The following is a 144,179-nucleotide window of genomic DNA, read 5'->3' as shown; positions in this document are numbered from 1 at the left end:
GTTGCCTCTGGATGAACAGTACCCCGATATATCGAGCCGGTTGGGGCTGGATGAACAGGACCCCGTGGAGGGCCAGATGAACAGTAGACAGTGGAGGGCTGGATGAAAAGTAGTCCGCGGAGGGGTGGTTGAATAGGAGCCTGATACGTCTCCGTCGTATCTATAATTTTTGATTGTTCCATGCCAATATTCTACAACTTTCATATACTTTTGGCAACTTTTTATACTATTTTTGGGACTAACATATTGATCTAGTGCCCAGTGCCAGTTCCTGTTTGTTCCATGTTTTTTGTTCCGCAGAATATCCATATCAAACGGAGTCCAAACGGGATAAAAAACTGACGCGGATTTTTTTGGAATATATATGATTTTTGGGAAGAAAAATCCACGCGAGACGGTGCCTGAGGGAGGCACGAGGCAGGGGGCGCGCCCCCGACCCTCGTGGACACCATGTAAGGCAGTTGGTGCCCTTCTTTAGCCGAAAGAAAGCTCATATCCGGATAGAGATCTTGTTAAAATTTCAGCCCAATCGGAGTTACGGATCTCCGGGAATATAAGAAACGGTGAAAGGGAAGAATCTGAGAACGCAGAAACAGAGAGAGATAGAGAGACAGATCCAATCTCGGAGGGGCTCTCGCCCCTCCCACGCCATGGAGGCCAAGGACCAGAGGGGAAACACTTCTCCCATCTAGGGAGGAGGTCAAGGAAGAAGAATACGAATGGGCCCCCTCTCCCCTTCTCTTCCGGTGGCGCCGAAACGCTGCCGTGGCCATCATCATCACCGCAATCTTCACCAGCAACTTCACCGCCATCATCACCAACTCTTCCCCCCTCTATGCAGCGGTGTAACCTCTCTCTTACCCGCTGTAATCGCTACTTAAACATGGTGCTCAATGCTATATATTATTTCCCAATGATGTATGGCTATCCTATGATGTTTGAGTAGATCCGTTTTGTCCTATGGGTTATTTGATGATCGTGATTGGTTTGAGTTGCATGTTTTATTATTGTGTTGTCCTATGGTGCTCTCTGTCTCGCGCAAGCGTGAGGGATCCCCGCTGTAGGGTGTTGCAATACGTTCATGATTCGCTTATAGTGGGTTGCGTGAGTGACTGAAACACAAACCCGAGTAAGGGGGTTGTTGCGTATGGGATAAAGAGGACTTGATGCTTTAATGCTATGGTTGGGTTTTACCTTAATGATCTTTAGTAGTTGCGGATGCTTGCTAGAGTTCCAATCATAAGTGCATATGATCCAAGTAGAGAAAGTATGTTAGCTTATGCCTCTCCCTCAAATAAAATTGCAATAATGATTACCGGTCTAGTTATCGATTGCCTAGGGACAAATAACTTTCTCGTAACAAAAAGCTCTTTACTAAAACTAACTTAGTTGTGTCTTTATCTAAACAGCCCCTACTTTTTATTTACTTGCTCTTTATTATCTTACAAACCTATCCAACAACACCTACAAAGTACTTCTAGTTTCATACTTGTTCTAGGTAAAGCGAACGTCAAGCGTGTGTAGAGTTGTATCGGTGGTCGATAGAACTTGAGGGAATATTTGTTTTGCCTTTAGCTCATCGTTGGGTTTGACACTCTTACTTATCGAAAACTATTGCGATCCCCTATACTTGTGGGTTATCAAGAGAGCCCATGGAGAGGGCTGGTTGAATAGTAGCCAGTGGAGTAGCGCGCGGTGGAGGCTGGATGAACAGGAGCCCGTGGATGAACAGTCGCAGGTGGAGGCTGGAGGAGGTCGACGGTGGATGAACAGTAGCCCGTGGAGGCTGGAGGGGGTCGACGGTGGAGATGAACAGGACCGCCGTTTCAACCGTAGCGCTCCAACACAAGTCCGTTTCCTCCGTTTTGCGGTACGCCACACCCCTCCCGATCAACAGGACCCCCGTTTCGACCGTAGGAGGTCTGTTTCCTCTGTTTTGCGGTACGCCAGACCCCTCCCGATGAACAGGACCCCGTTTCGAACATGGCCGGTCGAACACAAGGCCGTTTCCTACATTCTGCGGTACGCCAGGCCTCGTTTCCATTGGCTGTTCCGTCCAATCCCTCCCGATGAACACGACGATGCATTCCGTTCCGACCCAGCCGGTTGGCTCCCCATGAACACGATGATGACGCTGTTTCTCTGTTCCGACCCAGCCATGTACACGAGCCCTGGCCGTACATATGCGCGAGTAGGCATTCGAGACCCTGCCCATATGTACGTACGTGGTCGTATCTTCTTTCTTGCACACTGGCCGATGTACGTACGTGTACATGCTACGTGCGCGCCTCTACTACGACACGTGCGCACCTCTACATCGACCAGTATGTACATACACGTTCGCGACCAGAATGACAACGCTACGTACGCTTCGACCAGGTGGATCCCGACCGTCAGGCACTTCCTTGCATGCGAAGATGTAGCCAGTGGGTCCCAGCAGTCAGGGGGGCGAATCGTTTTTTTGCCTGAACGCACTTCCTTGCATGCGAAGATGTAGGTGGTGGGTCCCAGTAGTCAGGGGGAAACATTTTTTTTGCAAAATACAGTGGCCTGTCCAGTGGGTCCCTACTGTCAGGTGGAGGAATAATTATTTTGCGCGTAATAAGGAGGCACTTCCTTGCTACGGCCATGGACCCAGCTATCAGCCTCTCCATGTATAGCCCACGTCCGATGGAAGCCGTTCCTTGACCACGTTGACCACGCCACACCGAGAGCACCAGGGCGGTGGACGACGGTGAGGCCTAGGAAGGGGATGACGCGGAGCCGGGGAAGACGCTGCAGTGGAAGCCCGCACGGAGAGGAGTACGAGGGTTCACTGGTTCGGCTGCGGTGTGAGGCTGCCGTCGCCGCAGGGCCTGGCCAGCGGTGGGAATAGTAGGGGGAGGTGAGGCCTCCACGGCAGCACAGCCGGCCATGGGAGGCAGGAGCATGCGGCACGACCGGCGCTGCTTTGGGCGGCTGGAGCAAGAAGACCAGAGGTTGAAGAAGCACTACGGCTGTTGGATGGACATCGTACGGTCACTGGAGCAAGAATCGTTCATATTGACTAATTTGACAAAGCACTCCATCCCCGTCAACTTAGTAGGCCCACAAATCAGCCTCCCACCAAGGTGGGTCCCAACTAGCAGGGGGAGTATTCATTTTTTTGTGCGTAATAAGGAGGCACCTCCGGTGGGTCCGAGCTGACAGCGGGGGAACGTTTTTTTCATGAAATACGTTGGCCCGTCCGGTGGGTCCCATCAGTCAGGGGGGAAACATTTTTTTGCCAAATACGGTGGCCCGTCTGGCGGGTCCCCGCTGTCAGGTGGAGGAATAATTATTTCCCGCGTAATAAGGAGGCACTTCCTTGCGGCTACCGTGGACCCAGATGTCAGCCTCTCCACATACAGTACTCTTCCGATGGAAGTCGTTCCTTGACCACGTCGACCACGCCGCACTGAGAGCACCAGGGCAGTGGACGACGGCGAGGCCTAGGAAGGGGACAACGCGGATGTCAGGACCCCGATTCCAAGTCACATCGATCTAGCCGATAACACCTCATATCACATTGTGGCCTCACGCACGGTATTCCCACGGGTGCTGCCTTACCATGGCCCAGGACCGTTTGCGCCTTTTGGCTCACGTATATGATAGTGCCGCTAGCACCCATATGACAGAGAACCCGGGATGACATGGCTAGTCGTGAACCCAAAGCGGCACCAACCTATGGGGGCAGGCATACATGAATCACATCGAGCATGTCGGTCAGCAGCGTGTGACTCCGGGATGTAGCACTGGGCTAACAGGACTCCGGAAAACCGAGCTGTAGCAGGCTAGGCAGGACTCCGGATGTCACCGCGTGACATTTCCCCGAAGGGACAGACACAGGAACGAAGTGAAACACATGCCGGCCAGTCAAGTGTCTTGAGCAGTAGTGCTGGGCTAGCAGGACTCCGGTGAACCGGGTTGTAGCGGACTACTATGGCTCATGGAAGCACTAGACTACATTTCCCCATAAGAGAGGCTGCCAATGATAAACAACTAGATTGTCGGATCCCACACATACCAAGCATTTCAATCATACACACAATATGCTCGATATGGGTAAATACAACATGGCATCACAACATAACTCTACGACTCAAGTATTTATTCATTAGGCTCCGAGGAGCGAGATATTACAAACATGGTTCTCATGACCCATCATTCAGAGCATACAAATTAAGGCACATGCGGAAGCTTAACATGTCTGGTTACAGGCATCTACAAATGGAAAAGGCTGAGAAGCCTGACTATCTACCAGATCCTGCCGAGGGCACAAGATCGTAGCTGAGGTATCAAGCTAAACGTCGAAGTCCACACGGAACTACTAGCGAGACTGGCGTCTCTCTGCAAAACATAGAATAGGCAAACGTGAGTACAAATGTACTCAGCAAGACTTACATCAGAACTAACTACATATGCATCGGTATCAACAAAGGGATGGTGGGGTTTAACTGCAGCAAGCCAACTATGACTCAGTGGCTAACCTGAACTACGACTGCAAGCAACTCTTTTGAGGTGGCGCACACGAGTCCACATATTCACCAATCAATACACCACTATGGATCCGCTCCTGTCCACCTACGAGAACGCCATCCATAGCACTCACGCTTATCTTGCGCATTTTAGAGTATCCACCTCCACTTGTCTATGAACTGTTATAGGCAACCCAGAAGTCCTTTACCGCGGACACGGCTATTCGAATAGATCATTTATAACCCTGCAGGGGTGTACTTCGTCACACATGTTTCCACCACTTAGCGTCTGCACACGACATGTGCTCGACAGACTTCAAGCGAAAGCCGACGTGGGTGTAGACCACGACCTGACTAACCGCACAAGTCTCTAGTCTAGGTTTATCGCCTATCCGGGTTCCATCCGTGAGGAGATCCGGCCTGAGTTTCGCTCACAGCCCCAAACGATGTGTGCAGGGTTCCCGAAACACCAAACGGGCACCCGGTACACCGTGCCACCCTGTATCTACCACATCATAGCCCACCCCTAGGGTCAGCGCTATGCATGGCCGCCAACACATATCCTATAAACACTAGAAACTAGTTGCAACTCCTGGACAGAGGACGAGAGTGGTCAGTAAGTCGAGCGGGGTCATATTTCAGGGCCCAATGTGTGGTAGTAGTTGTTTCATGGATCACAAACACAAAACTCAGTTCCTAAGGACGGCTTCAATGAAACAACCCACCATGTACTCCTACATGGCCTCTCATCGATACCTTTACCAAATCATGTTCACACACTTAGCTCTCAACAGTAGGACATGTTCACACACCTCCGATTCATCCCCGATGAATCGGACCTGACACAACTCTATGCAATAGCAGGCATGACAAATAAGCATGAATGAGTAGGCACATCGGGACTCAAACAACTTCTACTCATGCTAGTGGGTTTCATCTAATTACTGTGGCAATGACAGGTCATGCAGAGGAAAGGGGTTCAGCTACCGCAGCATGTAACATTTGAATCAATGTTGTCCTAATGCAGTAAAAGAGAGCAGGAGCGAGAGAGTGGGATTGTATCGGAATGAACAACGGGGTTTTGCTTGCCTGGCACTTCTGAAGATAATATAGCCCTTCATCAGTGTCATCGAACTCATCATCGGAACCACGTCTATCGAGAGGGGACAACCTCCGGCAATAAAGAAGGAAACACAATCAATGCAATGCAATAATATGATACATGCTCATGACATGGCAATATGCGGTTGATTGAACTAATGCAACTACCAACCATATTAAATGAAGTTGGTTTGAACCCTAGGTTCAAATTCAAACCCCATATGTGCTTTCTTAAATGCCATTTAATTGAGTTGTCCTAAACAGCAACTTTAAGTTGTTCCAACATGCATGAAAATGCCAGATTCAGATTCTTTGGATTTTCTGATCATTTTTCATATATAAATCTTTTCAATCTGAGTTATAGATTATTTTCTATGATTTTTAGAAGTTTTGAACATTTTCTGGAATTTCCTGATTATTAATAAATCCAGAAAATGTATTACTGCATCAGCATCAGGTCATGCTGATGTCAGCAGGTCAACAGGGGCTGGTCTGGGTCAAACCTGACCAGTGGGGTCCACTGGTCAGTGACCAAGTGCTGCCTAGGTCACAGGCAGGTGGGGCCAGTCAATGGCCACGTCAGCAAGGTCAACGCCGACACGTGGGGCCACTGTGATTAAATAAAACTAAACAGAAATTAAAATGGTGTTAGTTAAGGGTGTGGGCCCAGTAGTCAGTGAGAGAGGGGGTTAGTTAGCCCCGTCATTAGAAGTTAACGACGTTGCCACGTCGGCCCACCGGCGTTCAGCCGCCGGCGAACATTTTCCGCGGCGGACGTGCGTCGGGAAAGCGCTAGGGACCGCAGTTTGTTGTGCAGAAAGCATCAGGGAGAAGCCCTTGCTCGGGCGCATCCAATGGGCCAGACAGGGGGTCACGGGGCGGCCGAAATCTCGTCGGCAACGAGCTTTGGCGGCGGCGCAGCTACGGGTTTGCACGGGCGCGGCGTGGCGGAGCACGGGGAGCTCAATCAAGGGCATAGACGGTGTCGTGGGGTCACCAGGAGCACGTCTGTGCCACTAGGGCGAGCAAGCGAAGCTCAGGAGCGCGTGGCTCAATGTCCATGGCGGACGGCGGCTCCGGTTACTCGCGGGGCAGTGACTACGGGACGAAAACAACGACGTGGTTAAGGGGGAAAGGACCGGGAGCTCACGGTGTGGCTGACAGCGGGCTCAGCTGGCTCAGGGACGACCGGAAGGCGACGAATCCGTCGATGGAGTCCGGTGGCCGTGCTCGGGGAAGACGACTCGTGGCGGCGATGTGGGGCTCCCGTGGTGGCGTGGCTCAGGGTGGAAGAAAGAGGGGGTCGAGGCGGAGCCTCTGGGCCGGTCAGAGAAGCGAGGGGGAGGCGGTGGCCGCGGTGGTGCTTGTCGGCGGCGACGGTGGCGCTCGGACCATGCGAAAGGGAGAGAGAATGAGGGGAGGACGAGCACGGGGATGGTGAGAGAAGACCAGAGGCGTTGCGTGGCGACGCAGGAGGTGTCCAGTGCGGCTAGGGAGCAGCCAGGCAGGAAGGAGGTGGCCGCCGCGCGCGCGTGTTGGGCACACGCCCTCCTGCCTACTGGCAGGAGGTTGAAGACGGTGGCGGCTGTGGTGGGCTGGGCTGCTGCTGGGCTGCACAGTCTTGGGCCTCTGGGCTGAAGGTAGGCGCCAGGTATTTCCTCTCTCTCTCTTTCCCATTTCTTTTTCAGTTTTTCTATTACTCTTATTCTGTTTTGAATTAGTAGAAATACTAATTCATTTTGAAAAATCTTGAAAATGATTGTGGCATATGTTTGGATTATTTCCAACAACCTTAAAATACTTTCAAGATTATTTGGGCATTTAAAATTATTTATAGGATTTAAATGTCCAAATGTAAGTACTTATGATTTAATTCAAAAATCCAAAAATGACCTAGAAACGTGTGCACCATTTTTTGTCAGAGGTTCTAGACCAATTGAAAAATGATGAACTTTTCTGAAGAGCATTCTGGGTTCTTGAAAATGTTTTTAAGTTGAACCTATTTGATTTAATTTTGGTGCTAGGGGTTTTCATCCCCATTTCAACTTTAATTGAAAAATTAACATGATGCATGGATGCTTTAAGGCAACTAATGGCAAGCAAATTCTAGGGCTATGACAACTCACCCCTACTAAACAAGAATCTCGTCCCGAGATTCAAGACATGAGGTAAGAAGACAGAGGGGACACAAAGCTAACACAATCTTCATGATCCAGGTTGCACTTCGTAAGAACGTTGATTTGTCACCATCTTTGTCCCGACGTCTTGCTTCGGAAACTTCAACCAACACGACAACGAGAGAAAAAAAAGGAAAACTCTAGAAGAATCGATCTTCTCGAGGATCGAACAATTCAGGATCAACTCGGAATGAGATGTAGAAACATCTCTTGAGCTGAGAGACAAAACACACATCAGGGGTGATGGAAAGAAGCGGATGACAAGGGTTCAAATTGGTAGACAATAATTCCACACCTAAGAGGGTGGTGAACGGTTGTCAACGTAGTGAGGATTTGAATTTCCATGATTCTATAACGGGGCATCTTTGGGAAGGTGACTCGTAGAGATATTCCCTTAAGTGGCAAAAAGAATTACTTTTGATACAAAGATCATTGAAACTCTTTATACCAGCCTAAGGCAATCACAATCGATCTTTTGAAGGAGTTCGAGAGAATGACATACTCAGACTAGAATGGATGATGTGGACTACCTTGTTGAAGACAACACAATGGATGATTTTTGCTTATCATATGGAATGGATGGGACCCATGGTAGGACCACTTATGAAGATGATCCTGAACAACAATTGCTGAGAAGGGCAGTCCATGGGAGATTGACAGAAGGCAGTGCAAGCTGGGAACAAAATGCAATGTCGGGAATGTTCCAACCATCATATCTGCCTGAGATTCAGATCTGGTTAGAAACAGGATACTTCAGACTCACATGTCTGAAAAGAAGAGTTTCAACACAAGTCGACGAGATAACGTTGCGAGACTCTCGGGAGATGAACTACGATAGCAACCTCCAAAACATGAGCAGGTTTTGCTACATACCTGTGAACACACTGTCCTAGACAAGCGTGACCACGTGGCAGTCTTATAATAAAACACTACCGAGTTCAGGTGGGGAACCATAATTGAGGATATTGAGGTCCTTGCATAAGGCATGCTCTTAAGAAGGAACTTCCTTTCCTTGAACCAATCAATCAGTGGCTTGGTGTGCTAGGGGATACATATGGAATGAAGATGATCAGTCTATCAGACCATAGAATACTTCGCACATTCATGACTGACTTGGGATGATTCCAGAGGAAGCAAAACAAACTTTCTCGGATTCACGGCGGCAGCTTACATCAAATGCACGTGAATCAAAGGAGGTCACTTCTTTCATCCAAACATATACTTCATGAACAGGGCATGAAGAAAATGCTTACACAAGTTTCCAACACTAGCTGGATGTTCAACACAAATCATGGAGGAGACAAAATGCTACTGATGGGCTCAACAGCGACTCATCGGAATTTCCATATCACTGGACTTCCACCATTATGTGAACACGGCGATAGCATTGGTCAGACCAAAATATGTAATGGTGTATGCTCAAGGGATCAACCACGAGTAAGACAACATTACGAACATCATTGGTTCTGGCTTGATTTGACGATAGCCCATACTCAAGTCAAAGTTTTGACAAGGCAATAGATCCAACAACTGATCACGAGGACCAATCGATGGAGATATTATCTTTCTTCAACGCACACACAAAAAAAGATATCCCTTAACATGGACTAAGTTAGACAAGCTTTTATCTTCCAACTCTCCAAGTTGTTGTCTAGCTCAACCAAATAGCTTAGGGATATCCAACACAGATTCTTGGAGAAGGAGTGATTTATTGGAAAACCAACTTGATCACGAACTCAACATAACAGTCAGGGGACAACCTGGTAATGCTTCCGAGAAGATATTCGGAAAATCACGAACCACCGATATGTTACTAAGCTCGAGAACAATCTTGCTTTTCAGAGCAAGACGATATGGACAAATAAGCAAGGGATTGAATAATCCTAACTCATTGATCGAAGAGTGCACCGGAAATAAGGACAAGGTAGCACAATCAATCCTAGAATAGTGTTTCGATAACGAACACACTAAGAATGGTATTAGTGTCCGTTAGCTACCAAGCAACACGGTTGCTAGGAGTATTGATTTTACACATCATGGTTCACTTGCCGGCATTCCGGTTGCGACAACACGGAACCGAGGAATGAAAAATGACGGCTCAAAGTATCACTGCGTCAAGAATTCATGAGAGATGGTGCAATTCTCATGACAATCCTGACATAAAGGGGGTAATACTCCAGGGTAGAACAGAGCAAAAGCTGGATGGGCATTTGATCTGCAGACCACAACTACTTTGACCCAATCCTGGATATGGATGAGGTACTGGAGTTTGTTTCTCCTAGTCATTCCAAGATAGAATGGCTTGACGGACCACAAGAATAATAAGCATCGATAACACGGATGCACAATTACTCCTGACTATCAATTGATAGGCGATGGTCGGAATACAAATGAAGGGGGACAACTCAAAGGAACATATAACTTTCTGAGTTGTGGATGCATAGATTAGTATGTCGAACGAGTTCATCATATTTCTTCCGGATAACCCATGCAGAAAGGTAGAACTGGCAGAATCACAATTATGAATGGAGAACTCCTCAGGAGTACTCTAATGGTGATCTTTTGGTTCAAAGAACTTTTGCCTTAATGGTTCATGGTATTTGGAAGAAGGAAATACCACGGACCTCGAGGACTATCACAAGGTTACTAATATCTTAAGGGAACTAGCAAATACTAACACCATGAAGTAAGGTGAATCTCGGGTTCAAAACCTAGGAGTAGAATACCTACTACTAAATGGCATCACGGGATGCTTTCAAGAATGATGGCCAGAATCATCACACTGGGGATACAGAAGCATTGCTAAATTCTTGAGGACACCTAGGGTCATAATACTAACTCCAACATACACGTCAAGGCAGCGGAGTACCTCAACACACCGATTAGTGTGCTTAATCTGGCCCAAAAATACAACGGGAACATGGAGGAAAGATTTGCAAGTGCATCATACTATTTAGAAACCTAGGATGACTCAGACAGCATAACGGCTGTAAATGCTCAAAATGATTTGAGACATCCTGCAAAATGGCGGCATAACCACTCAACATCACAATATCAAAGATCTGAGGCGACCTATGACATATGGAAGTAGTAGGAACTGAACTGAGGCTTGAACTCAACAATCCTAGGCAACTATGGTTTAGTAACACGTCATCCTGAGAGATAGAAGAGAAGCCTAGTTCTTAACCCCTGCAGAAAAGAAGAGGCTGACTCAGATCAGAAGGGCATAGGGTATAAGAAGTAAAAAGAGCCTTACGTTCCCTTCCACAATCAATTCCCCTACATAACTAAAGCATTTCTAGACACAACTTCGACCAGTTTGGCTTGGTAATCCTACAGGCAATCAGGCTCTGATACCAAAGCTGTCAGGACCCCGATTCCAAGTCACATCGATCTAGTCGATAACACCTCATATCACTTTGCGGCCTCACGCATGGTATTCCCACGGGTGTTGCCTTACCATGGCTCGGGACTATTTGCGCCTTTTGGCTCACGTATATGATAGTGTCGCTAGCACCCATATGACAGAGAACCCGGGCCGACATGGCTAGTCGTGAACCCAAAGCGGCACCAACCTATGGGGACAGGCATACATGAATCACATCGAGCATGTCGATGAGCAGCGTGTGACTCTGGGCTGTAGCACTGGGCTTATAGGACTCCGGAAAACCGGGCTGTAGCAGGCTAGGCAGGACTTCGGATGTCACCGTGTGACATTTCCCCGAAGGGACAGACACAGGAACAAAGTGAAACACATGCCGACCAGTCAAGTGTCCTGAGCAGTAGTGCTGGGCTAGCAGGACTCCGGTGAACCGGGCTGTAGCGGACTACTATGGCTCATGGAAGCACGAGACTACATTTCCCCATAAGAGAGGCTGCCAAGGATAAACAACTAGATTTTCGGATCGCACACATACCAAGCATTTCAATCATACACACAATATGCTCGATATGGGTAAATACAACATGGCATCACAACATAACTCTACGACTCAAGTATTTATTCATTAGGCTCCGAGGAGCGAGATATTACAAACATGGTTCTCATGACCCATCATTCAGAGCATACAAATCAAGGCACATGCGGAAGCTTAACATGTCTGGGTACAGACATTTACAAATGGAAAAGGCTGAGAAGCCTGACTATCTACCAGATCCAGTCGAGGGCACAAGATCGTAGCCGAGGTATCAAGCTAAACGTCGAAGTCCACACGGAACTACTAGCGAGACTGACGTCTCTCTGCAAAACATAGAATAGGCAAACATGAGTACAAATGTACTCAGCAAGACTTACATCAGAACTAACTACATATGCATCGGTATCAACAAAGGGATGGTGGGGTTTAACTGCAGCAAGCCAGCTATGACTCAGTGGCTAACCTGGACTACGACCGCAAGCAACTCTTTTGAGGTGGCGCACATGAGTCCACATATTCACCAATCAATACACCACTATGGATCCGCTCCCGTCCACCTACAAGAACGCCATCCATAGCACTCACGCTTATCTTGCGCATTTTAGAGTATCCACTTCCACTTGTCTATGAACTGTTATAGCAACCCAGAAGTCCTTTACCGCGGACACGGCTATTCGAATAGATCATTTATAACCCTACAGGGGTGTACTTCGTCACACATGTTTCCACCACTTAGCGTCTGCACACAACATGTGCTCGGCAGACTTCAAGCGAAAGCCGACGTGGGTGTAGACCACGACCTAACTAACCACACAAGTCTCTAGTCCAGGTTTATCGCCTATTCGAGTTCCATCCGCGAGGAGATCCGGCCGGAGTTTCGCTCACAGCCCCAAACGATGTGTGCAGGGTTCCCAAGACACCAAACGGGTGCCCGGTACACCGTGTCACGGTGTATCTACCGCATCATAGCCCACCCTTAGGGTCAGCGCTATGCACGGCCGCCAGCACATATCCTATAAACACCAGAAACTAGTTGCAACTCCTGGACAGAGGACGAGAGTGGTCAGTAAGTCGAGTGGTGTCATATTTCAAGGCCCAATGTGTGGTAGTAGCTGTTTCATGGATCACAAACACATAACTCAGTTCCTAAGGACGACTTCAATGAAACAACCCACCATGTACTCCTACATGGCCTCTCATCGATACCTTTACCAAATCATGTTCACACACTTAGCTCTCAACAGTAGGACATGTTCACACACCTCCGATTCATCCCCGATGAATCGGACCTGACACAACTCTATGCAATAGCAGGCATCACAAACAAGTATGAATGAGTAGGCACATCAGGGCTCAAACAACTCCTACTGATGCTAGTGGGTTTCATCTAATTACTGTGGCAATGACAAGTCATGCAGAGGAAAGGGGTTCAGCTACCGCAGCATGTAACAGTTGAATCGATGTTGTCCTAATGCAGTAAAAGAGAGCAGGAGCGAGATAGTGGGATTGTATCGGAATGAACAAGGGGGTTTTTGCTTGCATGGAACTTCTGAAGATAATATAGCTCTTCATCGGTGTCATCAAACTCATCGTCGGAACCACGTCTATCGAGAGGGGACAACCTCCGGCAATAAAGAAGGAAACACAATCAATGCAATGCAACAATATGATGCATGCTCATGACATGGCAATATGCTGTTGATTGAACTAATGCAACTAACAACCATATTAAATGAAGTTGGTTTGAACCCTAGGTTCAAATTCAAACCCCATATGTGCTTTCTTAAATGCCATTTAATTGAGTTGTCCTAAACAGCAACTTTAAGTTGTTCCAACATGCATGAAAATGCCAGATTCAGATTCTTTGGATTTTTTTGATCATTTTTCGTATATAAATCTTTTCAATCTGAGTTATAGATTATTTTCTATGATTTTTAGAAGTTTTGAACATTTTCTGGAATTTCCTGATTATTAATAAATCCAGAAAATGTATTACTGCGTCAGCATCAGGTCATGCTAACGTCAGCAGGTCAACTTGGGCTGGTCTGGGTCAAACCTGACCAGTGGGGTCCACTGGTCACTAACCAAGTGCTGCCTAGGTCACAGATAGGTGGGGCCAGTCAATGGCCACGTCAGCGAGGTCAACGCCGACGCGTGGGGCCACTGTGATTAAATAAAACTAAACAAAAATTAAATTGGTGTTAGTTAAGGGCGTGGGGCCCAGTAGTCAGTGAGAGAGGGGGTTAGTTAGCCCTGTCATTGGTAGTTAACGACGTTGCCACGTCGGCCCGTCGGCGTTCAGCCGCCGGCAACCATTTGCCGCGGTGGACGTGCGTTGAGAAAGCGCTAGGGGCCGCAGTTTGTCGTGCAGAAAGCATCGGGGAGAAGCCCTTGCTCGGGCGCATCCAATGGGCCAGACAGGGGGTCGCGGTGCGGCCGGAATCTCGCCGGCGATGAGCTTTGGCTGCGGCGCAACTACGGGTTTGCACGGGCGCGGCGTGGCGGAGCACGGGGAGCTCAACCAAGGGCATAGACGGCGTCGTGGGGTCACCAGGAGCACGTCTGTGCCACTAGGGCGAGCAAGCGAAGCTCGGGAGTGTGTGGCTCAACGTCCATGGCGGACGGCGGCTTCGGTTACTCGCGGGGCAGTCGCTACGGGACGAAAACGACGACGTGGTTAAGGGGGAAAGGACCGGGAACTCACGGTGAGGCTGACGACAGGCTCAGCTGGCTCGGGGACGACCGGAAGGTGACGAATCCGTCGATGGAGTCCGGCGGCCGTGCTCGGGGAAGATGACTCATGGCGGCGATGTGGGGCTCCCGCGGTGGCGTGGCTCGGGGTGGAAGAAAGAGGGGTTCGAGGCAGAGCCTCTGGGCCGGTCAGAGAAGTGAGGGGGAGGCGGTGGCCGCGGTGGTGCTTGTCGGCGGCGACGGTGGCGCTCGGACCGTGCGAAAGGGAGAGAGACTGAGGGGAGGAGGAGCATGGGGAGGGTGAGAGAAGACCAGAGGCATTGTGTGGCGACGCAAGAGGCGTCCAGGGCCGCGAGGGTGCAGCCAGGCAGGGAGGAGGTGGCCGGCGCGTGCGCGCGCGTTGGGCACACGCCCTCCTGCCTACTGGCAGGAGGTTGAAGACGGTGTCGGCTGTGGTGGGCTGGGCTGCTGCTGGGCTACACACTGTTGGGCCTCTGGGCTGAAGGTAGGCGCCAGGTATTTCCTCTCTGTCTTTCCCATTTCTGTTTCAGTTTTTCTATTACTTTTATTCTGTTTTGAATTAGTAGAAATAATAATTCATTTTGAAAAATCTTGAAAATGATTGTGGCATATATTTGGATTATTTCCAACAACCTTAAAATACTTTCAAGATTATTTGGACATTTAAAATTATTTATAGGATTTAAATGTCCAAATGCAAGTACTTATGATTTAATTCAAAAAAATCCAAAAATGACCTAGAAAGGTGTGCACCATTTTTGTCAGAGGTTCTAGACCAATTCAAAAATGATGAACTTTTCTAAAGAGCATTCTGGGTTCTTGAAAATGTTTTTAAGTTGAACCTATTTGATTTAGTTTTGGTGCTAGGGTTTTTCATCCCCATTTCAACTTTAGTTGAAAAATTAACATGATGCATGGATGCTTTAAGGCAACTAATGGCATGCAAATTCTAGGGCTGTGACAGCGGAGCCGGGGAAGACGCGGCAGTGGATGCCCACGCAGAGAGGAGTACGAGGGTTCACTGGTTCGGCTGCGGTGTGAGGCTGCCGTCGCCGCAGAATAACAGGGGGTGTGGGTGAGTGGAGGGATGCCCTGGCCAGCGGTGGGAGTGGTAGGGGCGGTGAGGCCCGCGCGGCAGCACACCCGGCCATGGGAGGCAGGAGCAGGCGGCAAGACCGACACTGCTTTGGGCGGCTGGAGCAAGAAGACCAGAGGTTGAAGAAGCACGACGGCCGTTGGATGGACATCGTACGGTCACTGCAGCTAGAATCGTTTATATTGACTAAGTTGACAAAGCCCTTGGTACGCGTCAACTTAGTAGGCCCACAGGTCAGCTTCCAAAACGATGCGCCCCAGATGTCAGGGGGAGGAATCATTTTTTGGGCGGGTGAAGCTAGAATATCCGAGATTGAAGAAGCACGACATCCGTGGGATGGACATCCAACGGCCACTGCTTCTAGAAGCGTGTGTTGACTATAAGTTGACAAAGCCTTGCATACGCGTCAACTCTCTTTTTTTGAGGGGACGCGTCAACTTAGTAAGGGCACAAGTGTGTGGCAGAGAATTTATAGCCCATTTGAGATTTGTAAGAATGTGCAGCCAATTTTTGAATTCTAATGGAATTTACTACAACCCATTTATAGTTTGTCAAAAGTACAGCCCATTTCAACCAACCGTTCAAAACAGAATTCAATAAAATTTCCCACATTTTGATGGGATCTGAAATATTTTTATCCGAAATTTCTAGTCATATTAAATACAATTTCAATATAAATTTATATTAAGTAAAAATCCAACGAAACATTACGCTTGCAACAATTAATGAAATTAAAATTTTCAATATCCAAAAATAATATTTTATAAAGTAATTACATGTTTGGTGCATTTTTTATAGTTGCTGCCGAGTTTTTATAATTACATCCCATTTATTATTTCTTAGAGCCCATTTTCTTGTTAAGCCTAATGCATCCCTCCTAGGAAATATTTGCAGCACAGCGGGGCGGAGAATAACAACTTGACCTTGCCTGGGTATTCCTAAAAAAGCATAGCTGGGCTAGCCATTTTCAGCTTGAAAAAAATTAATATCTGGGCTGGATATCTGTCCTGGGCTAGACGGGCCACCGCCCGCCCAGTTAATAGCTGCAGCGATGTTTTCGTTGTTGTTCAGAGGAGAAAAATTAATATTTGGGCTAAACATCGCTCAAGAAAAACTCTGCAGTGCTCACACCTCAAAAACACAAATACTGCTCGAGTTGCTTGGTCCCAGCTGTCGGCCGCTTCTTGTGCAATTCTCTTATTTATTGACTACATAGGCTGACAATGGTGTGGGATCCTGGTGTCAGGAAACTAGGAGGAAGCAAAAAAATTATTGTTTTATATACTAATAAGGAGGCACTTGCGTACGTGCGGCTATGGCCCTGGTGGGTCCCCACTGTCATCCTCTCCAAGTAAAGTCATCTCCTCATCCCCATGTCCGTTGACCATGTTGACAACGCGAGACGGCGGCACCACAACGAGCGCAACAACTCGAAGGACGTCGGAGGGGGCCTCACGGGCCCTACGGATGGTCTGATACAGCGCTCGCTGCTCATTCGGGAAGCCAGGATCATAGGGCCACATGTCCGTGACGACATTGTCGTTCGCTTGTTCACCGGTGCTCGTTGAGGAGACGGAGGTTGCAGCACAGGTCCTCCTGCGCTGGTAGCTCTTCCGCCATTAGGGCGTCGAAGTGCGGCCGCACCTGCTCTATGGTGAACATGGCATGAACCAGCTTGGACAATGGCGCGGGCTCCTGGTCGGAAGCTACATCCATCGTCTGACTGTCGCCGCTCAGCTCGGTGAGGTAGCTGGCGAGGCAGCATGTCCGGCTACTGGACCGAGTCTGACTGCCCTGGCCCACCTAGACCGCCTCCCTCGCCCGCGCGCGCTTTCCGCCTGAAACGGTCAGCGCCGCCCGCCCCGCTTCCCAGTGCATGCGATTGCTCCGCCTTCAAACGACACAAGTGCCGTCCGTCCTCCTGCCGTCCACATTAATGATACGTGGTTTCCGAGGCGGCTACTCCGGCGCCACACGTCCGTCCCTCCGCGCCCACCATTGCTATATAAACTGCTGCGCCGGCCATAGCCGCAGTCATCCGCATCCATTCCTATTCTCCTGTCCACACCACTCCTGTCCACCATGGCTTCCTCGCGCTCCAGTGCTCTTCGGGACGGGCGGACGACGGAACACAAGGAGATGGCAGCCATTGCTGCCGACTGGCTGGCCGGCAGGCGGCCGGAGGACGACGACATCCCAATGGAGAATGCTAGTCGATGATCCGGCGCCAACCCCCTCCTCCGCGCCATCCTCGCCGATGCATTGCACCATGACCATCAGCGAGGCCCGTGCCCAATATATGGACACGGTGAGGCAGAAGTGTGAGGAGCAGTTCCGGGAGGCGCAGACCGACGCTGCCTACAACCACCATCTCCTCCAGGAGCACCTGCAGGCGGAGGAGCAGATCGCCGCGGAGCCGGTGGAGCAGGAGGCGCTGCTCGACTCGTACCGCTCCGCCTGCCAGGGCCACCTCGAGCGTTAGCGGTACCGCATGCGGGTGGCAGAGGCTGCGGCCGCCTACAAAGAGGGCGATGAAGCGGGCGAGGCGTTGTTTGGCGAGACCGAGGACGAGGCAGAGGACAATGCCGGCTCCGACGAGTCCCCTCTCAGCTGGCGTCGACGAGGCCCCGCGGCGCCAACAACGAGACAGAGGACATCGCCGGCTTCGCCGAGGCCGCGCCACACAGAAAATGAGGAAGAGTAGAACACGATAGGTCGCAACTAAAGAATAAAGAAAAAAATGGATCAAGGTTGCTGACAGCAAAGGGTGTCCCATTCGAAAATATCAAACACATGTCTTCTTGCTAAAATCAATGAGCAAAATTTGACAAGGTTTTCCCATTCCAAAATATCAAATGCCTATGATTGTGGAATGGGTAGGGTTTGTCATCAGTCTAGACATTGACATGGCACCTTTTGCTAAATTAACCCGTTGTTCTTTTTGTGCAGTTCCACCAAAATCAACCAAATTTGCGCGTAGCTTGTATGATTTCGCCCTTATATGTTGCAACACCTTGAACTTATCGGCACCTTCTTTCTTGTGGTGGAAATGAATGATTCGATGTATTCATGAACATTTTGTGCAGTTCCCATTGAAATCAAGCTGAGCACCCTATTTGCACAAATACAAAAAAGTGATTAGTATAAAGCAAACTGTACTATGAATTGACAGTTTAAATAGGCACCGACATGGTCCATGTAGAGCACACTTTTCGAAAAATGGAACTCACCTGAAAGAATCCTAGAACCACATTGTACTCGCGCATCACAGCAAGAAAATGGAGATTTGTCAGTCCTACTGAGCTGAAGTTAGTTTGGTCTTGTGGGGGGTAATGTAACCATCCTTCAACTGCTCCTTCTGATGAGAAGATAGACAGGGCTTCTTCATCATGGCATAATCGGAACTAGTCACTTCACGTACTCCATATTCTTCTTCAGAGGAGGATGATCCTGTTGTGCAAAGACAAGAGGGTAACTAAATGCTAGCATCCCTCTTTGCTCAAAAAAAGGAAAGGAAATATTTAAAATAGCACAGATGAAGCACTTCTCAAGGACAATACCACTTTTTGATGACAGTATCTAAACAGTAGCACAACACCAATAGAGATAACAAAGCTCAATCATATGGATGAAATCAGTGGGCGAGTACCAACCTTTGTCAGGAGGCTTATTGTGTAGAGCATACAGATGAAGCACTTCTCTGGAACCATCTGTTGATATCTACTGTGGTGGCCATGCTTACTATATACTCCTCGATTAGATTAATGTTTCCAACATCTTCTTATGCAGTTCCACTAAAAAATATGGTATCTTTAAAGAAGATCCCTGTTTGCACAAGTAGAGATAATTACGTATTACATTAAGAGTGGCATCAAATCAGTGGCAAAACAATTGATCGTTCCAGCTATAGCAATAAATTAAGATGCAAAACTATATCATTACTTGTGTCATCACAGTTCTAGTGCTTCATTACAGCACCAGGAGTTGATTTTTGTTTTTCTTCCACTTGTTCTTCCCCTTCATCACTTGGTTCAATAACAGACAAGCTTCGCCTTTAATGTAAGATTTGGCATGTCAATTAGGTTGCACAAGTATAGCACTAAACAATGACATTAATTTTCTGATGAAAGTGGCAAAATACAGACCAACAGTTGTGAAATATCCTTATCTTACCTCAATGGGATATTGCGGTGCACATACAGATTGGAAGTCTTGTCTCCATTTGTGCAGTTCACTAAAATCAAGCAACATTACCATACAAGTAGCACAACATATGAAAGCACACTTCAGAATCATGTGAAAGAAGGCTAGTACTGACCTCTGATGACGCGGAATTCAAACAACTCACAAGAAGAAGATCTGAACCAAATTTGCCAACACGGATAGGAAGTAAGATCTCCTCTTGTGCACTTCCACTAAGATCAAGCAATAAACCAACATTGTCGGTGTGGCATTTTGGTTGAACTGCACAAAACACTCTTAAAACAATAGTGTTTTGTGCAGTGCAACAAAAGGTCACAATGGCAATGAGGTGAAGTAGATAACCCTGTTTACACAGAGGTGCAAAGGAAACAACAAGTGGTCAATAACGGTGGATGACACAGAAGCCAACAAAAAGCAAAAAGAAGCATCTACCTTACCTAAATGGGAAAGAAAGCAAGACAGTAGCATTTCTCAAACGGTGGCATTGATTAATATTAACAGAGAGATTATATTAACAATAAAATTCGTTAAACATGTAATTTGCTTTTAACTGTTGCATTGCATCAATTTTCCAGTGGCATTATTAGAGGGTGCTTGTCTACAGGGACATTTTGGTGGAGGGACTAAAAAAACTCCGTGTCAGTCCCATCTAAACCAAACAGGAGGGACTTTTAGGGACTAAAAGTGGGCATTTGGGACAAAAGAAAGAAGACCCCGAGGGAGAGTCTTTTTGGGACCTTTTCCAATAGTTGCCCCTGCCACGCATCACACCTTGTCTCTATTAGTTCATTACTAGGGGTAACATGGTCTTTTAGCATGTCATTTAATAACCTATAGTCCATGTTTAGTCCCTGGAACCAAGCAGGTAGGGACTAGGGAGTTTTTAACCAAACAGGGCCTTAGATTAACAACAACTAAAGAGTTGCACGGGACAGTGGACGCACCAGCACCATGTGCATCTACCGATGTACTGGGGTGATGCACAGTTTGTTGCAACAAAGAACAAACAACCAAGGAGCATATTTGTGTTGGTCCCAGTTTTGTTATCTTTAGACACCTTTCCCTATGTGAGTGTAACAAATCTAGTCCTGCTCAAACTCTACAGCCTTGTCCCCCAAAACAAAAGATCAGTTCGTTACAGATGTGCGTACTGCGTTTTTCATTGTTTTCCCTTTTTGACCAACGTAGGTGTTGGATAGCCAGTCTGTACTAGTACTTTCCCCACTTCCTTTCCTCTATGAACCACGTCCTAGATTTATGCTATACAAATTTCCCCACTACTTTCCCCCATTCCTATCCTCTTTGAATCATGTCTTAGATTCATGCGATACAACTTTCCCCACAACTTTCCCTCTCCCTCTCCTTTTTGAACCACGTCCCAGATTCATGCTATACAAATTTTCCCACTACTTTCCCCCATTCCTTTCCTCTTTGAACCATGTCCTAGATTCATGGTATACAACTTTCCCCACTACTTTCCTGTTTGATCCAACACCTAGATTTGAGTGCGGAAGCGGAAAAAGCCCACATGTAGCTAGAGCAATGCATGTGGAATAAGTAAATTATACCTTAAGGTTCTTGGGGTGTGGTTCGATGCGCGACCGGAGGCCGTTCGACCCACACTATGTACGGCGGCGAAGAAGAAGGGGTCGGAGGTCCTCGCGTGCTGTCGTTGGGTGAAAGTGAATAGCTGATGTCGGATTTCGGGTTCTGGCAGACCCTTGAGGTTCGAACACTGGGGTGCGCGCGGAGATTTAGCCTTCTACCTACCTGCACCCCTCCGCCTCGCTAAGATCTAAGCTATGGAAAGAACAACACAAGAGACACAGGGTTTATACTGGTTCGGGCCATCGTTGTGGTGTAATACCCTACTCCAGTGCGTGGTGTGGTGGATTGCCTCTTGGGCTGATGATGATGAGCAATACAAGGAAGAACAGCCTCGCGAGGGTCTGTTCTTGGCTGGGGGGATGAACTGCTAGGAGGAGTTCAGTCACCCTTCTCTCTCTCTCTGTGATGCTACTCGATCCGATCCCAACTTGTTTCTGGGTTGGCCGATTCTCGATCTCTTGATTATGATCCCCCCTACCCTGTGGGTGGCTAGTCCTATTTATAGGCAAAGGCCCTGGGCCTCTTCCCCAAATATTGAGCGGGAAGGGCGCCAACAATTGGCCATTTTGAAGGGGAACATCTGGTACACTTATCCTGACTAAAGTTGGTCCTCGCCTGCCAAAGGCTCTGGTGGTGACGCTGGCTTGGGCTCCACAATGGCATCCTCCCTGCCGTTGGACTGGTCTTGGTCTCATTGCACCGAAACGGGTGCCTTTGCTTGATGCTCTTGCCTGTGCTTGCACCCTTTGCACCAAAGAGGAAAGGAGGACACTGCGCGGTTGGCGCCTGCCTGGCGCCTTTGGTCATCATGGCTTGCGTCACGGGCACCCCGTGAGGTACCCCGCCTTGATATCTCCGCCTCCTCGCGAGCCAGCCTAATGAGGCCGTGCCTGAGGAAGCTCCGTGTCATCCGCCCTGCGAGGCTTGGCCCCTCGCGAGGGTCTTGGGTCTGTGTTGATGAAGACGTGCCGTGTTGGGCCCCCTTTGAGCCAGGCCGCAGGCAGGCAAGTCTGGGGACCCCTATTCCCAAAATGCCGACAGTAGCCCCCGGGCCCAAGGTGCGCCCGGACTTGGCCGTGCAGGGAGGTGAAAGGGCAAGAGCGAAGCGCCGCGGGCCCTAACAGCCTGCGGCCTTGGGCGCCGCTTGGCGGTTGACTGGACGTGGGCGCCTCAGTAACCGCGCGAGTTGATAAGGGAGCGGCATCTGCCTAGGCTTTGCTTTTTTTGCTTTCTCCGGTTGCTGCTCAGATCCCCTTTCTTGCGCCTCTCCTTCCTTCCTCCAAAATTTCCAGATCTACTCTGACCGCGTGACCTAGGAAGCCATGGCGCCTTGTCAGTCCCCGGCCGGAGCTTGGTACTCGTCTGCCCTGGACTCGCCGAACGTGTCGGAGGCGAGCCTCGCCCGGTTCCGCCGGATGGCGGCGGCACAGGGCATCGACGGGGGGAAGGTGTTCAAGGCCGGCTCCGCCACCCCTGAGGGCCAAGGGAGCACCTTCTATCCGTTCTTTGTAAGCGCCATTGCTGCTGGCCTGGTGCCTCCCTTCTCCGAGTTCTTCTTCTCTGTCCTCCGCCATTATAAGCTACAGGCTCTGCATCTCCACCCCAACTCCGTCCTTCTCCTAGCAATCTTCGCCTATTACTGCGAGGCTCACGTAGGGGTGCAGCCTTCAGTGGCCTTGCTGTGCCACTACTTCTACCTCCGGACCTCTCATGGTCCTGCTTCCGCGTGCGCGAGCTTCATCGCGTACGGTGGCGCCATTGCCATTTCGAACCCTGGGAAAAGGATTGAGGGCTTTAGGAGCAAGTGGGTCTTGGCAGATGCTGGGCACATCCACCCTCGGCTGATCTTGCCCATGGAGCAACCCACGAGCTCCAGCGATTGGGGTCGAGCGGAGCTCACGGACCCCCGCGCGAAGCTGGTGTTGGAGAAGATGGACGCGGATCTGAGGCCGGCCAACATGGCGGCGGCGAAGCTGACCGGCGCGTCGCTGCTGAGGGAATTCCTGGAGCACCAGCTGGCTCCGCTTCGGCAGTACTCACTTCCGATGTGGAGGCCCCATCCGAGCCCCGCGGCCTTGGCCGCCGGAGATCTGGCTGCGGTCCTCCAATCTCTGGTCGGGGGCGATGTGGCAAGGTTGGAGGGCGCTCCTACGCCCTTGTTCCTCCGCGACGACTGGGAGCAGGTAGTGGAGTCCATGCCCGTCTTCAACGGGGACGGGCCCGTGCCCATGGAAACTCCCGGGGAATCAGTGGACGTGTCCTCCGATGACTCCAGCGAAGAGGAGGAAGGAGGGGAGCGGGAAAAAGGGCCTGACTCCGAGGCGACTGACGGAGAGTCAAGGGCTCCCCTCCCCCGGCGCAGGTCCCGCGTTCTCCGCCTCTCTCCGAGCGATGACGATGAGGATGATGATGAGCAGGACGGCGGGAGCTTGCCCCGATCCTGAAGAAAGATAGGACCGGGCTGATCTCCCGCGGATCTGCCCCGGCCCCGAGGCGGACCGCAGACGCACCTTCCGCTTCCAAGCTTCCCGAGGTTGACCCTTCCAGCCGGCTTTCAGGCTTCAAATTTGGCCGAAGGCCGCTTGAGCTCACTGGCGACGGCCCGTAAGCACTTGATTCTTGTCTTTATTTCTTGTTCTGCTTTTGAGGCTTGACGTCTGCATCTCTTGGATAGGCTGGCGCCCGTAGCAAAGAAGCCGAAGGGAGCTCCTGGGGTTCCATCCGTGGCAGCGCCTCTGCCCGCGAAGGAAGGTGACCGCGACGAACGGGCTTCTCCTGCCCGGTCGTCCTCGCGAGGCCTGGCTGAGCCGGCTGGGGCGAGCTCAGCCCCCATGGCCCAAGTGACTCCCGAGGTGCCTTTGCCTGCTGCTGCCACTACAGCCGTTGGGGCGCAGTAGGCTCCGCCTCAGGATGATGTGGTCGCGCTGCCGCCTTCTCCTCCTACTCCACCGACTGTTGTCTCTCCGACTCCTCCTGTCGTTCTGGATCGTGCTGCTGCTGAGCTGGACTGGCTGCGGCAGGATCTTCTTGGCGCCGACCCTTGCTTGGTGGCCGGGCGCTTGGAGCTGGCTTCAGGATGGATTCGCTCCGATGCTTCGATTCGGGCGACGCTGGTCCAGGCCTCGACGGCTTGCGATGAGGAGAGGCAGGCCGTCCTTGAGGCGAAGGCTGCTCGTGACGCAGCCCTGGGGGAGGTGGTCGACGTCTGTGGTCGCTGCAAGGCGCTGGAGGATGAGCTGCAAGGCCTGCGGGACCAGCTCGTGAAAGAGGTCCGCCTTCGCCAAGAGCAGGAAGAAGGCGTGAAGGCTCGCGAGGCGGCCGTCGAGGGCCGGGAGGCCAAGCTCAGGAAGCGCCGCGACCGCCTAGGCGCGCTGGAGCAGGAGTTGGGGGCGAGGAAGGTCGAGCTGGATGACAAGGCCCAGGTTCTTGCCGAGGACCACATGGCCTTCGCGGAGATGGAGGCGAAGGCTCGCTCCTCGCTGAGGACGCTTTACGACAGCGGCCTGGAGAGCCCGCTGGCTGGCGCCGAGGACGGCCCCGCCAAGCTGCTTCCCTTCCTAGTTCGCGCTCTTGAAGATGTCGCCCTTGGCCTTGGCCCCACGGCCGAGGCCGAGGCGCGTGTCCTGTCTTCTGCAGCGCTGACGCGGGTCCTCACCCACATCTACCTTCGCGATCCCGGCGTCGTCCTCGACAGCCTGCTGGAGCCAGTAAGCGGCGAGCGTGCCGCTGCCGCTGCCGAGGCCGTGAAGGGTCACGCGGAGGCTCTGCTGGGGAAGTTCCGGGCCTTCAGCACCAAGCCGAAGCAAGGCGCTGCCGACCCCGCTGCTCCATGAGGCGAACCCACTCCGCGCTGCTCCACCACCGACAAGTGACTCCGTTGTGGCTCCTGTCCTGCCTTTAATTCCTGCACATGTATCATGCCTCGGGGAGGCGTTTAAACTTGCGTTTTGGCATTGAGATAATAGTGTGGACTGTAATATTTGCTTTTGAATTCCTTGAAATTTACGCTCTTCCTTCCTACTTGCTTATGTTCTACGCCGGCAGAGCCCGGCCCCGCGCATACCTCAGCCGCCGTTAGCCCCGACCGGAAACCAGGACGAGACCAAGGAGTGAGGGGCTACGTGACAAGTTAGGCTCCTGAGTCGCGATGCTCAGGAGTCCCCCTTGGCGCACGAACAACAAGTAGGGAGGTGTGATGTGGGTGGATCTACCGTTCTACGTCTGCAGAGCCCGGCCGCGCGCATACCTCAACCGCTATTAGCCTTTCGGAACTAAGGAGTGAGGGGCTACGTGACCAGTTAGGCTCCTGAGTTGCGATGCTCAGGAGTCCCCCTTGATGCTCAGACGGCCTTCGTACCTTGGCTCCGCTCGGGGAGAGACGCGCGACGAACCAGGCCCGGGGGGCCTGGCTGGGTGGCGTGCATCTGGGCGTGACCCAGGCGCAGCCCCCTCGCGCGGCACTCCCGAGGGGAGGCGTTATGATGAGGCTAGACACTGAGCTCTGGGCTCCCTGAGGTTGATGCGGCCCGGGGGCCGCCCTCAGTTTTTCGGTGTACTAGAGTAGGGGTACCCTAGTATCCCGAACTTGTGCACGGGCAGTCGCAGCATCCCGCGGCAAGGCTTGCCGGGTGACCACCAAGGTCCTCCGTGGTTCCTTTGGAGCCATTCAAGGACAAAGTATCGAAGCCAAGGAGACAAGACCCCAGCAAGAGGAGCTTGCCGGGAAGGCCAACCAAGGCATCTCAAGGAACTTGCCGCGACGCGCCACGCGTCCCGGCAAGGCCCGGTGAGCGACAAGCTCCCGAACGCGACAAGACAACGACCGGGGCAAGGCGCTTGCCGCGGCAAGCCACCACTCTGTGTCCGCGCTCCAGCACATCCACCAACGTGTCGCTCTGGGACCCTTCCAGGCGTACGTGGCGGGAGGCTGTGCAGCCAGCGGTGCGCGGTGGCAAGCGGCGCTGACAAGATTGCCATCATGGTGAGCGGCGGCGTCCCTGACGGTCCCTTTTGCACTATTTAGGCGACGCAGACGGGCATTTAATGCCCTGGTCCCCTGCCGTCAGGGTTAGGTATGATACACTGTAGCAGGTAGCTGTACCAACCGCAACACCTTTCCATTTTTACCCTTGTCTACGTTGTCACCTGTCGGTGACCCCTTGAGCATACAAAAGGAGGCCCATGCGCAACGTAGAGGGGGGGAGGAGGAAGAGAACACTCACGCTCGGTCTTGTTAGCTGCTGGGGTGTACTGTAGCACTCCGCGCTCCCGAGCAAGAACTCAATACAAACCACAAAGCAGGAGTAGGGTTTTATGCATCCGTGCGGCCCGAACCTGGGTAAACTGCTCGTGTGCTTCGCCTCAATCCGCTCTTCGTGCGACCCTCGCCCCCGCCGAACCGAAAGGGACTCGGTCCGCCGGTCCCATAGGTGCTCGTGGATTAGTCCCCCGACATCTTTGGCGCGCCAGGTAGGGGAATCGAGGTTGTGTGAACCAGATCCGGCGTTCACACGAGCTAGATCTTCATCATCTTCATCGACATGCCGCCGAAGAAGAAGGCTTCGGAGGCGGCTGCTCCGTCCGCGCCGAACCCACCACCACCGGAGCAAACGGCTGATGGGGCAGACGCCGGTAGAAGAACGGGCATCGACGAGGGAGCTCACGGTGCTGCCAGGTCCAAGGACAAGGCTGCGCTGCCCATCAGCGGCGTAGCCGGCTCCCACAACGACCGGGCGCACTCCAAGACCTCGGCGTCCGTACATGCACCGCGCCCATCTCAGGAGGCGCGGGACCGGCAGCGTCATGGTACTCACGGTACCATGCGTTTGCTGGACCAAGATCGAGCTGGTGGATCTCGGAGTGCACAAGACCAGCATGCACGCCAACATGCTAGCACGAGCGAGGCACGGTCGCCTGGACGGGATACTTCTCCTTCTAACATAGTTAGAAGTCCGAGCATATCCCGCTCCTCGCACCGTTCGCCACCGCCACCCGCCACTACAGCAGAAGCTTTGGCGCGAGCTCAACTGCTCCTGGACTACCCCCCAACGGTAGACAAGATCGACGAGCGGAGGGCCACCATTCAGAGTCTCATCGGCTTCGCCAACGGCGACACTCAACGGCAGCCGAGCACGTCGCAGCCGCGGCAAGTCAGCCAGGCACGAGCCGGTGGCGACAAGACCAGTGGGGGTGCAACCACTGTGCACTCTCCGCCCCGAAGGCCAAGATCGCCGACTCGCCGGATCCACCTCGACAGCGACTCCACCGCGTCATCAGATCCACGAGCTCGTCGCGATCAACGCCAAGTTCTTCACGAACGACAGCAAGAAGACGCTCGTACTTGCATCAAGCGTCAAAGAGAAGCGCGACATCAATCGGACCAGCGCGCTGGGCCCTCTGTCGACAAGCATGCGCCAGGGGAACCAGGCGACTTGTCGTACGCGGTAGGTTGCCCTGCGTTTACTCGTGAGCTGCGGCAAGTCCAGTGGCCCAGCACGAAGAATTTCAAGCCAGACGTACCAGAGAAGTACGACGACAAGTCGCATCCGTCGGAGTTCCTCATCATCTACACCATCGCGGTGCAGGCTGCTGGGGGGCGGGACGACAAGATCCTTGCCAACTACTTCCCGCTGGTGCTCAAGCCCAACGTCAGGTCCTGGCTCATGCACTTGCCGGACAACTCCATATCCTCCTGGGTAGACCTATGCCATCAGTTTATCGGCGCCTTTACAGGCGGCCACAAACCTTACGGCCAAGAGAGTGACCTTCATCTGCTCGCCCAGAAGGAAGGAGAGCCCCTGTGCAAGTACATTCAGAGATTCAGCCGTGTACAGCACAACATCCCAGATGTCCACCCTGCCGCGGTCATCAGCGCGTTCCATCAGAACATGCGTAACCGCAGGATGCGGGAGGAGATGGCGATGTGCAAGATCAGAGATGTCAGTGAGCTGTATGCCCTGGCCGACAAGTGTGCACGTGCTGAGGAAGGGAGGAAACTCCCCGGAGAGAATACAGGAGCAGGAGGATCTGACAGCGAGGATGCTGCCCCGTTAAAGAAAAACAGGCGGCGGAACAACAGGAAGAAGAAAGGCAAAGATGTGCTAGTCATGGAGCAGTCCGGCAACGAAGGTGGCGCCAAGAAAGCCAAAGCTGGTAGCTCCGGCAAGGAGATTGCCGCATGCACCAATTGCCAGACTATGGCGGTCGCCGACAAGCAAGACGGCACCGACAAGCAGTACTGCAAGATCCACCACACCAAGGGCCATGACCTCCAGAGCTGCAAGAAGGTCGAGCAGCTTGTCCAGCAGCAAAAGGCTGAATACGAGCAACGCGACAAGGAGAGGGCCCAAGGAGGCGCTGGAGAATCCGGCAAGAAGCGCGCCGGCCGGGGAGGACGCCGCGGCAAGGCCAAGCAGCGGCAAGGAGACAGACCTCCCCACGGCCGCGACAAGGATGAAGATGACGACAACGACGAAGACATGGATGGTGTCGAGACCAATGATCAGGAGTTTCAGAAAGCCACAGAGGTCTTGTGCGTTGACGGCGGTGCTTCTCTGCATACTTCGCATCGCCAACTCAAGCAGTGGGTGCGGGAAGTCAATGCGTCGGAACCACCTGTCGAGTCACGCAAGCTTCTGAAATGGTCCAGCACGCCTATCATCTTTGATATTGAGGACCACCCTGATCGCACAACTGCGGTCGGGTGCTTGCCAATGTTGGTTTCACCAACTATCCGCAACCTCAAGGTCACTAAGATGCTAGTTGACGGCGGGGCCGGCTTGAACCTGATCTCCTCCGCTGTACTCCAGAAACTCCAGATCCCTGACAGCGAGCTTGAAGAGACCGGCACATTCCAAGGAATCAACCCGGGAAGGAGCAAGCCGAAGGGGAAGGTCACGTTGCTAGTAACATTTGGCAACGAGGTGAACTTCAGGACCGAGAGGGTCACTTTTGACGTTGCCGATTTTCCATTGCCTTACAATGGGATACTCGGCCGTCCAGCACTCGCCAAGTTCATGGCAGCCTCTGACTACGCATACAACATGCTGAAGATGCCAGGCCCGATAAGCGTCATCTCTATCCCTGGCGACAAGAAGGATGCTCTTATCTGCGCCGACAAGATCTACCAGGAAGCGGCAGCCGCAACAGATCGCAAGTCACCTGCCGTTGAAGCTCCCGGGGGGAAGAAGAAGACCAAGTCCGGCAAGAATTGTGATGCCCACTCCGGCAAGCGCACCTCTTCGGAGTGCTGCGCTGCCGTCGAGGATGCACCATCGAGATCCACCGGCAAGTGTAAGAAGACAATGGCAGCTCCACCAGAGACCAAGAAGGTGTCCGCCAAGGAGGACGGCACTGGTGGTACCTTCACCATCAGTGCCACTCTCGACCCTAAATAGGAAAGCGCGCTCATTGCTTTCCTGCGGGCGAACGTCGACGTGTTTGCGTGGCAACCGTCTGACATCCCCGGTGTACCCAGGAAAGTAATTGAGCACCATCTTGCCGTTTGTCCTCATGCGCGGCCCGTCAAGCAGAAAGTCAGGAAGCAAGCAGTGGAGCGCCAAGAATTCATCGCAGAAGAGATCAAGAAGTTGGAAGCAGCAGGCCTTGTCAGAGGAGTGCTCCATCCTACGTGGTTGGCTAATCCTGTAGTCGTGCGCAAGGTGAACGGGAAATGGAGACTTTGTATCGACTTTACCGATGTTAACAAAGCTTGTCCCAAAGACCCATTTCCTTTGCCGCGCATTGACCAGATTGTTGACTCCACGGCCGGATGTGACTTGCTTTCATTTCTTGACGCATACTCAGGATACCATCAGATCTTCATGGCAGAAGAGGATGAGGAGAAGACCGCATTCATCACTCCATGTGGCACGTACTGTTTCATACGGATGCCTTTCGGTTTAAAAAATGCTGGTTCAACATTTGCAAGGGTAGTCCATGTCGCTCTTGAGCCATAAATACACAGAAATGTGGAAGCCTACATGGATGACATAGTGGTCAAGAGCAAGGACAAGGCAACTCTAATTCAAGATTTAGACGAGACCTTTGCAAACCTGCGCAAGATCAGCCTCAAGCTCAACCCCGAGAAGTGTGTGTTTGGAGTCCCCTCCGGCAAGCTTCTCGGGTTCTTCGTGTCTCAGCGGGGAATCGAAGCCAATCCGGACAAGATCAAGGCCATTGAGCAGATTGAAGCACCAAAGCGCGTCAAGGATGTACAAAGACTTGCCGGTTGCGTGGCTGCTCTCAGCAGGTTTATCTCTAGGTCTGCTGAGCGCGCCCTGCCGTTTTTAAAATATTGAAAAAGGTAGGTCCAATGAAATGGACTCCGGAAGCGGAGGCTGCGCTACAAGACTTGAAGAGATACCTGTCCTCCACTCCAACACTTGTCGCACCTAAGCCACAAGAAAAGTTGCTACTGTATATAGCGGCAACCAATCAAGTGGTTAGTGCTGCGTTAGTAGCAGAGAGGGAGGCAGATGACGAGCCAGCAACCATGGCAGGCGCATCCAGCGACAAGCAGGGGGCTTCCCCGGTAAGCTCTGGTCCCGACAAGGATGGATCTGCGCAGACGCGCGAGGAGATACAGAAGAGAATGGTACAGCGCCCAGTTTACTTTGTCAGTTCCCTTCTGCAGGGGGCTAGGTCAAGGTACTCTGGCGTGCAGAAATTGCTTTTCGGCCTTCTCATGGCCTCGAGAAAGCTGTGCCATTACTTCCAAGCACATGAGATCATAGTTGTCACTCGTTTTCCGCTGAAGAGGATACTACAGAATCCAGAAGCGACAGGCAGGATTGTTGAGTGGGCACTGGAACTGTCAAGCTTTGGCCTCAAGTTTGAGAGTACTTCAACTATCCAAAGCAGAGCATTGGCAGAATTCATAGCAGAATGGACGCCAACACCAGTTGAAGAAATTCCAGAAACGAGCATCTCCGTCGAGGAAGCAAGCAAAGAGTGGCTGATGTACTTTGATGGTGCCTTTTCGCTGCAAGGCGCCGGTGCTGGCGTGCTGCTTGTCGCACCCACCGGAGAGCACCTCAAGTACGTAGTCCAGATGCACTTTCCCAAGGAGCAAGCAACAAACAATACTGCAGAGTATGAAGGCTTGCTTCCCGGTCTCAGGATCGCGGCAGACCTTGGGATCAAGAAGCTCATTGTCAGGGGTGACTCGCAGCTTGTCGTCCGCCAAGTGAACAAGAGCTATCAAAGTCCGTTGATGGAAGCCTACGTCGACGAAGTGAGAAAGCTAGAAGAGCACTTTGACGGCCTACAGATGGAGCATGTTCCAAGAGCTCAGAAGGCCATTGCCGATGGCCTATCAAAGTGCGCCGCACTTAAGTTACCTGTGGAACCAGGGATCTTTGTGCTCAAGCTGACTCAACCATCTGTAACGCCATCAACTGGACAGAGCAAGAAGAGGAAGTTGATTTCTGGTGACTATTTTCCGGCAGAGCTTCCCGAAGCCGCCGCCAAGAAGGTCCCCAAGATCAATGCCAAGAGCGCTGAGGAGCAGTCTGCTCCGGCAAGCCCTAGGGTTTGTTCCGTTGAAGCAGAAGCTCCCGACAAGTTTTGCTCCGGCAAGCTTGCCGGGGAACGTCAAGCTCCGGCAGAGCCGCAGGTTCTCGCCGTAGAAGTGGATGTTCCCGCAGCAGCAGATTTGCCTTTAGTCCTTGTTGTCAAGCCACAAGCTCCAGCATGGACACAGCAGATTGTCCGTTTCCTTCAGACAGGAGAACTTCCCGAAGAGCAAGAAGAAGCGGAAAGAGTAGCCCGGCAGTCAAGTATGTACCAGTTTGTCGACAACACACTGTACAGAAGAAGACTCAACGGTGTGAAATTGAAGTGTATTCACCGGGAAGACGGACAAAAGCTGTTGGCAGAGATACATGGAGGCATATGTGGTCACCACATTGGCGCAAGAGCACTTGCCGGCAAAGCATTCCGGCAAGGTTTCTTTTGGCCGACAGCCCTCCAGGATGCAACTGCACAAGTAACCAAGTGTGAAGCGTGCCAGTTCCATTCCAAGCAGATACACCAACCAGCTCAAGCTCTCCAGACGATCCCTTTATCCTGGCCATTTTCGGTCTGGGGGCTCGACATCCTCGGCCCCTTTCCCCGAGCAGTCGGGGGCTTTGAGTACTTGTACGTTGCAATCGACAAGTTCACAAAGTGGCCGGAAGTGGAAGCAGTGAGGAAGGTGATAGCACAGTCAGCAGTCAAGTTCTTCAGGTCGATTGTTTGCCACTTCGGGATCCCTAACAGGATAATCACCGACAATGGTACGCAATTCACGAGCCGCACCTTCATGCAGTACGTCCAAGATCTTGGCGCCAAGGTCTGTTTCGCTTGTGTTGCTCACCCGAGAAGCAACAGTCAAGCGGAGAGGGCAAATGCTGAAATGCTGCGTGGGCTCAAGACCAGGACTTTCGACAGGCTGCACAGGTGAGCAATTCCTGGAACATTGAGCATCTTCGTAAGTTTTACCCGTAAGGCGCGGTTGCCGGAACCTGTTCCGGCAACCACCTTTTGTACAAGTCTTGCCGCTGTTGCATGTAATCCTTTGTAGAAAGCCGGGCGCAGACCCCGTGCATAAGTAAAGCTCATATGCTCCGCACATCTTGTCAATTTCATGCTTTCTATTTTTTGCATATGTGATCTGACACTTTGTGCAGCACCTACTCCCCGGTAAGCAATAACGATCCGTAAGGCTCCATATCTTTATTTTCTCCTCTTTCTTTTTTCTCAAGGAAAGGGAGGTTCCCTCGCCCACAAGTTTGCCGGGGGGGGGGGGAGGAGAAGATAATGGTATGGACCAGGCGTCGTTCAAGAAAGTTTCGCCTTACCGGGAAGCAAACAATAGAAAAGCTAAGTTGCCAAAGTTTGAGCAATCAGATTTTTTAAATTTTTAAGTTATCTCCCTTGAACGATCGCACTTTGTGTGGAAAACCTGTGCGCGGAGGAACCAACTCGTAGCTAGTTGCGCCCTTACTTTGTTTCGAGTCCGCTCAACAACTTAAGTGAGCTGCGACTAGTTGCGATAAGGTTTCTTGTCGGTAGCGGCACCGCCAGCAGGCTGCTGACGTCCCGCACTCAGCGCTCGCGGCTAAGGTGCCTGCACCGGCAAGTTCCCTAAAAGCGTAGGGCAAAAACATACAAAGGGAGGAATCAAGTAAAGGGAATAACATTGACAATCATTACCCGGAATAGAGTTATATTACAAGGTAGCTTGTCGCGGCTCTAACAGATTGTTCTCATAACATGACCAGCAGCGACAAGAAAAGAAGAAAACGGGCGGCCTAGTCTACGCGATCGCCCTCAATCCTCTTGATCCCGCTCACCTTGTCCACAATGGGTGCGACAAGGGTCTTGAGCGCCTCCAGATCAGCATCCAGCGGCAAGGTCTTGAGGACGTTGGTGAGGTTGAGGCCCGGGTTGCGTTGCGGAAGGCCACCTTCACCAACACCTTTTGAAGAGCTCCCGCGCAGATCTTGCGCGACTCGTCGGCCAGCTGCTTTGGGATCTTCTCCCGGAGCCGCTGGAGGGTCGTCGCCACGCCTTTGAAGGACAAGGTGAGCTTGGCGCTGGGTTGGAGGTTCTCATCAGAGGGATGCCCGAGATCCTCCACCGCCAGCTGCGCCAGCTCCCTGTCGATATCTGCGGCAGCATTCACGAGACCCTCCGTCCAGTGCTCCACATTCTCCCTAAAAGCATTCTGGGCGGCGGCAGCACTCGCCAGCAGCGCCTTGTCGCCCTTGATCTCCTCCTTCAAGGCCACCTCCTGCTCCCTGGCACCGTCCAGCGTCTTGGTCAAAGTGGTCAACTTCAACTCAAGATCTGCGTTGGAGTCCTTGGCGGCGCTAAGCTCTTTGCCCTTCTCGGCGAGACGAACCTGCAGCTCTGAGTTGCTGTGGGCGTCCTTCTCCCGCTCACGCTTGAGCACAGCAAGCTCTTCACCACTCGCCTTGAGATCGGCCTCCAGCTGTGCCACCTTCGTCTCCAGCTCCTTCTTGGCGGCCTCGGCAACTGCGGCAGCATCCTCTGCTTGCTTAAGGGCTCCGCCGAATTTTTGCTCACGCGCGGCAAGTTCCTCCTCGTGGCTGTCGGGGTTAACTTTCCGCTGCACCAGCTCGCCCTCCTGCGCAGACAGCTTCTCAGCGGCAAGCCACTGTTGCTCTTCAACTTCGGCCTTCTCGAGGAAGAAGGCCTTCTGCTCTTCGGCAAGTTGCTCCCGCTCCTCTGCCAGGGACCGGAGAGCTTCCTGGTTGAGACCCCGGAGCTCCTCCGCGCGCTTCTCGATGTCCGCTCCCGCCTTCGCGACAAGCGCCTCGCGGGATTCCAGCTTGGCTTGCCGCGCGCGGTAGAGCGACAACAGCTTCCGCAGCAGCCGCTCCTCCTCAGGCTCGCCGCTGCTGCTGCTCGGCGCATCAACTAGCGTCAGCCCAGCGGAGGCGAGCACCTCTCCATCAAAGCTCTCTCCCTCGACCGGCGCCCTGGAACTTGACGCCCAGGGGAGGTTGATGAAGACGCCATCGCCGGCCTTCAAGTAGACGCCTGGCTGGGGCTCTTCGGAGCCTGGCGCTGCGGCAGCGGCGGACGGGTCGGCGGTCGACGTAGCACCTGGTGCTCCTGCGGCCTCAGGGCCGTCAGTGCAATCGCCAGACCCCTCGCCAGCTGCTACGGCGGCAGCTTTGGCGGCCTCGTCACCGGCGGGATCATCAGCGCCGGCTGCTTCTTTAGTGGCAGCGGCATCGTCGGTAGCAACCTCGGTCTCCATCGGCTCCACAGCAGATGGGTCTGATGGCCGGAAAAGTGAGAAAAGTCAAGCAAATACCCAAAAAGAAGAAGAACCCAAGGGAAGCTTTGAAGAGAAGATTACCTGTACTGGGTTCAGCAGTAGTAGTCTCCGCCGCCGGGGGGACGCTGGTGCTGTCCCTTGCCGGGGAACTCTCCCTTGCCGGAGGACTCTCCCTTGGCATTTCGGGGGCGGCCTCCGGGCGCTCCTGGTGGGGCTGCTCTGCTCCTACACAAACCAACAGTCAGATGTCAGCAAAGAAAGAGTATCCATGCGCGCCTAATAGCGGAAAGCGAACCATATACTTACGCTGGGGGCTGCTCTGGAGAACAATTGCCGGGTCCGGCAAGGTTGTCTCGGACGCACCCCCTGCTGTCGCGGTGGGTTTGTCCTCGATGACAATCACCGGGACCTTGTCTCTCTTCGCTGCTCTCTGGGCCAGAGTCCTAAAAAGGAATAAGTTCAGAGTAAAGCAAATGAGATACAAGACAAAATAACAAGAATTGAAGAACTACAAGTCCGGCAAGAGAATCTTACTCTTCTTCTTCCTCGTCGGAGCTGAACACGGAGAAGTCAAAGTCCGACTCACGTTCGGCGCGAGGAGGCGGAGGAGTAGTTTCCCTTGGCCGCTTGGCGGGAACAGTGGCGGTGGTCTGAGACGACCCCGCTCCGGCTGCCGCCGCGGCGTGAGAAGCGGCAGGAGCAGAAGCGATGGTCCGGGTGGACCCCGCTCCAGTTGCCGCAGCAGCGTGAGGTGCTCCCGCAGCAACAGTACTTGCCGCGGTGGAGCGTGTCGCGCGGCGCGGCGACTGTTCACTCGCCCACCGCCCCGCTACGTCCCCGGCCTTGCGGAGACGCCTTCTTGGTGGGGATGGAGGCTCTGCCTGCGGCGAGCTACCTGAAGATGAGGAGGAAGAGGAGTTGATCTCCAGCGAGCCGCTCGTATCCTTGGCGGGCTCGCTCAACTCGACGTCATGCCCGACAAGCTCTTTCTCGCCGACGAGCTCCTCTCGCTCGACACGGCTTGCCGCCTCTGCTGCCTCTGCCTCCTCCACGGTGAATCAAAATTCGCCCGCGGCTGCGGCTGCCGCCGCCTCTTCCAGCCTAGTGGCGATGCGTGTCATCTCCGCATCGATGGTGTCGCGGGTGAGGCTATTCTTTTCGTCGGAGCGGACCGGCACTTCTACCACGCCGTCAAAGAACTCCTGCACGACGTCGTCTGCAGGCTCTTGCCAAGTTGGGACAATTCCATGCGAATCGCACAGCGGCATCATTGCACGGATGCGGTCGAGCGCGGAGTTGTTGCACAGCGGAACGACACCCTTCGGCAACCTGAACACTTCGGGATGTTGAGGGTCATAGTTGAACAGCTCCTGGAGCATCGCGTTAAGCTCCAGAACAGTGAAGTTGAAGTTGAGGCCCGGACGCAGCCTCATGATATCCGCCGCATTCTTGAATTCCCAGGCGGGTCTCCTCCGTTCCTGCAGGGGGGCGATGTGGCGGCGAAGAAAATCTGCGCCAACAGCGCCTACAGTGAGCCCGGCAAGCCTGAGGCGTTGGATCCGGGTGACGGCAATCTTAAGCCTATCGTCTTCCGAGGCCACGTCACTCCAATCGCTGCCGCGTGCTACTGGGGCTTGGCGCCGGGCGGTAAACGGCTGTGGGTTCTCCTCGACAATCCAGCACCAGTCTGCTCTCCATTCCTCCCACTTGCCGCGGAACTCTCCCTCCAGATAAGTGTCCTTCTTGCCGGCCCTCGAGATCCAGGCGATTCTGCCGGATAAAGGCTCTCCTCTCTCTACTCAGGGCATAAAGAAGTGGCAAAAAAGGGCTACATTGGGATAGACTCCGACAAAGTTTTCGCAGAGATGTGCGAAAACTGCCATGGTCAGAACAACATTGGGGGTGAAGTCAAGGAGGCGGAACCCGTAGGTGTTCATAATATCATAGAAAAACTCAGAGAAGGGCGGGCAGAGCCCGCAGTAGAAGAACAAGGCGAAGAAAGGATATCCATTTGGAGCCATTTTCCAAGCGGCGGCTAGAAGTACCTTCGTGCGCGGATGCGCTCGCGTCTCCGTCGACCAGAAGAGGTAGTAATTCTCCCTCAGCTCCCTCGCGGCGAGCTTGGGGGGGAAGATTGTCCGCTCCTTTCGCAGCGCCACAAGCCGCTGCGCCTCGGTCGACTTCATAACCTTCCCTTTGTCGGCTCTCGGAGCCATGGCGGAAGTGGTGGAGGAGGTCGACGGCGTTGGTGGTGCTGGTGGTGATGGGGGGCGGGGCGCTGCTCTCTTTCAGCTTTGGGAAGACGAGGGAGCGGCGAACGTTTCCGAGATTGGAGTAGCAACCGGCGAATGGGCGAACTACCCCTGTTCCCCATGCTTATAAAGAGGGAGGGGGTGGACGTTCCGCCTTTTCGAATAAAGAAACCACCCACGATCTATCCCACGACGCCGCTTTCAACGCGTGCCGTTCGGGGAGGGCGCGGTGGATACGGGGAGAGATACGGCGTAACCCAGGCCGCGCGTGCCCGTGCCCTGTTTTGGGCCTGGCCTAACAGCGCTCGGCACCGTGTATGGCCCAGGCCCGGGGGCTCCTGTCGGTGTACTAGAGTAGGGGTACCCTAGTATCCCGAACTTGTGCACGGGCAGTCGCAGCATCCCGCGGCAAGGCTTGCCGGGTGACCGCCAAGGTCCTCCGTGGTTCCTTTGGAGCCATTCAAGGACAAAGTATCCAAGCCAAGGAGACAAGACCCCGGCAAGAGGAGCTTGCTGGGAAGGCCAACCAAGGCATCTCAAGGAACTTGCCGCGATGCGCCACGCGTCCCGGCAAGGCCCGGTGAGCGACAAGCTCCCGGACGCGATAAGACAACGACCGCGGCAAGGCGCTTGCTGCAGCAAGCCACCACTCTGTGTCCGTGCTCCAGCACATCCACCAACGTGTCACTCTAGGACCCTTCCAGGCGTACGTGGCGGGAGGCTGTGCAGCCAGCGGTGCGCGGTGGCAAGCGGCGCTGACAAGATTGCCATCGTGGCGAGCGGTGGCGTCCCTGACGGTCCCTTTTGCACTATTTAGGCGACGCAGATGGGCATTTAATGCCCTGGTCCCCTGCCGTCAGGGTTAGGTATGATACACTATAGCAGGTAGCTGTACCAACCGCAACACCTTTCCATTTTTACCCTTGTCTACGTTGCCACCTGTCGGTGACCCCTTGAGCATATAAAAGGAGGCCCATGCGCAACGTAGAGGGGGGGAGGAGGAAGAGAACACTCACGCTCGGTCTTGTTAGCTGCTGGGGTGTACTGTAGCACTCCGCGCTCCCGAGCAAGAACTCAATACAAACCACAAAGCAGGAGTAGGGTTTTACACATCCGTGCGGCCCGAACCTGGGTAAACTGCTCGTGTGCTTCGCCTCGATCCGCTCTTCGTGCGACCCTCGCCCCCGCTGAACCGAAAGGGACTCGGTCCGCCGGTCCCATAGGTGCTCGTGGATTAGTCCCCCGACACAGTTGTTTATCACCAGCGCGGAGCATAGCGCTTCCGTATGTGTACGGGCATAGCCGCTCCTCGGCAGTGTCGTCAGCCAGCACGGAGCATGGTGCTTCCACTGGTACGTGGGAGGGGGCTCCCCTCCGGGAGGAGCCCCCGGGGCGTGTACAGCCCCGCCCTGACACGTGGCTGGCACGGTAGGGCCTGGCGAGGTGTATCTGGGCACCCGTGAGCCAACGCGGGACTCATGGGGCCCTACCTCTAGGCGGGTTGCGCCTGGCACTGGGCCTTATCTTGTGATGTGTCCCTGCAAATTTGGTTAGATGCCGGCACTCTACGTCCTCGGGTCCCGGCCCTCGAGCTGGTCTCAGCCGTCGCTGGTATGCCAGGTCGCGATGCCGTGGACAAGGCCAGAGGGTGAGGGCTAGAGAGCCAGTAAGAGCCCTGAGTCGCGATGCTCAGGTACCCCCCCCCTTTAACGTGCAAGTGGTCGGCATGGAGAAGAAGAGGTGCCATGGACAGGCATCAAATAATCAAGCATGGTGGGTTGAACGCATAGCCGGAAATAAACGCAAAAGGGATACATGCCGCTGGGTCTGGCCCGAGCGACTTGGGGGATGATGCAGCCCGAGGGGCGCCCCCAACAAGGTAAGCTAGCAACATGAAATAAAAGGGATACATGCCGCAGGGACGGACCCACGCGGCCTGGGAATAATGCAGCCCTGGGGGGCGCTCCCAGCTGGAAATGAAACTTGAAAGATGTCACCTGATGATGTTGAGGACGAAGGAGTGTTGGTGTAGCAGACTCGGTGGGCTGCGGAAGCCGATCCTCACGAGCCCCCAGGCCCAGGGGCCTCGGGAGGCTCCGGAGGCGCTAGTGGCTCCTCACGGACCATCTCCATCTCCGCCAGGGCTGCGGAACGCCTGGCCTCTTGAGCCTCCATGATGCCCCTCATGAGGCGCTGGTACGTGGCAGCCACGTTCGGCAAGCCGTAAGGCATGCGAACATAGCAGTGAGGTGGACCTTCGCAGCGCCCCACTCGCGAGGGCCAGAGGCGCTCCAGAGAGGCGACTCGATTGAGCCCTGGTATGTCGATGCAGACGCGCAGCCCACCGTCCTCGCCTGGATGGGGAGCCATAGCTGGTAGGCGGCGGCCACCTTTCATGACTCTTGACTCCTGTAGCTCCTGAATGGCCTTGCTGACGAACTCCTGAGGGTCTGGCTCTCCTTGCCTTACTCCTTCTTGAGGGAAACATGCTTTGAAACACGCCTCCATGTGGTGCCCAAGCGCCTCCCTCGTGACCTTAGCCAGGTCGGTGGCCCTCCAGGGGAGAGCCCCCGAGCCCTGCCTGAGGAGGGCGCCGGGCGCGCTTTCCTATGCGATGGAAGGAGGTTCCCCCTGGGCAGGCGCGGGCCCTGAGGGGCCTTCCTCCTGAGGGGCCGGGCCGGACGATGTCTTCTTCTTCTTGGGGGCGGTCTCGGGAAGCCTCCTGCTTCCGTGATCCGGGTCTTCCAGTGATGCGGCCTGGAAGGCTCGTTCCAGGGAACACACCGCGTCCTTCTCTTCATAGGGCACCGTGATGACTCCGCCACTTCCTGGCATCTTGAGGATGTTGTAGCCATGGTGAGTTACGGCCATGAACTTGGCCAGCGCTGGGTACCCAAGGATGGCGTTGTACGGCAGGCGAATGTGAGCGACGTTGAAGTCGATGAGCTCGGTGCGGTAGTTGTCGCATGCCCCGAAGGTGACAGGGAGGCGGACCTGCCCAATCGGGACCGTGGAGCAGTCGGTGACTCCGGAGAAAGGCTTGGTTGGCTGAAGCTAGTTGTAGGGCACTTGGAGATTGTTGAATGTTTCCACGGACAGGACGTTGAGCCCTGCCCCGCCATCGATGAGGGTCCTGGTGACCACCACGTTGCTGATGATTGGGGAACAAAGCATCGGGAGGACTCCGGCTGTGGCCGCACACTTGAGCTGATCTGCTGAGCTGAACGTGATGGCGCACGCCGACCACCTGAGAGGGCGTGTGGCTTCCAGCTTGGGAAGGATTGCATTCACTTCGCGGGCGAACTGCTTGAAGATGCGTTGAGAGGCTGGGGCTTGAGCCCCGCCCAGGATGCAGGCGACCGCGCGCGGCTCCTGGAAGCCCCCAGCCCCCTCGTCCTGATGGCGGTCCTCGTTTCTCCTTGGCTGCGGCGGCAGCGGAGGGAGGCCTGCGTTGCCTTGCGGGCAATCCTCGCGAGGCTGATCCCTCCAGTCTCCCTCGCGAGGCGGGTCTTGCCAGCGATCCTCGCGAGGTTGATCGCGCCACCCTTGGCGCGGGCAGCGGTCTCCCCAGCGTCCTGCGTTCCTTCCTCCTCCTCGACCGTAGCCCCGGTCACCGGCAGTCGGGGCGACGGCCGATCCTTCCTTCTCGCATGGCTCGGAGCTCTTGACATTCGTTGGTGTTGTGGGTGTGGAGGTCGTGGTACACACAGTACCGACTGCCCTTGGAAGGTTCGGGCTGATCTCTGCCCCGCTTGGTGTTTGGTTCTGCCGCGAGCACGGCAGCCCCCTTGCGTTTCACATCCTTGGCCTTGGGCTTCTTTTCTTCTGGGTCTGCGGCAGGCAGCTCGAGGAGGGAGAGACGCCCTTCCTCAGCCCTGGCGCACTTGGTTGCCAAGTTGAACAACTCCAAGGAAGTGCAGAGGTCTTCATGCATCGCCAGCTCCTCCTTCATCTTGACATCGCGCACGCCGTCGGAGAAGGCTGAGATGATGGCCTCCTCGGTCACCTTGGGAATCTTGAGGCGTGCCTTGTTGAAGCGCTGGATGTACTTCTGCAGGGTCTCTCCGGGTTGTTGCTTGATGCGGCGCATGTCGCTCACGGCGGGTGGCCGGTCGCGAGTACCTTGGAAGTTGGCAATGAAGCGGGTGCGCATCTCGTCCCAGGAGGAGATCGTGCCTGGAGCCAGGTTCAGGAGCCAGGTGCGGGCCCCGTCCTTGAGCGCCATGGGAAACCAGTTCGCCATGACATTCTCGTCTCCGTTGGCAGCTTCGATGCCCAACTCATAGAGCTGGAGGAACTCCGCAGGGTCGGCCGTGCCGTCGTAACGAGGAGGCAGGTCTGGCTTGAACTTGCCGGGCCACGCGACGCTGCGTAGCTCGGTGGTGAAGGCACGGCAGCTTGCTGTGGCCACGGGAGGCCTTGGGTGACGGAGAGCTTGGTCTTGCATGTCCCCACGCGCTGCAGCTGGGAGCAGCGCGGGGTCTTGACGTGCGGGAGCAGGAGCATGGTCGCGACGTGCTGGAGGAGGGAGCGCCCGGGCAGCTTCTTGCGGGCGAGGGACTTCTTGGCAGCTCTGCTCTTGCCGCGCTGGCACCTGACGGAGCGGGTTCCGCCCGGGGGCCACGCGCCTTGGAGCCATGGCGCCTTCTTGAGGAGGAGGCGGCTGGGGCGCCGCCGGAGCTTCGTCGCCCGCGCGGGGCGGGGTGCGCTGCAGTGGAACGGACGGCGCAGGAGAGCCCCCTGCCGCGCGGACGAGCTCGGCGACGTGGTCGAGCCATTCTTCGTAGACGTCATCGACGGGACGGTAGCGCAGGAGCTCGTTTGCCGCGATGAGCGCAGCTCGAGCCTCCATGGGTGCGCGGAGCGCGTGGGACGAAGAACCAGCTGGGGTGAGCGAGGGAATAGCGGTGCGGCCGGCTTGCCGCACGGACGGATGCTGAGACGACGCTTGCTGCTCGTCCCCCGCCGGGCCGGTGGCGGCGTTGACGGCAAGTGACGGGGAACGGTGAGGACGCCCGCCAACAGGAGCCGTCTGGGTGACGCGGGAAGCGAGAGCGGCCCGGCGCTCGGCATGGGCCCGACGAGCGTCAGACATGGACGCGATGGTCGGAGGAGAACGGGGTGGTGGAAGACGAATTCCGGCGCACCCCTACCTGGCGCGCCAAATGTCGGATTTCGGGTTCCGGCAGACCCTTGAGGTTCGAACACTGGGGTGCGTGTGAAGATTTCGCCTTCTACCTACCTGCACCCCTCCGCCTCGCTAAGATCTAAGCTATGGAAAGAACAGCACAAGAGACACGGGGTTTATACTGGTTCGGGCCACCGTTGTGGTGTAATACCCTACTCCAGTGTGTGGTGTGGTGGATTGCCTCTTGGGATGATGATGATGAGCAATACAAGGAAGAACAGCCTCGCGAGGGTCTGTTCTTGGCTGGGGGGATGAACTGCTAGGAGGAGTTCAGTCACCCTTCTCTCTCTGTGTGTGTGATGCTACTCGATCCGATCCCAGCTTGTTTCTGGGTTGGCCGATTCTCGATCTCTTGATTACGATCCCCCCTACCCTGTGGGTGGCTAGTCCTATTTATAGGAAAAGGCCCTGGGCCTCTTCCCCAAATATTGAGCGGGAAGGGCGCCAACAATTGGCCATTTTGAAGGGGAACATCTGGTACACTTATCCTGACTAAAGTTGGTCCTCGCCTGCCAAAGGCTCTGGTGGTGACGCTGGCTTGGGCTCCACAATGACTTCCTCCCTGCCGTTGGACTGGCCTTGGTCTCATTGCACCGAAACGAGTGCCTTTGCTTGATGCTCTCGCCTGCGCTTGCTCCCTTTGCACCAAAGAGGAAAGGAGGACACTGCGCGGCTGGCGCCCGCCTGGCGCCTTTGGTCGTCATGGCTTGCGTCACGGGCACCCCGTGAGGTACCCCGCCTTGATCTCTCCGCCTCCTCGCGAGCCAGCCTGATGAGGCCGTGCTTGAGGAAGCTCCGTGTCGTCTGCCCCGCGAGGCTTGGCCCCTCGCGAGGGTCTTGGGTCAGTGTTGATGAAGACGGGCCGTGCTGGGCCCCCTTTGAGCCACGCCGCAGGCCGCAGGCAGGCAAGTTTGGGAACCCCCGTTCCCAGAACGCCGACAGCTGCGCCGGTAGTGGATTCCCTCCTCCCTCACCGATGGCGACAGCGTTAAGCCTCCTTCCCTTCCCGGCCGACGGATCCGGCCGGCTCTTTGACCAGCAGTGAGGGGAGAGAGAGAGAGGCCAACGAAGTCTTGTTTAGATCTGGAGAGGGCGAGAGAGTGTGAAGAGAGCAACTACAAGCAGACCAGCAGTGAGGGGAGAGAGAGAGAGGCCAACGAAGTCTTGTTTAGATATGGAGAGTGTGAGAGAGTGTGAAGAGAGCAACTACAAGCGCTGAGGCTCCAGCGTGTATATATATACTGGAGAGAGTGTGAAGAGTGCAACCCCTAGAAAACAAGCGCCGAGGCTGCAGCTTATACGTGATGAGGTGATTATACGGTCACTACGAGATCGTATAGCTCCGTATCCATCCATTTTGACCTGTAGTACATTACCTATCTCCACGTAGTACGTTGGGTCCCACTAGTCAGAGGGTGAAACAAACAAATTAATAAGAAAAATTAAAAGAGCCAGCGGTGTATCTTACCTCACACATCTCGCTACTGCTCGGGACACTGTCCAATTGATGCCTCTGTTCGCTCACGTACTATTTTAAGTGAATCCTTATTATAACATGCACACAATTTTGGCCACTTGTATTCGACCTAAGTCAGTGTGCAACTGTATCTCGTACAACTCCCTCCGTCTAGGTGTAATAAGTCATGTTAGAAGGTGCAACGGGACCAAGGTGCAAGCAGATTGGAGGAGAAGGAGAAACTTGACTGGTCATTCCTCCAATCAAAGCCCTGATTTCTGTCTCTAAACGCAACAATTAATCCAAACAACTAAGAGATGCCATTTTAGCTACCATGCAGGGCCATGTATTAACTCGCATGCAAACCGACTTTGATTTCTTGACTGATCAACACGTAGTTTCACTCCATGCACTGGGTTTCCGGGGGAGATAAGAAGGCAGAGTAAGGAGCGTTTTGTTACATTGCTTAGGCTGGTCATAGTGGTGAGTAACTTGGACTAGTACAACATGCATATGTTACTAGTCTATGTTTTTTTGGAAGCCTACTAGTCTATATTACTACTACGCGAAGTTTGTCATCGGAAGCGAGCCTATCTGGCTCTCCTGAGCTAGCAAGGTTTTTCTAGCCCACCCAAGCTAGCTGGCCCACAAAAGCTAACAGATTTTAACAGTTACAAACTCCTAACCTTGCCCGGCTATGCTATAAGTTGTTCTTGCTAAGGATCCAAACGCTCCCTAAGTAACAACGCTCGCTAGCAACGACGCCAGGAGGGGATTGAGGTGCGAAGTTAATGGACAACACCTACACATTTTGGGAATATCTGATCTCCGTAGGATGACTTAACACCTAGACGGAGGGAGTACTACTCCTCAGTCCAGGTTTGATGGAATATTCGTCACCTCTTCTCTTCTTGTACATACTCCATTTGTATCTCACTTCTTGTGGCTTCGCACTTGCACGATTTTGCTATTCTATGAACCTGTGTGTGCGTGTGTGTGTGTGTGTTAGAGAGAGTGATAGATCGACCTACTCCTACAGAGAGATGGTGTGTAGTGTACGATTTTAGCCGCCAGAGTCGGTGCATCCTCTTGTTTCCAGGCGTCCGGAAGGGACAGGCGGACAGCTGCCACGCCTGCTCCTGACCAGCCTGGCCCACCCAAAGCCCCTCCATCGCCCGCGCATGCTTCCCGCTCGAAACGGTCAGTGCCGCATTCATGCCCGGGCAGAGCGGACGCGACCTCTCACTGGCACCTGCGTTGAAGGGAGAAGCGGATTCAAGAGTGATGGTTGCTTCGTCCGTCCAACTTACTGCTGGGTCTATGTGATTTGACGGCTCATTGGTCATTATTACTGAGGTGGTAGGACTGCTGGATGTCCCACACTTTCGGCGAAAGGAGGTACTACTAGATTACAATTTTCTCCATTCTTACGGCGGAGGAGTGCAAGAGCAGTGAAAACACGCAGGCTCGGTGATTACATGGCCCACCTCACACTATCACCATATTTTCTGATCACCGTGCGACACCTAACTCTTTACATAGTACTCCCTCCGTTCCTAAATATAAGTCTTTGTAGAGATTCCACTAGGTGGACTACATACGGAACAAAATGAATGAATCTACACTTAAAATGCATCTATATACATCCGTATGTGGTTCATGGTGAAATCTCTACAAAGACTTATATTTAGGCACAGAGGAAGTACTTGTATAGTACGTACTGTAATTTATCAGCGAGATAGTACAATGCGGTATGTGCGATTCAAGATTATTGGGACTAGTTGATGAGACATAAACTCATCACAAATACAGTACGTAGAAGCCAGTAGAGGTATGTGCGGGGCAAAGAAGTAGAGAAATATCCACATGGAGTGATGTGGGAAGCTGGAGCAGTGGTGCAAGCCGGCTGTAAAGGGCATTGTGCCTGAGGGATGTCGGGACGTAGCTCAACCTAGAGGAGGGCGGCGGGAGGAGGCAACTACCCACGTCGTGGCAGTGAGCAATGGACGAAGGCAACCTCACCGGCTTTGTGAGAGAGAATGGCGGGGACCCCTGATCGGGACGTCCCGACAGTGGGTTTTCGCCTCGGCGATGGCGACCGCATCTACACTAAGCATCCACCCCTTCCCCCGGCGGACGTGATCCACCGGGATGTTAGAGATGTGGCCACAGTGGTTTTGTGCGAGAGAGTGTGAAAACTGAAGAGAGCAACCCCAGCAAGCAACCATTTAGGCTCGTCCTGCCTATGTATATACTGGAGCGGTTTCCTTTTCTCTCCATATGAACCTATTTATATTACGTACGTGCCACTAAAGAAGAAAAACTTTATTTATAAATGACGCGGCACCTACTACTCGTTCTCCTATAAAACTTGCGCTTGGCTTCTCCAAACTATTAACCTTGCGATTGGCTCTTCGCCTCTTCGAGAAGTCGAGCAATAATGGTACTGCAGTATATATCGTTCTGGCTATATGAGACCGAATGAATTGCTGCACGTCCACCATGTGGCGAGGGTCGAGGGGCAAGGGCGAGTGCGTACTATTACGTCCATTTCAATATGGACTACATACGGAGCAAAATGAGTGAATCTACACTCTAAAATACGTCTATATACATCAGTGTTTGGAGTATGTACTAGTAGTTCATATTAAAATCTACTAAAGGACATATATTCCAAACAGTATGATAATCTCTCTAACCAAGGTAGGAATAAGGAGTAAACGGAGGGAGTACTAGTAAAATTTTATCCTAGTCTTGCGAGCCACCGCGTGCGTGGGCGAGGGAGCGGGCGTACTAAGAAAACTTCTCCTCATTCTGCGAGTTGATGGGACACATCAAAAGTACTCCAGTGTATAGATCCTTGCCTCTAAGGTAGGCCCCACATGGTTTGCCTCTTTTTTAACATAACGCGTCAAGTCGCAATTTGTTTGTTCACCCGTGGTAGATGATCCTCCCTCCATCTAGTGGAAAACCAGTACACGTGTCAAGTTACCACGTGGGCTACCTTTTCGTAAAGAAATGAACTCCACCGTGTACCCGCGCGGGTGTGGTTGGGAAAGAGACGGGAGTACGTGCGCCATGCGTGCACCTCTTCTCTTCGTGCACGCCCCCACCTACGTGGGTGTGTGTGAGAAGGACTATAGAGATACAAACCTAGACATAATGCGCCGTCCATCCCCATGCCTCCGCCCAGTCCGACCACTAGTCACCACCACGCCCCACTCCTCCTCACCTTATCTCTCATCTTTCTCCCTCCATTTTTATATACAAGGCCACTATCAAAATTACAATTTGCAGATATACAAGGCCACTAACACTAATCAATGCAATATTAATGGTGTTTGCCTCGTAGTACTACTAGCAAAGGAGGACATTAATTATCCCTTGCATGCATGTGGGAGTGTGAGCATTGGCTTGATGTGCATGAAAGAGAAGAATACACATTAATTTACATGGGAAACAAGGAAACAAGGTGGCTTGCAACATTGATTTAGAAGACATTAATTTTTTCCTTGGTACCTGTAATATGGGTTTGTGGCCTTGTATACAAAAATGGAGTCCGATAAAATTCTCGAGATTCCATTTATCCGATAAAATTGTCGAGCAGTCATTAGTTTTTACAAAATGGGATTACTCCTGCATGGGTCAATCACAACAGGTGTTTTGTAAAAAAATGCATCTTGATGTTCCGTGCAATGCACAGACATCTTGCTAGTCCATGAAAACAACACATGGCAAAATTCCACGGCGAACGAGGGATTTGAATCTGTTGGGAGGGGCTGTTTGGAACTTGCCTGGGGTAGCCAAAATATTGGCGACCCTTTTGTCCACCGGTGCCTTTGCCACCGATGAACGCGGAATGGCTCAGGTTCTCATGCATCCTCCAGCGCGCACGTTGGAGATGAGCTCACATGAGCTTTTTGTCCCACCATGCCGCCTGAGCCGCCCGCGGACCGACCGGCGACCTGCAAATTACGCCATCCAACCATAGCCGCACACATTATGACAGCAAGTCAACCAACCGGACGAAATTCACGCAAACACGGCGGTATTTCATATAAAAAATGACGGAAATCATATAAGATACCGGATTTTCATACAAACATGACGGAGGGACCACACCTAGACGTAGGGAGTAGTAAAATTTTCGTAAGGTGACTTACACACCTAGACGGAGGGAATAGTAAAATTTTCTCCTCGTCCTGCGAGCCACCGCGCGCGTGGGCGAGGGAGCGGGCGTAAGGTGTAGTAAGCAGGCTTCACCTCATCCTGCGAGCCACTGCGCCCGTGGGCGGGGGAGACGGCGTACTAAGCAAGCTTCTCCTTGTTCTGCGAGTTGACAGGACACATCAAAAGTACTCCAGTGTATAGAGCCTTGCCTCTATGGTAGGCCCCACATGGTTTGCCTCTTTTTTAACATAACGCGTCAAGTCGCAATTTGTTTGTTCACCCGTGGTAGACGATCGTCCCTCCATCTAGTGGACAACCAGTACATGTGTCAAGTTACCACCTGGGTTGCCTTTTCGTACAGAAATGAGCTCCACTGTGTACCCGTGCGGGTGTGGTTGGGAAAGAGACGGGAGTACGTGCGCCGTGCGTCCACCTCTTCTCTTCGTGCACATCCCCCACCTACGTGGGTGTGTGTGAGATACAAACCTAGAAAAATGGCTTGTGCGTTCGTGAATGTATTTGTGGGAATATGTGTCAATGACATCTCAAACAAAATTTTGCATGCAATGTGTGTGAAATGGAGGCCTATCCATATCATATATAGAGGGTCGGGCGATCCACGAGAAGAGAGGGAGGGGTCATAGATATCGATAGAGTTGAAGAGAGGATCAAGTGGGTGGGTGAGAGATTGATGAAGAGAGCCATCGAAATTGTGTGTGTGTGCAAGTCAAAGATATAGGGCGACTGACCTAGCTACCGGAACGTTAGAGGGCACAGGTCAAGTTTGTCTGTGGTAGGGAGACATGACTAGAGTGCTCGATGTATCGGTGTGTGTGTGTGCGCGCGCGAGGGGGTGGGGGAGGGGTAGGCAGAGGCCTAACTATAGAGGTATAACGACTCGTATATGTGTTGAGAAGGAGAGACCCAGCTATGTCTTGAGGGAGATCGGTCGACGTCCATGCATAACTGAAGGACGGGAAATAGGATGGGACAGAGAGAGAGAGAGGAGAGAGAGAGGGAGGGAGAGGGGTAGAGTGCTGGATGGGTGATGGAGTTACTTCTTGAAGATGGTGGGAGAGGCCTACTAGACAAACTGAGGGTGGAACTGCAATATTATCAATAAGAGTGGGGATGTGTTTTTGTGTGTGCCTATGCGTGATAGATCTGTCGGTACACATCCATGGATGATGAAGGGGAACCATGTGTTTGGTAAGCAAACCTAACTAGATCGGTAGATCAATTGTTGTTTGTCGGAGGAAGGGAGAGACACAACTAATGAGGTAGATCGATCGACGCGTGGGGAAAAACGAGTTATAAGGACCTAGCTAGCTATATGTATAGCGGGAGATCGGTCGGTGTACGTCCATTTGCTAGAGGCAAATAAGGCCCGGCGAGATGGATAGACAGAGAGAATGGAGCTAGGAGGTGGTGCGAGAGGCCCAGCTACTAGCTAGATAGGGGGGAGTGTGCGGTTGTGAGGTTGATGAAAAGAGGGGCGAGAGTTTACATGTGTGTGGGACCGTATGAGAGACACGAGGCAAGGACACATAAAGGAGGAGATTGAAGGTGCGTGTGTATGTTGTAGGTAGACATCGCTGGAGAGGTTTATCGATCGGTGTGTGTCGGAAAGGAGTTGTGGAGACTGTGGGAGAACGACCTAAAGAAAAGAAAATGAATGTGCGCGATGGATAGAATGCCGAGGGAGGGGGAGGGCGAGGATGGCGTGTGCATGCACGAGAGAAAGTTAGTGGTAGCTACAAAGGTTAGAGGATTGTGTGGTTTCAAGAGACTAACAAAGATCATAATTTGATATGAAAGTGGATTCATATATTTGAACAAGAGATCATAGTGTTTTAAACATATGCATGCATGAATATAGCGGTGATACGCGTGTTGTGGTTTTGCACATGTTATACCATAATGTGATAATGCATGGCGTTTGCAACTCACAGCTAAATGTCGAACAATCTAAACCATACTATACATAGAACAATCTCACATTTTATTTGAATTTGTGGTAATGTGTGGCGTTTGCAGCTTACAACTAAATATCGAACAATTTAAACAATACTATATATCGAACATTCTCACATTTTATTTGAATTCGTGGTAATGTGTGGTGTTTGCAACTCACATCTAAATACTTGTAGGCGTAGGGGGCGGGGCACCATACATAATGTGATAAACACATTATACATATGAGACATGGTTTAGTTTGTGAAGATCTAGCTAGAGCTTGAAATGTACTATGATTTGAAATCAACATAAAGTGGATTCAAAAAATCGAGTTCGAGTTCATATAGTACACATAGTTCATATGTAACTCGAGACTAATCATGCGGTGTGCTGTGAAGATAATACACAAACGATGGTTTAACTTGACAATAATGACGATTGTAGATCTTATTAAAACAGAGAAACGAATTCAAATGCTTTGACTTCACAACAATCATTATTGTAGATCTTATTCAAATAGAGAAACGAATTCAAATTTAGTTCATATTGAAGCGGTAGTATATACGTTTGGAATGCACTAAAACGTTCATTTGAGTACTAGGTTGCATGCAGTATACACGTAGCGAAATATTTTAATTGAACATAACATGAATTCAAAGTTTTGAATGACATTTGTAGTGCGAATTGATTTGGTACAGTACACGTTAGGCTTGTCCGGAAATTTCAACCCGCGCCTTGTTAGCCCAAAATATTTAAGATATATCTTTGTCTCGTTGTGCTCCGACAACTCCCTCCATCTCAACCCGCGCCTTGCTATTCCAAAATTACAACGCGCGCGAAAACTCCCACCTCCTGTGAAATCCCGACACGCAAAATGCCTGTGATACCCCTAAATCGAAAGAACCGCCTCAAATCGGTGAGGGTAGTTTCGTAACTTACCCCACATTTCGGACAAGCGCGTCCCTAAGCCATGGTTCCCCACTCCCATCCCATCCGCCCACCCATTCGTACACTGAGGTCGGGAAAACCCGCGAAGCCCCACACCCTCCTCTGTCCGCCACCCAACCAGAGCCTCTTCCCCGACGACGTCGTCCACAGCAACACCTCGACGTCCCTTATCCACCATATCGGATGAGGATCCATCGTCGATCTCGTCGTCCCTCCGGTTCAGCCACCCCGTCCTCCACGTCCAAGGAGCTGCCCCGATGTTCCCCTCGTCTTTCGCGCCACCTCCATTCCCACACCGCCATCTTCACCTGCACCACCGAAAGAGCATCATCATCACTGTTTCCTCGGATGAAGCTGCGGCCTAATCGGCGCCACCAAAGAGCTTGTACACTAATCGCCGCATTTTCTTCTTGATTCGATCTCATGGTGCTGACGGCGCTCGGTCCCGAGCCGACACAGCGTGGCTCCATTCACGGCAGCGTCGCCGGCCACTTCCTCCACGGCGTCGCTCCCTCGGCAGCGGTGGCCACATCAGTAGGAGATGCTGCTGCTTTAGCTCTCGCTCGCGCTGCTGCTCTGCTCTTGCTCTCGGTCCCCTGCCTAGTCTGCTTTTGCTCTTGCTCTTGCTCGCGTTGCTGCTCTCGCTCTTGCTCTTGCTTGCGATGCTGCTCCGATTTAGCTACACTTCAGTCGACCGAATCGACTTTTGGGTCAGTCGATTTTCAGGGGGTGGGGGGCTCGCCAGAGTTAAGGAAGAACCAGCAGTAGCGGGGAGGGGGGCTCGCCGGAGAGGTACCCCACTATCTATCTTAGGGTTCAGGGTGGGGGCGGTGGTCGCCGGCGGTGGTGGGGCGATGGCGTGGGGATCGCCGGAGAAAAAGCTCGGCATAGGGGGGGCTATTGGGATGGTCGGGGCGGCGGCGGACCGGCGGTGGGGAGTGCTTTCGGGGCGGGCAGGGCAGCGCACCGCCGGCCGCGGGCAGCGGGCGCAGCTGTTTGGCCGGTGGTGGCTGGCGGCTCAGGGGGTGGAGGTTGAAGATGAACTGCAGGCCCTTGCACTACAAAAAAATACACTTCCGTGATGATACGTGTTTGTCACAGTAGGTCGCTTTTTTGTCATGCATGTACATCCATGACAAATTTATGACAAAATCAAGATAGTCATACCTGTGTTGTCGTAGAAGTGTTCCATGACATTACCAAAATTATCATCACAGAAGTGTCCACTTCCATGACGATAAATCGCGCGTCACAGAAGTGCTTTTGTCAAGGGTGACCGACACGTGGCATCCACCGTAACGGAATGCCGTTAAGCTATCAGGTCGGGTTTTGTATCCGATAACCCGTTAACAGCCCCGACCAATGGGGATTTTCCACATGTAAAATCATCATTGGCTAGAGGAAACACGTGTCGGCTCATCGTCGGGACAGATGTCATCCACTCACTGGACAGAAGGCGCCTATGATACGTCGACACGTGGCACGACCCAACAAGTTTAAATGGGCCATCCCAACTAAAGGCCCACAAGATTTTGCGGACCATAATGGGCCGGCCCAGCTAAAGGCCCACGAGATTTTGCGGACCATAATGGGCTGGCCCAGCTAAAGGCCCACAAGATTTCACGGGCCATAATGGGCCGGCCCAGGTACAAGCCCACAAGATTTTTGTGTGCCATAATAGGCCGGTCCAGGTAAAGGCCCACAAAATTCTTGCGGATCATAATGGGCTGGCCTAGCTAAAGGCCCACGAGATTTCGCCGACATTAATGGGCCGGCCCAGCTGTAGGCCTAGAAGATTTTGAGGACCCTAGTAGGCCGACCCGTTAACTGGTTGCCATGTTTTGGGCCAAATGCCGGCTCATATTTGATACGGTCTATTAATGGCCTGCCACGCTCCGGGCCTAACAGTGGCCCATATGAGATCCGGCACGTCAAAAGCCTACCACGTTCTGGGCCAAATTACGGCCCAGATCAGATCCGACCCTTTAAGAGGTTTTGGGCCTAATTATGGCCCATATCAGATTCGGCCCGTCAACTGGACACTATGCTTTTGCGCCCACTTGCTAAAGGCCCACTTAGTAATTCGGCCTGATATTAGTTTTGGCCTGTTAAGGGCCCGTTTAACATTTCGGCCCTATATTAATTTCAGCCTGTTAAAAGCCCGTCATATAGTTGGGCCTAACTACAGCTCGGTTTGCATCCGGCCTGCTCGCAGCCGATATCTGATTGGGCCAAACAAGGACCGAGACAATTTTTCGGACTGTTAAAAGCCCGTGATTTGATTCTCACAATCATGGGCCGGGGTTCATTTCGGGCTGCTGCCGGCCCGTGAGCTGATCGGCACGTTTCAGGCCCAACCTACATCGTGATTGCATGACGGCCCGATAATGTACCGTAATTTTACGGTTTGGCCGGTTTACTGCGAAAACAGGATATATATACACTAAAATAACTGCAGCATCATGAATAAGAAAAATCCTATACTATACAATAAAGAAATTACGGCATATTACATCCACTGGGCATCAAGGTTCGCCACTATGATAATAAAGCACAAGCAGACAGCAGATTACATACAGTGGGCATCAAAGATTGCCACCAGTGCAAATAAACACGCCGACAAAATAACATACAAAACCGACAGCACTTCAATAGAGTTCAAGAAAGGTTAGCCCTGCCGGGGAGCTGCAGCGCAAGCAGCTGAGCAAGATGATGAGACTGCGCTTGTTCAACACTTATATCTTCCTCACTCTGAAAGATAAACAAGTAGACAGATGACATGTTTTGCACATAAAAGTATCAGTGCTGACAATTCATCACATTTCTTACTGATGAATAAAGTGACACAGTTTAAATTTGCATTAACACAATATGGTATTGTTCAGGTCAAGACATGGCAGGAAATGACATTGTGAAGGAGTTGGCAGCTTCATGACACCACTGGATTACAGATGAAGAACTCATAAGTATCAATGGTTAGTGTGCTGTCAATTTATACCATTTCAGATTGGCAAATAAAGAGATGGTTTAAATAATAGTAGAATGATATGACATTTTTCATAGTTAAGACATTGCAGAATATGACATTGTGTTGTAGTGGGTAGGTTCACCACACCAGTGGATTACAGATGAAGAACAGAAGCATACATGCAGTGCAAAAGAAGATCACTTGCTCTGTATAGTTTAATTTACATGGTATGAAGAGGGAACTTGGTTGTACAACTGAAAACTTAAATTGAGAAAGGACGAACTTTTGTTTATGAACTACATATAATAAACTTTAAATAAGCAATTTGACGCAAACACCAAAAATAAACAGCTGTTGCAGTCATGCCTAACCAAATATATACAACAAAGTTTGAAGGCTTGAGATGGACAAACTTACATTATTGGTGAAGACATGCTCTATAAAGGCCTTGTCCATGCTGATGGGGGGCAATTCAAGAAGTTTACCACAGAATCTTGTTCAAAAGCATTGCCTTTATTCTACATTTTGTTAAGAGTAAATATAGATGTGATAATATACGAAAAAATGGAGAATATTTAAGATAAGATGAAGAGTGATGCTACATAACCAAGTAGCTATAAATGTAAGTGCAGCGATACAGGCAAAAGGTACAGCCAAGAGCAATGCACAGCTAAACTTCTTTAGTACCAACCTTATGGTAAGAGTAAATATAGATCTGATGGGTAGAAAATGGAGGGCAAAGGAAAATAAGCTGCAGAGTGATGGTACATGAACAACTATCTGTCATTATAAGTACACTGATAAAGGACAGCATGTACTTACAAGAACAATTGAGAGCTAAAAAAACATTGGCATTGGATATATTCTACACTAATGTAACCATTCATACAGATCAGATAATTTGGAGCGAACAATTGATAAGCAAGCTATCATGCATACTGCTGTGACATAATGAACCGGGTATGTATGCAAGTACAGTGATGCAGGACAACAGGTACTAATAAGAGCAAAGCAGCGGGCAGCATATTTGAGATATCATGTCGTTCTTGTCAAACCAGAATTCTTCTTCGAGCAGATTTCCTGCAAAAAAGATCCGTAAGGCACATGCGGAAAAGTAGAAGTTCAAATTGTCATGTGATTTCATAGACAGTACCTCATCCTGGGAATGAGACCAGTGCATAACAAGGTTTTTCCATTCAATGTCTCCTAAATTTAGCACAGGAGACTTCACCAGGAATTCGTTTATAGACTTGCCATCAAAGTGTGATTTCCTCAGGTAACACCGATACTGCTGCAATGCTTCCTTGAAAAGCACAAGCAAGCTTTGCTTGTCATGACTATCCAGATTGACCCTCGCCTAGTTACAACAATGTAATGTAAATCATTGATGTGTTCAATCAGCAGAAAACAGGAAAATAATAGCCATGAATAATAGCACTTACACGTAAGTTGGACAGGAAGATGTGAAAATGATGTTTGTCTTCACAATAATCTTCCCATGATGGGAATATATGCACGTAGTCCCTAACAACATTGAAAGCATTGTCTTTTAAACTGGGAATAAATTGAATGGGGTTCCAATCTGCAGGAATTGGCCGTCTCTGCAGTTGGGATAGGTCTTCGGCCGGTGGACTTGCTGTACTTTTTGCTGGAGTGGGATTTTTCTGTGGTACAGCTGGTGCTATGGCAAATGAAATCGGTATACCTTTTGCTGGAGTGCAGGTCCTGTGTGGTTGGGCTAGTGGTGTGGCCAGTGAAGTATGGGTACCGTCTGCTGGAGTCGGTCATATGTTTTGTGTCACTGGTTGTACATCCAATATAAGTGGGGTGCTGTCTGATTTCTCTCGCACCACCACGTTTTTCAAGGACTTTGCTGGTGCTCCTTCAGGTTCGGCAATCACCCTCTTCCTTTTTGATGTCTGATGCACAAGAACAACATTTGAGTGGAAAAACATGGTATGATGACAGATGGAATATGTATTGATAATGGACGGGCATGGCATCTCGACATATATGATGAGTAAACTAAGCAGATGGCGGTGCAACAAAGTAGAAGAAATGCAAGACAACATATGCAAGATACCCGCAATCAATAAAACATTGCCAAATTAGAACAGGCACCTTGATGGGTGAACAGGACAGGCTATCTGCCTTTGACTCCTCGAGGTTAGAATAGTCATTAGGATGATATTTTGAACAAGAATCAACAGGTGGGGAGCGTATGAGTTTCATTGCATCCAGAATGGCACTCAATGCCTTGGTGCCAATTTTGTAAGTCATTGCAGTGTTTAGCTTCAAGAGTGGGCTGCTGCTAGTGCGACACAAAGCAGCTACACAGATCATAGTGTAGATATAACAGGAAAACCTTAAGCATCAGAGTAAAATCACCAAAGTGGAACTTGCTGGAATATATGTGCTAGTATTACCGGTATGGCTAGAAAGGCTTCGGATACCAGCTCTCTTCAAGTGAAGGTGCGGTACTGTTAATATCAATGTAACTCTGGAAGGCGACACAACTCCCCACATTTCCTTGCTATTCTTATAGGATTCAAGTGGGCAGGCCACTACAAATCCTATTCCTATGTTTACAAGATCCTACGAATCAAAGAGGCTCAAAGTGTCCATCACAACCGACCGTATAGACCTCTACACTGCAAATGTCCCTGCTCATCTTCAGTACAAGGAACATACTGTACTACTATCATACTCCCTCCATTCCAAAATATAAGTCTTGGTAGAGATTTCCACTATGGATCACATACAGATGTATCCAGGTACATTTTAGAGTGTAGATTCACTCATTTTGCTCCATATGTAGTCCATGGTGGAATCTATAGAAAGACTTGTATTTAGGAACGGAGAGAGTACATATTAAAGAAGAACGAAAGAGGAACATGGTAAATAAGAGCAAGCAGATTTTGGATAATAAAATTTTGGTTGCGCAGTGCCCACACATGATGAACCAGAGCGCATTAAGAATGCAACTCCTAGCTGTCTCTCGACCATTTCAGGCGGTTGGATGAAGATCCTACGTCTCCTAACCCTTCTTCTTCCTCGTCTCTGATTCTTCCCATACAGAACACCACACGGGTCACCGGCCGGACCACCGGCCCCCACCGCCTGTGTTCCTCCGCCACCCCCACCCCAACCCCCACCCGCGTCGAGTTTTCTTCGTTCGGCGAGGCCCCACAACCACCCGAGCCCCTTCGATTACACCGGCGAACTCCGGCGAGCTCTGAAAAATTGACTGACCCAATTTTGAAATTTAGTCTATTGTGATTTAACTAGTGTGGAATATAAAAGGGGAAAACCATAAGTAAAGCAGTGGCGATCTATTTTCTTGCTGTGATAAATAAGTTGAGCAAATACGAAAGAGTACCGCCTCTGGTGCGGCGCCGTGTAGGCATCTGCTGAGAATTTGACGGTGCTGCGGTAGCGATGGCTGTCGGCGGCATGGAAGCAGATCTAGGAGGGTAGACGGTGGCGGCGGGGCACGGTGGACGAGACGGTCGTAGGAGCGGCGCCGGCAAGGTGGATGACGGCGGGGATGAAGCGAGAGGACGGGATGCAAGGATCCCGGTCTGAAGCTGTGGATGAGAGAGGTTGATCTCTTGTAATGGATGGCGGCGTCGCGATATCAGCTCCGGCATGGTGTAGGAGGACGGCGGTGGATGGGGTGGCGGACGGCGGCGGACGGAGGAGGGTGGGGTGGAGAGGGTGTTTTGGCGCCCACGGAGTACGAATGGGGAAAAGGGAGGTAGATAGGAAGGGGGGAACCATGTATTTAGGGCGCGCTTGTCTCAAATGCGAGGAAATTTACAAACTTAGCCCCCGTTTCAAATTTCTACTACATCACAGCAACACTAGTCGGTCGGGGATAGGACGGTAATCTCGCATACACCGAATATTTGCCGACGAGAGTTTGTTTTTGGCGCCCACCGTGTATGAATATGAATCGGGGAGGGAGTCGATTTCGGCAAAGGACGCACTATGTTTTGGCGCCCACCGTGTATGAACCCGGGTGAGAGGCGGTTACGTCATGTTTGGGTGAAATTACAAACCTACCCCTATCGAAACCTATACAAATCTAGCATATAGGCTTTGCGTGGCAGGGATAGGCAGTAGTGATTTCCATCTCGCAGATTTTGGTTTCGGGCGGTTACTGCGAATTTCCCCGCTTCGTTCAAATTTTGCAGAGTGCACGTTTACCATGCCAACTCAATTCGAATCCCGTTTGTATTCTATTTTTTTTGGGCGGGATCCATTTTCAAATGGAATTATATTCTATATACATCATTTTTTTATATATATACTTTCAAAAGCACAACAAAGAATTATGCTCCTTTATATGTATAATATGATCTACAAATACAACGATCTCGAAATCTTAAGGTTGTCGAAAAAATTTAACCAAATTATGTTCTACTAAAATGTATGGATCAGTAATATCTACATATTAAATAACATAGATGTGCGTGAATTCATATGAGTATGCATGTTTGATAGATCAATTTTGGTTCGAGTATGGATTACATGTATCATCATCTCGAATTCAAATATTTGAATCCCTTTTTTGTTCACTCCTTTCACGCCCATCTCTCTCGCATGCATGCTCCTTCAGGTAGCTATCACTCTCTTTTCTCCAGCCCACCCACACGCTCACTTCATGTTGCTCGTATCCTCGCAAACATGGTCTCTCGACGTCTCCCTTGAGAAGTGTCACACTCTCCCTATCATTATAAATTACACGGTTTTCATTATCTCTCACGTCTCTACTGTTCTCTGGTATCACTCGGTACCTAAGCTTTCTTTTTCACCGCCAAACACATAGTCTCCACTCGTATTTCACTTTGTCTTTCTCTCTATGGGATTCTCTCACACACCCTATATGTCTCTACATATGACTCATACCACTAAAATTACTCTCTCTATCTCTCCTGTAGACACAACATTTGTTGCGGTCTCTTTTTCGTCTCCATCCCAGACTGACATTATTCATTTGTTTACCGATCAGACAACCCCGACTACCGTCTCCTCTCTCTCTCTCTCTCACAGACACACACGCACAACTCCTACCACTAAAATGTGAATGGAAAATGAGATTTTGTTATACCCAAACAAAAAAGCACTAGAGGGAGTGATTGCTCTGACACGGACGCGACCTCTCATAGCACAGGCATTGAACCGGCGCGCCGGCCAAGAGGGCCGCACTCGGTGCAGGCCCGGCTGAGCACGCCTCCTCGCCGCGTGCAACCAGCTTAAGACTGCCCCACCTGCCTTCATTGAATCCGCGCGTGTGCCGGCAACACGTCCTTCCATGAGCCGGCAGGCATTTTAGAACACAAAAAATGACTACAATATAATTAATTTACGCATGGTCTTGACTTGTTGTGCTCGCACTGGTAGCTAGAACTAGTAGAGGATTTTATTTATTTATAACTCTCCTCACATTTTTTTTGGCTTTGAAGTGAATCATGGTTGTGGACATTATGTATGAATGTGCAGATATCTGTGAACATGAGTTTGATGTGGAAGTTGAACTTGGAATGTCGGGCTTGCGCGTGAACTATACCATGTCCAATGCTTCATCTGTTATTGTTTTGAAAGTAATTGCTGTTATTACATGACCCGAAAAAAAAACATTTTGTGCCACATCAGTAGATGCACGGACATCACAACAGGCATGCTGACTGGATAAACATTTGAACCTAGCTATTATGAAGGAAATTTTGTATTGACAATAGTTTTAGATAGCAGGAGACGCCTAGACTGCTCTGCCTCTGCTAGCTTATTTCTGGCTTCTTCCATCTCTTCTTTGGCTTGGGTGAAGAGAGCATCTGATTGCTCTTTTCGCTTCTTCAAGAACTCAGCTACATTCTCAAGGGCTGCTGCACGCTTTCTTTCAGCCTTTACTAATGCCACGAGGACACGAACAGCTGACGACTCCACCTGGCTTGTGTGTAATCCAGCATCATCTGGGAATTTGCACCTTGTGTCTAATCCAGCTTCATTAGGGAACTGGCACCTTGTGTGTATTCCAGCCTCATTTTGGAAACATGATCTCGAGGTTGACCATACTTCCCTCCTCGCATGAACTGCATCCTGACATGAAGTTACTTCTTTTTTAGATCAATACTCAGAGCAACCTAGATCCATTTAGTAGAAGCCAGATAAACAGAACTCGGAGAAGTGAATTCAAAAGGAATAAATAAATAAAAACATACTACAAGGTGGGAACACCCACTTCCTACATCAAGCTAAAAACGAAAGCATTAGGACGATTAAGACTCTTCTTATTACACATCGAAGAACACCACGCTTAAGAGAAACAGAAACTACAACATATACACATTGAAGAACACGAGGCTACACGAAAGTAATTGAAAGGGTGTTACTTACCAAAGCTCATTTTACAGGTTCGGTGCAGCTCCTATTTAACTTGCCACGCTCCTTGAAGATGTCCCGAATATCCCGTGTTTGATCTTAATTGCTCCTCTGCATGTTCGCACTCGTGGTTTTAAAATCTCAACATGGCAAGAAAAATATACTACTAGTAATACTCGCGCATCTTGTGGGCAACATTAAAGCACTCGTCTGCCATGTTAGAGCATCTCCAACAAGATAAACTACTCATACAAATGCATCTTTATGTGTGCAACGCATGGGCATTTTGCTAGTTCTAAAAACCTTTCCATCATTTGCCACACTACTGGTTGTAGATGAAAAACCTACCTAAGCACAGCGCGATACAGGAGCGACGCACAATTACAAGCTGATATTATGTTGGACAATGGAGGCTATAACCAATTACTTTTACGGGAACAATAGCACCCAGGAAATTTGAAGGGTAGGTATGAACAAAATTGGAACTACACATGTACTGCTAAGTGATCCAATACACACATTACCAATCGAGGAGGAGAACGATGGTCGCGGCGGCCTCTGTGAGTCATGGTCGGCAACGGGAGTCAGTTCATTGTCCACGACGGTGGTACTTCTGCGCTTGGCGTCGGCTACCGGGAAGCAGATACGAGACCATGGAAGACGATGCCGGGGAAGAGGCTCCGTGTATGACGATGGTGGACCGGCTCCAGTGCGGCGTACGAGGTCGTCGATTAGGCAGATGCGCTGCGGTGGATGAGTGCGCCGATGTAAAGGGGAGGAGCACGAAGGTTGTGGTGCCATGGAGAAGTCTATTTTGCGGTGGGGATAGAAATTGGGGAGTATTCAGGTGTACTACTCTAGGTGCCGGGGTGGGGTTGGCTGGGTAGGGTGAACCTGAAGTTATGAAAACAGCCCCCTACCAAGCGTCATCCGTAGGCCTGTTCCGAAGGCTATGATGGTAACTTCCCAGTGCTCGAATAAGGGTCGCGGGAGATTTTCCCGCCGACCTCAAAATTTTGTGACACTGGACTCCCCGTGTGGCGTGTTGAGTGATTCGGCTAAGCAACTAGCGAGTAGTAGTAGTAAACTCTGCATATTAGGTTTGACCGAAGTCAAACTTCCTAAAGTTTGACCAAGTTTATAGAAAAATATAAACATTTACCATAACAAATATGTATGATGTGAAAGTACATTCAATAATGAATCTAATGGTATTTATTTGTTATTGTATATGTTAATATTTTTTTGTTATAAGCTTTCTGAGAGTTTACAAAACTTGACTTTGACCAATGCTAATACGCGGACTTAAATAAAAATGGAGGGAGTACATATTTGTTTTCTTAGTTTGTAGTGAACTAATCATTTGTTGAAATTGTGGAATAAATATATTAGGCTATTGACTTTGAATGTAATGGTCTATACAATTCAATAGTTACAATCATTGTCAAATCCCAAGATGTATACAAGGTCTATAGTACCCCCTCCTTTCCGGTTTATAAGGCTCAAGTCAAAAATCTCACCAACCAAGGTACATGATGAGTGGTGGAATATTTTTTGTAGTTTGCAAAAGCACCCAATTAATGCTCTTGTTTTCCTCAGAAAATTATGTTTACGAATGAATTAATTGCAATGCATGCATGCATAAAGTGCATGCATTGGTCAGTTTTCTCTTAATACTTGCATGCAATGATTTAATGCACCTTGAAGTCTGAACCTGTGATGGGGAACAACCAAATTGAGCCTTATAAAATGGAAAAACTAAAATTTTGAGATAAGCCGTATAAACCGGAAAGGAGGGAGTACTTCACAACATGCTCAAACTCACATAATCCCAGTCAAATGAGAATCTAAATGCATTTCATAGTTATTACTTTGTAGGATGCAACAAGAACAACCATAACTCTACATCAGCCATTATAGAAGCAACATTTTGACATATCCCAATGTGTGAATGAAACGTGCAGAGAGAGCTTTTGAAGATGGAGCAGATAGGGAGGGAAAGATTGTATGTATGTGGACGAGAGAGTAGGAGACAAACCTAACGAGACAGATAGAGAGAGAGAGAGGAATAAGTTAGGTCTATGAGAAAGATGCATACATGTAATATACATGAGATGCGTGTGCATCTGGATTCTGTATACGTGGAAGGAGAAGGGACAACATGTTTGATGAGAGAGCAGGAAAAACATGGACGAGAGGGGATGGATCTTGTGGGTTGAGGGATTGAGAATTTTGTGCGGGGGAGAGAGGGATTGGTAATTTTGTGCAAGAGAGAGAGGGTGGGGGGAGGAGTCAGTCAGCCATCGTCACATCACCCTGCTTCCAAATGACCCCGCATTCTCTAGCGCGGTGTGGTCACCGTCTTTGATCTGCTCGTTGCCCTCTTTGAATATTGAGGTGTTGTGCATGTTGGGGTGCAAAGAAGCACAAGCAAGAGTGGTCGCCGTATAACCTTGGATGGGGATGAATTGTGTGCTCGAGGGAGTGTGTGTTGGGTAACGTTGCAGAAAACAAAAAATTTCCTACGGTTTCACCAAGATCCATCTATGAGTTCATCTAGCAACGAGTGATCGGATGCATCTACATACCTTTGTAGATCGCGAGCGGAAGCGTTCAAAGAACGGGGATGATGGAAGTCGTACTCGACGTGATCCAAATCACCGGAGATCCTAGCGTCACCGAACGGGCACTTCCTATATATAATTCTTTACCTCTGGACCATTCCAAAACTCCTCGTGATGTCCGGGATCTCATCCGGGACTCCGAACAACTTTCGGGTTACTGCCTATACATATCTCTACAACCCTAGCGTCACCGAACCTTAAGTGTGTAGACCCTACGGGTTCGGGAGACATGCAGACATGACCGAGATGGCTCTCCGTTCAATAACCAAAAGCGGGATCTGGATACCCATGTTGGCTCCCACATGCTCCTCGATGATCTCATCGGATGAACCACGATGTCGAGGATTCAAGCAACCCCGTATACAATTCCCTTTGTCAATCGGTACGTTACTTGCCCGAGATTCGATCGTCGGTATCCCAATACCTCGTTCAATCTCGTTACCGGCAAGTCACTTTACTCGTACCGTAATGCATGATCCCGTGACCAGACACTTGGTCACTTTGAGCTCATTGTGATGATGCATTACCGAGTGGGCCCAGAGATACCTCTCCATCATACAGAGTGACAAATCCCAGTCTTGATCCGTGTCAACCCAACAGACACTTTCGGAGATACCCGTAGTATACCTTTATAGTCACCCAGTTACGTTGTGACGTTTGGTACACCCAAAGCACTCCTACGGTATCCGAGAGTTACACGATCTCATGGTCTAAGGAAAAGACACTTGACATTGGAAAAAATCTAGCAAACGAACTATACGATCTTGTGCTATGTTTAGGATTGGGTCTTGTCCATCACATCATTCTCCTAATGATGTGATCTCGTCATCAATGACATCCAATGTCCATAGTCAGGAAACCATGACTATCTATTGATCAACGAGCTAGTCAACTAGAGGCTTACTAGGGACATGTTGGTGTCTAAGTATTCACACATGTATTACGATTTCCGGATAACACAATTATAGCATGAATAAAAGACAATTATCATGAACAAGGAAATATAATAATAATCCTTTTATTATTGCCTCTAGGGCATATTTCCAACAGTGTGTGTGTTGTGCTGCGTGTGTGTCTCTCTCTCTCTCTCTCTCTGTGTGTGTGCGTGTGTGTGTCAGATATTGAGAGAAAACAAACCTAAGGAGAGAAATGGGTATTCACGAAGAGATTGTGCGGGCCTTGAGGTGGGCAGGGGCCGGGTGAGGGTGTCAAAATGTGCGCGTTGATGCATGTGTTGCATGCGACCGTGCGAGGGACGGAAGAATCGAGAGAGATGGTTATTGTGTTATGGATGCTCCTCTCTCTGTCTCTCTCTCCCTCTCTCTCTCACACACACACAAGTAAACTAGAAGACCGTTCTCTCATGTATACACAACATATCGGCATCTGTCTATGTCTCACTCATGCACGATCATTTGCACATTCACACCTCTCTATGTCTGTATCACACGCACACCGTCTCCACATTGCCCTTCCGCCACAACACACATATGGACACATACACACGTTCTCTCTCAGTCACACACACAAAATCAGTATTAAAAAAAACTAGGGCACACCTAAAACGTCCAAATCCAAATAAACACGAACTAGAGCTAAATTCTAATATATGGAAATATTGCAGCGTCAAGAACTTTCAAAGGAAAAAAAAGTTGAGTAATATTCGAGGATTGTTTTCACACACACAAAAAGCTTCGGTGGATGTCCTTCGAGCGCGACACGCTGACGCACCGTTCGATCGACCGCGCGGCCGCGGTTCGCGCGCTTGCACAGGATTCCGTATCATGGCCGTGGTACTAAGGCTGGTCACAATGGGCAAGAACATAAGCTAGTAACTAATAAAAGCGCTGCCTAAGTCTAATGTTTACGTGTACTAGTATGGTTTTCTTTTAAGTTTGACCAACCTTATATATAAAACTAATGTATGCTCCCACACACGCACTCATCAATATGCCACCGCCGCCGTTGCGCATGCCGGCACCCGCCTGCTCCGGCCAACAATTTCTCGCCCATCACCGCCGTGTCGGCGCCATCCCTATGCCATGAAGCCGAAGGCTCGCCCGCTCACGTCGCCTGCCATCCCTCCTCGCGATGCCGCCACGCTGCCAAGCACGCGAGCAGCTGGTGGAGCCGCATCTATGCATGCAGCGTACGAAGAGGAGGACGAGCGCGTGCTCCAACACGCCGGCGAGGAGGACCTAGCGTGTCATTGTCGTCTCCGCCCGCGCGGAGGAGGCGTGCATGGTGGCTGTTGCGGCGGAAGCCGCTCGCGCGCGCGTCGAGCCCGCAAACCGGGTGCGGACGCGGAATCTACCTTCGAGACCTTGAATGCCACGTCGATCCTGCAATCTGAAGGAGCAATTTGGGTCATTCGACTCATGTGAGCCGTTTGATGCAACATGGATGGCTAGAAGGGCTTCTTCCACCTCTTCTGTCGTCTTCTTCCTTCGCTCCGTCGAACTTGTTTCACAAATCAACTAACCCAAATTATACTACTAGTACGAACGTATTAAGTACAGTAGGGACACGAAGATACGAGCAGTAGTACCAACTTCAAGAAGAACAATAGTAAGACATAGTACTAGTAATACTGTACGTACTAAAGAGTTCAAATAACGAGAAAGAACATAAACATAGGGGCTGTTTGGTACCTAGCCACACATTGCCACACTTTGCCACACCTAACCTTAGGCAAGTTTGACCAAGTTAGGTAGGTATTTGGTTCTAGCCACACTTGAGACAAGGAATTTTTTATGAGCAGTGAACCCCACATGTCATAAACACAAAAAGTGTGGCAAGATTCCCTTAGGCAAGCCAAAGTATGGCTAACAATTTGAGCAACTCAAGTAAGGCAAGTGTGACAAATGTGGCAAAAATCATGTGGTAACATATGGCAAAGATAGTCACAATCCAAACAGCCCCATAGTTCTGCTGGGGCCTCAACACAACACACCCTTGAAAATAAACTAATAAGCAACTAGTCTGCTTGACACTGCAGTAGAACCAGCATGAGCGATGGCACTGCCACCTACTTGGAGTCCGAGTCCACGTCCTCGACTTCGTCCTCGTCCCTCTTCCTCTTCCTCTTCGCCGACGCTTCTTTGCTTGAACCGGACATTGGGCTCTGCTTCTTCATCCAACCCTTGTAGATATTTAAACAAAGGTAGGCATCCATTTCTGCGTACAGGATGTGATCTTCTTCTAATGTCTTCGACTCCCATGCATGATGAAACTCGTGATGAGGTTTCTTCAGTTTAGCGTACAAAGGATCAATCATGGCTGCTGCCAGGGTCAGCATTGAAGGTTAAGAGGAGGACACCAGGCTTGCCTTCTGGAGATCGAAGGGCTGGCCTACAACGAGACCTATCCAATGCAGGATGTCACTGTCGTTCTTAAAGCCTACAGTAACGAATTTCACTCTTTTGTCCTTGAGGAAGTTCTTAAAATCCTGGCACTCAATGTCGGCATGGCATATGTGGTAGACCAAGCAAACGTTATGTACGCAAAACTGGATCACGGCGGGCTTCTTCCTCTCTTCGTCCTTTAGATCCTTCTCTCGTCCCAGGACTGTGGTGTACTCAACATCTAGCCCAGCGACCCACTCATCCGTTGAACTGTTGAACATGCGTAGGAAGCGAGCAAGCCATGCTTTCACCGTCTCGGATCCACGTGTGTAGATGACGATGAACTGATCGCCGGTATTGGCTCTAACCTGGTACTCAGCGGCGACCATGGAGATTTGGGAGGCCATGGATTTTGGAGGAGGGTTAGGAGAAGTTGAATTGTTGTACCCCGCAAAAAAACTGGGAGCGAACTAATGTGAAAGGACGGGACGACTGGGAGCGAACTGTTGTAAGGTAGAAGACGGGGACGAGTAGGGCGTGTGAACGGCGTGGGGTTGCAGGCTTGCCCGATGGATAAACGGCTGCAAGCCCCCAAAGAGTTCTCGAGAACTATGCGGGACCCACTAGATGTCATGTCTACTAGACCCATATCGTAGGCCTGACGGTATAGCTTTTGCCTGTTCGCACGCCATGTCGGCGCGTGGATGTAACTTCCCTTAATTCCATCAAACGTCGCACCTCCCACGACCTTCGCCTCCCTCGCGCGGTCGCGCCCTTTGAGACTTCGACCGGCTATAAATGAGCAATTTTTTTGCCTTTTTTTAGACAAGCAATTTTTTTGCCTACTCCGCATGCATGATACTCCCTCTGGTCCTTTTTACTCCCGTCAACCATTTGCAAAGTGTTTGACCAAATTTATACTTTTTTGAACACCACCTTATATTAATTAACCAGCCACACCAGTACACTCATTCGATACAATATTCACCACACAGGGTGGTACGTTATTTACAAGAATACCATCTAATCTATTGTCAAAGCTATACTTAGTGATTAAGTGTGCCACCTTATTGGCCGAACGGCTAATCTTTGACAATTGAAGATTGTTGATCAACTTCGAGATGCTCAACGCTTTCATCTTCATGTCACGCATAGCAGACCTGTCAACGCTTTGACAGGCATCAATGAAATCCCACGACCAAATTGATAATAAAAATATCAATATCTACAATACTCCCAAAACACTTAGGTGTGGTGCATTAACTTCTACCTCATTTCTTGTTTCTTGACATATCAACCAATAGGAGATGTGGGTGTGCATGCTTTTAATGACTTGAGACTACCAAACACGACATGCAGTGGTTAGATCATTGCATGCAATGCTATTAATTAGCAAATAAACATTAAGATCTCTCGTTTTATCCTCCTCCTTGGTCACAGTGCACAATCTAAGATGACTTGCTCACCTAGATGGAGGGAGTACTGATTATAAACATTAAGATCTCTCGTTTTCCCCTCCTCCTTGGTCACAGTGCACAATCTAAGATGACTTGCTCACCTAGACGGAGGGAGTACTGATTATAATGAGTACTCAACTAGTACTAGTATAAGAACTACGTTTTATAATGAGTGTAAAAATATTGATTTGACATTGTGAATGTTGAGACATTGTGGAATAGTTTTTGAAGTCTCCAAAAGTACTCAACTAGTGCTGTCATTCTCCACAAAAAATGTGTTTAGCAATGCATGCATGAACTCTAGTTACTCTAACCCCCCTCTCTTCTTTAATTCTTTGCCACATCAGCATGTTTGCTATTCCCGTGTGCATGATACCAGCTAAGATACCAGCATTATGGCCAGCCTTAATCATCGCATGCAATAATTTAGTGCACCTTGAAATATGAACTTGTGTGGGGCGTGTTTGTTTTTAATGACTTGAGACTATACCTAGCCCGGCATGCAAGATGACTTATTATGCACCGTTCCCCATACCTGCAGGAAGCCAGTTCGTCTCCAAATTTTTTCGTCTCCATGTGTGAAACAATATGCCTGCCAAACTCTCCTTCTCCCTCCAGCGGTCCCACCACTCCACCCTGTGTGAAAAAATCTGCATGCATGACTCTCCTCCCCCCATGCTCGTCCAATCCGTTGTGACCAGCAATATTTCCACCCCTTCACTCCCCCGTAATTTACTCCAACAAATATGCCCACGTAGCTATTACTTAACTGCAGGTGCATTCGGTCACTCACATATGGGCCCAACAGGGGTTTGGCCCACATGTCAGTGATACAACTGGACTGGCAGTTAAGTCAGTGCAACTCAGTCCATATTTTACGTAGGTGTGCCATTGCTCGCTATAAATACTGCGCCTCCCACGACATCGATATCTCCTCCCCCTCAAGTTCACGTTCATCGCTATCTCCTCCCCCTCCCTCTCACGTCGACCACCATGGCATCGCCCCTCCCAAGCCCTAGGAGCCCCTCGCTGCATCGCGCGGACGGTCACGCGTCGCCGTTCCGTTCCTCGTCGCCACTAGTCGAGGAGGACGCGTCGGTGTTCCGCTCCTCGCCGCTACGCGACGCGTCGCCGTTCCGTTCCTCGCCGCCACTAGTCGAGGAGGATGCGTCGAGGTGGACGCGTCGGCGTTCCCAATCTCGCCAGCACGCGTGCCGGAGGACGCGTCGGCTCCCTGCTACGAGGAGAACGCCGCGCCGCCCTCCGAGCCCCCCAGCCTTGAGGAGCTTTGGAAAGAAATGGATGTCGCCTTGTGGGAGGCTTTGCCTCCAGCAGAGCGCGCCAAAATAGAGGTGGAGAAGAAGGCCGAGGAAGAGAAGCGCACCGCGGAACAAGCTTCCTGGGAGGCCTATGTCGCGTCCGAGAGAGTCAGGCAATTGGCTCTTTGGCAGAAGGCTCATGCGGGGGCCGTGAGGGTGGCGGAGGACGCCCGTGCCAACGCCCTGAGTGCAGTCGGGCCCAAGCGCCTCATCTACGCTTGGCGGTACGTGGACCGGGTGCACGCTTCCAGTGAGGAGGAGTACTTGTTGGCGCCGGATCACCACACCGGCGAGATCGCACTCGCCCACCGGCAAGCCGCCAATCAGCACCTCGCGAGTTGCGAGGCTGAGGAAGAGGCGTTGTGTCGGCGCGCTGGGAAACGGCCGCGCACCAGGTCACTCGTGGCGCGCCGCAAGCGCTCCTGCGAGCGCCGTGGCTTTTAGGAGGAGTATAATATTTGTTTCGTAAGGCGATCTCATTAGTTTTGGGACGCAAATGATAAATCCTGAACATTCAGGAATTTTTAGCGTCCTTAATTAAGTATGTAAAAGGGAAAGTTTGGACACCTTGTGTATTCGTATGCATTTTGCAAGTACGTGCATATAGCACAAACTTTACTATATACTATCACAGGAAAAGAATTCTATGAGACCAGGTCTCACGCGAGACCCATCCTGATGGATGACACGTGGCATTCACAAATCATAAAGCATCCCCCACCCCCACTTAAAAGCCACGTGTCATCCATCAGGACGGGTCTCACCTACTAACCGTGAGACCTGGTCTCATATACGAGTAATTTTTTTCCACTATCGCACTACACGTCTCTCTCGATATATGCTTGCAGACTGTGCTACTCCCTCCGTCCAGGTCAATAAGTCATCTTCGGTTGTGCACCGTGACCAAGAATGAGGGAAGACTTATACACCTAGACGGAGGGAGTACTACTATTACTTATGTACGTGCAAATGCACGTTTTAACATCACGATGTGGTTTTTGTAAAAGTAGAAAAACAGCACTAGTCAAGCTTGTGAAACGATTCAATGCAAAACAAAAGCAAAAATGATCGTTTGATTGTTTACTTTTATCTTCCTTCTCCGTGGTTATTTCTCTGTCATACTTTGTACGGAGTATCTCACTGGTTGGAAAGGCATGCAAATTCCCAAACCGCTTCCTACACCCTGTATCTCACTGGTTGCCGGCGTTGACGTTGTCGCCCATGTCATTGAGGATGAGGTTGCCGAGGTCGGGGAAGAAGTCGTCGTTCGCAACTAATCATGTGGACTAGCATAGTAGTAGGATACAGAGTAGAAACATGAATTTTACCATGATTTCGATCAGGAAGGACAAAAACACATACGGTGCAACGGGAGTTGCACCGTTGGCGTTGAGGTTGTCGCCCATGTCCAAACACCACGTAGACACGGTCTTTGAGCACGGTTCATAGTCGTTCCATGCTCGGGCATTGAAGTTTGTAACTATTTTAGATTAGAATATACTACTCCTCCGGTGCTAGTAGTAGAGCAGAGTCCTACTCTACTACTCTACTCAAGCAAGTTAGGGCATAGCATTGTAGGGAGTACCAGTACTATGATCACTCAAGCAAGTTGTCTGGCATCGACATGACCCTACGCTGCTGGTATGTGTCTCGTAAGTCAAGCGGCATGCTGTAGTCATCATCACCTATCCACTTCCCGCAGCACATATTCGCTTCTCCATCTTTGTCCGCACATAATCTCGTCCAATCTTCCATCCCCGCTAAGGCGCCTCCCCCCCTCGTCCGAAACCCAAGCACTAACAATGGCAGAACCGAGCAGCGTCCGCCGAAAGAGTGGCTGGAATTCGCTCCCCACAGAGGTAATCAAGCTCATTGTTTCATGTGTGGACAATCTCAGTACCATGCTGCTCGCCGCGTGCTCGTCGGGGATGTAACATTTACTCAAAGCCCTCGGGCCGGAGCTTTTTAAGCCAGCTCCTTGCTTGCTGATGCCGCCTGATCTTTAGAAACGGCGTGTCACGCAGCATAACGATCGTAGGGTGGCGAGCATCAACCCCCTTAACTGTGATCCGATCCCCATCAGCATCAACTACATTAACGGTATGTACTAGGTCGGCATGAACACGTCTTGGATGGTGCTCGTCGACGGTCGCGGCAACTGGATGCTCGTGGAGGTCTACACCCGGCGGTTGATCCCCCTTCCTTCAATTAACACTACACTGCTTTGGCACCGTGGCCCAGAATACTCGGAATCTTACAGTAGCCAACATGATACCAAGTTTGATTTGCTCAAGGTTGTAATCTTCCAAGTGCCCACAAGATCTGCGAATTATAAAGACTTCAGGCTAATTGCGTTCTTCAACTGCGGTCTCGCCTATCTGACAGGTCACTGCGGTAAGTGGATAAATCTGCACGTCCATCACAGGATCATACATCCTCCATGGTTCTCTGATGCCATTGAACACAATGGCTTCATTTACGCTGTCGACTCCTTCTATGGCTGGATGTATTGCTGGCCTACTCCAGTCATCGCTACAAACGGCTGTTACAGCAGTATGTTACTTTCCTATGATATCATGATGGCTTGCTTATATTACTGTCAACATTTGCTGAAAAAATATTCATGCTCATAACATGCTGTTCTTAAGATTGACTAAACCAAGAGCCCCTTTTTATTTGACTCCAACTTGATATGGTGTTGTAGGCCGCCTGGTGTCCCTACCCTTCCTAATCGCAGAACCTTTCAAAGAAAAGCGGCATGGCAGTTGCAAGTGGTTCCTGGCTCGATCAGACGACGGCGAAAGATTGATGATCGATCGCATGTACCGGATGTGTTGTTTCGCGGAATACAATCACAGTCACTTCAAGATCTTTGAGCAGGATCCCAGCTTCTCTGGGCCTTCAGGAATTTTTGACTAGAGGCCGGTAAGTAGCCTTGGTACACGCTCTCTGTTTGTCGGACTGAATTATCCGATTAACCAGGAGATAATCGACGGCAAGGATCATGATGGCAGCGCGGTTTCGTTCATCAGGCAAAACTGTGTGTACACAGCATACCATGTGTCTCTGCATGCACCATACCCTGATATGTGCCGCCATGCTCTGCAGCCCAAAGTAGGAGAGAGGGTCGCAAGTATCAGACTTTGACCTGCTGGCTAGAGTTTCCTCCGTCAGGCACCCATCTGGTTCAAGCCGTCAGCCAACCTCCGCAGCTTAATAAATAGTAACGTCTAACTGAACCAGTTAGTTAGATGCGTACACTTGGCATAGTAGGATCTTTATTTAGTTTGATGCATACACTTGTTCTTTTTTGGTAGCCCTTTTGTAATGATGGCTGATGTTTGGTTTGGAAGAGAGAGCTGCGTCTTCACTCTTCTGGCCTGCTTACTGCTTCTGTTGCACCCACATCCCTAGTTGTTGCTGCTGCTGTTTTCAATGTACAATCAGTAGTATATTTCGTCTGTTGGTTGAATAAATGTGTTGTTAGAATGACAAACACAATGTTTTGGAAGTCGTTGCACGGTTCGATCCTTTAGTGCCCCGTACCGTACGTAGCGCATACTATTTATCGTAAGGAACACTTTTTTTTTTGAAACTCGGAACACATTTTCCACTTGTTGATAACATGCAGCCCACTGATGAAGGCCCAATAGAGAAGCCCATAATTAACTGGAAGGGAGGCTCTCACATGAATCCGTCCCGGGTACATGCTCATGGTCCCCTAAACATAAATAAGTAAATAAATAAATAAAGCTAAATGCTCATGCATCAGTTCTTTGGGAAAATAGGTAGCCCAGTATTTCTTTTTGAAGAATACTCAAGCTAGGCCTATTTGTTTTCTTCGAATTACTGGGTTGCAAATCTTTCAAGACGAGGACGGATGCATTCCGGCATGGCTTAAGAGTATGGTCAATGTCTGTTAAAAGTAATATCAAAAGGGTTGAAAATTCTTAAAAAATTATAGCAAATGGGATATAAGTTTCTTTTTTTGTTTTTGTTCTTCACTGATATCTTATACGTATTTCATTGGATTTAACATGACATAGTACAAATTTATTTTTAAATTTTTTTTAGTATGGCTATTAATTTTTGGATTAAGAATATCTCATTCCCCAGCAAAAATTTGCGAATTTTCAAAATTTCCCACATATTTAGTTAATTTTTTGACCTTGGTACTGACCAGAAAATGGCCAGCAATTCTAAAAATGGAAAACAGGCTACAATAAGTTCCATATGAATTAGAAAATGAGTAAAAATTATAAAAATAATAGCAAATGGGCTGTACATGCCACAGATTTCGAGGCTAACTTGTTTACGCAAGGCTTTGTAAGTGAACACATGATTCTAGCAGCAGTTAGTGTTGGATGTCCATCCAACGGCCGACGTGCTTCTTCAATCTCTGATCTTCCTGCTCCAGCCGCCTAAACTAGCGCCGGCGGGACTGCCTGCTCCCTCCTCTTGTGGCCCGCTGTGATGCCGCGCAGGCTTCCCCGGCCCACCCTACTCCCTCCGGTGGCCTGGCCGCACGCAATCAACTGCCTCCTTATTACGCGAAAAAAATGATTCCTCCCACTGACATCTGGGGCGCACCGGTTGGGAGGCTGACATGTGGGCCTACTAAGTTGACGCGTACGCAGGGCTTGTCAACTTAGTCAACAAACGATTCTAGCAGCAGTAACCATTGGATTTGAATCGAACTGTCATGCTGCTTCTTCAATCGCTGCTCTTCTTGCACCAGCCGCCCAAACCAGCACCGGGGAGACCGCCTTCTCCTGCCTCCAGTGGCCGGCTGTGCCGCTGATGAGGCCTTATCGCCCCCTACTACTCCCACCGCTAGCCAGGCCCTGCGGCGACGGCAGCCTCACACCGCAGCCGAACCAGTGAACCCTCGTACTCCTCTCCGCGTGGGCATCCACTGTCGCGTCTTCCCCGGCTCTGCGTCGTCCCCTTCCTAGGCCTCGCCGTCGTCCACCGCCTTGGTGCTCTCGGCGTGGAGTGGTCAATGTGGTCAACGACATTCCATCAGAAGAGTACTGTACGTGGAGAGGCTGACAGCTGGGTCCATGGCCACAGCCCAGTCTTTTTGTGATTTGCCAAGTTAGTCGCTTTGTCAGTCCTGTTGGGCTGCAAATCTTTCAAGACGAGGAGAGCTTTCATTCGGCTGGCCGAGAAAATGGTACATCAGTAATGAGAAATGGGTTGTACATTTTTAAAACACATCAAACCGGCAATTAGTTTCAAATATCTTTTCTTCATTTCGAGATTTGAAATTACATTAATTTTTATGCGTGGAGAATTTGTTGGATTTTATATTGATATACATTTATTTTTAAAATGAGTTTGAATGTGAGTCGAAATTTCAGGATTAAAAACAGTTCGGACCGCACCGAAATATGCAAAATTTCGTATAATTTTTTAACCGTGGCCACAATATGGGCTGTAATGCTAACAAAAAGAATATGGGCTCCAAAAAACATTAATAATTAGCAAATGGGCTGTAAATTATTAGAAATAATGGCAGATGGGCTATATGCTGTTTTCCACAGATTTGAGGCTTTCCTAAAAAAAGGTTGACGCACAAGCAGTGACTCTTCGATGGCCATCCAACGGTCGTCGTGCTTCTTCAATCTCTGCTTTTCCTACTCCAGCCGCTCAAACAGGCGCCGGCGGGACTGCATGCTCCCTCCTCCCCGCGGCTGGATCTGCTGCCGCGCAGGCCTCACCGCCCCACCGTACTCCCATCGCTGGCCTAGCCATCCCTCTACTCACCCACACCTGCTGTTATTCTCCGGCGACGGCAGACGAACCAGTAAACCCTCGTATAGTCGTACTCCCCTCCGCTTGGGAAACAACTGCCGAGTCTTCCCTGCCTCCGTGTCGTTCCCTTCCTAGGCCTCGCCGTCGTCCACCACCCTGGTGCTCTCGGCGCGGCCTGGTCAATGTGGTCAACGACCGACATGCATCTGAAGTGGACTATACGTGGAGAGGCCGACGGCTGGGTCCACGGCCGCACGCAAGGAAATGCCTCCTTATTACGTGCAAAATAATGATTCCTCCACCTGACATCAGGGACCCATCGAAAGGGCCTCTGTATTTCGCGAAAAAAACGTTACCGCCGCTGACAGCTCAGGCCCACCAGCTATATCTTCGCACGCAAGGAAGTGCCTCCTTATTACGCTTAAAAAATGAATACCCCCTGCTAGCTGGGACCCACCTTGGTGGGAGGCTGACTTGTGGGCCTACTAAGTTGACGGGGACGGAGGGCTTTGTCAACTTAGTCAATATGCACGATTCTAGCTCCAGTGACCGTACGATGTCCATCCAACGGCCGTAGTGCTTCTTCAACCTCTGGTCTTCTTGCTCCAGCCGCCCAAACCAGCGCCGGTCATGCCTCGTGCTCCTGCCTCCCGTGGCCGGCTGCGATGCGGCGGAGGCCTCACCGCCCCCTACTACTCCCACCGCTGGCCAGGCCATCCCTCTACTCACCCACACCCCCTGTTATTCTGCGGCGACGGCAGCCTCACACCGCAGCGAACTAGTGAACCCTCGTACTCCTCTACGCGTGGGCATCCACCGCCACGTCTTCCCCGACTCCGCGTCGTCCCCTTCCTAGGCCTCGCTGTCGTCCACCGCCCTGGTGCTCTCGGCGCGGCATGGTCAACGTGGTCAAGGAACGGCTTCCATCGGACGTGGACTGTATGTGGAGAGGCTGGCAGTGCCTCCTTATTACATGCAAAATAATTATTCCTCCACCTGACAGCGGGACCCACCGGACGGGCCACCGTATTTCACGAAAAAAACGTTTCCCCCTGACTGTTGGGACCCACCAGCTACATCTTCGCATGCAAGGAAGTGCGTCCAAGCAAAAAACGATTCGCCCCCTGACTGCTGGGACCGACCAGCTACATCTTCGCAGGCAAGGAAGTGCCTGACAGTCGGGACCCACCTGGTCGAAGCGTACGTAGCGTTGTCATTCTGGTCGTGCACGTGTACGTACATACTGGTCGATGTAGAGGCGCGCACGTGTCGTCGTAGAGGCGCGCACGTGTCGTAGTAGAGGCGTGCACGTAGCATTTACACGTACGTACAGCGTCCAGGGTGCAAGAAAGAAAATACGGCCACGTATGTGTACATACGGGTAGGGTCTCGAACGCCTACTCGCGCATACGTACGGCCAGGGCTCGTGTACATGGCTGGGTCGGAACGGAGAAACAGCGTCGTCGTCGTGTTCTTGGGGAGGCAACGGAATGCGACATGTTCATGGGGAGGCAACGGAATGCGTCGTGTTCATCGGGAGGGCTTGGACGGAACATGCGATGGAAACGAGGCCTGGCGTACCGCAGAACGGAGGAAACGGCCTTGTGTTCGACCGGCCATGTTCGAAACGGGATCCTGTTCATCGGGAGCAGTCTGGTGTACCGCAAAACAGAGGAAACGGACCTCCTACAGTCGAAACGGGGGTCCTGTTGATCGTGAGGGGTGTGGCGTACCGCAATACGGACGAAATGGACTTGTGTTGGAGTGCTACGGTCGAAACGAGGGTCCTGTTCATCGGGAGGGGTGTGGAGTACCACAAAACGGGACTCCACAGGATATTGTTCATCTCCACCGTCGACCCCCTCCAGCCTCCATGAGCTAATGTTCATCCACCGTCGACCTCCTCCAGCCTCCACCTGCGATTGTTCATCCACGGGCTCATGTTCATCCAGCCTCCACCGCGCGCTACTCCACCGGCTACTATTCAACCACCCCTCCACCGTCTACTGTTCATCCAGCCCTCCACGCCACGGGGTCCTGTTCAACCACCCCTCCACGGGCACCCCTCCACCGTCTACTGTTCATCCAGCCCTCCACACCATGGGGTCCTGTTCAACCACCCCTCCATCGTCTACTGTTCATCCAGCCCTCCACACCACGGGGTCCTGTTCATCCACCCCTCCACAGGCACCCCTCCACCGTCTACTGTTCATCCAGCCCTCCACCACACCACGGGGTCCTGTTCATCCAGCACCGCTCACTGTTCATCCAACCCCCCCCCCCCCCGCAACGCTCACTGTTCGTCCCATCGATCGACTTCAGTTAGCAGCAGTAGCGAAGGAATCGCTCGATCGGGTTCAGTTAACAGCCATCGATTGATCGCTCGGGTTCAGTAACGCGTAGCCTACAGTGCAATCGCTCAGGTTCAGTTAGAGCCCAACGCCTCGCTCGGGTTCAGTTAGAGCCAACGCCTCGCACACACGCGCGTACGTGTACGAGAGAAACACGCATCGCTCGGCCCCTGACCTCCCACCGTAACCGGGAACTCCCCGAAATTTTCCTCCCCCTCGCTTCTACCACAGTTTTTTCTGTCATGGACGGCCCAAAGAATGTCATGCAGCTGCGTCTCCGGCCCGCCCAGGAAGAAAAGCCCATTTTCTGTCATGATTTTTTGTCATAGAAGTAGGAGCCCACCACATCTATGATGATACCGGGTTTTGTCACAATTATCGTCATAGAAGTGTCATATGTATGATACAAAAAAATTTCGTTCGGCCCAAAATGTCACGGATGTGTCTTTTTTTTGTAGTGTTGATTTCATATCCAACGGCTGCAAAATCGACTGACCAGAGATGAAAAAGTCAGTCGACTGACGTGTAGCATCACCTCTAGTGCGTTCAGTTTCGACAGTAAAATTCAGTTTCGACAGCAAAATTCAGTTTCGACAGTTAAGTTTGGTTTCGACAGTTAAATTTAGTTTCGACAGTTAAGTTCAGAGATGAGCGGCTGATGTATACATCTAGCACTTTGTGGTTATGTATTTTACGTCATCTGTTGGAGATGCTATTAGAATTCCACTCAGGTTAACATTGTCTCTCTTGTCCTGCTTCAGCCTCGGCGTCGTACAACTCACTGGAGCTGCTCAAACGATGAAACCCTCCATCACAGCGGAGCAGTACCTCGGGCTCCATCTCCAGACGCGTAATATCTTCTTCCCCTCCTCCGACAGCCAAGTCAGCTGGAGCATCCTCACCGGCCAACCCAATCACGCTGAGATCGACATGGCTTCGCCAAAGAGGTTGTACACTTGTTGCATATCTTTTTTACTCTACATGTTATATATATTGTCCACTGAGCACACGGAGTAATGGGAAATATGATCATTTTATCCTACTATATGACAAGCAGTGAGGTACCAGGCAACTCAGCTATCCGTGATGGACTCTCTTGAACGCCATCATTATTTATCTCTACGCGTTTGAGCTGTGCATTTGTCGATGGCCCTAGGAGTTGAGCTAGTAGGGAAGTGGCCTAGGTCCAAAGTAATATAAGTAGCACAAAAACATTTTTTTAGTGTAGGATTTTCCTTGCTCAAGCCTGCCTACTGGAATCACCAGTGCTTGAAAGGAAAAGTGAATGAAAAACATAGGAATTGGAAAGTTTCGTATGGTACTACTTTTCATGAATTTGGTGCAAAGGAATGGAGCAAAGGGAAACTATAGGATTTGTTCCTTTAGTGTCTCCTTGAAATAAAAACCGTAGGAATTTTAATTTCCACTTGTCCTCCTTTTCAAATTCCTATTCATGAAGCACAAGACTAAGAGATAGTAGCATAATAGCATTATAACGGTACATTTTCTTGTGGTTTGACTTAATCTCACCATGCTTCCTTGCAACCCGTGATCTTCCAATTCTTGTGAACCAAACACCCAGATTGGCAGAAATCCTCTGTTTTTAAATTCTCTGTTTTGCACGTGCATTCCTATCCCATTCCTGTCTATTTCCTATCCCTGCATTATTAGAATCCTCAAATTCAAACAAGCCCTTACACAATTACTTCTATTACATATATGTGTCAAAGAAAACCTTGTGTGGTTTGTCCTGCTCCTGCGGTGCTGTGTTCCACCCCAGCTCAGTTGCTCCAACGACGGAAGGGTTCACCACAGCAGGGATCCGCTCTCCAGACTGTCTCTCACCGCCTCAGATCTTCTTCCCTGCCGCCGGCAGCCATGACAACTGCATTACTATCATTAACTGAGCAGATGACCTTGAGGACTACACGGGTCCGCAAGAGAGGTCGCACTCTTCCGTGTCTGCTTACGTTATGCATCGCTTAATATGATGACATGCTACTTTATCGTCGTGTTCACTTATTAGACTCCGAGTCAGGTCCAAACTTATGCTGAAACTTGAGTTTTTAAATGGTTGTGAGGTACATATTGGGGCAGCAATCAGTACTATTTGTCTACTATCTGGTTAATCTCGGGTGTCTACTATGAGTTTCATGTTGGGTGAAAACAAACATTAAAGGAGCCATTATCTGTATTTTTTAACTAAAGCTATTATCTGCCTTCTATCATTGGTTTTGGGTCTATCCACAGTTTACTACCATCACTCTGGATTTGTGCATGCACTCCTTACATAATCTCACTATGTTTTATTCCTATGCATGTCAGTTATTGTACACAATGGAACTGAACATGTAGAGCAAAAGAGACGAGCCTTGCGTGGCAATAAAATTTCATGCAAACGTCGCTCCATGGTGGGTGCAAAGGCAGCCCCCCTCCACCCATTCCGGATCGTAATCAAGAGGAAGATAACTATTCTGAGGGGGATTCAGAAGCAGAAGACCACTCCTATTTACCCCATGAGGTCTTTGCTCTAACTTGGCATGCTGATGTTGGTTATATCATGCATATGGTGCCTTGCATTACTTACTTTATACATCAAATATGTCAACTACTTAGTTTAGACATGCTTTGTGTGAATGCCATCTGTTTAGTTTATTCATCGTTTATGTGAATTATGCAATGCCATCTTGTTTAGCCAGGCATCATATATGTGAATTTTGCAATGCCATCCTGCTTAGCCAGTCATCTTATATGTGAATTATATCAGGCCATCCTTTTTTTGTTACGTATTACGTTTGTCAACAATGTTAGTACATTCAACTACTCTTCATGTGCATCAGCCATTTGACACGGTGATGGAAAATTCTGGAGTGAAAACAAGGTCTTTGGAGCAGACTATGCTATCTGACGAAGCGCATATCTCGCTGGTTACGGATAGCTCCTCATAGGAGGATTCAGAGACAGATGACCAGTCCTATTCCCCCCCCCCCCCGAGGTGTATGCTCTAATTAACTTGGCAGAGTTATGTTGCTCATATCGTGCGTATGGTGTCTGGCATTGCGATGTCATTTGATTAGTTTAGACATGCTTTGTGTGAATGCCACCTGTTTAGTGTCTAATTACCATATATGTGAATTATGCATTGCCATCTTGTTGCAAGACATTATATATGTGAATTATGCAATGCTATCTTGTTGCAAAGGCATTATATATGTGAATTATGCAATGCCATGTTGTTGAGACAATCATCATGTATGTGAATTATATCATGCTATCATTTTTTGTATTACGTGTTCCATTTGTCGACAACGTTTGTATATTCAACTACTCCTCCTGTGCATCAGCCATTTGAAGCAGTGATGAAAGTATCTAGAGTGAAAACAAGGTATTCAGAGCAGACGATGCTACCTGCTAAAGCAGACATCTTGCTGGATACAGAGAGCTCCTCAGAGGAGGATTCAGAGACTGATGACTAGTCCTATTTTCCCCCTGAGGTCTATGCTCAAACTTGGCAGGGTTATATTACCCATGGCATGCATGTTGTCTTGCATTGCTTAGTTTTTACATCATATATGGATTGCCATCTGCTTACTTGCTTACTATATAAATCATATATTTGAATTATATCATGCCATCATGTTTACATACACAACATCTATCTGAATTATGGCATGGCAACCCATTTAATAAAGACAGCATATAGTTATATCATCTCATCCTGTTTAGTGTTTACAGTCATCATATTTTGAATTATGTCATTCTATCCGGGAATTATATCATGCTATCATGTTTCCATAGGCGGCATGTATGTGAATTATGGCATGCCAACCTATTTAATAAACACATTATATAGTTATATCATGTCATCTTGTTTACATAGTCATCATATTTTGAACTATGTCTTTCCATCTTTTTTAGTTAGCCATCATAATGTGAAATTGTATCATGCTATCCTGTTTAGTTAGCCATCATATATGTGAAATTGTGTCATGCTATCCTGTTTGGTTAGAAAACATAAATGTGAATTATTTCATGCCCTCTTTTATTCCCCACTATCCATTGCACCTGTCTATCATACAATGTTTGTACATTCAATTACTTTTCTTGTTTATCAGCCATTTGAATTGGAGAGGGTGATGGCAGTATCTAAGGGAGTAACAACACAGTCTTCAAAAAAGATAGTGCTACCAGTTGATGCAGATAGAACCACGGTTGTACTTGCCCAAGAACCAGCCCCACCACACATAACCCAGACTTTCGCAGATTGTACCCCTACCCAGTTGGACAGAGAACCAGCTACACCCCTTCTAACCCCAACCCCAACAGATAGTAACCCAGTTCCAGTTGACACAACACCGTCTTCACCATAGAGCACCCAAACACGAGCATTTAGTACGGGAACTGCAGTGCCCAAAGCACGAGGACCACCACTCTGAATCCCAACTCAACGCTTAAAGGAGAAGAAGAATTGTTCTCAGGTCAGGTTCTGTAGCTATGGTTCATACTCCTTTGCTCTTGCATCACTGTATTTACTCTGACCAACTATTTTCAAATTTGAAGGATGGAATTGAAACTCCAATGGCGCAACAGGTATGTTTTAAACTTGTTTCTTTAACTAGTTTGCTGTTGTAACTTGCTCTATATTGATTTCAGTTTCAATTGAATAATTAGTTATGTTCTCATGTCATGCACATTACAAGTGTCTCTATAGTTTCCCACACTTATATTCTGTCTATTCTGCTTTGTCTTGAACAAATATTATTTGAGCTATGTCTCTATCTTGATTTGGCAACAAAAACTAGAATGATATAGACCATAAAGTGACCATGGTACATAGATATATGTTTGTTTCATGCTGTTATCCTGTGCACTTTACTACTGAACTGATTTACCAAAATGAGTACCATATACAACATGGTAAACCTGTGATGTGTCTTCTTATTTCTCTTTTAGAACGCAGACAAAATATTGGAGAACAATACCCCGTTATGCAATGGTGAAGGAAGTAATGCAGATAAGGTTCAAGATAGTGAGACATCCCTGTTGGTCTCCAAGAAAGCTGATAAAAATTACCTTGACGACAGTGAGAGAACCCACAAGTCTTGTCTTGATGTAGTGTTCGAGTTACTGGCCACTGCTGCTGGCACAAGCTCTTCGAACTCGCTGCCTGAATCAGTTCGTATTCTTGAGTCTCATCTTCAAGTTGAAAGACATCGATCAGATGTGTTGCGACAGGAAGCTGAAGGACTGAGGAAGTCCCTGCAGAATTCAGATGCATACTTTCTGGTGCAACAGCAAGCACTGGAGGATTTAAGCGCCAAACAAGAGAAAGTTAATAAGCTTGCTAAGCATCTTGCCAGCATTATGGGTATCCAGGATATTGTTTCTTGAGATGTTCTGAAGTGGTTTCAGTTCTAGACTTGTTTTGCTGTGGCATTTATTTGCACTGGTCGCCAACTTTGACAACCAGTGTATATGATATGCTGCTTTGTTCCATATATTTGCACTGGTGGCGAACTTTGATGCCCAGTGGATGTAATATGTGTAATAGCCGTGATAGCCTAGCTTAAGTTGCTTGCTTATTTATTTCCTTGTTGTCTTGTTCATTTGTTTGCTTGTAGTCAGTGCTGTTCTTTTTCCGCGGTTTGCTAGTGGCCGCAACAACCTATTTTTTAAAACTAGGCCACAATAACCATGGGCTACATATTTACTATAGTGACACTGGGCCTTCTACGAGCCGTAGAAACAATGGGCCTTCTACGGGGCATAGAAACAACGGGCCTTCTATGGGCCGTATCATCAATGGGCCTTCTACGGGTCGTATCATCAATGGGCCTTATACGGGCCATATGATCGATTACCCAAACATGGGCCAATAGCATACCGCTTTATGGCCGTAAACGGGTTAGAGTTGGAATCGTCCGTTCATGGGCCGACCATAATGGGCCGTCGTTAATCGGCCGTATTTGATGATGTTTTGAAAACGGCACAACGTATTAACGGGCCACAAACGGGCCGACTGTAAGCACAGGCTGAATTTGGCCCACAAGCAGAAAATGACAGTAATGGGCCATAAGTAACCGAATGCTGGAAATGAGCCCAAGAATAAATGGGCCCTAAGAAGGCTGAAAGATAACATGGGCTGGAAATGGCCCAACAGAATAATGGGCCGTTAATGGGTATAAAGTGATACACTGTTCATTACGGGACAGTTTTACCACAGGCCGTTAATGGGCCGAGGGTTACTAAGGGCCTCATATGGGCCAAAAGACGTCATGGGCCATACATGGGCCGAAAGTTAAAACGGGTTGGAATTATATTCGATGGCCCAGATGACGCTACTGGGCCTAATTCGGATAGGTCGTAAACGGGCCCTGGGTTAGCGGGCTATAAATGGGCTATATGTGAACATGTCGTTAACAGGCTTGCCATGGGCCGGCCTGCCACCTTTTGACCAAGTCAAACGGGGCAGCCTTTTCACAGGAATGGGCCTTTGTTGGGCCATGCCACGTGTCGACGTATCATAGGCGCTTTGGGTCCAATGAGTGGAATCTGTCCCAACGGTGAGCCGACACGTGTTTCCTCCAGCCAATGATGATTTTACACGTGGAAAATCCCTATTGGTCGGGGCTGTTAACGGGTTATCAGATCCAAAACTGGACCCGATAGCTTAACAGTGTTCCGTTACGGTGGATGCCATGTGTCGGTCACCCTTAACGAAAGCATTTCTGTGACGTGCGATTTATCGTCATGGAAGTGGACACTTCCGTGATGGTAATTTTGGTAATGTCATGGAACACTTCCATGACAGCATAGGTATGACTATCTTGATTCTGTATTCTGTCACAAAATTGTCATGGATGTACATGCATGACAGAAAACATGACTTACTGTGACAAACACGTATCATCACGGAAGTGTATTTTTTTTTGTAGTGTGAGTCCTCAATATATGGTTTAATATAGGGATTAGAAGCATAATTATCATAGCAATATTTAAGTATGGCCAAATTTTCAGATTTGTAGAGAGTAGTATCACACTCTTCAATAAAAGAAGCAATTTCACAAGTACCCCTAAAAGCAACAAATTCTTCAATTTGTTGAACATCATAGTAATTATAAACACCCTTAGTATACGAAGATACGATTCCATCATCACTAAACTGACATTGTTAAGGAAGGTGTTTCTTAGGGTCTTTAGAACAACAAGTACAATCATATATTTCACATAAATTCCAAGCATAGCACTGCAAACGATGAATTTGATCCAGTAAAAGTTTCCCTTTTTGAGATAAGCGGTGCCACACATAACAAGCATGCTCATCTAAAGATTTACCCTCAACTAAGCTAGTTGGGGTTTCAGCCCGAGCACATAGGGATCGAAGATGATCCAAGTAAAAAAGCTTCAGGAGTGTGATAGATTTTGAGTGGTTCTTCAACCATTGGTGTAGTAGGTACAACTAATTTTTTTGTATTTTGCGTTTCCTACCCATAACAAAAGATAGAAAACAAGAGCACAAAATAAAAACTACTTTGTGATAAAGCAAACAAGCACACACGAGAATATTCACCCCACGCTATAACTCCCCGGCAACGGCGCCAGAGATAACCCACAAGTATAGGGGATCAATTGTAGCCTCTTTCGATAAGTAAGAGTGTCGAACTCAACGAGGAGCTAAAGGTAGAACAAATATTCCCTCAAGTTCTATCGACCACCGATACAACTCTACGCACTCTTAACGTTAGCTTTACCTAGAACAAGTATAAAACTAGAAGTACTTTGTAGGTGTAACGGGATATGTTTGCAAGAATATAAAGAGCACGTAAATAAAAACTAGGGGCTGTTTTAGGTAAAGAAGCAATAAAGTTAGTATAGCGAGTGTGGAAAACTGGTGGTAGGAGTTGCGAAATTGTCCCTAAGCAATTGACTACTTTACTAGACTGATAGAAAGTTTTATGTGGGAGAGGCCACTGCTAGCATGTCATCCCTGACTTGGAATTCTATGCACTTATGATTGGAACTATTAGCAAGCATCCGCAACTACTAACATTCATTAAGGTAAAACCCAACCATAGCATTAAGATATATTGGTCCCCCTTCAATCCCGTATGCATCAATTTCTATGCTAGGTTGAAGCTTCTGTCACTCTTGCCCTCCAATACATAGTCCTATCAACATACAACTAACCCTATGGTGTGATCCACGCGTGCGCTCATATGATGGGCACCAAAGGATAGCAACATAACCACAAGAAAATTAAACCAATCATAGCAATTCACCAATTACCAATAGGACAACGAAAATCTACTCAAACATCATAGGATGGCAACACATCATTGGATAATAATATGAAGCATAAAGCACCATGTTCAAGCAGAGGGTACAGCGGGTTGCGGGAGAGTGGACTGTTGTAGATAGATGGGGGAAGGTGATTAAGATGTTGGTGAAGATGACAGAGGTGTTGGTGTAGATTGCGGTGATGATGATGGCCCCAGCGGCGTTCCGGCGCCACCGGAAGAGAGGGGGGAGAGCCCCCCTTCTTCTTCTTCTTCCTTGACCTTCTCCCTAGATGGGAGAAGGGTTTCCCCTCTGGTCCATGGCCTCCATGGCGGCGGAGGGGCGAGAGCCCCTCCGAGATTGGATCTGTCTCTCTATCTCTCTTTGTTTCTGCGTTTTAGATTCTGGCCTTTCACCGTTTCTTATATTCCCGGAGATCCGTAACTTCGATTGGGCTAAACCTTTAGCATGATTTCTATCCAGATATTGGCTTTCTTGCGGTGAAAGAAGGGCACCGACCGCCTTACAGGGTGGCCACGAGGGCCCAGGGTGCGCCTGACTCCCTGGGGCGCGCCCCCTGCCTCGTGGCCCCCTCGGGTATCGTCTCACGTTGATTCTTCTTCCCAAAAGCACATATATTCGAAAAAATCTCCGTCAATTTTTATCCCATTTGGACTCCGTTTGATATGGATTTTCTGTGAAACAAAAAACATGCAACAAACAGGAACTGGCACTAGGCACTAGATCAATATGTTAGTCCCCAAAAATAGTATAAAAAGATGCCAAAAGTATATGAAAGTTTTATAATATTGGCATGGAACAATCAAAAATTATAGATACGATGGAGACGTATCAGCATCCCCAAGCTTAATTCCTGCTCGTCATCGAGTAGATAAATGATAAAAAAGATAATTTTTGATGTGGAATGCTACCTAGCATAATCTTGATCATGTAATCTAATCATGGCATGAATATTAAGACACGAGTGATTCAAAGCAATAGTCTATCATTTGATATTAAGACAATAATACTTCAAGCATACTAATAAAGCAATCATGTCTTTTCAAAATAACACGGCCAAAGAAAGTTATCCCTACAAAATCATATGGTCTGGCTATGCTCCATCTTCACCACATAAAGTATTCAAATCATGCACAACCCCGATGACAAGCCAAGAAATTGTTTCATACTTTTGATGTTCTCAAACCTTTTCAACTTTCACACAATACATGAGCGTGAGCCATGGATATAGCACTATAGGTAGAATAGAATATGATGGTGGAGGTTGTGTGGAGAAGACGAAAAGGAGAAAGTCTCACATTGACGCAGCTAATCAACGGGCTATGGAGATGCCCATCAATTGATGTCAATGCGAGGAGTAGGGATTGCCATGCAACGGATGCACTAAGAGCAATAAGTGTATGAAAGCTCAAACTGAAACTAAGTGGGTGTGCATCCAACTTGCTTGCTCATGAAGACCTAGGGCATTTGAGGAAGTCCATTGTTGGAATATACAAGCCAAGTTCTATAATGAAAATCCCCACTAGTATATGAAAGTGATAACTCAAGAGACTCCCTATATGAAGAACATGGTGCTACTCTGAAGCACAAGTGTGGTAAAAGGATAGTAACATTGTCCCTTCTCTCTTTTCTCTCATTTTTTATTTTTTTCTCTTTTTTTGTAGGCTTCTTTGGCCTCTCTCTTTTTTTTGGGGGGGGGGCTTCTTTGGCCACTTTTATTTTGATAACCTCACATGGGACAATGTTCTAATAATGATGATCATCACACTTCTATTTACTTACAACTCAATATTACAACTCGATACTAGAACAAAATATGACCCTATATGAATGCCTCCGGCGGTGTACCTAGATGTGCAATCATCTAGCGTAGCAATGACATCAAAAAACGGACAAGCCATGAAAACATCAAGCTAGCTATCTTACGATCATGCAAAGCAATATGACAATGATGCTCAAGTCATGTATATGAATATGATGGAAGTTGCATGGTAATATATCTCGGAATGGCTATGGAAATGCCATGATAGGTAGGTATGGTGGCTGTTTTGAGGAAGATATAAGGAGGCTTATGTGTGATAGAGCGTATCATATCACGGGGTTTGGATGCACCGGCGAAGTTCGCACCGCCTCTCAAGGTGAGAAAGGGCAATGCATGGTACCGAAGAGGCTAGCAATGATGGAAGGGTGAGAGTGCGTATAATCCATGGACTCAACATTAGTCATAAAGAACTCACATACTTATTGAAAAAATCTATTAGTCATCGAAATAAAGTACTACGTGCATGCTCCTAGGGGGATAGATTGGTAGGAAAAGACCATCACTCGTCCCCGACCGCCACTCATGAGGAACACAATCAATAAATACTTCATGCTCCAACTTCGTTACATAACGGTTCACCATACGTGCATGCTATGGGAATCACAAACTTTAACACAAGTATTTCTACAATCCACAACTACTCACTAGCACGACTCTAATATCACCACCTTTACATTGCAAAACTATTGCAAGGAATCAAACATATCATATTCAGTGATCTACAAGTTTTATGTAGGATTTTATGACTAACCATGTGAATGACCAATTCCTGTCAACTCTCTAAATAGATATAAGTGAAGCAAGAGAGTTTTAATTCTTTCTACAAAAGATATGCCCACTCTCTAACAACTATAAGTGAAGAAAAAGAGCATTCTACAAATGGCGGTTTTCTATGTGAAGAGAAACAAGCAATCCAAACTTCAAATGATATAAGTGAAGCACATGAACCATTCTATAAAGCCATACTCAAAAGATATAAGTGAAGTGCAAAGAGCATTCTATAAATCAACCATGGACTATCTCATACCAGCATGGTGCATCAAAGAAAAGTGAAAACTAAATGCAAAAGATGCTCCAAAATTTGCACATATCACATGAACAAAACGAATCTGAAAACATACTGATACTTGTTGAAGAAGGATGGGATGCCTTCCGGGGCATACCCAAGCTTAGACGCTTGAGTCTCCTTGAATATTTACTTGGGGTGACTTGGGCATCCCCAAGCTTGAGCTCTTGTCTCTCCTCCTTCTCCTCACAGCGAGACATCCTCGATATTCGAACACTTCATCCACACAAAACTCAACAGAAAGCTCGGTAAGATCCGTTAGTATAATAAAGCAAATCACTACTCTGAGAACTGTTGAAAACCAATTCATATTTTGTTTTTGCATTGTAGCTACTATAATATAACTTTTCCATGGCTTAATCCACTTATAGAAATAGATAGTTTCATCAAAACAAGCAAACTATGCATCAAAAACAGAATATGTCCTAAACAGGACACTCTGTAGTAATCTGAACATTCACCATACTTCTGGTAGTCCAAAATTCTGAAACAATTAGGAAAAATAAACAATTTGTATAGAAAGACAGTGCAAAACGTTTCATAACTGTTTGATGTTCCAGTAAAAAATGTAAAATCGCGCACTACAGCCAAAGTTTCTGTTTTGCACCACACAAACCAACAAGCAATGTAAACACCCTAAAGGCAAATCTTAGCACATTATTCTTGTTTTCAAACTTTATAAAAGCACATCGCAGAAATAAATGACTCTCTAAAACTTCCGGGTTGTCTCCCTGGCAACGCTTTCTTTAAAGCCATTAAGCTAGGCATATAGTGCTCAAGTAATGGATCCACCTAGATCCCAAGGTATATCAAAGCCAATTTTAATTAACAATGATTTGTGATTTAGTAGTGAGCCACTCTACGCACGCTTAAAGTTCGCTTTACCTAGAACAAGTATCAAACTAGAAATACTTTGTAGGTGTAACGTGATATGTTTGCAAGAATATAAAGAGCACGTAAATAAAAACTAGGAGCTGTTTTAGGTAAAGAAGCAATAAAGTTAGTATAGCGAGTGTGGAAAAGTGGTGGTAGGAGTTGCGAAATTTTCCCTAAGCAATTGACTACTTTACTAGACTGATAGCAAGTTTTATGTGGGAGAGGCCACTGCTAGCATGTCATCCCTGACTTGGAATTCTATGCACTTATGATTGGAACTATTAGCAAGCATCCGCAACTACTAACGTTCATTAAGGTAAAACCCAACCATAGCATTAAGATATATTGGTCCCCCTTCAATCCCGTATGCATCAATTTCTATGCTAGGTTGAAGCTTCTGTCACTCTTGCCCTCCAATACATAGTCCTATCAACATACAACTAACCCTATGGTGTGATCCATGCGCGCGCTCATATGATGGGCACCAAAGGACAGCAACATAACCACAAGCAAATTAAACCAATCATAGCAATTTACTAATTACCAATAGGACAACAAAAATCTACTTAGACATCATAGGATGGCAACACATCATTGGATAATAATATGAAGCATAAAGCACCATGTTCAAGTAGAGGGTACAGCGGGTTGCGGGAGAGTGGACTGTTGTACATAGATGGGGGAAGGTGATGAAGATGTTTGTCAAGATGACGGAGGTGTTGGTGTAGATTGCGGTGATGATGATGGCCCCGGCGGCGTTCCGGCTCCACCGAAAGAGAGGGGGAGAGAGCCCCCCTTCTTCTTCTTCTTTCTTGACCTTCTCCCTAGATGGGAGAAGGGTTTCCCCTCTGGTCCAAGTCCTCCATGGGGGCGGAGGGGTGAGAGCCCCTCCGAGATTGGATCAGTCTCTCTGTCTCTCTTAGTTTCTGCGTTTTAGATTCTCGCCTTTCACCGTTTCTTATATTCCCGGAGATCCGTAACTCCGATTGGGCTGAAATTTTAGCACGATTTATATCCGGATATTGGCTTTTTTGCGGCGACAGAAGGGCGCCAACTTCTTTACGGGGTGGCCACGAGGGCCCAGGGCGCTCCCCCTGCCTCGTGGCCCCCTCGGGCATCGTCTCTCGTTGATTCTTCTTCCCAAAAATCACATATATTCCAAAAAAAATCTCCGTCGATTTTTATCCCATTTGGACTGTGTTTGATATGGATTTTTTGCGAAAGAAAAACATGCAACAAACAGGAACTGGCACTGGGCACTGGATCAATATGTTAGTCCCCAAAAATAGTATAAAAAGTTGCCAAAAGTATATCGAAGTTGTATAATATTGGCATGGAACAATCAAAAATTATAGATACGACGGAGATGTATTTGGGTGCGCAAAGGCATGCTGTTTTTTGCTGGTAAATAGCCGATTTTGACAAAATCTTTGAGTGTGTCTTCAGTAACTATAGAGGGAACCCAATTACGTGAAGTGACTGTCTTCGTCATTGTGAAGGAAGAAGCCTAAAAGAAAGAAAATTTGTCAGTTTAAGTTGATTTGTTAAGCCGGAGGTAAACACTACAGTATATATTCAGATTGGCGGCTTAAAAGGGGCCTAATGACATATGGCTAGTTATAACCGATGATGTAAGCCGCCATGGCCAGAATGGTATTTATGATCTATCTAGAGTGAAATATGCTAAGTGTTGGACAAACAGGTTTTACAGATTGGAGCAGCTAATTTGGATCTAACGCTGTGTGAAAAAAGAAAGTAAATCAAAGCCTAAATATCACAGCAACGGAGGAACTAGTGTATTGGCAAGATTTCTGCATCTAGGAAGTGTGTTTAGTGATTAAGAGAAGGTACAGGAATAGTTCCGGCATATTTCAAAGGTTATTTTTGGATTGAAGAAAGGATCAAACCGAGGTATGATGAAGAACGACCATGAACTCCAAAGAACTTCAGAAAAACCCTAATGGAGATCTACAACAGAGAAAGGAGAGGTACTTACTGGATCCACTGAGCAATGGAGAGGTGCTGCAGTTTCTCTAGTCTCATTCAGGTCGATGCAGCGGGCGGGGTCGAGGAAGCTGACGAGCTCGGTGGCGGCAGTGCTCAGGCATGCAGATGCGTTACGAAGAGAGGTTGAAGACGAGAAGGAAAGAGGAAAATGAAAAGGCTGCATAATCCTATTTATAAGGAGTAACAGGCGGGCATGAAAATCGAGGAGGCCAAAGAATGATTATCTAGCCGCTCGGGCGCCTCGATCTTCGGGATGGTTATTAAAGATAAGGATCTATTCAGATATGCTGGATATTGTGCGAAAATAATGACAGATGACATCATGGCGGGTTTCCATAATTCCTGGTGATGACGTCATGGCGGGTTACAATATCTTGCAAGAACAAATGAAGAAGGATTTTTTCTAAGTATGGAAGATTGACATGAACAAGTTCAAATCAACCTGGGGCCTAGTGTTGGGGATATGACTATTGGGTATGACCCACCCAGGAGGGGCCGGGTTATCCCGTTGGCGGTTCATCTAAACAAAGCCCATGAAGATGTTGAAGATGGCGGTTCATGAAGCAGACTTACTAAATGGCCTAATGCCCAAAGGTGGCTTAAGGCCCATAGGTGTAAACCACCATATATGTATGACTTGTATTATAAGGCAAGTGTAATTAGTCACCGGACCGGACATGTTGTTGATGAGCCGGACGGGACTCTGTAAGCCGCTGGCATCAACTTGTGTGTATAAAGGGATGACCCGGTGACGGCTTAGGGCAAGAAACAACAGATCGAAAGCTAGGTCAAGCGTATTCGCTCCCTGGTAATCAAGACATAAGCAATACCACCTCAAACTAGATTAGGCCTTTACCTTCACTGCAAGGGGCCGAACCAGTATAAACTCGTGTCCTTTGTCCCATTTAACCCCTTTAAGCTAACCCTATTGCAATGGCTCCACGACTAAATCCTTGTGCTAGGACATCTGCCGTGACAATTCCATGACACGGACCGTTAGGGCCTTCCTGAAATCGGCCCAATAGCGTCATGTGGGCTTGAAAGTGCGTTATATCGACTAGAGGGGGGGTGAATAGGCGATTTTTATGAAAGTCCTCAAAACGTGGGAGTTATGAAGACAAACAGTGAAGATTTTGCCTATTACTATGCAGCGGAAGTTAGATTACACTAGGCAAGCCATGGTCAAGTATTCAATAGAGTGAAAGCACAAGGACAAACAGCTGCAGTGTAATAAGGATCAGGTAGGAAGAAGTTATGAAGTTATGAAGCCAAACAGATCATACATTCACGCTGTGAAGACAAAAGATAGAGCAAGCATGCAATGGCTTCACAATGAGTAACAGTAAGAAAAAGGAAGTGAAGATGAAACCAATGACTCGTTGAAGACAATGGTGTGTTGGACCAGTTCCAGTTGCTGTGACAACTGTACATCTGGTTGGAGCGGCTAGGTATTTAAACCTTAGGACACACAGTCCCGGACACCCAGTCCTGAACACGCAGCTCAGGACACCAAGTCCTCACCGTATTCTCCTTGAGCTAAGGTCACATAGTCCTCGCCCAATCACTCTGGTAAGTCTTCAAGGTAGACTCCCAAACCTTCACAGACTTCGTTCACTGGCAATCCACAATGTCTCTTGGATGCTCTGAACGCGACGCCTAACCGTCTGGAGGATTCACAGTCCTCAAGTGTAATAAGTCTTCAGATCACACAGACAAGAAGACTTAAGTGATGCCCAATGTTCTCTGGCTCTGGGTGGTTAGGGCTTTTCTCCTCGCTAGGAATTTTCTCTCAAAGGCTTCGAGGTGGGTTGCTCTCAAACGACAAAAGCCGTGCACTGAAATCTGAGCAGCCAACCGTTTATGGTTGTAGGGGGTGGGCTATTTATAGCCACTTGGCAACCCGACCTGATTTGTCCGAAATGACCCTGGGTCACTAAGGAACTGACACGTGTCTCAACGGTCAGATTTCAAACTCTCATGGCAACTTTACTTGGGCTACAAGCAAAGCTGACTTGTCTGGCTCTGGACAAGATTCCCTCTCATTGTCTTCACTCGAAGACATAGGTTTTTTGGTTTAGGCATCACTTCAGTCATTCTGACTGGTTCTCCTGGACCCCACTTAACAGTACGGTGGTTCCTATGACTCAACACAAAAGAAAAAGAACTACGAAAGATCTAAGTCTTCGAGCTCCATAGGCTTCATAACGTGTCTTCTTTTGTCATAGTCTTCAATGTGAATATCTTCATATACCACCTTTGGCTTCAATGTCTTCATACATTTTTAGGGGTCATCTCTGGTAGTAAAACCGAATCAATGAGGGACTTCTACCTGTGTTATCCTGCAATTCTCACAAACACATTAGTCCCTCAACTAGGTTTGTCATCAATACTCCAAAACCAACTAGGGGTGGCACTATATGCACTTACAATCTCCCCCTTTTTGGTGAATGATGACAAACTAGTTGAAGTTTTCAACGGGGAATATAGTCTGTGAAATTGTAAAGGATAAGGAATTATCTTCATAAGTTTCAAGGGCTCCCCCTGAAGATGTGCATATAAGGTAATTTGCTTTTGGAATGCAAATGCACATGGCAGGTTGTACTTGTGGAGATCCAATTCAGCTTATGATGACAATCCACTATGCATGTGAAAGTATATGAAGATAATGACATGCATAATGGAAAATGGACGTCTGCAGAATGAGATAAGTGCGGAATTTATCGTCGCACATGCGGAATTTATCTTCGCAAACAGGGTGACAACCAAGTAGCAGACGACCATCGAGTTTTAGTGTTACAACTCAAAGAACCAAATGAAGCAAAAACGAGAGTTGTAAACACGAAGCAAAATATAGCAAAACATAAAGCACCCGCCCATATGGACCCGCTTGAAGACTATCAACCCATATGCTTCTCCCCCTTTTGTCAGCAAGGACCAAAAAGGTTTGAAGACATAGAGTGTCTACTCGTTCCCAGGAGCAGTAGGGTTGTTGGAGGTGTTTGGCGGTGCAGAAGAGCTTGGAGGTGCTGAAGCAGGTGGCGGTGATGTAGCATTGTCTTCTTCATCAATGATTCTGGCAGTGACTGTGGCAGCAGATGAAGAAAACTTAGAGTCTTCAAGTGATGGTCTGTTGCGTATCACAGCCCTTCTAGGAGGTGTGGTGTCAAACTTGAATCGCTCAGTGAAGCCATCCTCTTCAAGTTCAGCTTCAGTACACATCATTGATAGCCCTTTCCATGTACGACGACAGGTTTCATGAGTGACGAAAGCATTCTTGGTGGCAAGATTTCGAAGACGATTAACATCCACCAAGAGGCTTTTCATCTGACACTTTAGCCAGTCGTGATGCCTATCTTGTTTTTGATGAAGGGCCACAAGAAGCTCTCGGTTATTGAGAACACGAGCGCGCTTCTTGGGTCTGGAAGCAGTTGCACTATCAGTGGCTTCAGTTGAAGCGGGGTGTGGCGCACCTGTAGTGCCAGCCAAAGGATACACCCTGGAGATGGCTTCAACACCTTCATCGTTTTGAGTGAAGCTCTGGTGTTCTGCATTCTGAAGACTCAAAGGTTGCTTGGCAGGCTCAGGATATATAGCTTCAGCAGAGGTATCCACATCTGGCAAGAAGATCCGATGGTTGCGGGCTGAGGGCTGATATGAGATCGCAGAGTGAAGCTTGATCAGTCTCATTACCCAAGGAACATAGAACTTTAAACCAAACAGATCTGAGCCTGATGTAGCGAGTTGGCGTATGAAGAAATCCTGTGCGTTGAAGCATTTGCCATGAAGGATACAGAATATCAGAGTCTTCATTGCACCCTCGATCTTGGCATTTGGAGAGTGTCCTTTAATAGGCCAAAGAGTCCGTCGGATAATGTGATAGATGGTTCTGGGCAGGTACTCAAAGTCTTCAACGAAGAACTCTGTTGGATAAGGAGCATCGTGGGGCAATGGCTTCATCATGGAGAGCATCTGACTCATATTTGGTTCAGGCCTCTGGAATATGCTCTCAAGAGCTTCAGTGTGTAGTGGACAGCCTTCCTCGAAGAGTTCGCCAGGAGCGAGCAGGCCAGTGAGCTCAATGATATCGAATGCATTGGCTTCGTGATGGACATTGCCGGTCATCCACTCCAGGGCCCAAGTCTTCGGATCTCTGTTGTATCCTTTGATGTGTAGGGTGGCATAGAATTGCAACAGAAGCTCTTCATTCCAGTGCTCTTCATCAGTTATAAACTGCAGCAGACCCACTTGCTTGAAGCAATCCAGCGCTTCCTCTAAGCAGGGCAGACCAGCAATGGCTTCAACATCAAGGCGCTTGTGCGGGAAGATGCGACCTTGGTTGTATAGGATGCATGAATAGTAGCTGCGCTGAGGATAGCTACAGACCCTATCTGATGAAATCCTTTCCCTTGAATAGGGGTTCTTGGAGCTGTTGAAGAACGTATTGTCTGCCTTGAAGCTATTGATGTCAAAGGAGCCAGGTGCTGATGCAGGACCTGGGAACCTTGGCAGCCTTGGGACTGGCTTCTGGACATGAGGCCTGTGCTCAACGTGGTAATCAAATTGAGGACCTGCAGCAGACTCAGGAACAGAAGTGTCTGGATCAGTAGCTTCGCTATCTGCTGAAGCTTTTGGTGGGGAGGGCTCCACATTGGCTTCAGTGTTGGTTGTGGCAGCCTCAACATTTTCAGCCTCCGCTTGACTAGCTGGAGGGTCAGTCACAAGCACGTTCTCCTGGAGAACTGCTTCTTGGTGGAGCATAGGAGTAGGCTCTTGTGGTGCGTCTTTTGCGGCTGATGCAGCCGGAATGTCTTCAGCATAGACTTGAGGCCTTGGACCTTTGCGAAGCCTGCGGAATGCAGACGACGCCTGTGGGGTTGGAGTGGGCTGGGCCTCATTGTCTTCTTCCTCTTGAGGGCGATCCGCCCATGACGCATCTTGTGCAATTGGCATCAGAGGACGACCAATGTTGATGAGCTCGCTTTGTTCATACTGAGGAAGGGCTGCATCATCTTGTACATTGTCCTGATGACCAATGTCTTCAGCAGCAATGGGGTCGGCTGCTGGTATGTCTTCAGCTTCGGGAGCCTCTGTGGAAGCAGGCTCATGAACTGTCAGTTGTCGTTCTGCGTTGGGGTGAACCATAGAGATAGGTTCAACTATCAAGGGCTCTGTGGAAGCAACCCAAGATTTCTTGATCTTTTGCTTCTTCTTGCTGGGGGCAGTAGGAGAGGCTTCAGAGCTTTTCCTCTTCCTGGCTTCAGCCTCAGCAGTTCTTGTCTTCTTGAGCTCTGAAGCTGTTGACCGGCTCTTTGGCTTTGAGCCAGTCGTTGCAGTTGGGAAGATAATTGGAACTGCTTCTTGCCTAGGTGCCTCTGGTTCAGCCATAGCAGGCTTCTTCTTCTTCTTCGCGGCCATCTTGGGGTCGATGCCAGGACGCCCAAGTGCCTTGCGCTTCTCAGCCTCATTGTAGGCTTGTACACATCTTTCAGCCAGAGACTTCATCCGCTCATGTGAGCCCTGAGCTTCCGCACGCTTCTTTAGAAAGTTTTCTTTGAGCTCATGCAACATGGTCTTGAAGCTCTTCACTTCTTGCACGCTGAGCTTGGCCATATTCTTCTTGAACTGAGCCTTTTCATGATCAATTTTCTGCTTCAGTTCAACAATGCGCTGGGCAATGGCAAGTTCTGAAGCAATTGCGCCTTGGAAGGCGACACTGAGGCCAACAGGCAGCTGCAGATCTTCGAAGCTGATGTTTGGTGTGGCAAACCATTCGTCGATGAAGTTGTGGATGATGGCGACATCAAAGAGAGGCAAATTGTTGAAGATTTCAGCTTCTTCTTTGCTCTTGATGAGCTGCTCTAGAGCGTCATCTCCAAGATCTTCATCACTTGACAGATCAATGGCTTCGCTGCGCAGAATGGCAGCAGCTGTGAGCTCTTTGCCGGTGTGTGGCTGAGGCACCTTGGCCTTCTAGGGCTTGGATACGCGGGATATGTCTTTAGACTGCACACTGTCTTCAGGAGGTGCAGTTGCCAATGGCTTCGCCCTTGAGATTTTTTATGAAGGGGCTGGTTTTGAAGCTTTTGGCTTCTTCGACTGCTTTGGCTTCGGTACAGCAGGAGCTTCATCAGACTCAGAGTCAGCTGGAGGGTCATTCACGGCAGTCCCTTGGACTAAGATGCGGGTGATGAGGCCCTCAAGATTGGCATACGGACCGATGATATTGGGTTCTGCGTAGAGTGTGCCATCTGCCCTTAGTGCTGAGGGACCAGGGTTGAAGTCTAACCCCAACTTCTTCTTGTTCTGCTTCGCTGATTGTTGGGCAAACTGGAAGTTGCGCTTGAATAGATTGTCGTCACGACACCAGAGTAGTGACAACGGATGTGCATCATCAGGCTGTGGCCCACGAACCATGCATGGATAGAAGCTTTGGGCAATAGCTTCATCTCTGGACCTGGGTACAAGGTTTTTGTATAAGATGTCTCCCCACGGTCTTTTGATGGCACTTTCCTCAGCATACTCTTGGGTTGTGAAGCGGTATTTGAACCATTGTTCAGCCCAATAGTGTCGAATCCATTGGATTCGGGTCTTGCGCTGCCCATAATTCTCTTCAGGATCTGTTTTATACATTTCTGCCAGGTCTTTAGGCAGATCTTTGGAAGTTCCTTCATGTCGCTGTCTGCCCCCCTTCCTTGCTGCTGCTTCTGAAGCCATAAACTTTAACTTGAAAGGCTTCAAAACTTTCAAAGGCTTCAAAGGCTTTCTTTTGCTGGACCAATAGGAACTGGCTTCAGGAGAATTTATGTGATGCTGTAGGAATTCTGCAAATGAATGCAGACTATGAGAACTGAAGGATTCTCCCACGGACATGTACCTGTGACAGCATTAAAGTGCGAGGGAAGGGGAAGAGGTCATATGCATTCTCAGAAGGTTTTGAAGATTAATCAGTTTAGAAGACATTGACCTCATCGTGCGAAGACATTCACTCATAGATAAGAAGTTGGTTCCAGATTTGTACGAACCCACATATCAGTACAAGTGAGGAATCTAACTACTTCATGAAGCACAAGTGAATATACTAGGCATGTTATGAGATGCAGATTGAGAGATCTAACTTGTGTGAAGAGAAACTTCTTATGGTAGAAAGTGACAGAACCATGAGATCAAAAGGGGCTGTAAAAAGAAGTTTTATTTACCACACTTGGAACTGCTAGACGGAGTGGGAGATGATGCCGAGCAGTTCAGTCCTTCGTGCCCTAACTTGGCGATGGAAGACACTTACGGCGACGGCGGAGAGAACGATGTCCGCGGTCGGCGTGAGGACGGCGTCGGAGAGGTTGCGGCAGCGAAGCGCTTCGTCGCCGGCGTCGTCGAGAGCTAGCGGTGGCGCTAGGGTTCGTGCGAGGGTGGAAGAAGGAGATAATGACCGTGGTAAGTGTGAATTTATAGGCACAGGGGCGGCACTGTGCTATTACACAGGTGCCCCTGGCGATTCTCATCTGAAGAACGTGTGGCCTATTTGCGGAAGTTTGGGGTTTGTTCCACTTCCCACGCACGCCTGGATTGTCGGGCGGTTGTTCCTGTTTCTCCGTATTTTATGTGGAGGAATGAGCATTGAAAACGGACTTTATGATTGTCTCTATATCTTCTGCTGACAAGGACGCAGTGAAGACATTCGACAGTTTCAATAGAATGCATATGACTTGGAGAGATAGAATTTGAGATAGAGAGCATAGAGAGATTAGGGTCCGATCACATTCACTTAGTTCAAAAGATTCAACCAAGAAGACATAGCTATAAGTGAATGCTGTAGAGGACAGAACACTAGTATGTATACATCTATATAATCAACGTAGTGAAGATAATCATGAAGACATGTTGAGTTCGAAGCCAAACCAAAAGTGAAGATATTGCAAGGTAACGCCATGAGTGAAACACTTCAAAATAGAACGTTTGGTGGTGGCGTTACCCACTGTAGAGAAAGTATTAGACCCAGACACGGCGCACAATTATCGTGGCGCTCCGAAGTCAAATTCCACATTAATGTATTCACACTTAGAATGTATGTCTTCATTGATTGAAGATATACTTTACTTTTTGCGTTGCACATCTAAGTCATCATATGCATAAGTGTTAGGATGTGTGCCTGATCACAGGACATTTGAGGATTCCAGGATATTTAGCTCACACCGTAACTTGCAAAATCTCTTCTCATCCAAGGGCTTGGTGAAGATATCTGCCAATTGCTCTTCAGTGTTGACGTGTATGATATCAATGTCTTCCTTCACAACATGATCTCTGAGAAAGTGATGACGAATTTCAATGTGCTTTGTCTTCGAGTGCTGAATTGGGTTGTTGGCAATCTTGATAGCGCTTTCGTTGTCGCAGTAAAGTGGTACTTGCTTCAGATGAATGCCATAATCCTTGAGTGTTTGCTTCATCCACAGAAGCTGAGCGCAGCAAGATCCAGCAGCAATGTATTCAGATTCAGCAGTGGAGAGAGATACACAGTTCTGCTTCTTTGAAGACCAACATACAAGTGATCGTCCCAGAAAGTGACATGTGCCTAATGTAGACTTGCGATCAACTTTGTCACCAGCATAATCAGCATCCGAAAATCCAACCAAATCAAACTCTGAGCCCTTTGGATACCATAATCCTAGAGTTGGGGTGTGAGCCAAATATCGAAGAATTCGCTTCACAGCTAAGTGATGCGACTCCTTTGGTGCCGCTTGAAATCGAGCACACATGCAAACACTAAGCATAATATCTGGCCTAGATGCACATAGATAAAGTAAAGAACCAATCATGGAGCGGTATACCTTTTGATCGAACTCTTTACCATTGTCGTCAGGACCCAGATGATGTTTGGTTGGCATTGGTGTTGTGAAGCCTTTGCAGTCTTGCATACCGAACTTCTTCAGGCAATCTTTGAGATACTTCTCTTGAGATATGAAGATGCCATTGCGTTGTTGTCGTATTTGAAGACCGAGGAAGAACTTCAGCTCCCCCATCATGGACATCTGATATTGCTCTTGCATCATATATCCAAACTCTTCACTGTACTTCTGATTGGTGCAGCCAAAGATAATGTCATCCACATATATTTGGCACACAAACAGTTCACCATCATATGTCTTCGTCAAAAGAGTGGGATCTAGGGAACCAGGTATGAAGCCTTTGCTCTTCAGGAAGTATTTGAGTGTGTCATACCAGGCCCGAGGGGCTTGTTTGAGGCCATACAGTGCCTTGTTGAGCTTGTATACCATGTCAGGATGTTTTGGATTTTCAAAGCCAGGCGGTTGTGCAACATACACTTCTTCTTCAATCTTGCCATTGAGAAAGGCACTCTTCACATCCATTTGATATAGAAGTATGTTATGATGATTTGCATAGGCCAGCAGTATGCGTATGGCTTCAAGTCTAGCCACAGGAGCAAATGTTTCATCGAAGTCAATGCCTTCCACTTGAGTATATCCTTGAGCAACGAGACGAGCTTTGTTTCTGACAACTTGACCATGCTCATCTTGCTTGTTGCGGTATATCCATTTGGTGCCTATTATATTGTGTTTCCATGGATCAGGACGCTTAACCAGTTCCCATACATTATTCAGCTCAAACTGTTGAAGCTCTTCTTGCATAGCTTGAATCCATTCAGGTTCCATGAAGGCTTCTTCAACTTTCTTGGGTTCTGCTATTGAGACGAATGCGAAGTGCCCACAGAAATTTGCTAGCTGAGTTGCCCTTGAACGAGTGAGTGGACCAGGTGCATTGATGCTATCAATTATTCTTTCAATCTGCACTTCATTGGCAACGCGAGGATGTACAGGGCGAAGACTTTGCTCTTGCTGTTCATTGTCGTTGTTGGAAGGAATGTCTTCAGGCTGAGCATTGTCTTCATGTTGATCAGGTGCTGAGATGATAAGTTCTTCTTCAGGATGAGCTTCAGAAGGTATAATCTCTCCAGTTCCCATAAGCTTGATTGATTCACTAGCTGGAACTTCATTTAGCACATTTGGCAGTTGCTCTCTTTGTGAACCATTTGTCTCATCGAACCACACATCCACGGTTTCAACCACTTTGTAATGAAAGAGATTGAAGACTCTGTAGGAGTGCGAATCCTTTCCATATCCAAGCATAAAGCCATCATGTGCTTTTGGTGCAAACTTTGAGGTGTGGTGTGGGTCCTTGATCTAGCACTTTGCGCCAAATACTCTGAAGTAACTCACATTTGGCTTCTTGCCAGTTAGGAGTTCATAAGATGTCTTGTTCAGAAGCTTGTGAAGATAAACACGATTGATTGTATGGCATGCAGTGTCAATGGCTTCAGTCCAGAATTTTCTTGGAGTCTTGTATTCATCTAGCATTGTTCTGGTCATCTCAATGAGTGTTCTGTTCTTGCGTTCGACGACGCCATTCTGCTGTGGCGTGTACAGAGCTGAGAATTCATGTGTGATTCCCAAGGTATCAAGGTATGTATCAAGGCTAGTGTTCTTGAATTCAGTGCCATTGTCACTTCTGATGTGTTTTATCTTGGCGCCAAAATTGTTCATAGCACGATTGGCGAAGCGTCTGAAGACATCCTGCACTTCAGTCTTGTAAAGGATTATGTGCACCCAAGTATATCTAGAGTAATCATCAACAATGATGAAGCCATAGAGGCAAGCAGTAGTAGTAAAAGTTGAGTAGTGAGTGGGGCCGAAAAGATCCATGTGGAGCAGTTCGAAGGGTTGAGTGGTAGTCATGATTGTCTTCGAAGGATGTTTTTCCCTTGTCATCTTCCCTGCTTCACAGGCACCGCATAAGTGATCTTTCTTGAACTTGACGCCCTCGATGCCTATGACATGCTTCTTCTTCGCAAGGGTGTGGAGGTTCCTCATGCCAGCATGCCCAAGCCTCCGATGCCAAAGCCAGCATTCTGAAGCTTTTGCAAGAAGACATACTGCAAGTTGTGGACCTGCTGAGAAATCTACCACGTACAAATCATCTTTTCGATACCCTTCAAACACTAGAGACTTGTCAGATTCCATTAGTACTAGGCAACGATATTTTCCAAACATTACGATCATGTTCAAATCGCAAAGCATTGAGACAGACATTAAGTTGAAGCCAAGGGATTCAACAAGCATGACTTTATCCATGTGTTGATCCTTTGAGATTGCAACTCTACCTAGACCCAATACCTTACTTTTACCTGTGTCAGCAAATGTGATGTGGCTCTTGTCGGATGGACGTAAGGTTGAGTCCATAAGAAGGCTTCTTTTGCCAGTCATGTGATTTGTACACCCACTGTCAATAATCCATTCTGAAGACTTTGAAGACGCTGGTGTCGTACCCTACAGTGCAGTTAGGGGGATAGGCTTCACGAAGAGAATTGTGAAGCAAAAACATTTGACGAACCAGTGGGTTATGAAAACTTAGATCCAAATTAGGACTAATAGGGAGAGTAGCATGCGATTCAGGAACAAAGTACATAATGATGCCATTCGGGCATTTTATCTTGCTCCCTACAAGATTTTTAAGGTCCCCAGCAATAGCGTCAGAAGATTTTGTTTTTCTGCTCGAGACCTTTCCCTGCAAAAGAGAGTTAAGCTTTCTTAACCACCCACATCTTCAAGGGTGGCTTAGAAGCAATAAGTCTAAGTGCAGCATCTAAGAATTTTGGCTTTGAAGCCTTAGCAAACAGTCTTGCAGGTGGATGATAGTACTCATAAGAATAAGCAGAATAATTTTTGGTCATATGAACATGACGGTTTGATGAACCGCTCTCATATTCATATGCCTGAGTATGGTTTCCCTGCAAAACATTTGCATTAGTGTGACTTAGGTGAGTCCTCTGTTTGTATGAAGCCTTTGGACCGTATGAAGCCTTTGGTCTGAGGTTTGTCTTCTTCAAGTGAGGTGTCATGAAGACATTCACAGGAAGATTTTCCAGACACTTTTTCGGAACCCAGATCTTCTTCATAGGCAGTCCATTCCTGTAGTTAGTACCAATGTACCTGGCAAACACTTCACCATTCTGATTCTTAAACAGTTTATAGTTTGCATCAAAGGATTCATCAATGATAATGGGGTTAGCACAAGTGAAGCCAGATAAATTGGATGGATCTGCTGAAAATTCCTTTGCAGCAACCCATGTGGTTTTGGGGTACTACTCAGGTTTCCAGTCAGAGCCATCTGCATTTATTTTCCTTGCAAACCCAACACCCTCTTTCCTAGGGTTCCGGTTCAGAATCTGCTTCTTGAGGACATCACATAATGTCTGATGTCCTTTAAGACTTTTGTACATCCCTGATTCAAGCAATGTCTTCAACCTAGCATTCTCATCAGCAATAGCAGTGGTATCCTCAGCAGAGGGGTTAGTTACCACATCAACAGTTGAAGATATTGCAACAGCAGTAGCAGTGGAACATTCAGCAATAGAAGTAGCATTATCACGCTCAATGCATTTAAGACATGGTGGTTCAAATCCTTCCTGAGCAGAACTGATCTGTTCGGCGTGAAGTGACTCGTTTTCCTTTTGAAGATCTTCATGAGCCGCTCTCAATTTCTCAAGTTCTTGCTTCCTTTGAAGATAATCATAGGAAAGCTTTTCATGAGTTGTTGAGAGAGTATCAAGACGATCTTCAAGTTCCTGATACTTAACATGAAGATTTTTTATGTCTTCAATTAAGGATTCAGATCGAGTCATTTCAGCACCCAACAGATCATCGCTTCTGTCTAGCAGTTTTTGAATATGTTCCATAGCTTTCTGTTGTTCAGTTGCAATTTTAGCAAGTGTTTTGTAGCTGGGTTTTGAATCACAGTCAGAGTCATCGTCACTAGATGTTTGATAGCGAGTAGTGCGTGTGATTACCTTGGCACCGCGTGCCATGAAGCAGTAGGTAGGAGTGGAGTCATTCTTGTCATTTGCATCAGTGTCGGTGATGAAGTCATTGTCTTCAGTATTGAAGATGGACTTGGCGACGTATGCTGTAGCCAGACTCGCAATGCCAGAATCAGACTCCTCCTCAGATTCCACCTCTGCCTCCTCAGAAGTGGACTCCTCCTCTGAATCCATTTCCTTGCCAACAAACGCACGTGCCTTGCCAGATGAGCTCTTCTTGTGTGATGAAGACTTTGAGGAAGACTTGGAAGAAGACTTTGAGTATTTCTTCTTCTTCTTGTCGTCAGAATCATATTCCTTGCTCTTCTTCTTCCTTTTGTTCTCATTGTCCCACTGTGGACACTCAGAGATGAAGTGTCCAGTTTTCTTGCACTTGTGACATGTTTTCTTCTTGTAGTCATGAGCAGAAGCTTCATCATTCCTTGAGCTTGATCGTGAAGATTTTCTGAAGCCTTTCTTCTTGGTGAATTTTTGGAACTTCTTCACTAGCATTGCAAGTTCCCTTCCAGTGTCTTCAGGATCATCAGAACTGCTGTTAGATTCTTCTTCAGATGAGGAAACAGCTTTTGCCTTCAAGGCACGAGTTCGCCCATAGTTTGGACCGTAGATATCTCTTTTCTCAGAATGCTGAAACTCATGTGTGTTGAGCCTCTCAAGTATGTCAGACGGATCGAGTGTCTTGAAATCAGGACGTTCTTGAATCATCAGGGCTAGGATGTCAAACGAACTATCAAGTGATCTCAGCAGCGTCTTGACGATTTCATGTTTGGTGATCTCAGTGGCGCCGAGGGCTTGAAGCTCATTTGTGATGTCAGTGAGCCGGTCAAATGTGTGCTGGACGTTCTCATTGTCATTTCGCTTGAAGCGGTTGAAGAGGTTGCGAAGGACACTGATTCTCTGATCTCTCTGGGTTAAGATGCCTTCATTGACCTTGGAGATCCAGTCCCAGACCAGCTTGGATGTCTTCAAGGCACTCACACGGCCATACTGTCCTTTTGTCAGATGACCACAGATGATATTTTTGGCAGTAGAGTCCAGTTGAGTGAACTTCTTGACATCAGCAGCAGTGACACCTTCTCCAGCCTTGGGAACACCGTTCTCGACGACATACCATAGGTCGACGTCAATGGCTTCAAGATGCATGCGCATCTTATTCTTCCAGTAGGGATATTCAGTTCCATCGAAGACGAGGCACGCAACGGAGACTTTGATTATCCCTGCAGTCGACATAGCTAAAACTCCAGGTGGTTAAACTGAATCACACAGAACAAGGGAGCACCTTGCTCTGATACCAATTGAAAGTGCGTTATATCGACTAGAGGGGGGGTGAATAGGCGATTTTTATGAAAGTCTTCAAAACGTGGGAGTTATGAAGACAAACAGCGAAGATTTTGCCTATTACTATGCAGCGGAAGTTAGATTACACTAGGCAAGCCATGGTCAAGTATTCAATAGAGTGAAAGCACAAGGACAAATAGCTGCAGTGTAATAAGGATCAGGTGGGAAGAAGTTATGAAGTTATGAAGCCAAACAGATCATACATTCACGTTGTGAAGACAAAAGATAGAGCAAGCATGCAATGGCTTGACAATGTGTAATAGTAAGAAAAAGGAAGTGAAGATGAAACCGATGACTCGTTGAAGACAATGATGTGTTGGACCAGTTCCAGTTGCTATGACAACTATACGTCTGGTTGGAGCGGCTAGGTATTTAAACCTTAGGACACACAGTCCCGGACACCCAGTCCTGAACACGCAGCTCAGGACACCAAGTCCTCACCGTATTCTCCTTGAGCTAAGGTCACATAGTCCTCGCCCAATCACTCTGGTAAGTCTTCAAGGTAGACTCCCAAACCTTCACAGACTTCGTTCACTGGCAATCCACAATGTCTCTTGGATGCTCTGAACGCGACGCCTAACCGTCTGGAGGATTCACAGTCCTCAAGTGTAATAAGTCTTCAGATCACACAGACAAGAAGACTTAAGTGATGCCCAATGTTCTCTGGCTCTGGGTGGTTAGGGCTTTTCTCCTCGCTAGGAATTTTCTCTCAAAGGCTTCGAGGTGGGTTGCTCTCAAACGACAAAAGCCGTGCACTGAAATCTGAGCAGCCAACCGTTTATGGTTGTAGGGGGTGGGCTATTTATAGCCACTTGGCAACCCGACCTGATTTGTCCGAAATGACCCTGGGTCACTAAGGAACTGACACGTGTCTCAACAGTCAGATTTCAAACTATCATGGCAACTTTACTTGGGCTACAAGCAAAGCTGACTTGTCCGGCTCTGGACAAGATTCGCTCTCATTGTCTTCACTCGAAGACATAGGTTTTTTGGTTTAGGCATCACTTCAGTCATTCTGACTGGTTCTCCTGGACCCCACTTAATAGTACGGTGGTTCCTATGACTCAACACAAAAGAAAAAGAACTACGAAAGATCTAAGTCTTCAAGCTCCATAGGCTTCATAACGTGTCTTCTTTTGTCATAGTCTTCAATGTGAATATCTTCATATACCACCTTTGGCTTCAATGTCTTCATACATTTTTAGGGGTCATCTCTGGTAGTAAAACCAAATCAATGAGGGACTTCTACCTGTGTTATCCTGCAATTCTCACAAACACATTAGTCCCTCAACTAGGTTTGTCATAAATACTCCAAAACCAACTAGGGGTGGCACTAGATGCACTTACAGGGCCGTCGAATATAACATCAGCCCATTTCACTTTTGTCCCATGTATGGCCCATGACATCTTTCGGCCCATGTGAGGCCTTTTGTATCTTTAGGCCCGTTAGTGGCCCACGGTGACTCTAGCCCATAATGAATAGTAAATTTCTTTGTACCCATTAACGGCCCATGATTCCCATGGGCCGTTTCCAGTCCGTGTTAGCTTTCGGCCTACTAACGGCACATACATTCTTGGGCTACCAACCCTCGATACTTCTGGCCCGTTACTGGCTTGTTCCCCTAATGGGCCAAATTCGGCCCGTGGCTAGAATCGACCCGTTCGTGGCTTGTTAACCCGTTGCGCCGTTTCCAGTCCATCCTATATTCTGTCCCATTAACAACCCGTTATGTCTGTGACAGAATTAAGCCGTTGTTGTCTTTCGGCCTATTAATGCCCCGTTACCGTGCTAGCCCGATACCAATTACGCCCGTTTACGGCCCATGTGGACCTATTTATCCGACGGCCCGAGGCCCACCGATTCTACGGCCCATTGGAGGCCCATTTATCTGGCGACCCGTAGGAGGCCCATGGATCCTACAGCATGTAGCAAGGTGAAGGTTACCACGGTCCGTATATGACCCATGATTGTTGCGGCCACTTGCAAATCAGGGAAAAAGAAGACTAGGAAATAAATAAGCCCGGAACTAACGCTAGGCTATTAAGGTGATTGCACTGATTACATCCACTGGGCATCAAAATTTGCCACCAGTGCAAATATAGGGAACACCCTACACTATACAAAAATGGCATGCTGTTTTCTTCAGCCGGTGGCTGCACATTAAGAACAAATTTTGTATCGCAACAAAACAAAGGGAAAACTTTGTTTTTGCCACTCTAGTTTTTGCCCACTTTGCTTATGCCACTCTAGAATTTGACATCTCACTTTTGCCACTCTTAGGTTTTGACAATACATCACAAATGCCATTCGGTGGCAAAAATGATAATTTTTTATTTCACTTTTTCCACTCTTAGGTTTTGCAATGTATCACAATTGCCATTCTGAAAATTTTGCTTTTGCCACTGAATGGAAAAATTGATATATTGTCAAAACCTAAGAGTGGCAAAAGTGAAATGTTAAATTCTAGAGTGGCATAAGCAAAGTGGGCAAAAGCTAGAGTGGCAAAAATAAAGTTTTCCCCAAAATAAATTACAACCATAAAACAAAAGGAAGGTTGGCATAAAAGTTAACGGTCTGGCAGATAAATGCACCACCAGAATTTTAGAAGCTCAGTTCATTTGACCTGATTGTTACATTTTCATGTTGTATTGTCCGATGGAGCACCATAACCTTCACCTTCATTTCTCCTAGGCTCCTGAACAACATAGCATAGCAAATGTCTGATAGTCTGGTTTCAAAACCATGCATATCTTGACAACATCGAACAATGGTTGTCCTTGTTTCACAAAGGGTCTCTGTTAGGGAATGGACTTGTATCTGGAGCGCAGATATAACATTGTTTTGAGCTTGCATATCTTGATCATGAGACAGTTTGGATGAGATTGCCTTAACAACCAACCCAGTATTACGCGGGAACATGCTTTTGGCACTGTTAGTGGACAGGTACTGACACATCGCAGCAAGAGGTGACATTGCGGTTATAGTTGCCTCGTCACCTTCAGAAGGTGGTGGTCCCACCATTATTTCCATAGCTTACTGAAAAGTTGAGTTTTTACATTAGTAGTACCAGAACAGAAGATATTAAGGAGGCAGCAAAACCAAACAAAATTGCTTTTCTCTATATATAGACCTTATTCTGGTGAACCCGTGTAAAATATTAGTTGTATTTTACTACAAAGTACATAATAAAACCAGGTTCCAAACATATGACCATGTACCATGGCTAATGTATTGTCTATTTTCTCACATTGTATTGACAGGTAAGGATAAAGAGACAAAGTTTATAATACGTTAAGCATAGTGTGACATCATTCATATCATAAAACAACCAAGAACAGACAAACAGGAAATTATAACATTGTGTGGGCAAATCCAGCACAAAACTAGATTACAGATCAAGATCAAAGGAACATCACTCCTCTCTTTTAAACCTTGTAAGGTGCAATGATACGCTAAGACAATTGTGTATAAAATTGAAAAGAGTAATAGACATTGGCTGCAAACCATGTAGTTCAATGCACGAGTCAGAGTAAGTAGTAGTTAAAAGGCATGAGGATTAAGGACTTACAACAGCGGCTTTGATTGGTGTAGTCATGCCCTTCGTCTTGCTAGTGTGACAGTCCTTGAAGATATCCACATCATTTGGTTCAGGTACTTTTTGGTCCTTGTGAGCTTTCGTATGCATTTGGAACAAGTTAATATAGATTTGATAATATGGCACAGCGAAAAGAGTGAAACAACAGCTAATTACAAGAGCCTCACAGTGTGCAATATAGCTATGAGATCCTGTCGTCTGTTGGAATTTCACTTTCGTACGGTTGGCCTTGTTCTTTGAACATTTCACCTACAAGAAGATAGATTTGTGAGGCACATGCGTAAATAGGAGTTCAACATGTGATCTGATCACATACATATAACGTACCTAATACTTTGGATCAGACCAGTGTTTAACGAGGCCTCTCTCCAGTCTTCATCCGATATATTTTCCACTACAGATGTTTGGGCAAGTTCACTGTTAGCCTTGCCTTCAAAGTGAGTTTTCCTCAAGTTATACCGATACTGTCACAGAGCAGACTTGAAAACATGGGTGCAAGCTTGTCTGGTTGCATCATCTTGGCTATCCAAATTGAACCTCATCTGTTGAAAATTATGGGAGTCTCATTATCAGCAACCTAGAAAGTATGGGACAGAGGAAGACGATATTACTTGCTTCCATACATAACCATACTTACAGATATATGGTCAGGAAGGTGTTGAACTTGGTTTCATCTTTGTCATTCCTGTACTGAATCCATGTTGGGAGGATATGTCCATGACACCTAACGGCAACCATTGCCTCTCATACTAACTTGGCTGACTTTGTAGCATCACGTGGCCTTTTTAAACCTACCTCAAAACAGATCTCCCTTCTTCCTCCTCTAGATTTAGTTAACCTATCGAGCATTATCCCTGATGTTTGTTTCCTCTTGCACATAGGAAGTGTTAGTGTACATCAAACTGTGAGACTACATATAAAGAAGCATGCATCTGTAACTTGACTCCAGCAACTACCTTCTTGATGTTGAAGCTCACAAGGTTCATGTGATCTTGACAACTCGTCTTGTGTCAAGAGTGCTTCGGAAGTAGTGTCAGGTGGCAAGGGAGCTTGGGAACGTGCTGCTAGCTGAGTTGACAAACAAGTAACTCGTGCAGCTGGAGGTATTGTGGAAGGTGTTGCAACAACTAGGGTTGTCTCTGCTTGTTTGGTGGCAGCTATTAGTTTCTGTTTGGCTAGTTTTGCAGCTTGTGTAGCACGGGATACCATGTTTGTACAATTTTCCGTTGGACTTTGACCTTCTATTCCACCATCAGTACCAGTAGAATCTGCATAATTGTTCTGCTTCCGTTTTCATTTGTCCTTAGTACTAACACCATCCCCTGTCATTCTGTGTCCCTTCCTCTTTCTCTGTGCCATGTTAAGTCAAGCCGACAAGAAAAATGAATAAAAATCTAGTTCTTCAGAACAAATTGATGTGTGATACAAATGAACTGAACTTTGATGTTAGACAACCACATGATAGGAGGATGTAATATGCATGAAAAAACAGGACGACATGAGATAATCAGAACTATGATGTGTAAACTAAGCAGAAGACATTTCACTAAATTAGAAGCAATGCAATGGAAGGTAGACGCCATATGAAAGATGCTACAAATATTGCTCTCCCAAGTTAACACTGTCCCGTCATAACTGGCGTTTAAACAAATTTGAAGCAATACAAGAAATAAATCATATGCAAGATCCAAACAACATCACACTACCAAGTTAAAGGTCTCTCGTCATTAGTGCCATTGCATATTCACAGCATTGCATATTCACAGCTTATGATGTGTAAACTAAGCAGAAGACATTTCAACAAATTAGAAGCAATGAAAGCTATACACCATATGTAAGACGCAACGAATATCACTCTACCAAGTTAAAATTGTCTCGTCATTAGTGCCATTTCAACAAATTAGTAGTACAAGCTAGAAAATAATGCGAGATGTAAACTATACCAGGATGGAATATGTACGAAAAATAGGACGGCATGGCATATTCACAACTGTTTATGTAAACTAGGCAAAAGCAATTTCAACAAATAAGAAGCAATGCAAGCTAGACACCGTATGCAATATGCAAGACAATATCACACTACCAAGCTAGAGAAAGCACCTGGGATGCCGGTTTCGCCAGAAGACCGCCATCAGTCCCTACCTTATTTTTTTCCTTCTTATTTCTTAATTGCATTGCCTTGTTAAGTCAAACCCACAAAAAATGAATAAAAATTTGATTTTCATAACTCATTGATGCAGGATGCTGACGAGCACTACTTTAATGTAAGGCGACCGCATGATAGGACGATTGAATGTGTAAGAAAAAAGGACAGCATTGCATATTCACAGCTATGATGTGTAAACTAAGTAGAAGGCATTTCAACAAATTAGAAGTAATGAAAGCTAGACACCATATGAAAGATGCAATGAATATCACCCTACCAAGTTAAAATTGTCTCGTCATAAGTGCCATTTCAACAAATTAGAAATAGTACAAGCTAGAAAAGAATGCGAGATGTAACCTATATCACACTCCCAAGTCAAACATGTCTTATGATAAGTGATTGTTGCAGGTTACACGGCAGTAGTACTTTGATGTAAGAGAACATGGTGTGATAGACAAGTATTGTATGTTCTAGAAATAGGAACATGTGTCTTATTCACAAGTATAATGTGTAAAGTAAGCAGATGGAATTCAACAAAATTAGAAGCAATACAAGCTAGACATCATACATAACATGCAACCACATATAACAGTGCCAAGTTAGAGGGAGCACCTGAGATGGTGCACTAGGGGAGATGTGCTCATCATCAACACGGCTATGTTGAGTGTCTATGTATGTGTTGTCTTGCAAATCTTCTCGGGGGTGGAGTAGAATCTGTAGAGGCCCTCCGTTTGGAAGGAGCACCTTTATCCACTGCCTAGCTAATTTCCTTCCACTTTATTGATTTTGAATTGTCAATTAAAATCGACAAGAAAAAGCAATAAAATTCACTCTTCAAAACTCGTTCGTGCATGATACCGACAATCACTACTTTGATGTAAGGCAAACACATGATACCAGGATGGAATATGTATGAAAAACAGGACGGCATGGCATATTCACAACTGTTTGTGTAAACTAAGCAGAAGTCATTTAAACAAATAAGAAGCAATGCAAGCTAGACACCACATGAAAGATGCAACCAATATGACTCTGCCAAGTTAAAAGCATCCCATCTTAAATGGCGTTTCAACAAATTAGAAGCAGCGCTTGCTATAAATCATATGAAAGATGCAACTAATATCACACTACATATACTAAAGGTGTCTCGTCATACTGATTGACGGATACAAAAAACAATAGATTTATGTAAGGACATGCTTAATAGACAGATGTACTATGTACTAAAAATAGGAAGGCATGTCACATTAACAGGTATAATGTATAAACTAAGCAGAATAGCACATGGAATTTAACTAGATCGGAAGAATTACAATCTAGACACCATATGCAACATGCAACCACATATCACGTTGCCAAGTTAGAGCAAGCACCTGCGATGCTGGTGTAGGGGAAGTGCGGTCATCAACTACAGAGCTACATTCACTATCTTCATCTAGCCTTGCTGTTTCTTGAGAATCATGTGGGGAGGCTGACGTTGCATTCTTTGAAAGAGCGTATTTTGTCACAGTAACCCACTGGGTGACTGTCTCATCATAAGTGATTGATGAGGGATACACAAGAACATTAGTTTGATGTTAGAACATGGTTAATAGACAGATGTACTAGTATGTACCAAAAACAGGAAGGCATGTCATACTCAAAGGTATAATGTGTAAGCTAAGCAGATGCAATTTAACCAAATTGGAAGCAATACAAGCTAAACATCCGGCTGGAGTGGTGAGCATGATCATCGAGGACCTGGGAGCATGGTGGGAGGCGGGCTGCTTCGCCACCATCGTGGCTTTTTAGTTAGCTTCCAGGTGATGCATGTCTGTGCTGGGCTTGTCACTGGCTCAGCCAGTTCCCTGACTAGCTATTTGTCTTCTGGTGCTCCCGGGATGGTGGTTCATGTAAAAATATAATTCCTTATCTTAATAAAGACCGACCTCGGCCTTTTGAATACAAGATAGACACCATATGTAACATGCAACCACATATGACACCGCGAAGTCAAAGCAAGCACCTGGGATGGTGGTTCATGGTGAGCGAGGTCATCAACTCCAGAGCTGCGTTTACCGTCTCCATCTGCTGAGACTGCACCCTTTATAAGGTTGAAACGTGTCTTGCCTAAGCCCGAAAAAATCTGGAGATGCTTCTCTCTTTTATTTTGTGCTTCTATCAACCGGTTGGTAGAGTCTGAAATACTGATGCATAAAAAACAATAGTGAGAGTATGGGTGAAGTGTGTGCAGAACTAGTGCACTGTAAAAGTAGCAGATAGCAGGTGGCTGAAAAATAAATGACAGGACACATATGATAGCTCTACAACATTGCATGGCAAACAAAATTAGATTCTACTCTGTATGATATTGTAATATATGAGCACAGGGATGGCTGGAAAATGCAGGTACTCCTGCAGCACCCCACCACATGTGGTCCTATCAAAATAACAGTCGACTGAAAATAAATAGGTCAGTTGATTTTTTTATGAACCATCCGATCTATAAGGAATGGGTAGATGGCCTTCGTCTACCTCCTGCCAGTCACTGTTGACGATCTTTCTCGAACCGTCAGGGACTACCGGCCCAGACCCCTGCCCCTGCCGCCCCGCCCTCCCCTCAACCTCACACCACCGCTGTGCTTGGCAGCGCCCCTGGCCATCCCTTTAATCTTGGCTGACCTCCAAATCGGGATCCAACAGCTCCTAGGCCCCACACACCCCTAAGATAAACACTGAGGCGCTGCTTCCCTGGTGTAATAGGCATACTAGCGCCTATTACGCTGGGGAATGCTTCCTTTAATTAGGAATCAACTAACCAGGAATTGAAATCTAGGGGGCCGGCGGACCTCTAGCTAAGGTGAAATAGTATATGAGGAGAAACCTTGTGCATCGCGAATTACTAGGAACATCTAGTATCAGGAAGAAGCGGTCAACTAGTGTCTTCTGTGGGATGAATACCGTGCAAGTAGACACATAAGATTTGCATGAATAAGGGAAGAGGAGTACCATTGTGTCCTCCAGATGTCACAACAATCTTCTTGTTTTTACCGGGGGAACCAATGTTTTGGAGGAGGGTGGAGCCTTGGAAGAACCCATGGCCAAATTGTTGACTGTGTTGCAGTGGCCATCTATCGGTGGAGGGGAAGCAGATCCGATGCGGCGAAGGACAGCATAGTGGGAACAACTCCGGTGTGGTGGATGGTGGCGAAGTTGGAGCGACATCGGTGAGGCGCGGGACAGCATGGTTAATTGGCTCGGGTACGGACAGCTCGGCCTCAGCTTCAAGTACTAGCCGTGGAGGGCGTTGGGGTTGCGGTTGTGGTGGACGACGATGTCGGGGTATCGGCTCCGGCGTGATGGAGGAGGGCAGCGGTTGATGGGGGATGGGGTGGCGGACAGAGGACGCCATGGTTTTGCGGCTGGTGGAGAGGTAGTTTTGGCGCCCATGGAGTACGAATGGGGAATCGGACGGGGGGCCGGGGCCGACGGGAGCTAAGGGAGAACCATGTTTCAAACTGGGACACGCTTGTTTTTGGGTTTTTTAATAGATGGGCCACGCTTGTTTGAAATTTAGGGAAAGTACAAACTTTGCCCCCCTCTTAAATTTTGGACCTATTGTGGGTCGGGGGTAGGATGGTAATCCTAGGTGCCCCCAAATAGTAGGCGGGAGCGATTTCGGCCGCGCGCATGTGTGCTTAGGCGGCCATTGTGTATGAATGTTTTTCGGATGCGGTTGCGTGGCGTCTAGATGAAGCTACATGTACCTCGGTTTAGACCTTTGGACGTCGGGCCAGTAGGTTTCACGGATTGGAGTTAGAAAAGTAATTTCCTTCTACCAAACATTGGTCTCACACGGTTTTGGGCGAGTAGAGGCTCGATGTCTACAACGCAACTTTATTCTTGTAGACACGTGTTGGGCCTCCAAGCGTAGAGTTTTGTAGGATAGTAGCAATTTTCCCTCAAGTGGATGACCTAAGGTTTATCAATCTGTGAGAGGTGTAGGATGAAGATGGTCTCTCTCAAACGACCCTGTAACCAAATACAAGAAATCTCTTGTGTCCCCAACACACCCAATACAATGGCAAATTGTATAGGTGCACTAGTTCAGCGAAGAGATGGTGATAAAAGTGTAATACAAATGGTAGAAATATATTTTTATAATCTGAATAAATAAAAACAGCAAGGTAGCAAATAGTAAACGGGCACAAAAACAGTGTTTCAATGCTTAAAAACAAGGCCTAGGGTCCGTACTTTCACTAGTGCAATCTCTCAACAATGCTAACATAGTTGGATCATATGATTATCCCTCAAAGTGCAATAAAGAATCACTCCCAAGTTCCTATTAGTAGAGAACAAAAGATAGAAATTGTTTGTAGGGTACGAAACCATCTCAAAGCTATTCTTTCCGTTCGATCTATTCAAGAGTTCATACTAAAATAACACGAAGCTATTGTTTCCGTTTGATCTATCCTAGAGTTCGTACTAGAATAACACCAAAGCAAAATCATAATCATAGTACTCAATCCACACAAAGAACTACAAAGAGACCCCAAAGTTTTCGTCATAGAAAAGATAATAAAAACGTGCATCAACCCCTATGCATAGATTACCCCAATATCACCGAAGAATCCGCGAGTTGAATGCCATAACATATATCAAGTGAATCAATATGACACCTCATTGTCACCTCAAGTATTCACACCGCAAGACATATATCATGTGTTCTCATATCTGAACATTCAATCCGACATGACAAAACTTCAAAGGGTAAAGATTCAATTCATCACAACAAGAGTATAGAGGGGAGAAACATCATATGATCCGACTATATTAACAAAGCCCATGATATAGATCATGAGAGAGAGAGAGATTAAAGACATAGCTACTGGTACAAACCCTCAGCCCTGAGGGTGGACTACTCCCTCCTCATCATGGTGGCCGCCAGGATGATGAAAATGGCCACCGGAGATGATTCACCCCTCCGGCAGGGTGCCAGAATGGGTCTAGATTGGTTTTTGGTGGCTACGGAGCCCTGAGGTAGTGGAACTTCTGATCTAGGTTAACCCAGAAGGGTTTCAGAATATTTGGGAATTTATAGTGCAAAGAGGGGGTGTGGGAGGCCACCGAGGTGGTCACAACCCACCTGGGCGCGCCAGGGGGCCCTGGCGCGCCCTGGTGGGTTGTGCCCCCCTCGGGGCACCCCCCCCCCAGGTGCAGCTCTGGCCCATTGGATTCCTTCTAGTCCAAAAAAATCTCCATAAAGTTTTGCGGTGTTTGGACTCTGTTTGATATTGACTTCCTGCGATGTAAAAAACAAGCAAAAAACAGCAATTGGCACTGGGCACTGGGTCAATAGGTTAGTCCCAAAAAATGATATAAAGTTGCTATAAAATAATTGTAAAAAACCCAAGAATGATAAAATAACAACATGAATACTTCATAAAATTATAGATACGTTGGAGACGTATCAGCATCCCCAAGCTTAATTCCTACTTGCCCTCGAGTAGGTAAATGATAAAAGAAATAATTTATGAAGTGTGAATGCTAGCAAAGTGCACAAGTTTGATCAATGATAATGTCAATCACTTTTCTTAGCATCATAACAGTAATTCTTTCTTATGAAAGTTCTCATGTCATAGTGGCAACCAATTCACATGTTAAGGTTCAAACAGTGAATTCTCTTGAAACCCAACAACCTATGTTCTCAGTCACCCGGCAATTGCAATTCAACTTATTCAACAGAGTTTAAGTAAGAGCTCCACATACTAAACCATCATATAGTCTTCTATGATTGCTAACACTCACCTTGTACACATGATCAAAACGTTTCAACTGGGCACATAGAAAGATAGGGGCTTATAATTTCACCTCCCAACGTATTCACCTCAAGGGTGATGTCAACAATAATAACTCGTGCTACCCATATTCAACTGGACATATGTGCCTAGATCTTTCCTCACCACATGATGCTTGCCAAAAGACAAAATAAAAGGAATAGAGAGGAATACTTTGAATCTTTGCATAAAAGTAAATACTGAAAAGTAAAAGATAGGCCCTTCGCAGAGGGAAGCAGAGGTTGACATGCGCTTATTTGTTTGTATGCTCAATCCCTTAGTGCAAAAGAACGTCACATTATATTGCCCCTTGTGATAGCAACCTTTATTATGCAGTATGTCGCTTTTATTGCTTTACCATCACAAGTTCGTACAATGCTCAATTTTCTCTTACACTAAATGATCTTACACTTTTAGAAGCAATTTTTATTGCCTTATTGCACCGATGACAACTTAATTGAAGGATATTGCTCAATCCTTAGGTAGGTATGGTGGACTCATGAAAATAATATTTGGGTTTAAGGGTTTTTGGATGCACAAGTAGTATCTCTACTTGGTGCGGAATTTTTGGCTAGCAAAGATGGGGGGCAAGCACCACATGTTGAAGGGTATATGACAATATAACTTCTATGTGAATATGAACAAACATAAACCATTATGTTGTCTTCCTTGTCCAACGTCAACAATTTGGGCATATAATATTTTGATGGGGGCTCACAATCACAAAACATTTCCATGATAGTGTATTTATATGTGAAAGTTCTCTTCCTTATACTAATTATTCAGGAATTGCTTGTATGACCAATATTGTGATTGTCAAGCCTCAAAAGATTTCACTTTCTAAACCCAATGTGAGGCTACCACTAGGCATGATATTATTTCAACTTCATGACATTCAATTTATTCAACAATTTACTCATAGTATATTAGTGAAGTACAAGAGTAAATGACATAGGAAAGAGCTTCGTTGATGGGATGTGAATGTCGCTTACTTAGCCTCTTTGGCAACTATTTGAGGACTCTATTTTATTTAAAAACTTTCAGATATAAGTACTTTATTAAAACAGCAAGCAAAAGAAAATAAAATGACATTCTAAGGATAGCACAATTCATGTGAAGAAGAAAAAACTTAGGCTCAACAGATACTAACCGATAATTGTTGAAGAAGAAAGGTGGGATGCCTACCGGGGCATCCCCAAGCTTAGATGCTCGAGACTTATTGAATATTATCTTGGGATGCCTTGGGCATCCCCAAGATTGAGCTTTTGTGTCTCCTTAATTCTTCTCATATCACGGTTTTCCTAAATCTCAAAAGCTTCATCCACACAAAACTCAACAAGAACTCGTGAGATAAGTTAGTATAAACCAATGCAATAACCTTATCATTCTCTACTGTAGAAAATCACTAAAATTATTATTCAACATTGCATACTAAATGCCTCTGCATATTTAATACTCCTATCCTCAAATAGAAACATTAAACAAGCAATCATATGCAAACAATGCAAACATAACAGCAATCTGCCAAAACAGTACAGTTTGTAAAGAATGCAAGAGTATCAATACTTCCCTAACTCCAAACATTATGAAAATTTACCACACTGAAGAAAATTTATCAGAGCTCATTTTTTAAAATGTTTCAGAATTTTATCACATTCTGACTTTTCTAAGAAATTTTTGCAACAGTGGTAAACTTTTTGTTTTCAAACTGCAACATGTATACTTGCAAAATAAGCATGGCAAAGGCTATCATTGCCACTTTTATTGAAATAAAAGACGCACAACATTATTATAAATAACAGCAAACAAATCCTAACAAAATAAATTGATGCTCCAAGAAAAACATATATCATGTGACGAATGAAAACATAGCTCCAAGTGAGGTTACCGATAATGTTGGAGACGAAAGAAGGGATGCCTTCCGGGGCATCCCCAAGCTTAGGTGCTTGGATCTTCCTTGAATATTTCCTTGGGGGTGCCTTGGCCATCCCCAAGCTTAGGTTCTTGTCACTCCTTATTCTTCTCATATCGATATCTCACCCAAAACTTGAAAACTTCAATCACACAAAACTTAACGGAACTTTGTGAGATAGGTTAGTATGATAAAGAGCAAACCATTTCACTTTGGTACTGTCAAAGACAAGATTCATAATTGTTTCCACACAATGCCTACCGTACCATATAATTTCTAAATTTATATTGAGCAATATAAGCCATAGAAACTAGGAAACAAGCAAACTATGCATTGAAAACAGAATATGTCAAAAACAGAACAATTTGTAGTAATATGTACTCAAACCATATTTCTACTACTCCAAAAATTCTGAAAAATTAGGACCACGTGAGAAATTTGTATATTAGTCTTCTGAAAAAAGAATCAAGTTAATATCTCTCTTCAGTTAAAAACTAGAATTATTTTCGTGAGCGCAAAAGTTTATGTTCTCCAGCAAGATCAAAGCAACTATCACCCAACAAGATCCTAAAGGCTTTACTTGGCACTTTATTGAAACAAAAGCAATAAAACATGATTACTACAGTAGCATAATCATGTGAACACACAAAAACAGTAGGTAAAAGTGTTGGGTTGTCTCCCAACAAGCGCTTTTCTTTAATGCCTTTTAAGATATGCATGATGATTTCAATGATGCTCGCATAAAAGATAAGAATTGAAATGTAAAGAGAGCATCATGAAGCATCTGACTAGCACATTTAGGTCTCACCTGAAAGTGCGTTATATCGACTAGAGGGGGGTGAATAGGCGATTTTTATGAAATTCTTCACTGAGGAATTTGTCGGTGAGGAAATTCCTTAGCGAAGAACTACTAGTAGCGGAATAAGTACTCAAAAGTAAACATAACAGAATACAAGCATAGTCATCATGATGAAATGAAGACAGGCACAGAGTACAGGAAGCGTAATCACAGGATAACACAGGATGAAGACAAACAGACTGAAGAAATTGAACTGAGGAAATTGAGAAAGTCTTCAGTCAAAGTCTTCAAACACAGATATGAACAAACACACAACATAGTTATGAGGAAATGAAAGAGTTGAGGGAATAGAACCAGTAAGCTCGGTGAAGACAATGATTTGGTAGACCAGTTCCAACTGCTGTCTCAGTTGTACGTCTGGTTGGAGCGGCTGAGTATTTAAACTCGAGGACACACAGTCCCGGACACCCAGTCCTGAACACGCAGCTCAGGACACCCAGTCCTCACCGTATTCTCCTTGAACTAAGGTCACACAGACCTCGTCCAATCACTCGTGGTAAGTCTTCAAGCGACTTCCAAACCTTCACAAACTTGGTCACTCGGCGATCCACAATTCCTCTTGGATGCTCTAGACCATGACGCCTAACCGTCTGGAAGAAGCATAGTCTTCAAAGGTAACAGGCGTCGGATCCATGCAGGATCAATCTCTTCAGTGATGCTCAATCACTTGGGGTTTGTAGGTGTTTGGGTTTTGGGTTTTTGCTTTTTCCTCACTTGATGATTTTCGCTCAAAGTCCTCAGAGGATGGGTTGCTCTCAAATGACAAGTGTCAATTTCTCTCGGAGCAGCCAACCAGCTAGTGGTTGTAGGGGGCGGCTATTTATAGCCTAGGGAGCAGCCCGACATGATAAGACATAAATGCCCTTCAATGATATGACCGTTAGGTGGATAGATATTTTGGGACAGCTGGCGCATAGCACAGCAACGGTCGGAATTTTGAGTAGCAAAATCCTCAGGGCTATCATGTTCCTCACTGTGTAGGCAATCCGCACTGGCGAATTCCTAACTCCTCAGTCAGGAAAAATTCCTCAGAGACCAGAAGAACTTTGTCTCTGTCACTGAAGAAATTGACTGAACTGTATGAGATTTCCAATGGCTTCACTCGAAGGGATTGGTAGGTGTAGGATTTTGAGTTGAGCATCACATGGAAATTTTTCCTTAGTATTTCCTCGACCCCCTTTAACAGTACGATGTTTCCTATGACTCAAGAAAGAGAAAAAAACAAAACTATGAAAACGAAAGTCTTCAAGCTTCATATTCCTCGCATGAATATCAAGTCTTCACGGACACACCAATTTCTTCACTTTCAAAGTCTTCATCAAAGTCTTCAGAAATATCAAAATCTTCAGTCGAAGATATTTATTTTTAGGGGTCGACTTTTCCTGTAAATATCAAACTCCTCATAGACTTATAGATCTGTGTACACTCACAAATGCATTAGTCCCTTAACCTATAAGTCTTCAATACAACAAAATCACTGAGGGGCACTAGATGCACTTACAATCTCCCCTTTTTGGTGACTGATGACAATATAGGTTAAATTTTCAACGGGGATAAACATATGAAGTGTAACTACTGATATTGAGGAATTTGATTGCAAGATATAGAAGAAATCCCCCTGAAGATGTGCATAGTGAGGAATTTGCTTTTGAAGCAATGCACACTTGAAGAGTTGAATCATGGAGATCTCCCCCTATATCTTGTAATTCATACACGCATTTAACGTATAATATGAAGAATTTGAAATGCATGATGAAATATGGTGCCTGATGAAATTCAGCATGCGTGCAATAATATTAACGAGGAATAAGCATGCAGAATAGTGCATCAAAAGTATCAGAGCACAGTGCATCAAAAGTATTAGAGCACCATCGGGTTTAAGATTACAACTCGATCCAATAAAGTTTCAGAAGAACGAGAGTTGTAACTTAGCAAAAAAACGCCCATATAGTAGACCCGCTTGAAGACTAACTCATATTTCTCCCCCTTTGTCATCGAATGACCAAAAGGATCGAAAATGAGGACTAACGCCCCTGACAATAATCATGTTGATGAAGGAGCGCCAGCGTTGTTGGGGTCGTTTGTTGATGTAGGGCCTGTTGCAGTGTCGTCCAAATCTTCATGTTCATCAGTGTCGCGCGATGAAGAATATGAGCTGGCCACCAGAGAAGGAACCTTGACCTTCTTGAATTTCTTCGATGGAGGTGCAGACCAGTCAAAATCTTCTTTGAGACCCATGTTCTTCAGATCTTCTTCACCATACAGATGTGACAGGATTGCCCAGGTGCGACCGAAGACTTGATGGAGGTAGTAGTGGTTTTTCTTCACTGCATTGTGTGTGGCAGTCATGTTGTGAAGAAGTGAACCAAACTGACGCTTAACCCATTTGTGATTTCGATCCACCTTCTGGTGAAGACTAAGCAGAAGTTCACGGTCAATCATCACGCGTGGAGCAGTGGCTTGAGGAGTGGACTTGGGTGCATTGGCAGAGTCATGTGTGGCAGAGTCATCATTGGTAGAATAAGATGCAGCTTTGCAAAACTAACCATCCAATGGATGAATGCCTTCATCTATTACAGCTGGTGCCTTGCCCTTTCCATCAACTGAGGAATATGTCTGCTTGAGGACTTCAATTGGGGGCAAGTAGTTGAGGTGATTCTGGAAATCAGCTTTGTAGTTGAGTGAAGACCTTGTCCTGAGGAATCTCATAATCCAAGGTGCATAAGGCTTCAGCTCAAACGGAGATAGTGCAACATTGGCCATAGTCCTCATGAAGAAATCGTGATAATTGACAGGAATGCCATGAACGATGTTGAATACCAGATTCTTCATGATGCCAACAATTTCCTCATCAGATGAGTCGTGTCCTTTGATGGGACTAATTGTCCTCGTAAGAATACGATAGACAGTTCTGGGCACGTACAACAATTCCTTCATGAGGAATTTGGTTCTTGGTGCTTGACCTGGCTTCAAAGGTTTCATCAGTACCTGCATGTAATGATGTGTGAGCTCAGGTTCACTGTAGATGCAGCGAGCTTCTTCAAGGGGAGGACTGAGTGGTACACGAAGCAATTCAGAGGCTGGTGCAGTGTAGTGAGTGTTTTCAGACATCCAGTCCAGCACCCATGAATTCACATCTTCAGCATCTTCGGTGATGTGCAGCGTTGCATAGAATTGAAGAATCGGTTCTTCATTCCAATCGCAGATGTCAGAGCAAAAGTTTAGCAGTCCAGCATCGTGAAGAACACTGAAGACTGGTGCGAAGCACGGCAGAGATTCCATATCCACGTGAGGAATATGCTCATGGTAGAAGATCTTCTCCTTGTTGAACAGCACTGAGGAATAGAAATTGGCTTGACTAGCAGTCCAGAAACGCCTCTTCCTAATGCGAGTAGAGTCATATGGGTTGTAATCTTCGAAGAATACGTGCTCACCGAAGAAATCATCAGCCTTGAACTTTTGCTTGCGTGAGAATGGATCCTTTGGCTTCGGAAGAGGAGTGTCAGTGAGTTGCATCACGACCTCAGGAATCTCAATCGCAGGTTCTTCAGGCTGAGAAATTTCAGGTTCCTCCTCAGTGGCAGTCTGCGTCATTGGTTGTTCAGCAGCAGCAGTTTCTTTAGCGCTAGTGGCTGGAATTTCCTCATGGACAGATGCAGTGGGATGAGTTTCTTCAGAGCCCATGTGAACAGTTTGTGTGGGGGACTGAGGAATTTGCTGTAGAGGGGTGAACATTGGAGAGTTTGGATGCTGACTTTCCCAGAATTCATCACTGATTACGGGTGTGGAGCAGCCAATGTCCACATCTTCATCTTCCATTTCTTCAACGCTAGCCTCTTCAGCTGTGAACTGAGGCATAGGAGAGGAGATGACAGGTGTTGAAGGGATCGCATCCACTTCAATTTCTTCATCCAACGGTTCAGACGAAGCAGCAGAAGGAGTTTCTTCATCAGATCCGCTGGGGATCACATATTCTTCATCAAAAGGAACAAGGTCCTTTGATGGCCTGGTTGAGATGGGAACAACATCAATCGGATTTGCAAATGAACTTGTCATAGGCTTCATTTTCTTCGGAGCTGAAGAATCTGAAGCAACTGATGCTTTCCTTTTCTTCACTGCAGCACGCTCTGCAGCCTTGGTCTTCTTCACATCTGATGCAGATGGAAGGATTGGAGTTGAAGTTGGTGCAGGAGCAGCTGAGGAATCTGGTTGATTTTCTTCAGGCACAACTGATGCAGTTGCCCTGAGTTCTTCAGTTTCTTCAGGCACACCACTAGTGGGTGCCCTGACAATTTCTTCAGTGGCTGGAATGCAGCCATCAGCCCTGGAACTCACATTTTCTTCAGCAGCCTGATTGTCATCAGCGGTGCTGGCATTTTCTTCAGTAGGCTGAGCAGATGCTTTAGCCTGAGGAATTTCCTATTGCGTTGGGGCTGCAACATTGGAAGTGAAGTTATCCGCAAGTTTCACAAAACGAACCTTGGCTCCAAGACAATCAGCGCGATATGTGTCAAAGTCATCACTGAGTTTCTTAATCTCAGTCTGAATAGTGACAAGTTCTTCAGTTGTCATAGAGACAACGTTTTTCTTCAAATAGCACTCTTTCCTGTACTGCACTTTCTTGATCTGCCTGGCCTTCTCAAATTTCCACTTTTCTTCTTGAATGAAGTGGTCAGCATGTGACTCTGGCCAGGAGTCGGCTTGAAGTCAGGCAAGGGAGTGTTGGGGTCCTTGTGCCCATCATCAATGTAGTCGAGGATCAGCTTGGGATCCAAAAGCAGTGGCACCTCTGATCCTTTGGCTCTAGCGGCCCTGACTTGCCTGTCTCTGATGATTTCTACAAGTTCATCATCATCAGCTTCGTCTTCATCAGACGGCACTTGGAAAGCGACTTGCTTCTTTTGAGGACTTGGGCGAGGACCACGTCCAGCAATGGCCTTTGTCTTCAGCAGTGAAGGGCCAGCTGAGGAACTTGGTGTAGCTGAGGAACTAGCTGAGACACCTGAGGCAATGGAGATGCCGGCAGTCCTTTGGCACGAGGCGAGATGCACAGGTGCTGAGGATTTAGTCGGAACAGCTGAAGGCTTTGGCGGAGGAGCTGAGGACTTTGGAGGAACAGGAGCAGCATGAGGAATTTGCCGTGAGGGCTTTGAGGATTCTGGCCGTGAGGGCATTGCTGAGGAACTTGGCCTTGAGGGCATTGTTGGTGAAGCACTTGGCTTGCGTGCAGGCTTCTTTGACATAGCCTTCCTTGGCTTGACAGCAAAGGCCTCAGCAGAGGCAGCAGCAGCAGCAGCAGAGTCTTCATTAAATTTCCTCACTGCTTCTCTGGCTTGCTTAGCGAGCTTCGCTTGGCGCTTGGCCCATTCATTAGTATAGTCCTCACCGCACTTGAGGCTGGTGGGATCAGCGATTTGGCCAGGTGCCAATGGAGCTCTTGGGCATGGAGGATTGAGTGCGAATTTCTTCATGTACTTAGGAGTGACATATCTGTACTCCCTCCATTCTCTTGCCCATCTCCTCTCTATCTTCTGAATGCACACTTTGTGCTCATTCTTGGTTTCCTTAGTAGGTGTGCAGTACCCAGCATATATGCCATCAGGGATCTCAAACGTTGTATTTACCTCAGGCCTCTTTCCTCCCTTCTGTGGCTTCTTACCGTCAGCCATTTTCTTCAGTTGAGGAATTTGAACAATTGAATTCTCTGAAGAAGTATGCAAATTTTCTTCGAGGAACGCTGCAAATGAGTTAAGTTGATGAGAACCTAGTGATTCAGCAGCTGACATGTGTACCTGTGAACAGAGTATAGTTGCGAGGAATTTGGAGAGGTCATATGCGTTCTCAGAAGGTTTGGAAAAAAGAACAAGTTTGAGGAATTTGACCAGATGAGTCTTGAAGAATTTCACTAAGCGTTCTTTGTCTTAGGTTCCAGAGATGTGTAGATTAAAAATCCACACATTTGAGGAATCTTCAAGAAAAAACATGGCTTAGAGAAACGAGTCAAGAACAGATGACTTGTGAGGTGTTTAGTGTGTGAATCTATGAAGAAAAACACCTTTGAAGATTTTGAAGATAATCATTCGAATCAACGAGGGTAGTAAAAGTAACTTTTAATTACCCTAGACGAAGAACACGACGAACTAGAGTGAGGAGATGTGAAGTTCGTCTGTGCAGATCTTCCATGCCCTAACTTGGCAGAGGAAGACAGCTACGGCGACGGCAGAGTGAAGATTTCCGTGGTTGGCACGAGTACGTCGGCGACGAGGTCGAGGCAGTGAAGCTCTTCCTCACCGGCGGCGATGAAGTAGCAGCGGCGCTAGGGTTTGAGAAGCTCGAGCTGGAGAGAGAGGTCGAGCGGAGTAAAAGAAGTGAGGAAGGGAAGGAGGGGTATTTATAGCCACGGTGAAAAACTGTTCGCCCGAAGAAATTGGACGAACGTGCCCCTGACCCTTCTCATTCGCATGACATGTGTCACCCACATAGTGAGAGGTGGAGATCGTGTTAGATCGTGGGTGAGTGGATAAGTGTATCGTGGGATGCGGAATGGTTTGAGCGGCAAAGCCAAAAATTTCGATAAGATAGCTTTTAAAGTTCCGTTCGCAATTTCTTCAGCTGACAAGGACACAGTGAAGATTTTGAACGAGTTTCAAATAGAACGCACATGAAGAATTTGTGAATAGATTGGGTTGAGTATAGCATAGAGGGGAAGGGTCCGATCACATTCACTTAGCAAAGAACCAACTTGAAGAAATAGCAATAAGTGAATGTTGTAGAGGACATAAACTCATATATATATATAGCCAATGAAGAAAAACGACAGAACCAGTGAAGACTATGCAAAGTTGAAGAATATGAATAATTTGAGGAATTTCAACTTTTGGTGGTGGCGTGACCCACCGTATAAGAATGATGATTTCAGACACCGCGTACAATTATCGTAGGGTTCTGAGAATCAAATTCTTCATTAAGTTCTTCACACTAAGAGTGTTATTCTTCATTGATTGAAGAAAAACGTTTCTTCATGTGTTGCACATCTAAGTCATCAATTTTGCATAAGTGTTAGGATGAGTGTCCTTTTCAAAGAATATTCGAAGATTCTAGGATATTTAGCTCACACTGCAACTTGCTAAATCTATTCTCATCCAAGGGCTTTGTGAAGATATCGGCTAGCTGTTCTTCAGTCTTCACATGCTCAATAGAAATGTCTCCCTTCAACACATGATCATGAAGAAAATGATGACGTATCTGAATGTGCTTTGTCTTCGAGTGCTGAACTGGGTTGTGAGCAATCTTGATGGCACTCTCATTGTCACATAAGAGAGGCACATTCTTCATGTTGACGCCGTAGTCCTTGAGAGTTTGCTTCATCCATAGCAATTGGGCACAGCAAGAACCAGCGGCAATGTACTCAGCTTCAGCAGTAGATAGTGATATGCAGTTCTGTTTCTTCGAGGACCAACAGACCAAAGATCGTCCGAGGAAATGACATGTACCAGATGTTGACTTGCGGTCCACACGATCACTAGCATAGTTAGAGTCAGAATATCCAATGAGATCAAAAGTCGAGCCCTTGGGGTACCATAATCCAAGTGTTGGTGTGTGAGCTAGATATCGAAGAATATGCTTCACAGCCTTATGGTGTGATTCCTTCGGTGTAGCTTGAAATCGGGCACACATGCAAACACTAAGCATTATATCTGGCCTAGATGCACATAAGTACAATAAGGAACCTATCATGGAGCGGTATACCTTATGATCAAAGTCAATACCATTTTCATCAGTGCACAGATGGCCATTTGTGGGCATAGGAATTTTGACACCTTTGCAATCTTGCATGCTGAATTTCCTCAGTACATCCTTGAGGTATTTCTCCTGAGATATGAATATGCCATTGCGTTGTTGACGAATTTGAAGACCTAAGAAGAATTTCAACTCTCCCATCCTAGAGATTTGATACTCTTCACTCATCATATATGCAAATTCATCACTATAACGTTGGTCAGTACAGCCAAAGATAATATCATCAACATATATTTGGCACACAAACAATTCACCGTCATAAGATTTAGTGAAAAGAGTAGGGTCGAGTGAACCGGGTTTGAAGCCTTTCTTCATGAAGAGTTCCTTCAAGGTATCATACCAAGCCTGTGGGGCCTTCTTGAGGCCATAGAGGGCCTTGTTGAGTCTGAAGACTTTGTCAGGATTCTTTGGATCTTCAAAACCTGGGGGTTGAGCAACATATACTTCTTCCTCAAGCTTACCATTGAGGAATGCACTTTTCACATCCATTTGATATAAAGTGATATCATGATGGTTAGCATAAGCAAGTAATATGCGAATAGCCTCAAGTCTAGCAACAGGTGCAAAAGTTTCATCGAAATCAATTCCTTCAACCTGTGTGTAGCCTTGAGTTACAAGCCGTGCCTTATTCCTCACCACAAGGCCATTTTCATCTTGCTTGTTGCGGTAGATCCACTTTGTGCCGATGATATTGTGCTTGCGAGGATCTGGACGTTTGACCAGTTCCCAGACATTGTTGAGCTCGAACTGATGTAATTCTTCTTGCATGGCCTGAATCCACTCAGGCTCCAGAAATGCTTCATCTACCTTAGTGGGCTCTGTAATAGAGACAAAAGCATAGTGCCCACAAAAGTTAGACAAATGTGAAGCTTTTGAGCGTGTGAGAGGACCTGGCGCTTTGATGTCATTGATGATCTTTTCAACTTGCACTTCTTTTGCAATGCGAGGATGAGCTGGTTGTCGTTGAAGAATTTGATCAGTGTTTTCTTCAGCACCATTTTCCTCAGCATTTTCTTCAGGTGCATTAGCCCGACGTTCTTCATGTTCTGGAATGAATTCTTCAGCAGATTCTTTAGTAGGAATGACATCCTCAGTAGCCTTGAACTTGATAGTTTCCTCAGGTGCTGGTGCATCTATCACAGTAGGTAGGTGCTCTCTTTGCGGGCCATTAGTTTCATCAAACCGCACATCTACAGTTTCAACAACTTTGTGAAGGACGTTGTTGAAGACTCTGTAGGTGTGTGAGTCCTTTCCGTAACCAAGCATAAAACATTCATGTGCTTTCGGTGCAAATTTTGAGTTGTGATGAGGATCTCTAATCCAACATTTAGCACCGAAGACTTTGAAATAACTTACATTGGGTTTCTTATCAGTGAGGAGTTCATAGGCAGTCTTTTTGAAGAATTTGTGAAGATATACTCTGTTGATGATGTGGCATGCAGTATCAATTGCCTCAGTCCAGAAACGACGAGGCGTTTTGTATTCATCAAGCATAGTGCGAGCCATCTCAGCAAGAGTCATGTTCTTGCGCTCCACGACGCCATTCTGCTGAGGAGTGTAAGGAGAAGATAACTCATGAGTAATACCAAGTTCATCAAGATAGTCACCGAGACCAGAATTCTTGAACTTAGTGCCATTGTCACTTCTGATGTGCTTGATCTTCACACCAAAGTTGGTTGAAGCCCTCGAGGAAAATCGTTTGAAGACTTCCTGCACTTCATGTTTGTAAGTAACAAGGTGTACCCATGTGTAGCGAGAATAATCATCAACAATAACAAAGCCATATTGAGATGCTTCATTTGAAATAGCAAAATAATGATTAGGACGAAAGGGATCCATGTGAAGCAATTCAAACGGGCGAGTGGTGGTCATGATAATCTTTGCTGGATGCTTGGCCTTCGTCATCTTCCCAACTTCACAGGCTCCACATAGGTGATCCTTGAGGAATTTGACATTCTCAATGCCAATGACATGCTTCTTCTTCACAAGCGTGTGCAAATTCCTCATGCCTGCATGACCAAGTCGTTGATGCCAGTGCCAGCCTTCTGAAGCTTTTGCAAGTAAGCACACGGCTGGTTGTGGTCCTGTAGAGAAATCAACAATATACAGGTCTCCTCTCCTAAAGCCTTCGAAGAATTTGGAATTGTCAGCTTCCATAACCACAACACAACGGTACTTGCCAAAGACAACAACCATATCAAGATCACAAAGCATTGAGACAGACATAAGGTTGTATCCTAAGGACTCAACAAGCATGACTTTGTCCATGTGTTGATCCTTTGTAATCGCAACCTTACCTAGACCCAATACCTGACTTTTGCCTTTGTCAGCAAAGATGATATGCTTCAGATGCGACGGAGATAATGGAGCATCCATCAATAGCTTCTTGTCACCAGTCATGTGGTTTGTACATCCACTATCGAGGACCCACTCAGTGGCTTTGGGTTGATCATCCTGCAGACGAATTAGTGCAGCTTACAAACTCATATACTTCATCAGTGAAGAATATGACATCAATTCATCAGATCAATTTCATCAAGTAAAAGAACTAATAAAGCAATATGAGGATGTGAGAAATGAAAGTTCATTTCTTCATGATTAGCCTGAGTCCTATCAGGCATGCTCAGGTCTCCAGCAAATTCTTCAGACGATTACGTGCGTCTGGAGACCTGACCCAGCAGAAGAGATTAGTTCTTTTTCTTCACCACCCACATCTGAAAGGGTGGCAAAGAGTTCATCATTCTGCGAGCTCCATACGAGAAGGATGGCATAGAAGCCAGTCCATTTCGTTTCACATAAGAGGGGTTAGAGTAAGCATAAGAGTATGCAGAGAAATTCTTCGAGGACTTATGGACATAATGATTTGAAGAATAATGCACATATCCATAATCCTTAGATCTTCCCTGCGAAACAGATGGGTTAGCACGATGATGTTCATATGAGGACTTTGATCCATATGAGGAATTTGGTCCGTATGAGGACTTGAATCCATATGAAGAATTTGATCTGGGGTTCCTATTCTTCATAGGTGGCGTCATGATGACATTCACCTGAAGATTTTCAAGGCATCTTTTGGGAACCCAGATTTTCTTCATAGGGGAGCTGTTCCTGCAGTTAGTGCCAACATATCTAGCAAATACTTCACCATTCTGATTTTTGAACAGTTTATAGTTGGAGTCAATTGACTCATCATCAGAATGAGGAGATTCACATGCAAATCCAGATAAGTTAGATGGATCAACTGGAGGTCCCTTTGCAGCAACCCATGTAGTTTTGGGGTACTGCTCAGGCTTCCAATATGTACCATCAGCATTGAGTTTCCTCTCAAAGGCGATACCCTCTTTCCTAGGGTTCCTGTTGAGGATCTGCTTTTTAAACACATCACAAAGAGCCTGATGCCCTTTGAGGCTTTTGTACATGTCTGTCGTGTACAATTCCTTCAGCCCTGCATCGTCAGTGATACTAGCAATGTCCTCAGATGAGGAATTAGTGATAGCAGAGGCATGTGAAGAATTTGAAACATTAGCAGCATTTGAACATTCAGGTGAAGAATTAGCAGATTCACGTTCCATGCACTTCAAGAACGGAGGAACAAATTCTTCCTGAGAAGCGCTGATTTGTTGAGCAAGTAATGAATCGCGCTCCTTCTGAAGATCTTCATAACTCACTCTTAGCTTCTCAAGGTCTTGCTTTCTTTGAAGAAATTCATAAGAAAGCTTCTCATAATCAGATAAGAGAGTGTTATGTTGATCTTGAAGGGTGTCATACTTAGTGTGAAGTCTCTGAAGACTTTCAGCCAAAGCTTTAGTGCGATCCATTTCTTCACCCAACATATCATCACTTTTGTCTAGCATGTTTTGAACCTTTTCTAAAGCCCTTTGTTGTTTTACAACAATCTTAGCAAGTTTAGAATAGCTGGGCTTAAGATTTTCATCAGATTCATTCTCACTTGATTCAGATGAGGTATATTTGAGTACCTTGGCACCCTTTGCCATGAAGCAGTAGGTGGGAGCGTAGTCTGTTGGAAATATGCCCTAGAGGCAATAATAAATTGGTTATTATTATATTTCCATGTTCGTGATAATCGTTTATTATCCATGCTAGAATTGTATTTATAGGAAACTCAGATACATGTGTGGATACATAGACAACACCATGTCCCTAGTAAGCCTCTAGTTGACTAGCTCGTTGATCAATAGATGGTTACGGTTTCCTGACCATGGACATTGGATGTCGTTGATAACGGGATCACATCATTAGGAGAATGATGTGATGGACAAGACCCAATCCTAAGCCTAGCACAAGATCGTGTAGTTCGTTTGCTAAAGCTATTCTAATGTCAAGTATCATTTCCTTAGACCATGAGATTGTGCAACTCCCGGATACCGTAGGAGTGCTTTGGGTGTGCCAAACGTCACAACGTAACTGAGTAGCTATAAAGGTACACTACAGGTATCTCCGAAAGTGTCTGTTGGGTTGGCACGAATCAAGACTGGGATTTGTCACTCCTTGTAAACGGAGAGGTATCTCTGGGCCCACTCGGTAGGACATCATCATAATGTGCACAATGTGATCAAGGAGTTGATCACGGGATGATGTGTTACGGAACGAGTAAAGAGACTTGCCGGTAACGAGATTGAACAAAGGTATCGGGATACCGACAATCGAATCTCGGGCAAGTATCGTACCGCTAGACAAAGGTAATTGTATACGGGATTGATTAAGTCCTTGACATCGTGGTTCATCCGATGAGATCATCGTGAAGCATGTGGGAGCCAACATGGGTATCCAGATCCCGCTGTTGGTTATTGACCGGAGAGGTGTCTCGGTCATGTCTACATGTTTCTCGAACCCGTAGGGTCTACACACTTAAGGTTCAATGACGCTAGGGTTATAGGGAAAGTATGTACGCGGTTACCGAATGTTGTTCGGAGTCCTAGATGAGATCCCGGATGTCACGAGGAGTTCCGGAATGGTCCGGAGGTAAAGATTTATATATGGGAAGTCCTGTTTTGGTCGCTGGAAAAGTTTCGGGTTTTATCGGTAATGTACCGGGACCACCGGGAGGGTCCCGGTGGTCCACCAAGTGGGGCCACCAGCCCCGGAGGGCTGCATGGGCCAAGTGTGGGAGGGGACCAGCCCCAGGTGGGCTGGTGCGCCCCCCCCCCCCCCCACCAAGGCCCAAGGCTCAAGGGAGAGTGGAAGGGGGCAATCCCTAGGCTCAGATGGGCCTAAGGCCCACCTAGTGGTGCGCCCCCCTCTCTCCCCCCTTGGTTGCCCCCCTAGATGGGATCTAGGGCTGGCCGCCACCCCTAGGGGTGGAAACCTAGGTGGGGGCGCAGCCCCTCCCCTCCCCCTATATATACTTGAGGTTTTGGGCTGCCAGAGACACGAATTCTTGCCCTGTTGGTGCAGCCCTACCCCTCTCCCTCCTCGTCTCTCGTAGTGCTTAGCGAAGCCCTGCTGGAGTCCCGCGCTCCTCCACCACCACCACGCCGTCGTGCTGCTGCTGGATGGAGTCTTCCCAACCTCTCCTTCTCCCCTTGCTGGATCAAGGCGTAGGAGACGTCACCGGGCTGTACGTGTGTTGAACGGGGAGGTGCCGTCCATTCGGCACTAGGATCATCGGTGATTTGGATCACGACGAGTACGACTCCATCAACCCCGTTCACTTGAACGCTTCCGCTTAGCGATCTACAAGGGTAGGTAGATGCACTATCCTTCCCCTCGTTGCTAGATTACTCCATAGATTGATCTTGGTGATGCGTAGAAAATTTGAATTTCTGCTACGTTACCCAACAGTGGCATCATGAGCTAGGTCTATGCGTAGTTTCTATGCACAAGTAGAACACAAAGTAGTTGTGGGCGTTGATTTTGTTCAATATGCTTACCGTTACTAGTCCAATCTTGATTCGGCGGCATTGTGGGATGAAGCGGCCCGGACCGACCTTACACGTACTCTTACGTGAGACTGGTTCCACCGACTGACATGCACTAGTTGCATAAGGTGGCTAGCGGGTGTCTGTCTCTCCCACTTTAGTCGGATCGGATCGATGAAAAGGGTCCTTATGAAGGGTAAATAGCAATTGGCATATCATGTTGTGGGTTTTGCGTAGGTAAGAAACGTTCTTGCTAGAAACCCATAGTAGCCACGTAAAACATGCAAACAACAATTAGAGGACGTCTAACTTGTTTTTGCAGGGTATGCTATGTGATGTGATATGGCCAAGAAGAATGTGATGAATGATATGTGATGTATGAGATTGATCATGTTCTTGTAATAGGAATCACGACTTGCATGTCGATGAGTATGACAACCGGCAGGAGCCATAGGAGTTGTCTTTATTTATTGTATGACCTGCGTGTCATTGAACAACGCTATGTAATTACTTTACTTTATTGCTAACCGGTAGCCATAGTAGTAGAAGTAATAGTTGGCGAGCAACTTCATGGAGACACGATGATGGAGATCATGATGATGGAGATCATGGTGTCATGCCGGTGACAAGATGATCACGGAGCCCCAAGATGGAGATCAAAGGAGCTATATGATATTGGCCATATCATGTCACTATTATTTGATTGCATGTGATGTTTATCATGTTTTTGCATCTTGTTTACTTAGAACAACGGTAGTAAATAAGATGATCCCTCATAATAATTTCAAGAAAGTGTTCCCCCTAACTGTGCACCGTTGCGACAGTTCGTTGTTTCGAAGCACCACGTGATGATCGGGTGTGATAGATTCCAACGTTCACATACAACGGGTGTAAGACAGATTTACACATGCAAACACTTAGGTTGACTTGACGAGCCTAGCATGTACAGACATGGCCTCGGAACACAGAAGACCGAAAGGTCGAACATGAGTCGTATAGAAGATACGATCAACATGAAGATGTTCACCGATGTTGACTAGTCCGTCTCACGTGATGATCGGACACGGCCTAGTTGACTCGGATCATGTGATCACTTAGATGACTAGAGGGATGTCTATCTGAGTGGGAGTTCATAAGAGTAACTTAATTATCCTGAATATAGTCAAAAGGTCTTCGCAAATTATGTCATAGCTCGCGCTTCAGTTTAGATATGTTCCTAGAGAAAATTTAGTTGAAAGTTGATAGTAGCAATTATGCGGACTAGGTCCGTAAACTGAGGATTGTCCTCATTGCTTCATAGAAGGCTTATGTCCTTAATGCACCACTCAGTGTTCTAAACCTCGAACGTCGTCTGTGGATGTTGCGAACATCCGACATACACATTTGATAACTACGTGATAGTTCAGTTAAATAGTTTAGAGTTGAGGCACCGAAGATGGTTTTGAAACGTCGCGAAACATATGAGATGTTTCGAGGGCTGAAATTGGGATTTCAGGCTCGTGCCCACGTCAAGAGGTATAAGACCTCCGACGATTTTCTTAGCCTGCAAACCAAGGGAGAAAAGCTCAATTGTTGAGCTTGTGCTCAGATTGTCTGAGTACAACAATCATTTGAATCGAGTGGGAGTTGATCTTCCAGATGAGATAGTGATGTTTCTCCGAAGTAATTACCACCAAGCTGCTAGAGCTTCGTGATGAACTATAATATATCAAGGACATATATGATGATCCTTGAGATATTCGCGATGTTTGACACCACAAAAGTAGAAATCAAGAAGGAGCATCAATTGTTGATGGTTGGTGAAACCACTAGTTTCAAGAAGGGCAAGGGCAAGAAGGGATACTTCATGAAATGGCAAATCAGCTGCTACTCTAGTGAAGAAACCCAAGGTTGAACCCAAACCCGAGACTAAGTGCTTCTGTAATAAGGGGAACATCCACTGGAGCAGAATTACCCTAGATACTTGGTAGATAAGAAGGCTGGCAAGGTCGATAGAAGTATATTGGATATACATTGTGTTAATGTGTACTTTACTAGTACTCCTAGTAGCACCATGGTATTAGATACTGGTTCGGTTGCTAAGTGTTAGTAAACTCGAAATAAAAGGCTACGGAGTAAACGGAGACTAGCTAAAGGTGAGCTGGCGATATGTGTTGGAAGTTTTTCCCAAGCTTGATGTGATCAAGCATCGCACGCTCCCTCTACCATCGAGATTGGTGTTTGCGTTGAGCATAGACATGATTGGATTATGTCTATCGCAATACGGTTATTCATTTAAGGAGAAAAATGGTTACTCTGTTTATTTGAATAATACCTTCAATGGTCTTGCACCTAAAACGAATGGTTTATTGAATCTCGATCATAGTGATACACATGTTCATGCCAAAAGATATAAGATAGTAATGATAGTACCACCTACTTGTGGCACTGCCACGTAAGTCATATCGGTATAAAACGCATGAAGAAGCTCCATGTTGATGGATCTTTGGGCTCACTCGTTTTGAAAAGTTTGAGACATGCGAACCATGTCTATTGGTGTATATGCATGAAGAAACTCCATGCAAATGGACCGTTTGGACTCACTTGATTTTGAATCACTTGAGACATGCAAATCATACCACAAGGATAAAATGACTGAAAGCCTCGTTTTCAGTAAAATGGAACTAGAAAGCAACTTGTTGGAAGTAATACATTTTGATGTGTGCAGTCCAATGAGTGCTGAGGCGTGTAGTGGATATCGTTATGTTCTTACTTCATAGATGATTTGAGTAGATGTTGAGTATATTTACTTGATGAATCACGAGTCTGAATTAATTTCAGGGTGAAGGTGAGAGATCGTCGTGACAAGAGGATAAAATGTCTATGATATGATCATAGAGATGAATATCTGAATTACGAGTTTGGCACAGAATTAAGACATTGTGGAAATTGTTTCACAACTAATACAGCCTGGAACACCATAGTGTGATGGTGTGTCCGAACATCATAACTGCACCCTATTGGATATGATGCATACCATGATGTCTCTTATCGAATTACCACAATAGTTCATGGGTTAGGCATTAGAGACAACCACATTCACTTTAAATAGGGCACCACGTAATTCCGATGAGATGACACCGTATGAACTATGGTTTAGAGAAACCTAAGCTGTCATTTCTTAAAAGTTTGGGGCTGCAACGCTTATGTGAAAAAGTTTCAAGCCGATAAGCTCGAACCCAAAGCGGATAAATGCATCTTCATAGGACACCCAAAAACCAGTTGGGTATACCTCCTGTCTCAGATCCGAAAGCAATAAGGGATTGTTTCTAGAATCGGGTCCTTTCTCGAGGAAAAGTTTCTCTCGAAAGAATTGAGTGGGAGGATGGTGGAGACTTGATGAGGTTATTGAACCGTCTCTTCAACTAGTGTGTGGCAGGGCACAGTGAGTTGTTCCTATGGCACCTACACCAATTGAAGTAGAAGCTTATGATAGTGATCATGAAACTTCAGATCAAGTCACTACCAAACCTCGTGGGATGACAAGGATGCGTACTACTTCAGAGTGGTACGTAATCCTGTCTTGGAAGTCATGTTGCTAGACAACAATGAACCTACGAGCTATGGAGAAGCGATGGTGGGCCTGGATTCCAAAATGGCTCGAGGCCATATAATCCGAGAGAGGATCCATATATGAAAACAAAGTGTAGACTTTGGAAGAACTACTTGATGGTCATAAGGCTGTTAGGTACATATGGATTTTAAAAGGAAGACAGACAATGATGGTAAGTATCACCATTGAGAAAGCTCGACTTGTCCTTAAGATGTTTCCCGACAAGTTCAAGGAGTTGACTACGATGAGACTTTCTCACACGTAGCGATGCTAAAAGTCTGTTGGAATTATGTTAGCAGTTACTGCATTATTTATGAAATCATGCAGATAGGATGTCAAAACATTGTTTCCTCGATGATTTTCTTGAGGAAAGGTTGTATGAGATACAACCGGAAGGTTTTGTCAATCCTGAAAGATGCTAACAAGTATGCAAAGCTCCAGCAATCCTTCTAAGGACTGGAGTAAGCATCTCGGAGTTGGAATGTATGCTTTGATGAGATGATCAAAGTTTGGGGTGTATACAAAGTTTATGAGAAACTTGTATTTCCAAAGAAGTGAGTGGGAGCACTATAGAATTTCTGATGAGTATATGTTGTTGATCAGAAATGACGTAGAATTTCTGGAAAGCATATAGGGTTATTTGGAAAGTGTTTTTCAATGGAAAGCCTGGATTAAGCTACTTGAACATTGAGCATCAAGATCTATAAGGATAGATCAAAACGCTTAATGGTACTTTCAAATGAGCACATACCTTGACATGATCTTGAAGGTGTTCAAGATGGATCAGTCAAAGAAGGAGTTCTTGCCTGAGTTGTAAGGTATGAAGTTAAGACTTAAAGCTCGACCACGGCAGAAGAAAGAGGAAGGACGAAGGTCGTCCCCTATGCTTTTGTCATAGGCTCTATACGGTATGCCATGCTGAGTACCGCACCTGATGGGTGCCTTGCCACATATCTGGCAAGAGGGTACAAAGGTAATCTAGGAGTAGATCACCAGATAGCGGTCTAAATTATCCTTAGAGGAATAAGGATATGTTTCTCGGTTATGGAGGTGATAAAGAGTTCGACGTAAAGAGTTACGTCGATGCAAGCTTAACACCTATCCGGACAGCTCTGAGTAGAGATACCGGATACGTATAATGGAGCAACAATTTAGAATAGCTCCAAGTAGAACAGTTATTTGAAATGGCTTCAAATGTAGCGTAGTAGTTTCATCTACAAGATGACATAGAAATTTGCGAAGTACATACGGATCTGAATGCTGCAGACCCATTGACTGAAACCTCTCTCACAAGCATAACATGATCAAACCCAGAACTCTTGGGTCTTAGTCACATGGGGATGTGACCTTGAGTGTTAATCACATATCGATGTGAACTGGATTATTGACTCTAGTGCAAGTGGGAGACTGTTGGAAATATGCCCTAGAGGCAATAATAAATTGGTTATTATTATATTTCCTTGTTCATGATAATCGTTTATTATCCATGCTATAATTGTATTCATAGGAAATGCAGATACATGTGTGGATACATAGACAACACCATGTCCCTAGTAAGCCTCTAGTTGACTACCTCGTTGATCAATAGATGGTTACGGTTTCCTGACCATGGACATTGGGTGTCGTTGATAACAGGATCACATCATTAGGAGAATGATGTGATGGACAAGACCCAATCCTAAGCCTAGCACAAGATCGTGTAGTTCGTTTGCTAAAGCTATTCTAATGTCAAGTATCATTTCCTTAGACCATGAGATTGTGCAACTCCCGGATACCGTAGGAGTGCTTTGGGTGTGCCAAACGTCACAACGTAACTGGGTGGCTATAAAGGTACACTACAGGTATCTCCGAAAGTGTCTGTTGGGTTGGCACGAATCAAGACTGGGATTTGTCACTCCTTGTAAACAGAGAGGTATCTCTGGGCCCACTCGGTAGGACATCATCATAATGTGCACAATGTGATCAAGGAGTTGATCACGGGATGATGTGTTACGGAACGAGTAAAGAGACTTGCCGGTAACGAGATTGAACAAAGGTATCGGGATACCGACGATCGAATCTCGGGCAAGTATCGTACCACTAGACAAAGGGAATTGTATACGGGATTGATTAAGTCCTTGACATCGTGGTTCATCCGATGAGATCATCGTGAAGCATGTGGGAGCCAACATGGGTATCCAGATCCCGCTGTTGGTTATTTACCGGAGAGGTGTCTCGGTCATGTCTACATGTTTCTCGAACCCGTAGGGTCTACACACTTAAGGTTCGATGACGCTAGGGTTATAGGGAAAGTATGTACGCGGTTACCGAATGTTGTTTGGAGTCCCGGATGAGATCCCGGACGTCACGAGGAGTTCCGGAATGGTCCGGAGGTAAAGATTTATATATGGGAAGTCCTGTTTTGGTCGCTGGAAAAGTTTCGGGTTTTATCGGTAATGTACCGGGACCACCGGGAGGGTCCCGGTGGTCCACCAAGTGGGGCCACCAGCCCCGGAGGGCTGCATGGGCCAAGTGTGGGAGGGGACCAGCCCCAGGTGGGCTGGTGCGCCCCCCCCCCCCCCCCCACCAAGGCCCAAGGCTCAAGGGAGAGTGGAAGGGGGCAAACCCTAGGCTCAAATGGGCCTAAGGCCCACCTAGTGGTGCGCCCCCCTCTCTCCCCCCTTGGCCGCCCCCTAGATGGGATCTAGGGCTGGCCGCCACCCCTAGGGGTGGAAACCTAGGTGGGGGCGCAGCCCCTCCCCTCCCCCTATATATACTTGAGGTTTTGGGTTGCCAGAGACACGAATTCTTCCCCTATTGGTGCAGCCCTACCCCTCTCCCTCCTCGTCTCTCGTAGTGCTTAGCGATGCCCTGCTGGAGTCCCACGCTCCTCCACCACCACCACGCCGTCGTGCTGCTGCTGGATGGAGTCTTCCTAACCTCTCCTTCTCCCCTTGCTGGATCAAGGCGTAGGAGACGTCACCGGGCTGTACGTGTGTTGAACGCGGAGGTGCCGTCCATTCGGCACTAGGATCATCGGTGATTTGGATCACGACGAGTACGACTCCATCAACCCCGTTCACTTGAACGCTTCCGCTTAGCGATCTACAAGGGTATGTAGATGCACTCTCCTTCCCCTCGTTGCTAGATTACTCCAGAGATTGATCTTGGTGATGCGTAGAAAATTTTGAATTTCTGCTACGTTCCCCAACATAGTCATCACCCCCTTCATCAGCTTTGTTGGTGAGGTTATTTTCTTCAGTGTTGAAGATAGACTTGCTGACGAATGCACTAGCGAGAGCTAGGCTCGCCACTCCGGATTCGGACTCCTCAGATGACTCCTCTTCCTCATTTTCTTCAGATTCAGCCTCAGAGTCCATTTCCTTGCCAATGAATGCCCTGGCCTTCTTAGAGCTGCTCTTCTTGTGATATGAAGGCTTTGAGGATTTTGATGATGAGGATTTTCAGGATTTCTTCTTTTTCTTCGCATCATCAGAACTGTAATCCTTTTATTTCTTCTTCTTTGATTCCTTTTCCCATTGAGGACAGTCTTGAATGTAATGTCCAGGTTTCTTGCATTTGTGGTAGAGCCTCCTCTTGTAGTCACTTGATGAGGAATCATTACTCCTTGAGGGTCTTCCAAGGCGACCATGTCTTGAGAACTTTTGGAACTTCTTCACGAGCAGAGCTAGATCATGGCTCAGTTCTTCAGGATCACCAAGGCTGCTATCAGAGTCTTCATCTTCGGACTCAGATACTGCCTTGGTCTTTAGTGCACGTGATCTGCCATAGCTTGAACCATAGAGATCTCTCTTTTCAGCAAGTTGGAACTCATGAGTATTTAGCCTCTCGAGAATATCAGCGGGATCAAATGACTTGTAATCAGCACGTTCTTGTATCATCAATGCCAGAGTGTCAAAAGAGGAATCAAGCGATCTCAGCAATTTCTTCACCACCTCATGGTCGGTGATGTCAGTGGCACCAAGTGCTTGAAGCTCATTTGAGATGTTAGTGAGGCGATCGAAGGTTTGTTGAACATTTTCATTGTCGAGTCTTTTGAAGCGGTTGAAGAGATTGTGAAGAACATCAACTCGAGAGTCATGCTGAGTTGAGACTCCTTCATTCACTTTGGACAACCTGTCCCAGATAAGCTTCGCTGTCTCCAAAGCACTCACTCTACCATACTGTCCTTTGCTCAGATGGCCACATATGATATTCTTCGCTTGAGAGTCGAGTTGCTTGAATCTCTTCACATCAGCAGCATTCAGAGAAGGTGTGACTGAGGGAACACCATTTTCCACAACATACCAGAGATCGTTATCAATTGCTTCAAGATGCATTCGCATCTTATTCTTCCAGTAGGGGTAGTCCGTCCCATCGAAGGTAGGACACCCAGCAGAGACCTTGATCATACCTGTGGTCGACATAACTAAAACTTCAAGCGGTTAAACCAAAATCACACAGAACAAGGGAGTACCTTGCTCTGATACCAATTGAAAGTGCGTTATATCGACTAGAGGGGGGTGTGAATAGGCGATTTTTATGAAATTCTTCACTGAGGAATTTGTCGGTGAGGAAATTCCTTAGCGAAGAACTACTAGTAGCGGAATAAGTACTCAAAAGTAAACATAACAGAATACAAGCATAGTCATCATGATGAAATGAAGACAGGCACAGAGTACAGGAAGCGTAATCACAGGATAACACAGGATGAAGACAAACAGACTGAAGAAATTGAACTGAGGAAATTGAGAAAGTCTTCAGTCAAAGTCTTCAAACACAGATATGAACAAACACACAACATAGTTATGAGGAAATGAAAGAGTTGAGGGAATAGAACCAGTAAGCTCGGTGAAGACAATGATTTGGTAGACCAGTTCCAACTGCTGTCTCAGTTGTACGTCTGGTTGGAGCGGCTGAGTATTTAAACTCGAGGACACACAGTCCCGGACACCCAGTCCTGAACACGCAGCTCAGGACACCCAGTCCTCACCGTATTCTCCTTGAACTAAGGTCACACAGACCTCGTCCAATCACTCGTGGTAAGTCTTCAAGCGACTTCCAAACCTTCACAAACTTGGTCACTCGGCGATCCACAATTCCTCTTGGATGCTCTAGACCATGACGCCTAACCGTCTGGAAGAAGCATAGTCTTCAAAGGTAACAGGCGTCGGATCCATGCAGGATCAATCTCTTCAGTGATGCTCAATCACTTGGGGTTTGTAGGTGTTTGGGTTTTGGGTTTTTGCTTTTTCCTCACTTGATGATTTTCGCTCAAAGTCCTCAGAGGATGGGTTGCTCTCAAATGACAAGTGTCAATTTCTCTCGGAGCAGCCAACCAGCTAGTGGTTGTAGGGGGCGGCTATTTATAGCCTAGGGAGCAGCCCGACATGATAAGACATAAATGCCCTTCAATGATATGACCGTTAGGTGGATAGATATTTTGGGACAGCTGGCGCATAGCACAGCAACGGTCGGAATTTTGAGTAGCAAAATCCTCAGGGCTATCATGTTCCTCACTGTGTAGGCAATCCGCACTGGCGAATTCCTAACTCCCCAGTCAGGACAAATTCCTCAGAGACCAGAAGAACTTTGTCTCTGTCACTAAAGAAATTGACTGAACTGTATGAGATTTCCAATGGCTTCACTCGAAGGGATTGGTAGGTGTAGGATTTTGAGTTGAGCATCACATGGAAATTTTTCCTTAGTATTTCCTCGACCCCCTTTAACAGTACGATGTTTCCTATGACTCAAGAAAGAGAAAAAAACAAAACTATGAAAACGAAAGTCATCAAGCTTCATATTCCTCGCATGAATATCAAGTCTTCACGGACACACCAATTTCTTCACTTTCAAAGTCTTCATCGAAGTCTTCAGAAATATCAAAATCTTCAGTCGAAGATATTTATTTTTAGGGGTCGACTTTTCCTGTAAATATCAAACTCCTCATAGACTTATAGACCTGTGTACACTCACAAATGCATTAGTCCCTTAACCTATAAGTCTTCAATACAACAAAATCACTGAGGGGCACTAGATGCACTTACATCACCCACTTCCTATGTATAGGGATTTTGTGAGCAAACAACAATCAACTAGCATAGGAAGGCAAAACAAGTGCAACTTCAAAACAATCAACACATAGAGAAGAAACTTGATATTACTGAGATATGTAAGGGCATAAGTTCCTTTCTCGTAATAATTTTCAGATGCATCATGAATGAATTCAACAATATAACCATCACATACATCACTCTTTTCATGATGCACAAGCATAGAAGATTTATCACTCTTTATGGCATAGATGTCATCATAATAATCATCATAGATTGCAACTTCATTGTCATAGTCAATTGAAACCTCATCCAAAATAGTGGATGTATCACTAAATAAAGTCATGACCTCTCCAACCCCACTTTAATCAATGTAATCATCATAAATAGCAGGCATGCTATCATAATAAATTTTCTTATCGAAAGTAGAAGGAATCAAAGGATCATATTCATTAAGCAAAGCATCCCCAAGCTTAGGACAAGCATTATTTCCAGCAAATAAATCTTCAAACATATCATACTCATCAAACATAGCATCCCCAAGCTTGTGGTTTTGCATATCATCACAATCATTCTTATCAATAGCATGAATGGCACCAGTGGTATAGCAAACATTATTATCATATTCTTCCAAGCAAGTGCTAAAAATATTTTCAAGATCATAATTGATATCGTTGTCTTCCCAATCATAATCATCACAACAAGCAATAGGCATAACAAAATCATCATCAATATCATCATCCTCCATCAGCATATTTGATTCACTTTCATGAGGCACGATGGTGATGGGAGCAACATTATTTGGGAGAGATACCTTTTTACCTCTATTCTTTCTTCTTTTCTTCTTCTTCACCACACCATGTGTGGGTTTGTTTAATTCTTTCAAGCTTCTTGTTGAAGACATTGATTGGATAGGAAGCTCCTCCTCATTACCTGATTCATCATAATAAACACTAGGAGGGTATTGGGAAATATTTT

This window comes from Triticum urartu, chromosome 2A (genome assembly GCF_056163025.1).
Source record: "Triticum urartu cultivar PI428250 chromosome 2A, HENAU_Tu73, whole genome shotgun sequence".
Lineage (NCBI taxonomy): Eukaryota > Viridiplantae > Streptophyta > Magnoliopsida > Poales > Poaceae > Triticum > Triticum urartu.
Note: the sequence above shows the minus strand (reverse complement) of the source record.